This window comes from Corvus kubaryi, unplaced genomic scaffold (assembly GCF_017639235.1).
Source record: "Corvus kubaryi isolate FWS band 111438036 unplaced genomic scaffold, C.kubaryi_AGA036_p1.0 37260, whole genome shotgun sequence".
In the NCBI taxonomy this organism is placed as follows: Eukaryota; Metazoa; Chordata; class Aves; order Passeriformes; family Corvidae; genus Corvus; species Corvus kubaryi.
In genome coordinates, this window is record NW_024581077.1 from 7,597,392 (window position 1) to 7,721,078 (window position 123,687).

Below are 123,687 nucleotides of genomic sequence, written 5' to 3' on the forward strand. Positions count from 1 at the left end.
CCCAGCCAAGCAGAACATCTTGACTTTCCACTCTGCAGCAGCAGCAGGCGCTGTGACCAAGACATTCCTGCTGCCATTGGAACTGAGAGGAAGAAAGAACTTGCATGAAGAGATTCATCTGCTAGTGGAGAGGGAAGGAGATGCAATGAGGAGTGCTCATGGCCCTGCTGAGGGAGGTGACACAGGTCCTCATGCTTGGATCAACCTCTGCTGTACTACCAAAGACTTTTGCTCCAGTGGCTCACAGCAAGGCAGCTCTCAGCAATTTCTTCCCTAGAGCCATAAACCCTCTTTAAATGCCATCAGTAATGGCTTTATGTCCTTCTCCTGAGCAAGACACTAGCCAAGCATTCCAGCTCTGTAAATTCACTCAATGCTCTGGAAAAGCAGCAGCACCATATCCCCCTGCATGCTGATTCATCAGTCTTAACCCAAGCACTGTGGCAACAAGGGCTACAGGTTTAGCTGGTGCACCCACCAAAATGAGAAGTTGGTAGGGTATACTCCAATGTGTGGTGGCTTGGTCTGGAAGTGTACAGCTGTTCTCTAAATCTGTGTACACTTCAGTTCTGCACCTCAAAGTCCTTCAGTGTGACATACTACAGATGCAGGGAAGAGCCACAGAATTCCCATGCAGAGGTCTCTTTACACCTATTTTACACAAACTCAAGTCAGCCAAGACTATATAACAAAGGGTCAGCCTTCTGTCCATTTGTAAAGTCAGGAATCACTTACCCAACAGAGTACACATTCCAGATCCAAGTTTCAGGGAAATAGTGGTGAAATCTTCTGTGAGTTGTGAATTGGGGTTGTTCCTCAGTGATTCTTTGGTCTTCTATCGAAGGCAACCCTGAAAGAAAGAATAAGGAGTCTCACCAGAGTGGGAGAGGTGAACCTTGCCAACCACAGACAGCCTAGCACTGGGACTGGAGGAAAAGCAAGCAGTGAGGGAGACATGAGAAGATTCTGGCAGAGGAAAGCACAAAGGAGTGGACTGATTCCATGGGAGAGATTAAAAATGAAGGGAAAAGAGAGTTGCAGCAGGAGAAGCAGCTTGCAGCGAGCCAATTGCAAGGTTTCCAAGATTTGGTTAGACACAGCCCCTTCCTGACCTGACCCAGAGTTGTTGCTTAAGAGACTAAGGACCTTCAGAGAGCTGTTTCAACCAACACTTCTATAATTCTGTGAGTAATCATACTGTTTGCTTGCTGCACAAAACTCCCATTCCACTGCAAGCAATGGTTTCAATACAGGCTGGCGTGTGAGCCAGCTTAGTATTGGTTATCGAGTGCAAACTGAGACATAGAGGAAGAACATGACTGTCTCTGTGGCCACAAGTGGGGATAGAAGCTGGGTCTCAGCACAGCCTGGGGAATGGGAATAGACACTGGGAGACAGATCCTGGCCCACACTTGGATTTGTCCATGAGAAAAGGGAGGGCCATCCTTTAATGTCAGGGAACATCCAGGTAGTGACATTCTTCATAGTGCTTTTTTACAGGGACTGGGTCACTCCTACTGTGTCTGGTGGACTGGGCAGATAGACTGTGACAGCAGCATCTGAAACTCCTAAGAGAGACAATATCCACCACCAGCAAACCCCAAAGATCAGAGGGCTCTGCCACCTGATGTGATCTCATGTCCCAGGTAGGCTCAAAGTGCAGCTCACCCATGATTGGTTTCCTATCCGCCCGACGAGAACACTGAGAAGGCTTCTTGATTACAAGGTTTGAGAAGACTTTCAGTCCCATGTTCTGTTAGGAAAAGAGGGAGAGCAGGGAAGGCACAAGAGTGTCTGTGAGTGGGGAAGATTGACAACTGCTCTTCAAAATTACTCTGAAAACCATTGGGTTCAGGACAACCCAGTGCCCAGGCAGCCCAAAGCAGCACTGGCCCACACAGACACGGTGCTGAGGGAAGCATGGAAGAGATCTGCCCTAAAGACACCAAGGGGTCTGCCTGGGAACTGCCCAAAACAGAGGCAAAGAGCAGGCTAACAACTAAGCCATGTCAAAGATCTGTGGTCTAATGTTTGGGATCATTCCCACATCTTTTCTCTAATACTGTAGACAGTACACAGCCCAGGACCTCATTCCTTGTCCCCATTCAAGTCTGAAAGAATGGAGCTTGATGGTCCAGGATTTCATCACCTTGCTTTGTGCATATGTGGAGGGAAATACACATATTCCTACTCATAATGGGATTGTACATCTCTTGAAACAACCCAGCTCAGTTCAGGGCAGACAGCAGGGTCTGTCAGGAGGAGGCAAGGCCTTCTCAGACTGGAGAGAAAATATCTCAGATGCTCATAATTGCAACAGCTCTGGGAAACTTCATTAAGTGATTACCCGGAAGAGGTTAAAGATGTCAGGCTGGAAGGAATTCTGTGGCCTCCCTCGTAGCAGAGATGATGAGGACTGGGGCTGCACGCAGTGATCTGAATGCTCTTCTACTTGGGCAGGGTATCCACGTTGGTAGGCAGCAGGGAACAAACCATAGACCTAGGGAAACTCACAGGCAGGGAGAGATTGGGCAAGGAGCAGATACCTCCAGATGCTTCACTCCATCCTGTCCTAGCACACACATCAGTTCCTGTTCTTCTCCCTAGGCAGGCCCTGCTTTCTCCTTCACACACAGACCTCCTCATTCATTGGCCTCCAGCTCCCCTTGCTACAGCCCCTGCCTGCCTCGCCCAGCTCACCCATCACTCCTGAGGCTTTGCCTGGTTGCACAGACACTCACCATTTGGCTGGTCAGCTCACTGTCTGGTCTGGTGAAGAATATGTTTTCATCCACTGCCAGGACTGCACACAGGGATCCAGGCACCGCCTGCAGCTGGAGCTGCACTGCTGACCCTGCGTGGGCTTCTTTATCTGGGAATCCTACCTTGACCTTCAGCAACACACCAGGAAAGGAATATGAAAGAGGTGTGAGGAGGCTGACAGACAGGAAACAGACAGAAAGAAGGAGGCCAGCTGGGGTCTCCCCTGCTCAGCCACTGCTATGAACAGAAGTCCCTGCTGAAGCTTTCCTGGTCCCTGGGCACTGTGCCGCAGATATCTCTTTCATCTCTTCTGCCCAGTTCTCTCTTGGAAGGATCTGAGGGTCTCCTTCCCCCAGGCCTCCTGACTCCTGCTCATCAGCTCTCCCCCAGCCACAGAGGTGTCTCACCTGGTTTTGGAAGCACAAGGCAACATCAAAACGGATGCTGTCCGCTGTGACCCCTCCGTTGGGGAAGATGGCATACACCACTAAGGAAGGCGATGGAGACAAGTCAGCAGTGAAGGTCAAAGGGATGGAGAACGAGCCCTTCAGCACTGGGGAAGGAAAGGCAAAGTGTTTTCATCATAGGCCCACCGAGACCTCCTGCCCTTCTTTTTGTGCTGTATAATCACACAATGTCAAACCAACTGCTGCTGCTGCACTGTCTGCCCTCTCTCTCCATTCTCTGATCCTATGTACTCCATCTTCCCCTACATCCTCCCCATCTCTCTTTCCATCATTGTTTCATTCTGTTCTTTTGCCCTCTTCCAGCTGACACAATTGCTTCCTCAGCCTCCCTCCATCCTGTTTGCTGACTGGTCTGGACCTATAGATTGAGGAAAGTTTGGAGAAACTCCAGCAACTCTCATATTCAACCTAGAACCCAACTGGGTGCAACTTCTCTGCTAGGTTTCCCCTTCTCTGCTACGACTTACTGTTCAGTTTCCCGATCTGGATATTCCTCTGGCCCCTGACAACAATTCCAGACTTGCCAGTGACCTGCAGGAGGAGGGACATGGGATGAGCAGACTGCTGTTTGCCACCAGAGTGCATCCACACTTACCAATGTGCATCTTGCTCTCAAAAACAAAATAAAACCCCTGAAATTAACTGTGGGCTCAATCCAACCCCAGACTTCAGGAGATTTGCAGACACCACAGCTGGGAGGAGAAGCTTTAACACAGGAGATTCTGGTCTAGTCTGTTCATGAGGGCAATGGATGGGTAGTGGGTTCACTACAGATTTGTGAGTGACAGCTAAAATGTTTCTCATCTAGTAGGCTGGCCTCCAGACCAGACCAAAATCCATTTCCACTGAGCAGCTCTTTGATAACCAGAGTGAAAAAGGGATACTCCACCCAGTTTTAAAGGGAGAAGACATTTCCAGCTGCAGCCTTGGCAGAGGCTAAGGGGGTGATGGGCTACGAAGACAGAAACCTCCTCCCATCCTTGGAGGTGACTGGACCCCCAGCACCAGCATCATGGTGTGGCTAGGCTGAGCCTTAGTGGCTGTAGCATCCACCCAGTTCCCTGAGAACAAGGTTTAGCTGTCAGCCCTCCAGGGATGACCTAAGTTATACCCTCAAATTTTCATTGGGGTCTGGTCCTGTCAGTACAGCCCTTCCCCGCAGGTTATCTACTACCCTCACTCACATAATATGCAAAACTTATACGGCTGGTGTCTTCTCCCAGGTCATCCCTGCTGAGTGTGAAGGTCACCTGGACATTGTGCTTGAGCCCACAAGGCAGTGTTTCCGTGGGTGGGTGTATGTCCAGGAAGCTCTTGGTTGTGACATGGAAGGGCTGCAGGTGATGGTAAGCAGGTGAGTAACTGACGTCAGTCCTTCGAGCAGTGCGCATGAGCTCCTCCAGTGTGAACCTCCCCTGAAAGGGCACCAGAGACACACAGAAATGAAGAGTTTCATGCTTCAGTGCTTTGTTAGGCTGTCATCAGCTTGGTTTGGGAAAGGCTGTTGGCTTGGTGCCTTCCAGCTGGCTCTGCGCAGAGCTGTGTGGTGAGCCCAGGCCTGTGCTGGCAGGGGGCTGCAGGGCAGGACCAGGGAGCAGAGGTAGAGCTCAAGGACTCGCACTTTCCCATATGCAGAGGTGGTGTTTACCTCCAAAGAGACTGATGAGCTGTTCCAGGCAGTTGTGTCGAGGTTGAATGATGCTATTCCACTGTCATCTGTGATGTACGTTTTGATAAACCGACGCCTCATGACCCTTATCACAAGAAAAACCTTCCTGTTTTTCATACCAGTTCCATAGTGATCCTGAACCTTAATCTGGTGACAACAGGGTGAGGCAGGAAAGCCAAAATCAGATATTTCTTCCAATGTCATACCCAAAACCTTCCTTTCTGACCAACATAGACCTTCCTGTGTAGGTCACCTACAGACTTCCGTCTGGCCCCAAGAAGACAGGAGAACTGTACAACTCCCCCATCTCTGAAGTGAAGCTGAGCATGGTTAAAATCTGTCTGCTCCAAAAGGTGTGTGCGACTAGAACACAAGGAGCTTCTCTCCTAGCCAACAGCTGAGGCATCCTTGCATCCCAGCATCCCTGCTGAGGCACCACTCACTGCTCTCACCAGATGCTGGAGCTGTAAACACAACAGGGAATCTGAAATGCAGCCACTGTAGCCACACTGTCAAGCAATGTGACACAGTGCAAGGAAAAGTACTCTGAGGAGCAGGAAATGCTTTGGGTCAGCTAGATTTACCAGATGCTATATTCCTTGGCAAATGACGGGGAGCAAAAAAGCAAGGGAAGAAAATCACCTTCCCCCTGTATGGTACTCCAGGGATGTAATATTCATTGGGTGTCTCAAATACTGCCCTTGCAGCTGTCCTGGAGATGAGGATTTGGCTGGAGGTGTTGATCTGCACCCCTGTTGGAATGCAGAGTGCAAGGGAAGCAGGATCAGTACCAGAGGTGAATACTGCACTCTAGTTTAATCTCACTTTGTTATTCCCAACCCCTTTTAGCAGAGTGTCTGAAACCTCCTTCCTAACACCAGCATTCTTCAAGGTTTGGAGGCTGCTCCTCTGGCAGCTCCTTCTTTAGTTAAGCTGTCTGCCAGCCTCTTTGTAGCCTCCTGGACCCAACACCACTCATCCAGCTCCCAGCCACTCCTCATCCTCCTGCTGCTGGCAGAGTAGCTCTCCATGCCCTGTGATGATCCCAGCAGCAGGAAGGAGGAGAGGGGGTGGTGTGCCCTCTCTGATCCTCAAACCCCTAGAACAGTTCCTCTTGCCTTTGTACCTTCCCTGCTGAGCCCCTGAGTACCTGTGCCCATCTCCAGGAGAGAGGCTTCTGCCTGAAGCTTGTTGTCTTCCTCGCTGGGAGTCAGATTGAAGACTGATGTGCTGACAGAAGGGGTGAAACATCCGTTGCTCGCTGTCTGCAGTAGGGAGTATAAGGTATTATTTGGGGCTCAGGAAGGGCCAGAAGCATAAGGAATTAGTCATTCTCTCATAACTATCAGCTACAAATAATAATGCAGAACTCATAAAACACTGGAACATGTTCCCCAGGGAGGTGGTGGATGCTTCATCCCCAGAAACATTCAAGGTCAGACCGGACAGGGCTCTGAGCAGTTCATTCTGTTCACTCAGCCCCTGACACTCCACCCTGTGTGGTGCTTCTTTACTGCCCATATGCCTTCCAGGATTTTACTCACAGGACCGCTGTATTCCCTACAGATGTCCTTGCTGGCATTCTGGGGCCACCTCCTTGCTTTCTGGCACACAGTGACACGCACGCTTCCTCGCACGGCTTTCCCATAGCTGTATCTGCAGGGAGAACACCAGGGGAGTCCCTGGACAGAAGCACTGTGTGCTTTGTCCAGCACATTGCTCCACACAGGTGCCTTTCATGATGAAGGTCTTAATGCAGCTGGCAAGCAGGCAGGCACAAATTAAAATACAGCACTTTGAGTGCTTGGGGAGTGCAATAGCGTGGTCTGACATCGAACAGATGCAGAAACAAAGCACAGACAGGAACAGACCCACACCCTCTGGACCTCTCCCACTTCTGGGCACTTGCTGTCCTGGAACTGTGAGCAGACTCAGAGAGTGGACATGATTTATTCACTCAGTGAAGATATTAGTTCAGGGGGAAAGCAGCAGAAACGTGTGTCCCTGCAGACAGCAACAGCAAATTGCAGTAACAGAGCCACAGAGTGACCTCAGATGTGCCTCGCTATGGGCTTATCTCATGATCAGGGCTCTTGTTTCCATCATCAGACCTGATCTGCTGATTTTTAGGTATTTCCTCTGCCTGCTTTGCTGCCTTTCCTTGCTTTGACCCCTCTCTGACTTGCCCTTTGAAGCAATGCTCTTGATGATATCAGTAAAAAGATAACATCTATGACCCATCCTGGTGATTCAGAGTGGTGTACTATTTGCTACTACAACCTCATATGATGTAATTGTCACTGCCCCAATTAATGAGAAATTATGTCAGACCAATCCGTAGCAAAAGAGACACCAAAAGTCTCCACAGAATTCAGCCCCAAATACAAATGAGTTCACATGCTTTTGAGTGCTTTTGAGCTCATTGTCCTCCCTTCGCTGTGTTTACACTGTCAGAGGTCCTGCCCTCCTTCCCACCCTTATCTGCCCATTTTTTTGCTGATAACCACATAAGTAGAGAAATCTGTCTACTGCTTCTTAGAAGGCAGTAAGTTCAGTAGCATGTAAGTGAGAAGGAAAGGCATAAACTCCTAAAGAAATTCCAGCTCCTGTTCCTTTACCTCAGCAGATCTGTCCCATATCTGGTGTTTTTCCCCACATAAGATCTTTCAATGCTAGATAGACACAGCTTCCAAAGGAGGGTATCTCTTGCCTAGGACAAGTCTCCCTATAGCTGGATGTTCTCTCTCATGTGTGGCTCATGTACCTTTTCCCCAAGGAGGAACCTATCAGTTTGACTCTTGAACTATTTGGGATTCTTCTAAAGGAACGGCCCTGTTTGACCCTTCTTGAGCCATCTCTCTTTGATAGAATGAAGACATATGGAAGGAGAGACACAGTTTTGATGAGATCCTTCCTTTCCCCTGGACATTCTCCTTACCTGCCACACACTCGCAGGGGGAAGGTTTTGTCTGAAGCATAAATCTGAGCCGGTCCCTCGAAGAAAACGTCAAACTTTTGCAACACTGGAACAAAAACCTCAGAGTTATTCCATCAAGGGCAAAAGGCCACCTGGACACAGAAACACGAAAGGGAAGAGTGTGTTCCCATGAAGAAACACGTGAAACCAAAGAAAGAATTCCCCTTTTTTTTCCCCCCAATAGTCTTGCAGAGGTCTTTAGTGTATTCTAACTCTGTGCCAGAAGACACCCTCTCCAGGAATCTCCAGCATAACCTCCCTTGTGCTCATTTCTGATATTGCCCATAGATTTGTATTCAGTCATAGCTCTCAGGCAGTAAATCCTATTTTACAGTATTTGACTGTACACTGTTATACAGACAGGCAAGCAACAAACAAGCAACTTCTTCCATCCCTTTCTTCATTCTCCTTACCACGTTCCTCCACCTTAAAGGTACTGGACTGGACTGAACCGGACTTAGAGGACTGGGCACTGATGGTGTAAGTCCCCAGGGAGAGCTCGTCAGCCAACTGGAATGAGAGATCTGCAATGCCCTGTTTTGGTCTCACATCCAGCCACTGGCCAATGCGGTTTTGGTTTGGGTCCTGCAGTGCAAGGGAAGGAAAGAAGAGGCAGTCATCAGCAATGCCTGCTATTGTCTACCCAGAGCCCACTGGATTCAAAGGCATTTCAGAGATTTCAGAGGCTTTCACAGGCTCCTGCTGGTTTTAACCCAGATGGTGATGCTGGAGCACCAACAGAGGTAAACCCAACCCACCCAGGTTTACTCTGCTCTGTACAGCCATGGAAAAAGAAGGTATGGAAGGTCCTGACATTTAGACTCTCCAGTCTCCAGTAAAGATGAACTGTAAGAATTAGCTAAAGCCTGGCTGGCATTCCTGAATGTAGAAATGGATGAAGTTGAACCATTTGTATCACCAAGACTTGTTAACAAGAAGCATTTGGACAGAGAATGTGCATGCACAGAGCCTAAGAAAAGTAACTTGAACCAGTAAGGCAGCATCCTAGGTACTATCCATACTGAAATACCTTTCCTCATAACATCTGAGGAGTCTGGAACACCCACCTGGATTTCCACCATGGAGTACTGCAAAGCAAACAGACGGCACTGTCAAAAACTGGCATGACGTAGCAACCTGCAGGTAAACTTCTCCTACCCACCCAGCCCCTCTACTGTGACAAACATTATGGTACAAGAGGCTTGATCCTACTGAAAGGAGGACAATTGCTTTGAGATATTAAGGGAAATGAGTAGCACAGAAATCTATGTTGTTTTGATTTGGTTTTTGATCCCTGAATTTTTAAGACACGCTTTGATAGGTATCCTTTGATAGGTATTCTACAACCATGAAAGCTAGAATTTGCTATAACAAAATGGGCAAGAGTAGGAAGACTCTCAAATACCACCATCCCAAGTTCACAAACATTAAATGGCCTCAGTTTTGTAACATATATCCCAATAATTAGCAAAACTGCATCACCTATAGGAAGAATACTCCCCACACATTCTTTTAAAATCCCTGGCGTAGGAGATAAGGCTGGGAGTTATGAATTAATGCTGACTGCAGCTGACAGTGACGGACAAGGAGGACACACTTCAGCCCTTCTAGGCCCATTAGTTCTCTGTTTGCTCTTATATCACTGCACATACCATCCAGGAGGCAGTACTGGTGAAGAACCCCTAATTTGGGAGCACAAAGCATAAGGAGACAGTAGCAAGGCTTGGGAGAGTAACCAGACTGTAAACATGCAATTGACATGTAATTTACATTATTCATCATTCTAAGCTTTCATACAAGTTATCAGAAGCAACTGTTTTCATTGAAATAAAAAAAAAAAAAAGAGTGCAGGTTAACCTGCTGGTGAACAGCATCAATATTAAATTCAACTCATCTAATTTACAAACTAGATATTATAGCTTTAATGCTGCAGTGCACTCAAGCCTTTATAATAGCTTTGGCTAAACATGACCTCTTTGAATTTTCATGACAGCATAATTAACAGTTACAATGTTGATTTGCTTATACTTACACACAGACATCAAGTATTTATGGTCAAATATGTACATGAACCAATTGTGTGGCAAGAAAGTAAATGTATGGTTTATACTCTATTATCTAATTAATATATTTGTATATTAATATACATATTCTTCCCTCGGGAGAGAAGAAGGGAGTGTTTGATCCTAGGACCTCACCAATAGCCCAAAAAAGAGGAAATTAAGTCAGCAATAAAGAAGCTGGAAGGATCTCTCCCTTTATTTTAGTCTAGAAGGATTTGATCCAACTCCCCTCATGCATGCCCCTCAGTATTTAATTGTCATGGCATGAGTTCCTGTTGGCTCTCCTTAAATTGCTTGAGGACTGAGGAGTGAAATAGCTATAGCTGCTGGCTGCAGATATAATTGCTTACTGGAGAATGGCACTAGCCTTGCAGTTTCCTGGCCACCACATATGCAAGTCTCTGGCAACTTCTCCCTCCCTTGACATGGGGACAACGAGCTGCTGCCAGCAGCAAGTCAGTATAATTTGGTCATACTGTTTTCTCTCTTTTTTGTATGATCACTTCCTGTGTATATTTCCCCACACTAATTAATTTTTCTCAAAATTTTGCAGCTCGCTTCAGGCTCTCCTGCCACCCTCAGGTGCCACACATTGCACAAGTCGCTGAGCTTTCCAGGGCTGCGGGAGGGGATCTTTGAGTCCGGCGAGGTCTGTACACAACTTTGTCTGATAATTATGCCCATGGCCAGCAACCCACAGACTGCTCCCCAGAAGCCCTGCCTGCTTTTTTGGCAAGGGCAGGAGCACTCAGCTAACTCAGCTAGCTGGGAATGCTGGCACACTCCCCAAATAGTGTCCAACCCTCCCATCAGCCAGAAGCCATCCTATGAGAGCGACAGCAGAGCCATCAGCCAACAGGAATTGTTGTTCAAATTTGGTGCACTCGAGGGTTGGCATTGGCCACCCTGGGTGCTGGGAGACTGTCCCAGCCTCCCTGGCATGGGGCTGGTAGAGGAAGCAGAACCATCTGAAGCCTGGAGATTTCCTTGCCTCCACTTAGACAGGCTTTACCTTGCTGTTAACAGGAACAAAATCTTCAGTCAATGTCACAATCCTGAATTTCACTGGACGGAGAAAATGGAGTAAAGCACATTACAGACAGAGCGCATTTGGGAACGGACTTGCTCCGCGCTTGTCTCACCCCAGAATCACAGCTCCACACCCAGCCCTAGTGGCAGCAGCCCCATGCCTGCTCTGCAGCCCCTCTTACCCTTTGCTCAGCCCTGCTCACCTCTGCTTGCCCCAAACGTGTGACAGCAGCACAGCTGCTTCACAATTTAGGGGTTTTCCCATGGGCTACACCCAGGGTTACCCTTACATTTCCTTGTCTGCAGTGTAGGCAGACCAGTCCTACCTGGCCCTGGCCTGGAAGGCCATGTTCAGGGCTGCTCTCTCTTCCAAGCCAGCTCTGCTCCTAAACCATGGGAGAGCTCCCCTCCCAGTCCTCTCCTGCTGCTAAACCATGGGTCATGGATACCTCACTGCAGAAGGCAGAACTCCCCCACTGTCCCCAAGGAGGCCACATAGCACAGAGCACCCAGCACAGCACAGGAAAGTGGGAACAAAGTCTGGGAGGGTCAAGGCAGGGCCACTGTCAGGGTGCTCCATGCTTTCCTCACCTGTCTGTCCTGGATTATAGATGGGTTTATCCACCTGAATGAAGGTGCCAGTTCCAGCCCTGCGGATAAGGACTTTCTTCTCTTCACTTGCACTGAAGTAGTGGCCATTGGAGATGTGCAGGTGCACAGTGGCCACCTCCTGGCTGCCTGCAGGTCGGGGCACCTAGGACACAAAAGAGGAGAGCCACTAGGTTAGCAGGCATCAGAGCAGTGCTGTCCTCACTTTGACTGCCCTGCAAGGCCAGGCTCTTTGCCGTCTTACTCTGGAGGCCAGCACAGGGTGTCCCCTCAGTGGCTGAAGGCTGTGTCTGTGGAAGTCCAGGGAACAACACTTAGCAATTGGGATAGATCTTGGACAAGAGAAAAAATGAGTCTGTTCTGACACTGAAATTGTGCTTACTCCTTCATGGGGCCACTGTCAGAATCTGCATGGAGCAAGACGGAGAAGACTTAATTCAATGGAAGAAAAGGTCCATGGTGATGAGAAATCTGTTTCCTAGAGTGTGTGGGTCACAGAGACTTTGAAATCCCCTCTTATTCATCAGTGCAAACTAAGAAAATAAGGATCATGAGTTTGGCAAATCAGAAAGATTTGTGCTAAGCTTCTGTGCACACCCACCCATGTCTTTCTTAGTCCTCCAGCACATTTTCAAGCCCTTAAAGAAAATCTTGGAAGGAAGCAGACATGAGGGAAGCTGTCTGAGATGGGAGGTCTGACTCTTTCTGCATCACAGATCCACAAACAACATGCTGTGACAGTGCATCCTCCCCAGGGGAGAGAAAGAGCTGCACAACTGCCATTTGGGTGCTTCCAAGCTATCCATCCTCCTCAGATCTTTGGTGCCTGGCCAGGCAGCCTTCCCTCAGTGTGCCACCAAGATATCCCACAGGAAGAGTACCATGTGGACAGAAAAAGACAAGGAGCAAAGACACTGGGCTGCCACTAAACACTCCTCACTGATTTTGCATTCACTCCTTCCCATGCCCTCTTATCTTCTGTCTTCCTCATTCTCTATTTCTTTGGTGAGAGGCAAATGAGCACTCTGGGAGCTGCCAGCTAGGGGTCCCTGCCAAGAATGACTCTGACCTGAAATCTGGTGCACTCGAAGATCCAGTTGTTCCGGACGACCTTGCGGTAGAGGCTGAGGTTGCCAGATGGGTGCACAAGAGTTAAGCCCACACGAATTGGCTTTTCAACCCCACGGAGGTCCAAGCACACCCTCTGGGATGAGGGGTAGGGCAGGGCAGCTGGAATGATGATCAAGTACCTCCTGCAGTGGGGAAAAAAGATATCATCACATCCTGGGAGCCACCTCATCCACTCTGGGCACTAAAAGGCTGGCCTGAGAAAACAGGAGAGTTTGCCATCTCTCTGGGGCTAGGAGGTGCTGCTCTTCTTGAGTGACAGGGACAGATTACCAGAGTGAGAACCTTGCACAGGGGCGATGGAAGGCATAGAGTTCATTTCAGATAAATACAAAAGGAATACTTTCAGGTGGCAGAACAGGATTTGCCCTTCTTGCTTTGACATGGCTCCTCAACTGCCTTGACAGCAGACTGGTTCCTGCTCAACCACCCCTAGCCCTGCAGCCCTTTTCATTTGCCCTTCACTTTATCCTACACCTTTCCCTTCATCCTGCCTCATACTGCAGTCCCTCACTCTTCTTGTTCCCACCACCAGTGCTCACCTAATTCTTGTACTGCAGTGAGATCCATGAGAGAGGTTCCCATCTTCAGGAGGGCCCTGCATTCACAACAAGGCTTTGCACCCCACCCCATGTCCAGCCTTTCCAGGACGTGACTCACAGGGTCCCACACTCTCTCCCTGCTATCTTGGCCCCTCTCTCAGCATTCACAACTATCAATCACTAGGTTTTTAAATGGCACTTACGGTTGTGCCACTATTGCCAGGGTGTAGAGCAGGCAGCTCAGGAGGAAGGGAGTCCACATTTTCATGGGAGAACTCCAAAGGGGTGGATTCCTCTAGAGGGCTGGTCAGGAGAGAATGTAGGGTGCTGCTTCTCTCCTTCCAAAGTCTCCAGGACTCCTGCTGTTGTTGCTGTTTCTCCTAGGAAGCAGACAAGAAGCCCCAGGGTTTCCTTCCCTCCACTTCATTCCTACATTTATAGTGCCACAGGCACAGGGTTGTACCACCTAGGATATTCCCCAGCCAATCCAAGTCCTTTTGGACTCCAGCCTCACTGCTCTCCTGCTCCCCTGTGGATGGACCAGCATCATTCAGACAAATGTGCCTTTTGTTTTGCTAACCAGCTGCCTGTTTCCTGTTCACTGCACTGCCCCTGCTCCTTGTGCCAGCTGCAGCCCAAGTCCCATTGTTTTGCCTCTGGCTGGATTGTCCCATGACCCCTTGGCGTACGCACCCAGCTGGAGCTCACTGTGAACTCTTGTGGTCATACTGTCCCCAGGCTTTCTGAGCCTGCAGCACCCAAGGCAGGCCTCAGTCCTGAAATGGAGACTAGGCTTTGTACAAATTCAGTGTGTATGCATAGTTCTCTGCTCCTTTGCAGAAGAGGAAAGCACAAGGAGCAGACAGAGCTAAAGTCCTCACCTTGCCTCTGCCCTACAGGTACTTCAGTTTGAAGAGAAAATTGAACAGCTGCAACTCACCCCAGCTGTATCACATTGCTCTGTGCTCCAGTTCAAGGCCAACCTGCTCACCCCCTCGCCAATGGAGGAAATGAGGGCTGAACATGGGTCAGGCAGGTCAAAATCTGCATGGCTGAAGTCCTACAGGATTTTCTCTAGCTACCAAAAGGCTGTGCTCGAGCCCTGGGTAATGGAAACATACACGATCTGGCTTGGGGTCTCCACGTGCTAATTTTATCCTTGTTAGTCCACTGATTCAGTCCACTGAACTATTCCCTGAGTATCTTACCATAACTGAAAAGAAAATCTGGTTCTTGAAACTACTTATTCTCAAAATAAGTTCCTCTATTTTAGTATCAAGGACATTTCATATCAAAATGTGCCACTAACTTATTCTTCAGTACCAAACTGAACTCTTAAACATTTAGGGCCTAGTAATATTTTCCTTTGCTTTAGTACAGACTGACCATAACAGGAAAGTAGGCTTTGGGGCTTTCTTTTACCCATTTATGCACACACATACGTAACAGGCAGATACAAATCCTCCCTGTCTTTTCCCTCTCCCTGGGTTTTGTTCAGCTCAGAGCTGCTGGTGCCAGCAGTTGGGAGAAATGTGTACGTGCACCTGGACAAACAAGCAAGCGGGAACCGGAGCAAGAATGTGAATCATTCTCTGGCACCAAGCTGCCCTTCTTTCTCTCCATGGGTCTCAAAAAGTACAGGCAGTGCCTGTTGAACAATCCCAGCTGACATTTGTTTGTTCACAGTATATCCACAGCAGTGCCAGGGGACAGCCAGATCCCTCACAACAGCACAGGGGCTCACAATGGCAAAGGTATTGAGCATCCTGACTCCTACTGACTCCAGCAGCTGTTTTGTGAGAGCAGACATTTAAACACCTCTGAAGTTCTGGACTTAGCACTGATTGGAAAGCTACACCTTGAGCACTCAATCCAGTCTGACTCCTAGTGAAACAGAATTAAATAAATGTAGGAGCAACAGAAACACCGTGGCAGGCTTGGTGTGTGTGATTCATCTGCCTCAGTCCTATCTCCATCTCCCACTACCAGCACAGTGACCAGGAGGCACTGGGGAAGGGAGCACCTCTTAGTAGGGCTCTGCATCCCCTAGGGCTTGTGGCAGGGCACACAGCACCTGGCTGCTGTCCTGTACTAAGATGTTCCCCAGCCCACACGCCCATTCATCACCTGGCCCAGAGACAGGCAGGAGGCACATCAGTAGTGGATTTGTGTCCCCAGAGCCTGGCAGTTCTCAGTGCTCAAGCAGTGAGCTGATCATGAGCTAAACGGAAGGATGCACTCCACCAAGCTCCAGGGTGAATCACCACAACCACTCGATTTTGTGAAGGATAAAAAATGACTGGGATGTTTGACATCTGCTGCTCTAAGCAGAGAAGGGGAAGTTTAGGCCAGAGAGAAATCAATGTGTTTTGTACAAAAATGTTTTTTCCCCTGTCTTTAAATTCTCTTGGAAGACAGCCACCTCCTTCCAAATGCTCTCCAGTAGCCAGACATCACGGGTACTACCATTTAAATCTCATAAAGAACATTTTGAAGGACACAGAAGAGGTGTTAAGAAAGTGGAATAGAAATTACAATGGATATTGAGTCCAAAGTGACACTGTGTAATTTTTGCACAGTGTGTGTGTACACATATGCATAGGAGAAGCGAAGAGTTGTGTGTGAACTCCTTCTGCAACAATGGGCTCATGCATAAGCTACCCCTCATGGTGTCAGTAAGGGGTAGGTTGGATTCCCGTGTGTGTATAACCACCACAGCAGTTGTTTTCCCAATAAACCTCTGTTCTGGGGATTTTTCTCAGACTTGTGCTTTGCTAAGCCCTGCAAAACAGATTATAATAACATGGTGGCATTGGCAGTGATAGGTGGAGTCCCTCCCTCTTTGCTAGACTCCAAGCTCTAGCCAGTGGTGTTCTCCAAGTACCAGTACCAGCTGCAGGCCTAACTGGCTCCAGTTCTGCTTTTTGATATCAGCAAAGACAGGCTTCACCAGAGGTAAAGGCAAGGGAGAGAGAAGACATTTGCAAAGGAAGCGGAAATATTTGCAGAGTGTTTTTAAAAAGTTTCAAAGAAAGTAATAAATATTCTGTTCTGCAGAGTTGAGACCTGCATTGCTCATGGACTACTGAGGAAATTGAATAAAGGGGGAGAGCTCCTTTTTAAACAAAGATGCAAGAGGAGAAAGTGACACCTGCAACGTCAGCTCAGCCACTTCTGATGCTGCACAAGGTATTGCTACCACCCAACTGCTGTGCTGAGCTCATGCTTTCATTCTGGCCCTGTTAAACTGCACATGAAGCACAGGGCAGGCTGTCAGCAGCCTGTCTTGCTGGCAGATCTCCTCGGTGTGTTCACTCCAAGCCAAAAGAACTTGAAATGCTCTTATCTTTGTCTCATGGACAGGACTTGTTGAGTCTTCAAGGTTACCCTGGAGCTTCATAGTTAGAATTTAAACACGTTTTCCAAATCCTTCCCTTTAAACCACCACAAATCCCACCCTTGTTGCAGGTTATGGAGAGCTTTCAGGGCTGTAACCAAACCCTGACCCTCAACCTTCACCTGTCTTCCACACCTTCCACTCTAAAGCCTGCCTTTGTGCTTAACCATTGCACGCTTACAGCCAGCTCTAAGTCTGTGGAGATCTACCTGTTTAGACAGAGACATGTCACTGTCAAGCTAAAAGATCCATGATCACCACCACCTAAATCATGAGGTCTGATTTTAAAAAGCAATGATAGATGTTGAATTATCACATACCCTTTGATTGTTGAATTGCCTGTCCAGCTCCTTGTAATGTGACAAAGACCCTGCTCACTCGCTCATCAGCAGGGGATTCAACCCCAGGGCACCACCCCTTCCTGACAACTCATGTTTGAACTGTCCTGTGCAAGATCCAGCTCCACAGGAGGTGCAGAAACTAAAATCACTCCCTTTCTGCATTCTATGCCAGAAGGACAGAGCCAGTCTGTGAGATACACAGCAGGGTAGATTTACGTCCACATAAAGTGCACAGTCAGCCAAGACGTTATGGCTCAGCTACACCTGTGTGCAGTAGATGATGCTCAGAGGAATCAGTCTCCATGCAGGGCTCTGAGTCCTCACCCCATACTGGTGATGGCACAATGCTGCTGGAGGACAATCCAGTGCTGGAGGAAAGGAATGCCAGTGACACAGCTCAGATACAGAGTTTGCTTCTGCTCACTCTTCCCAGGTGAATGCTGTCACAGAGTCCAAACACACATCACAGTACCCAGATTTGTGATTTGTACTTTATTTTCATTCTTTTTACAAGCAAGAAAATACCTGGATTAAAACAATCAGAATTAATCAGACACCCCAAAGAATTCACCAGGTAATGGCTGTCAGGATGAGAAGCAGAGGTTAAGCTGGAGTTAGTCCTGAAATCCAATCTGAGACATGTCCCAGCACCAGTATCCCGAGCACTGAGATGTGACTTTCCAGGTGACACATCTCATTACACCAGGAGCAATAATACAGCACTCCCCCTGTCCAAGGGCATCTTGCACTAGTGGGATCCCTGTGAGCTGAAGCAGTGGACAGGAAGGAAGCAGTCCAAGTTCCTGGAGAAATGAGAGCAGAAGGGAGAGTAACCCAGAGAGCAAATAATATGACCCAAATTAGTAACTTTGGTATGCTAACAGCTAGGGAGCACAGGCTCTCAGTAAGGGCTCTAAAGGAAAGGGTTTCTCTAGTTTGATCCAGTATCCTCATTTTACCTCAGCCCCTCCCCAGAAAGAGAAACTCTCCATTCCCAAACATAGTAAGCTGAAACTAGTACCATGAATTCTGCTTAGGGAGTTTCAGATACAGTCCTAGATGAAGGGAACATGCTGAATCAGAGATACATAGGGCTCCAGGGGGACAGAGAGAGGTGGCTGGGGTGCAGAGGAAGCACACAAGGCTGCTGTATGGGGTCTGTACAGGGGGCTGAAGCAGGGATTTGCACCTACCTCAGACGCAGAAGACATTATAGTCAGCCAGGGCCTGCTCCTCTGCAACAGAACAGGACAGATCTAAGTTATCCTTGCACAGAGCCAAGTGCAAACACCCAGGCAGCCCTGGCACCCCACGGCTCCACACTGACCTGGGTTGTAGTAGTCATAGACCCTGACATGGCCTGGCTTCAGGTTGGTCACCTCAATCTCCTGCTCCAGATGCAGGACATAAGTGTCAGAGATATGGCTCAGCTGGGAAAGAAAATAAATGACAGTTCACTTATGAGCTGTTCTTTTTATTCCCCACCTGAATTTGATCCTACTAAATGACAATAATAATTCTGTAGACTCAAACACTGGACTTCAAGATGAATCTTGAGTATCCTGCTCTGCTAGCTCTGGTCCTGGATTCTCCCAACAACTCTGGCAGTGACCTCCACTCCTGCAGCTTCTCTAGCAGCACAGACATTACCTTGTCCAAGTAGATGGCAACACCTCCTTGTGTTTTCTCAGTTCTTCTCACAGAGTGCCCATGCTGCAGCTAGGACAGGAGAGCAGAGGAAGCAATTTAGTTTTGTCTTTTGAAAGGTAAGTGTGAGACATCCTGACAAGGTTTATCTAAGTTTAAGTGAGCAGATTCTCCTTCACTCACTTCCAAATGCATTTTGGACTCTTATCCCTTCAGGCTGATTTCCCTGCAGGGCCACTCAGCTCCTGCAAACCCCAAGGACAGGAGCCTAGGCTACTTAGCTGACAGGGACATGCTGAGCAGATTGGGCCAGCAGTATCACCATCCTCAAGACCCAAAGAAAGAGCCAACAGTATGTGTTCAAGTTTGTTGTGTGGCAGAGGGGAAGGGATGGTGAGATTGCTCAAGAGAGAGACAGGCAACACCTTCCTATGCAACCTTCCCCTCTCCTGGGGCATGGATGGTCCCACTGACACCACACCCCCATCCTGATTCCACACTTCTTACAGACATCCCGGATCCCGGAGCCAGGGTAAATCCAGTCAGTAGGGACACCTCCAGAATCACCATGTTGGAAGTGGATTTCTTCCCATTGTACCTGGGGGAGAAGATTAAAAAAATAGTCTCTCCCAGCTTCCCCTTCCCTCCACCACCATCCCCTCTGTGCAGTGCCCTGAGCCAGGCAGCCCAGCCAGGGGCCCAGGCAGTCACTGCTCCCTCTCACAGGGGCAGAGGATGGCTGCACTGCACTAAGCATCCCCAGTCTGAGCTGACTACTGCACTCCTCTCTCCAGCAGGAACTAAGGCTCTCCATCTGGCCCTCCTACTGAAACTGCTGGTGCCTCCACTGCAGCCAAGAAGCACCCCGGGCTCTCCAGCCATGCCCAGCTTTCCTTCCCAAGTGGGACAAGATCTTTAGAGTCACCTGACATCAACATGCACAGTAACAGAGAGTGTATTGTCCTTGGTGCAATTGACTGGCTCAGTTTTCACTTGCAAGACAAAGGATGTTGAGTCTTGTGGGGAGGGTGTGTTGTACCTCAGCACCATCTGCAGGGAGAGACAAAAAGACAGACTAAGACAGGGATAATTAGTTCAATATAATCTATCACCGTTTTTTCCACTGGCTACTCTACTCCTCAAGATTGGAACGGACAAATGCACACTCATCCCAGTACCCCAAATAAAGGTCATTCAGATTGCAATCCTTCCATGGGCTCCTTCTCAAACTTTCAATTGTGACTGTGCAAGTCAGGCACACAGCAGTAAGGCCACTACAAAACATCTTCATCTTCCAGGACTCTTGAGAGCCGTGGAAGCATCATTGTCCTCATATTTGGACAGGTTCTGTCTCTGTTTCCTCCCACACACAGGGTTATTGCATTGGCACCAGGCTGAGATCAAAGCACACTTCCTTCCACAGAGGTGCAACAGAGAGTTTTGGTTTTTCCAAGATGAGGAGAGGAGGGTGGTTACAGCAGAGTGTGTGGGAACCTACCCGAGTAAAGACACAACAGCTGCCGTGGGCCTGCACCAAGAACTTGCCCGGAACCTCTGTCAGTGCCGCCTCCTGTACCAGCAGCCGGTTCCGGTAGGAGACTTGGAACTTCTTCCCAAAGCCTCCATGGGACCTCACCCTCACTTCTGCATCCCCTTGCGTGCTGTATGTCAGTGCTGCATACTTAGCCAATGCCTGCAAGGCCACTACTGTGTCCTGAAAAGGAAAACACAATTACACGTGCAGCTCTGACATCCAAAGACACCTGAAATCGGCGTCCTGAGGACCTCCATATCCAAGGGCTCCTCTCCCCAAAGCATTTACACTCTCATACATTGTGTGCAGATCTCGCAGAGGTTCTTCCTCAAGAAACATCCCCTTCCCTGGCCATGAGTTACCTGTGTTGAGGCAAAGCCTCCATAGGCATTCTGCTGCCTGGTGAGCCAGGCCACGATGCCAGAGGCTGTGGTGAGGTCAGACTCTGTGACATTTGGCTTGGAGAGCAGGGCCAGGAGGATGTAGGCTGTCAGCTCCACATCCACAGACACTGGCTGTGACCAAGGGCTGGTGCTGGTTCTGGGCTTGGATGAGGTCTGACTCCAGTGAATCTGCCCATCTGGGAAAGGAAGGTAGTAGAGGGAATCTTGAGGGATATCAGGAAAGAAATCCTGTGGCCTAGCCGCCTAGACACAGTGGCTTGTATCTGCAGAGACCATTGGGTAAACACCTTTTGGCTGGGTCATCACATCACTGGGTCAGCTGAAAACCAATATATTTTGCAATACCCAGCACTCCATATTCCACACCAAGGTGACATACAAAAACTAATACGCCAATAATCTGCATATGCATTACCTCCCAGTTGTCCAAATTCTGCATTGTCCTGTTTGCCAGGTCCACTTAACTACCTGATACTAGCTAGCTGTCCACTGGCCAGCCCTGAGGGTCAGAGACATGGGGCAGCTTGCTTTCCTCTCTGACATTTTACAGTCCCGCGCAGGAAAGCCCAGGTCTCCCAAACCCCAACCTCCACTTCAGGTACTGGAAAAGGGTAAGAGATTTGAAGGAAATCAGCACCCACCCCACAGTGCTGCCAGCACACACCATGAGCTCATACACTGGATGTCTAAAAACTCTCTTTGGTGAAAGGCCTAGAGGGTAAGGCTCTGCTCCTCCCAAGCTGCAGGCAACAAAGCGCTCAGAAAGGTCACCAGTCCCCTCTCTGACGTTCCCCTGGCACTGAGGTCCCCGTACCTGCTCTGATCGCCTTTCGCTCAAGCACATCAAGGAGCTCTTGGGCGCGCTGAGAGTCCTTAGCCAGGGCGAAGGTGTAGGCCAGCAGGGCCTGGGTGTAAGTGCTGGCAGCCTTGGGGAGGGCAGGAGCGAGGCAGCCCAGAGCCCTGCGCACCACCGGGCTCTGCAGGAGAGAGGCACATGCTGCTGGTCGCACACAAGCCCCTGCGAGGCAGGCAAACACTGCGACACCGAGAGAAGCATGCACTGGCACGTGCCAGCACGGAGAGCACCCCGCTCGTTCACTCAGGGGACTCTGTGCACAGAGCTGCACTCTCTGCGCCCATGCAGCACCAGCAGCAGCGTGTCCAGCCCTTGGTGCAAGGTGCTTGACAGACCTCCCCCCTGAGCTGGGTTTGGGCTTCAGCAAAGAGAGAGCATTTCAGTGCGCTCTCACTGAAATGAACACCTTTGCTGCTGGAATAGCATCGCCACGTCTTACTTTCCCAGTCCAAACACAACAGCGAAACCACACAACTGCAAGTGCGTACACACAGCCTGCTGAGCAGGGTGACTGTGTTTAATTCACCTTCACGGTGAATAATTGCACTAATGGTGAAAAAAAGGTGACCTGAAGGACAGCTATTGCCAGAAAGAAGGTTAATTTCCACCTGTCTTCCTTTTCTTGCCTAAGCACACTGCTTTCAGTTCCACTGAAAAGCACTGCTTTTTCACTTTTCTGATTTCCAGAGAACTTCACTTCTTAGTGTCTACAACTGTGTTTCTCCATCAAGTTAATTGGTGTTTTACTTGCCAGTACCACAGCCTAGTAACTAGCTACAATCCTTAGCACTTGTAAGAGCTCCTTCTTGTTATTACCTAAGCGCGCAGATCCAGCTGCCCTACAGCACTGCTTTCCCAGACTTCTGCTTTTTTTGTGAAGCTAAATCCTCTTAGGAGTTACATTATGTCTATTTACTTGACGATTTACATGGGAGCAGCTCCACCCACCTCACAATCAGCCTTCAGCTGTGCGGGACCGGCAAGGGGATGGGAGGTGAGGGGAGCAGGAATGGACAGCTAATTCCTGGGAAATGGCCAACACAGTATCGAGCCGTGAAGTCCAATGGTCCCCAGCAGTTTAATCTCACCTTCTCCCCGGCAGCAATGTCCTCCTCAAGGGAGTGTTCTTCCTGAGAAGTTGTAAAATCTTCCTCACCCACTCTATGACTTTGCCCACAAGTCCCTCCAAGGTGCTCTGTTGCCTCCCCCAGTGTTACCACTAAGCTCTTTAGGATTCCGATCTTAAGGCAAGAGCATGGCAAAGAATCCCAGTATTTACCTCTGGTGTTTCTCCTGCCTCCAAGTATGCAGCAGTGATGTAGGCAGCCAAGGGGACTTCTCCATCTATGCCTCCCTAAAAAAAGCATAGACATCCAAAAAGCTGGGAAAGTTAAATAGGCAAATACTGAAGCTTTTTAGGAGAGGTCTCACCTATCCCAGGCTTGCTCCCTCACAAGAAAGCACAACAACATAGGAAAGTGAATTTAAACAATTACCAGCACATTTGGAAAGAACTGCTTGGTGTTGTCCTCCAAGGTGCACTGGCTCCTACCTTCATGAATGTGTGGAAAAGTTGGCCCACATTTTTGAAGCAACCACTGGGCAGCTGGTGGAATTCCAGCCAGGTGAGAGCAGCTTGGATAATCCGGTTGTCCAGATAAATGTATGGCTTAGCTTGGACAAAGCATTTAACCACAAATGCAGTCAGCCTGATTGAGAACAGAAAAAAAAAGCATGAAAGAAGGAAGAGAGAATCAGAGAGAGATCATGAAAGAGCAGGAAGAACGAGTGGAAAGAAAGAATCTAAGCAGAAGTTGAGGAAAAAGAAAAAAAGTGGGAGTTTGAAGCTGGTGGGTCTCTCTTTACCTATTGTGCTGTTTCTAATGTGCTGGTCCAAGGTCAGTTCATCCCAAGGACAGCTGCCTACCCATGGGATGCCCTAGTCCACAAAGCTTCTGGAACACTTTGGATCCAATAGGACAGCAAGGGTTTAATGCTGGAAGCAGAAAGCTGCCCACCTCCTGGCTGTCAGAGAGCAGGTAGACAGCAGGGAGAGAGCCCACAGCTTACCAAGTATTGCCATACTCATCCTTGATACCAAATTCACTATAGGAGCCATCAGGGTGCTGATACTGCAGCTGTATCTGGTACCCTGGGAAGTGGGATAGGACATGAGTGCTCACAGTGGTATTTGCAATGAAATCACTGTGAAGGAATGGGGTGGTTGAGTGCTCCAGGTGGAAGGGGAGTAGGCACCTGGGACTGTTGGACACAGAGGAAGGCAGAGGGGCAAGGTGGGTCTGTGGTACTCACCACTGCGCAGGAATCCTGTAGCCCTGTCCTTGATCTCAGGGCTCAGCTGCCTCGTCTTCTCCAGGTACTGCAGCACATAGACAACGGGGGCAAACAGCACCATGTTCTGCTCCCCACAGCCGTGGGGCATCTGCACCAGGTGGCCCAGGTTCTGCAGTGCCGTCCCCATGAGGTCCCCTGAGACAAAACATAAGCACCCTGACCACCTCCTGGGCAGTAGGATTCACCTCCTCCTACCTGTGACCAGTTCCCAGCAGTGCACCAAGTTAGGTAGGCCCCAGCACAGCAGTGTGGGGACACCTCTGTCCAGCCACCTTACCAGTTCCACTGTGCCTCTCATATGAACTGTACCCATTCCCACCCTGGCAGGGAAGCTCATTAACACAACACTCTCTCCCTTGCTGAATGTTTTAGGTTGTCAGTAATCAGGAAACACAGCCACACGCATGGGAAGAGCATGGCAGTGGAGCCTTGGAAATCTCAGAAGGGGTATGGGGGAGTTTGGGTTTGGGCTTTCCTAGGGCTAAACTCAGAGATATGGGATTTGCAAAGGTACTACCATAGCTTCATTCCTTACCGGTGACCGAGACGGTGGCTCTGACTGAACCTTCAACCACATTTACAGGCAGCACCAGGGACACAGACTCCTGTGCTGGACTCCCTGACACCAGTTGGATAAGATGTGGAGAGGACAAAAAGAAAGAGATTCTGATTAAAACAGCTTTCAAAATCCCCAGAAACTGTTCAAGGCTTCTGTGATAACTTCCCATTTTCCTGTCACAGAGGCTGTACATCACTTCAAAATCCATGTCCCGTTCCACCCTTAGCTTCCTCCATCCACCTCACGGTGACTGTGCTGTCCTAACAGCCTTCTTTATAAAGAAGATTTTCTCCTGGAAACCCTCAGGGATCAAAGCCACCTGTTCTTCTCTACAGAAGTTACTCCATCTCATTTTAGATTTCAGTTGCAGGCTTGTGTTCTCAATGCACCTCATGCTCTCAAAATCAGCTGATGGCCCCATCATACACCGTGAAATTCAAGACAGGAACAGCAATCCTAAGCCATGTCCTCCAGCCTCACCATGTTCAGTAGTGTGGTTTTATTTCCACAGGTGAAAAAGACCTCAAGCTGTCACATTAGCGCCAGGGATGTTGATGGAAAAAGACCAGACCTCCCCCCATCTTTGCCTAGGGAAAAGCCCTAGCTGGTACCACAATTGGAGTATGCTTCTGTAGCTTCATCATGTGGACAGAGAAAATAGTTCAACAAGTGGAAATACCCAGAAGGTGGTTAGGCAGGAAGAGGGGGATGAACAGGGTGAAAGAAGAAAACAATCCATCTACCTTTTTCAGGACACAGGATGGAGCTGTGAGCCTTTTCTACCAACACTCCCTCTGGCTGTTGGAGCACATAAAAGTAGCATTTTAATGAGCACCCAGGAGAGAAACGGGATTACAAGTGGATTAGAAGAAGGTATGTTCAGAATCCTGGTTTGGGGTGGACAGTCAACTGGAGTATCATCATTATCACACAAAAATGCAAATCATTTTCACTTCAGATCAGAAACCAGCATGCATTTTCAGAATATCCTAACTTCTGAATGCCTGTGAAAATGGTGCTGTAAGATTCATCAGAGAACTCAGGAGGCAAGGACATAAAAGAGTGTTTAAAGTTTTCTATGGTATGAAGTGGAGGACACCCCTCTGCCTCTTATGTCCATCAGCTCTCACGGTCTGGCCCAGCTCAGGCCCTGAGATGATAATTACACATTTTGAATAGCAAGGGGTAACTCCCAAAATTAACATGCACAAAATTTGGGCTTTGCACAAAGCCTACTTTGAGGCTTAAGTAACAGAACAGCTCGACTGACCCGGACTTGAATGAGTTTGATGATTGTGTCTTTCTGTCCTTGTTTTGGGACGAATGGTATCTCTTCACCACAGAGCTCTTTGGTGGCCACAGCCTCTGTGCTAAGGCTGATGTTCATGAGCCCTGAAAATAACACACATTTAGGTACATGACACCCTCTGAGGAAACACTTCCCATTAATACAACAGACATCACCTGCTGACAAGAAAAAATTGGATCACAGCCTTATACGTTCCTGTGCCTCCTAGCACAGGCTTGTGAGTAACCATGACCACAGGAAAAGTGCAAAGAAGTACTCTCTGGGTGACAGAGCTAACAGCTCCTCACTCTATGTCAGCCCTTACAAAACATCCCCACCTTGGTCCCACCCCTTCCCAGTTCCACCACCCCACCTTCCTGTGCTTCTCACCCAGTTGCTCAGCTGTGATATTCCACTGGAAGGTCTTGGCTTCCCCAGCACACAAGCAGCTGCTGTAGGCACAGTCTTTGCATGGCTCCAGCTGGAAGTGTGCAAACTCCTCCAGGGTCACTTGAATCTGAAGGGGCAGCAGGGATGGCAATAAATAAACATGAACAACACAAAAAGGAAGCCTACTGAGGGTGGAAGCAGGGGCACAGCTTGAGGGGAATACACACAGATTGTTTGAACAGACAGGGATCAGGCTGGAAAAGCCAAAGCCCTGGCAACCTGGCCAGGATTATCAAGGGCAACAAGTGTGTCTGTGTTTGTGCTTGGGATTGCCCCAACCCAGGTGCAGGACCTTGCACTTGGCCTTGCTGAACTTCATGGGGTTTGCACAGGCCCAGCTGTCAAGCCTGCCAAAGGTGCTTCCTTATTTCCCTTTTTAAAAATGGGGGTTATGTTTTCCCTTTTCCAGTCAGTGGGAATGTCACTGGACTGCCATGACTTCTGAAAGGGGATTTGGAACTGGATGATCTTTAAGGCCCCTTCCCCTGTAATTCTATGATCACAGGCCACAGGTGTCAGCCATGTCCCACTCTTCTTGCAGAGGCCATCAGGGCTCACCTACCTTCATGCATTGCTGCAGGTTGTTGAAGACTGTGGCCTTCAAGTTGAAGGTCTCACCCTGGACCACAGAAGATGGCAGTGGGAGCTCCACAAGAAAGGGCTTGGAAACAATCAGCCGGGAGGCTGGAGCAAATCCAAAGCCATTATGTCCTGTGCAGAACATTCCTGCTTTCCATTCTGTGATGGTGTCAGGCACAGTGACAGTGACACTCTTGTTCCCACTGGGACTGCAGAGAAGTAGATGGCGACAGAAGCGTTTAACTGAATGATGCTGTTCCACACCGGGTGACCTGCTCTGTGTCCTTCTCTGCTGAGCACCCCATCCCCTCGCCTCAGCCTAACCCCTACTGAACTTACAGCCCTTTAGGGTTGCCAGAAAGTCCTTGTGGGGCGGGGACCCCTGCCTCAAGTGCTCATATCAACAGAACACTTGGGTCAATAGGTCACATGGCTGCAAGATGCCATCAATCACAGACAGCACTTGCCCTTTGCACGTCTAAAAATGGCTTACAGGTATCAGCAGTTTTATTCCTCTTGGCCTAGAGATGGAGAACCAGAAAGCAGAAGAGCAACAGGACTAGCAGCAGTAGGGCTTAACAGATGAGGCTGATCCAGCCATTCACTGTCCTGTGAGACACTGACAGCTTAAAGCCCAACATGAGGGCAGGGCAGAGACTTGTCCTATGCACATGTCACAGCTTTTGAGTGGAGCAGACTGTTCTGCAGCTGCCACCACACCCGACATAAAAAGCAGCCATAGCTAAAGATACTGGTACTATTTGGCTTATTTTGTCATGCATGTACAGGAAGGCAATATACACAACACAGAAACCTTTTGGTGGCTCAGATCAGCCTGGTGAACAAGTCACAGAGGAAATAGCTGCTGCTGGGGATGAAGAGATGGATGTATTTGTGAGGACAGTGGAGGTGGGAGAGGGCAGATGTGGGAGGATCTGGCCTGAGCATTTCAGTCTTCAGAGAACAGACAAGAAAATCTTGAAGTCTCAGATGAAAAATCTCCAAAAGCTCTCTCAGCAGACCCTGTGTACACACTGAGCCTTTCTCACAGGACACAATTTTCAGTCCTATGAAGGACTTCTATGGACATCAGCTTCCCCTGGATACCATGATACATCTGTGAGCGCATTTGGGGAAATGCAAGCCCACAGGGCTACCAAAACCAGAGTGTAGGCAGTAAACCAAGCTGTTTTGCTGCACCTCACCAGCTTTCCTATCTTTCTATGCCAGACACCTCTCATGGACGGCCACCACTTCTAGTAGAAGCAAATGCCTTAAATGCATACATCAGCTCCAGTAATGAACAGCCTGACAGGTGTGAGCCCATGACATATGTCCTTAAGTTTCTTGCACAGATGCCTATGATCTAAACTCAGTTGCCCCTGCTGCCACTCCCAGCCACACAAAATGACCCAGACTAAAGCCCCACTGCTCAGTTTACTCACCCCACAGAATACAAATCCCATAGCCAAGTTTGGGGGAAATGCTTGTGTACTTTCTCTTCAGCTGAAGAAAAAGGTGGAAACATAGTGGGCTGAAAGGTTGATGTCAGGTGCTCTGTTGGAAAAAGACCTAGTCACCACAGTGTCCTCGGGTCCTGGTTAAGAGCAGAGGAGCTCCAGCACAGTTCAGGCTGCAGCAAATTGAGTCAGCTCTTGGGAAGCATGGCAACAGAACAAAGGGTGCTGTCCCAAATTTTAAAATCTCTTGCCTCATTTCAAATGTCAGAGGTGCTTTGGGCTTTACTTGCATGTGGAGGCACCATGGGACAGGCAAGCTTTCCCTCACTTCAGAGATAAAACCTGGGATCCAGACATCCCACTAACAGCCCTCACATCAGCCCAACAGGTTTAGGGACAGGAAACCTTCTTTCTCCTCCATTTGCACTTACAGCAAGCGCTGCCTCTTGGCTCAAACCCAGGACTGCTTTCACATGAAAGACTAAGCCTCCCATGTAAGAAGAAACAGCTGGCAAATGCTTACTGTTATACACTTTATGGGGCTGGGCAAACATCAACATGGGCCTGGAAATAAACGTTCCTGTTTCCCGCAGCACAGTTGTCAGTGCAGTGGTTGGACACACTCTGGGTTTCTTGATATTGGTGTTGGACATAATTTTCAACCCCATTTCCTGTAGGAAAAAATTAATCACCAGAAGATTGTCCTCTCCTCTCTGCCCTCTGCCCTTGTGCCTTCCTGTCCCCTCACACAGTGGGGGCTTGGCTGTCCTCTGTGTTCTCTTGCTTCATTTTAAGAGGGAATAATTCAGATCCCCAGCAATGGGCAAACAAGGTCTTCTAAGGTAACTCATCTGGTCTGAGTCAGCCAAATATAGTCCTTTTCAAACACATGGTCATTTGGGTACTATGCCTTCTCAGCCTGCAGGGTGCAATTGCTCATGCTATGAAGATTAAACAATTTGTGTGAAATCCAATTAAAGTAATGAATAATCCTTGGTATCCTGAGTCATGCAACCCAAGTGTGGCAACCACACAAAGATTTTTCCTTATACATTTCAAGTCACTTATTCAAATAACAAGTGAGTTACAAGAGCCTAAACTGCACCTGTTCGCTATCCTGTCTGCAGTGGCATCCCTTGGATATTGGTAAAGTCAGGGGCCACACTTCCCTCATGAATTATCTCAACCCACCCAATCAACCATTTTTACCCGGAATGCCGTAAACACATCAGGCTCATCAGAATTTGGGAACCTGCATGAACGATCATCTTCAGACACTTGGTGAGGATACCTGGAGTTATAAACAGATGAGAACAGCCCATAGATCTGGGAAAGCAAGAAAAAGAAAAAAAAAAAATCAGTGCAAATTAAACCTGGCATTCCCTTCCTCTCACACATCCAAGGGCTGTTTGAGTTGCCTCTGGCTACTGTGTATGAACATGTGCCAGAAAGCCCAGGATCGTTGTCAGTCTTCCCAGGCCCTCCTCTGATAGTGCCAGCACAGAAGCTGTTTTACCACTGAGTGATGCTCAACCTCTTCCTCAGTCCCTAATCCCTGCCCATCCACGCTGGGAGCGCTGCTGATCCCTCCGGGCCAGCCGTGCTTTGAGTTTCCTGGAGGTAAGCTCTGCACAGGTGCAGTGGCCTCCTTCCTGCCTCATTTTCAGTAGTGGAGGGAAGAATTCAGAGCAAGCTCACTCACCGAGTGGCTGCTCAGTTCTCTTCCTGGCTTCACCCAAAAGGCGCTTGGATCCGCAGCCCAGACAGCACACGTGGACCCAGGAGCTGCCTGCAGGCGGAGGCCGACCTGTGAGCCAGGAAGAGTCTCCAGCGCTGAGAAGCCGAGCACCACCTGCATGGGAAGAATGCAGGCAATGCCTGAGTGACATTTCTGAGGGTGGCCCCCCTACCACTTCCCGAGCAGGGAAGGGACCTACATGAAGAGAGTTTCCAAAGACCTGCCTTGGACAGAGACCCAAGCAACCTCCCAAGGACCCTGAGAAGGTATTTTAAAACCACACAGAGGTTCTAACAGGAAAGATGGCAGAGGGGGAGCCATCAGTGTGCACATGGAGACATTCTCATGTCAGAGCGCTGTTCTCTCTTCTTTACCAGCAAACCAGCCAGCCATGGTCACACACCTCACACATATGGAGCTCCTTCTTCCAGAGCCCCACGTCAAAAATAAGCCTAGTTCTTATCTCCAGGCTCTTTGTGGGATTGGACCCAGTTTCCTGAAACTCTTCCTGTTCTTGCTTGAATCTGACTGTCTGTGGCAGACGAACAGCTGTGGAGCTGTGGAACAGGGGTAATGCCCTCTCTGAAGTTCAACTTTGGAGTGCAAGACACAGCCAAGAAAGCAGATTCCCAGGGATGCCACAATGACCAGATGCACTCAGCCCTTTCTGGATGGCAGGTAAAATCCACTTCTTCCATCATCCACTTCCAGATGTCATCCCAACACCACATACTAACAATTCTAAGTGTCTGCTGCAGCACAACTGCAGCCCTGAGCTCTCCTGGGAACCACACGAATGACCTGTGCTGGGCTGGATTATCTCTGATCCTACCGGGCTGCAGTTGCCTATGGAGACAGACAGCAATTCTCTGCCTTTCCCAAACATTGCAGCAGCCCCCACAATGCTGAGCACACACTTGCTCCAAACAGCCCAGCACAGCTCACCAATCACAAACTGCAGCTCATGTGACAGCATCCCACACAGGATCAGCTGCACACAGCTACACAGCTCTCCTTGTATTGCAGCAGACACATTCAGGCACAGCCTCAGACACAAACCCTACCTTGTTTCTGAAACACTCCGAGATGCTGAAGATGGCAGAATCAGCAATGATTTTTCCGTTGCGGAAGATAACATAAACAACAAGTCTTGGAGCTGGGGCATAGGTCAAGCTGAACGTAAGAGGGATGGAGAAGAAGCCCTCCAGCACTAGATGGAGAAGAGAGGGAATAAGAGGAAGTAGATTTGGTAGTGAAAATAGAGTCTGATCAGCTTTGCCATTCTGCATGTGCCTGTTGAAATCCTTTCCTCCTTTACTGAAGTCTTTCAAGACCAAAGAGATTTCTGGAGACTACTGAAACAATCAATATATCTCTGGATCTGGATCCAAGACCAGCAAAAGAATTTTCTGTTTATTGCCTTGAGGACACAAAACAGTACTTTGGAGCTCAAGCTTGGCTCCACAAAGAGTGAGAGTGTCAGATATCTTTCAAAGCCTCCTCTCACCCAACATCTCCCATCCCATCACCAGCAAAGAGGTGACCTTGTGCCAAAACACTTATAATTCAGGTTTAAAAAACAAGAGCTGGAGAATTAGGCAACAGTGGGTGAACAGACATCAAAATTATAAGCTGTGGCATCCTAATGACCCAGATTATTTGTAGACACAGCTGCATGGAAGGTAAGGCTACAGTTTCATGCTGCTTGCAGGAGCAGAAACAAAAGGAGACTTGGAAGACAACAGAGGATGAGTCTATGGGCTAGGAAATGCTGAATATTCTTCTCTTGGTACAGAGCAGGAGGGCAAAGGGAGCATAAAATCTGGAAAGGCACAGTGCTCTGAGGCAGCACACAAGTGGTGAGCCACCCCTATGTTGCAGGGAGGCTTATGCCACTTATCCAAATAAGAGTGGATGCCACAGACCACTGAGTTCTTGCTAGACATGGCACTGGGGAGTGCACTTACGCTGTGGCGGCCCAGCCCAAACAGTCTGCTGACCTGCGTGGACTATCCCTCTTTTCCCTGTGACCTAGGGAAGAGCACAGAAAGGGATAGTCACATAGCCTTTGAGATCACTATGATGATCAAAGTAACCCTGAACTTAAATGGGGAGATTAAATGGGGGTGGGGCAAGGGATATTGGCTTTATTTGCTCTCAGCTAGTAAGGAGAGCACAGGGATGCAGTGATGTAGGGCAGGACAGGTAAGGCCAATACCTGCCCTGCACTTGTGCAGAGCCTAAGAGGAAGGTTCTGCCTTCCTTGCTATTACTGCAGTCCCAGAATTGAAACTGGGATCCAGCCCCATGGTGACTGGATGAACTCCCCATCCTGGCCTGAGCCGAATCTATTAAATATCAGGCTTGAACCTCTAAGAGATGCCGATTTGGGCCTTCAGCTGTCACCCACTAGCACTTCCCCAGAAACTCACAAAGTAGGAGAAGATGACACGCTTGGGCCCATGTTCCAGGTCTTCCTCATAAATTCTGAAGTCCACCTGGACAGACTGCTTTTTGCCACAGGCCATCGTTTCCGGCACACGGGCGATAGAGAGGAAGCTCCTGCTGGTGCTGTAGAATGGACGTATGAAAAAAGAGGCTCTCTGGTAACTTAAATCAACTGTCCCAGGCTCTCTATCCGAATCTTGATGTAGGACACTTGCCTGGTGAGACAAAAAAACCAAACCAGTTAATTTCTCTAGTTTAGCAAGTCAGCTGCAAATCACCTTGGTACGATGATGTGAACAACACCAAAGGACAGGTCTCTGTGTGGAGGGCTCATGAGGAAAGCAACTGGGACCTGGAGAATGAGCTCTCAGAGGGAGACAAGATCCAGGACATGCTGAGGTGTTTTAGGTTTGAGTTACTGTCCCTCAGGAAGGAACAAGGAAGATGTCTGTGGGACAGTAGATGGCTCTGACACGCACGCGTACCCTTGCCACAAGACACACTCTTCCTCACTTACCTCCAGGGAGGCCAAGGTTCTATTCCAGGCAGATGTGTCCAGGCTAAATGAAGCTGTCCCAGAGTCCCCAGTGATGTACTTCTGCCTAAATTGGTGCTCACCACAGTTTACTAAGAGGAGGACTTCTTTGTTCTTCAGTGCCTTGCCTTGGTAATCAATTACTTTTATCTGAGAACATCATGAGGAGCAAGAGAGGTACAGAAGAGTCCAATCAGCACACAGAATTTCTGGCTTCCCCAAGTCAGGGGCAGTGTTTCCAAGGACAGCAAGATCACTCTTTCAGTCACTAACAATTTTATCAGCACTGCTGCTGGTCCTGCCATATTACCACTTGCACTGCCATGTTCATTCACAGAATCACAGAACCACAGAATGGGTAAGGTTGGAAGGGTCACAGTGGGTCATGTGGTCCACTCCACAGCAGGAGGCATCCTGGCTGCTGAAATTCCAAATATTTGGGTTTGTGCCCCACATATTAATGCCTATAGCTGCTCCCCCTCATGGGTTATTTGGTAAATGGCAGTCTTGGGTGTTAATCTCACATCTTGCAATTCAAGAGTTTTGTGTCTGGGAGTCATTTGTGCCCTCCCAAGCCTCTGGCTAGAGATGAGGTCAGAAAAGACAGTAGGTAGCAATCACTGTGAAAGTATTGCTTACGCTCTCCCCTTCAAAGGACTGAAACTGGGAATTACCTTTCCTCTGTACATCTGTCCAGGGTGGTAGTAAGAATTCACATCATCAAACAAGGCCATCCCACCAATCCTGGAGATGAGTAATTTGTGGGAAGCATTGACCTGTATCTCTGAATGAAAGCAGCGAGACAGAAACATGAGAGAGGGAGCAAGAAAACCAAGCAGTCCTCAGCAATTTCCCTGCAGAGTGACCCCCTGGTAATACTGATGGACATGTTCAGCTGCACACACATTTCACATCACAATGGTGACCTGCCCAAGACTCTGGGTATCTGGTTTTCCTCCCACTTAACTTCTGGCTTTTAGAGAGCTTCATCATCTGACACCGCAGGCACTCTGAGTGAGTGTGTCATGCCATCAGGAACTTCTGGCTCTGTCTCTATCTGTGAAGTTAGATAGCAGGCCCCAATGGGCTCAGAAGGCTCAGGTCCCTTGCTAGCCTGAAAGTCTCCAGTGCTTTTGGTAAGATTAGCACATCTTCACATGCCTCTTTCCAGGCACCAGAAATTCCAGAGTTACCTGTGGCATCCTCCACCAGCGAGGCCTCTGCAACTATGCTGTCTCGATAGTACCGAAAGTCTTGGCTGAAGGAGGACAGGCTCACGTTTGTGAAGAAGCAGCCTGCCTCATCTGTCTGAAAGTACATAGGGAAGAAACAAGGTGAGGCACCTGGGTTAGAAGTTACAGAAGTAGCACAGGAACAGTGGTGCAAAACCCCTGCTCTCAGGGAGCTTTGCCTTTTGGCATCGCAGCTCAGGATGTGGAGCAGGCACAGGATGAGAGGCCCAGTCACAATCCTCAGACACAGCTGCTGAGGGGCAGCACCAGTAGCAGTGGCCAAGCAGCCAAATCAATGGGTTAACATCACTATTACTTCAGCTAAAGCACCCAGCAGCCTTGTCTTACCCTGAGGCTGAGCACAAATATCTCTGAATACGGTTCAGCTCTTCCTAAGCACCTCACCTGGTTGCTGAATTTGTGACAGAGATCGGGTTTGGAAGCACTGGGCAGGAACGGGGCTATCTTCTGACAAAGGCTCACGTGAACCATCCCCTGGACGCTTTTCCCACGGGTGTATCTGTTTGGGGGAGCAGAGATAGGCAGAGACAGTCACACACAGTAGGAGAACTCATGGATTGTTTTGCACAGCCCCAGAGACCACTCACTGCCAGATAGTCACAGTATAGCACAAGAGTGGCAGCCATACAGCAGGCCCAGGAGTCCTGACCCAGTAAGCAGGGTCAAGCCAGGGCTCTGCAGTGATGGGGGATGATGGGAGATCTGATATCATTAGCACCAAACTAAATTATTTGAGGTAACTATAGTGTTGTAGGTTCTGACTGCACTATACATCAGCATCGCCTGCAATACACCCAGGATGTGCTGGAGGCATTCATCATCTTATTAGCAGAAACATGGGTGATTAAGAAAGTCCCTTTTATTAAGAAATCACCTTTACATGGGGCTGCCTGTAGTGTTGTCCTTGGACTACACCTGAGGCAATTCCTTTTTGCCTCCCTCTAGTTTCCATTTGAGCATAATCAGGAAAAGCTTCCCTTCATTTCCCATGAGCTTGTTCTTCAGGGAGATGAACACCAATTATCTGCCATGTCCTGTCCCACAAATGGGTGCTTGTCAAAGGGTAGGCTGTTCCCCCAGGTTTTGTGTGTAGAGGTTTGTGGAGTGTTTTTAGAAAAGAGTAGAGTATCAGAATGATAGTTACAGGAATGTTTTGTGTTGCCCCAGGGTGCAGACAGCTGCCATGGAAGATTCTGCCTTCCTGTACTGAAGTGTAGCAAACTTGCCTTTAGCTTCTCATGGTTACCCAGCCAGCTTGTGCACTTCAGGCCAGAAATTAACACATGGCCGTCCCTCCAGTCAGAGTCCTCACCTGCCACATACCCGGAGCGGGAAGGTTGTATCTAGTGCATAAATCTGATTTGGTGCCTCAAAGATCACTTCAAATTTTGGCAGCACTGGAAGAGAAAAACAGAGAACTGTAGGAAACACAGGCCAGGGACAGCCTTCACAGAGAATTAACATGAAGGCAGACTATGGTGGAATAAGGCGCAGGAAATAGAGAAGGAAGGTGGTGAGAAGGGGAAAGGGAAAATTTTCCATGTATCTTTAACAGATTTGTGTGTAGGCCCTGGATGATTTGCTCCTTCCCAAACTAAAACCAAACATGCCCATGTCCCTGCACTTTTGACAGCTGTTTTCAGAAGACTGGCCTCCCAACACAGTTGATTAGGTAATAAAATTGAGGCGAGAGGGCACCAGACTTCATATTCTCTGGAAAAGTCCATCCTAAATTGCCTTGTTTTATCTGACTCCGAGATCCATAGGAATCAGCTGTGTCAAAGGTCTGGGGCCATGAACAACACTCTTCCCACACACTGAGCCCAGGTCTCAAAATGGTCTCCTCTCCAGAGCTCAGCTCAGACTCTTTTCTATGACAGATGCTAATACTTTTCCCATTTGCTCCTAGGATGGCTAGCAAGGAATAAACACCCTGCTTCCTGGACCAGGAGTGCAAGGTCCTCTCTGCAGCTCAGACAAACCCCCACGTGCTCATACCATGCTCCTTAACGGAGAAGCTGCCATAGGCTCTGGCACTGGTCACGTTGATGACGTACATTCCCGGCAGGGGCTCGTCACTCAGCTGGAAAGACAGGTCTGCAATGCCATCCTGAGGCACCACATTCTGCCACCGCTCTATCTGGTTGTTCTTAGGGTCCTGCACCCACAAGAAAGAAAGGGTTGCTCCAGCATCTCACTGATCCACATCCCATGGAAACTGAGCTTCAGGATTTCAGTGTTGTAGGCTACCAGGTTCTACAGCAAAGGAGTGAGGTTTGGTATAGACTGATCAGGAAATTTTGAAGACATGATAGTGCTCGGATTCTGCTCCCGGCATCTGAGCCTTCTTCTGCACTTATTTAAATTCTGATCTTAAGGAAAGGTTCTTCACAGTTCTAACTTTCTTTCATAAGTGTCTAAGTTATCTATTTATACTCTTGCAAGTCTAGAACAACAGATTTCTACTGAAATACCTGGGAGCATAACCTTAAGTAAGTGCATAAAAAAGAAGCTGAAAGCAGTATGTTAGTTTAAGAATCTAACATCTAACAACAAAAAAAGAAGGGCTACTATTCCTCTCAGAGGTCTGTAAAATCTACTGGAAATTGAATATGAACAGCTCAGTGAAGTGACTGCCATCACCATTACTCTAACATGAGATTTCAGCATCACTCACCTGGAGAAAAAGGGAAATCTGGGGAGGAAAAAAGGAAAAAAACATTAGAAGAGAGAAACACATGCCAGCACCACACACAAGGTTCTTCAGACTCAGAGCCCTCTCTGAAGGGTGTGCAACTGGTGACTTGGAAACTTAAGAGCACTGACAACAATACAAAGTAAAACAAATGCCACCAAAAAGGAGAAATACCTGATGGGTTCATTACAGTAAGGTCTGAAGAAAGGGAAAGGAAAAACCAGTCTGGAGGTCACACAGCACTTGCTAATGACTTCCTGACAGAAAAACTCAGAAGTCACCACCCAAACACACCTAGCTCTGGTTCAGCTGCAGTCTTAAAGGTGTTACAGAGGTATAGGATCCCTTAATTTGGAAAGAACCTCTGAATCCAACATTCTGCTGAAACATGTCTTCCTGAGCAGATTGCTCATAGCCTTCTCCAGCAGGGTTCTGAACATGTCCAATGATGAAAATGCCTTCTCTGGACATGTTCCCATATTTTTGCAATGAACAGGTTAGTCCTAATGTCTAAGCAGCATTCCAGCTTGTTGGGGGCAGATTAAAAGCACCCTTCTCCACAAGAAGGAAAACCTGATTTACAAACTATTCACTCCCCCATGACACCATCACATCAGGAATCAATATGTCCCCTACTTGCAGCTGCGTGACCGTTCTACCAGGATGAGCAAGAGACATGCACACTTCTGCCACCATCCTGAGCTGCCAGCTTTTACTGGAGTTACTGCTCCCCTCTGCATACTCATAAAGCCTACCAGGGATGAATGTGAAAAACTTGGAGCTTTGGCAGATGAGCAGGGTAGAAAGGAGGTAGGATCCGCGCATGGTCCAAGGCAGCCTCTTGCACAGCCCCCCAGGACTCGCTTACCGAATCATTGAGTGCGAGGAATTCCTCATCCAGAGTCACAATGCGAAATCTCACTGAAGGCAAGGAAATCAGGGAATATATTATCAGATCTCAGTTTTTCCCTACAGACCCCTTCTCGTCTGTTTCCCCAGCTCCTGTCTCCATCCTAGACACTCTTGTGGTAACATCTGACACGAACAATCCCACATGTAAGGTACCGTGGACATGGTTATCATTGCCTACTGCCTCCTGCAACTCCACAGCCATCACAAGCCAGACATTACACACACTGAAAACACCACTCAGCAAGAGACATGGTCTCAAAGCCTTCCACTAGGACTGTTCATGCATTTCAGGGTATCACAGTCTTTCCATACAGTGCAGAAAGCCTGGGACCCACAGTGGCTCCCATTTGCATCTCACCTGTCTGCCCTGGTTCATAGATGGGCTTGTCTGTTTGGATGATGGTGCCATTCCTGGCCTTGCAGATCAGGACCTTTTTCTGCTCCTCGACATTGACCCCATCTCCTGTGATGGTCAGTTTGACAGTGGCAATCTCCTCTGTGCCATCAGCTGGAGGGGCAACCTGTACAGACAGAGAGAGCACACAGGCCCCAGGTAATCTTCTGAGAGTAAAGTGGAAGAGTTAACGAGTTTCTTCCCGCTATGCCAGGATGCTCCCAACAATCTCTGAAACCAGATCATACCCAGATCTCACACAGTCCTACATGAACAGCAGGAGACCCTGCATGTCGTGGAATCCATCCTTTCTCCCACTGGTGACAAGCAAGCGCCTGACGCTTTTGAGTCTTCAGACTTGTTCAGGAAAATGGGCAGATGACAAGAAGGTGGGAGATGGTAGAGAGAATCAAAAGAGAGAGACTGAGCAGGAGACAGCCTCAAATGCTAGGCATTCACAACGACCCAGCACTTAGAAGCAAGAAATCCAAAGTAGAAAACACAACCAGAAAGACTCTGGAAGCCAGAGACCCCAGCAGCCTCAGCACAGAATATACAGTATAACAGATGGGATACTGCTTAGACATGTCTGCCTTATCCCAGATCTTTGCTAAGTTCTCACCAGCAATAAATAACCTCTAAGATGCTGTTTACGAACAACAAGCACATCCATTTCCATCCAAGTAGTCTTCAGTAGCTCTCAAGAGCTGAGTTGCTGCCTGACTTCAGGTACTACAGAAACTGCAGTATGTCCTGCAAGACACCATTTCCCCAAGCTTTAGCTGTGAACCTGCAAAAGTCCTTCAGGAAGAGCTAAATCTGTTTCATCTGGTCTATAATGGAGGAGAAGGACACAGGTGGTATCCAGAACTCTGGTAGATTTTAACGAATGTAAATTCCATTTAAAAATTAGATTCAGAAAGGAAATTCAGTGCTAACCAACAGATACTGTGCTGGGCTATGCATCCCTAGGCACCACCCATTCCCCTTCCTGAAAGGCTCACACCAAGACAAAGTAGACACTATCCATGTCAGCCCTGGCTAGGGAGGAACACAAGCGTTTTCCTGAAGGGAAAATCAGCGATGGCATTAGCCTGGGGTGGCTCACCCAGAACTTAGTGCACAGGAAAGTCTTCTTCTTCTGGATGGTTTCTTGCATTAAGAGCTCCCATCCTGCAGAGCGCTGCAAGGCCAGATTCACTTGAATCTTTACGTCATGGCAGGTGATATGGAGGCAGGCAACCTGGGTGGATGGGTACCGGAGAGCTGCAGGGATCACCACCAGGTAATGTCTGTGGCACGGGATGACAGCAAAGGTGGTGTCAGTTTGAGGTCTCAAGAGGTGCAAGAAAGCTTCCCTGCCGTGGCCCACTACTGCAGAATCCCTCAGCAATGTGCCATGGCTTCCACCAACATTCAAAAGCAACAGTGAGCCCAGAAAAGTGGTTGCTTCGCTGAAACCTGAGAAGCAGTTTCTACTTGATTAGGTTAAATATAGCCCTATAATCTTTTTCAAACCCCTTACTCCAGTAATCTCCTGAACTCTCCAAAAACATCCCATGCAGCCTTCAGAAGAAGTGGTTTCATAACCTGGCAGTCTAGACACCACTGATCTAATTTGGCATAGCAAGTGCTGAGCAAACACCTCTGGGCCTAAAAAGTCTCTTCTCTGACCTGGCAGTCCCCCAAAAAGCTGACTTGTATTGACCTGCAGGAGTCAAACTAAGGCACAGGAGGCAAAGTATGTGACTCAGCTACTCCTTGGGGTGACCTGATAGAGCAGGAAGCATGAGAGCTGATGGCATGGGATGTGGTCCATCTAGCTAGTCTGATGCCTTCATGAAAGAGACTGAAACAGGAGTTCAGCATCACTCACAGTTGGTGAGAAGCAGCTGCAGCATGGAACAGAAGGCTCAGGAGGATGGCTATCCTCATCCTGGGGATTCTTGCTGCCCAGTCTCAAATGGCTCTCTTCCTCTGAAACATCTGAGGCTGTTTATGGGGGAGTAATTTCTTTCTAGAACAGCCTAAATGAAGAGGTGGGATGTGGGGAGGAGCCAGTCTGTCCCCACCTCTCCCTCTCTCCTGAGATTCCACACAGGCAGCTGTAAGGATAAATATACTATGCCAAGTGCCCCTTAGCCAATAGCAGCCACTTTGGCTGCCACCCACCAGTTCAGGACATCCCCTCCTGCAAGGCTGCCATGGAGACACCTGACCAAATGGACTTCTCATGGCAAAAAAAACAGTGAGAACTTTGCTGATCAGTGACCCAGGCCAGGTCCTGATCACTTGTCACTTGCATCCCTTTGTTTCAGCTGGAGATGGATTGCTGGCTGTGCAGCCTGCAGCAAGAGCTGCCCCCTGCACAGAGCAGTGTCCTCATTCGGGACAGAGCTCAGGAGCTCTGGATCAGATTAGGGGGATGTGGATCTCCTTAGGCTGCTTAGCTTGAGAATGGAGCGAATCCTTCCGAGTGTGTAAGGAAGTGCTGTAGCAACACAGCCACCAACCACTAATGAGCTGATGACTTTGCCTTGTGCTTCCCTGCATACAGTGAGAAAAATGGAAACAAATACTGGCCCACAGAGGTCTCCACCAGTGCCCCACAACACCCATTAGCCACAGCACCATCTGCAAGGAGGAGGCCTCAGGAATTGCTTCCAGTTCTTCATTATTCAAGTCTGGGTGTAAAAGGTCTGGCATACAGGGATACGGCCTTTTGGTTCTGCTTTTGAACCTGAGGGTTGGGTTAAAACTTGCAAATTAAATATGTGGGACATTTTCTAAGCACTGATGGCAGCCTGTACAGTGGGTAGACAATTGTCCTGTTTAACCAGTTTGGCCTTCAGAAAAGCACAGTCACCACATAAACTGCCTGCTGTGAGCAGTCCACACACTACGTCTGAGTCTTGCATGAGACAGCATTAGTTAGCCTGGGCTGAAAGGTACGAGGGACTGTCCTAATAATACAGACAGCTACAGTTCTGTGCCTGGAAATATTTCCCAGTGCTGTTTAATAGTGCCAGTGCAGCCTAAGCTTTCCATACCTGGGTCCCAACATGGTGTTACTCAAGCAGGCAGCCGGGATCTCTTAATCTGGCAAAAACAGCAGGATGCACAGAAATGTTGAGGTAATTCAGGATCCCTGTTCCCAGGGCTCTCCATAGTCTGTTCCCAGATGGAGTTGGGAAGACTGACATGCATCATGGGGGCTGCACATTATGTACAGGATGTTAGTGCTAGCTAGGACTGCCTTTGTCTCAAGCGAACATCTCACTGCTCAGCTAATTGAGATAACTGTCTGGAGGCTGATAGAAATCAGTTCTGAGTTGGTCTAAATCACTGTTAGGCTCCCAGGCAAGGGAAACTAGACACTTTTTATTTCGATGAACACATTCTCCCCGTTCTTGTCTCTTTGCGTCCTTCTCAAAGAAAGAGGTCAGGTTACTGAGAATGACGCTCACAGAACCACAGAATGGGTCAGACTGGAAGGGACCACAGTGGATCATCTGGTCCAAGCTCCCTGCTGAAGCTGATTCATCCCAGAGCACATGGCACAGGATTGCCTCCAGACAGTTCTCAAATACCTCCAGTGAGAGAGAATCCACAACTTCTCTGGGCAGCCTGTTCCAGTGCTCGGTCACCTGCACAGTGAAGAAGTTATTCCTCATATTCAGGTGGAACTTCCTTTGCATCAGTTTCTGCCCATTGCCTCGTGTCTTATTGCTCAGCACCACTGAAAAGACTCTGCCAGGCCAACTTACAATTTTTTTGTATAAAACCAGATTTCCCTGCAAAAAGCGTGAGCCAGATCTATCAGAAATCACAGCCAGAGAGGTCCAGATGCTGGCAGATTTCTGGCAGGAGCTGCACCTACTGGGCCAGCACCGGGGAGATCTCCCTGACCCTGTCCCACCATGCCCTCCTACCGTGTTTGCCCAGGTGTGCTCCCTATTCCTTGTTTAGCTTTGGCAAACCTGGCTTTTGGTCACATGAACATACATTTGAAGGATCTGCATCGAAGGAAGTGACTGACAGCTGCACAGGTGTCACAAACCCAGACAAAATCTCTGCAACAGAGAAAGCAAAGCAAGGTTGTGCAGCATTTCTAGCTCTTCATTTTCTTTGTCTAAATAGACTCCAAGAAGGCCTTTGTGACAGTGTTGAGCCAAGAGACCCGTGGGGAGTAAGGGATTTGCTCCTCCTGAAAACACACTTCAGCTGGAGCAAAGGACATAGTGCACGCTGGCAATGCAAAACCATACAGATACCTCTTCTCCACAGTTAAAACCTGAACCAAAAACTGAAAAGGAAGCAGAGAAGTCTTAGTAAAGGTCACACATATGATGAATGGATGACATTGTCTGTGATTCAGAATGAGGACAAGGACCATGGAAATCACTCCTGTGTTTTAATATCTTTGAAGAAAATAAAAAGGCAGTAGTCTCAAAGAACTTCATGAGAACAGTACCGGAGAAGTACCGATGTCTGCAGAGCACTTTGACAGGAACAGAGAGGAGGAAGTCCTCACTTTCTTTGAAGAATCACATCTGTTAGAGAGCCTGTAGTGCAGAGTAATTCATCAAAGCAACTGAATCACTCTTCATTCTCCTCTAGACACTCATCATGAACTTCATACAGGCCTTGGGCCTCGTCTGTTGTTGCCTTCTTTCCTTTCCAATCACAAACTTCATGCTCCTAATCACTGACACTTCCAACTTGCCTTTTACACAGACCTACACCCACTCTGTAGCTGCTGTGTAGCATTTTCAAACACAGTGAGATTTGTTATCCTTGTGTTCTGATAGTGAAGTAAACCTCTACATTAGCAATATCTCATAGTCCATGTAAGGTTCATTAAAAATCTGTCAGGCCCTAGTGATTCTGCAACCTGACTAGCATCCATAACATAATGGAATCCCTTTAAAGAATCTCTCCACAATGGCAAAGTAGACTGCTGCACCCTCTTTCTGCTGCCTTGACAGCAGATTTGTCCATTGCACCAAAACCAAGCAAGGAGTTGAGAACACACCTGGACAAACACAGCAGAAGGAGCAGGAACTGACTGGGTCAGAAAGTTTGAAGGAAACATAGTGTAAACTGTTCTATGCCTCTCTCAATGCTTGGCCCCTACACCAAGATCATTCAAAGAGCTGCAAATCTTACAAATTTTTTTTCCCAGCCTTTAGACTGTAGGCTTTAATTTCTTTAGCTGGAATTCAGATTGGGCAAACTTCAAAATGATGCCCAAGGAAGTTTGGAAACTGTCATAAGAAGGTGCTCAAACCACAGGCAAGCCATGGATCTCTCTTCAAAGGACACATGTGAACCCTGAGACCTGTAACTTTGCACACTTCTCACAAAAGGGCTCAATAACTAGTGCACCAGCTAACACTCAGAAAATCCTCACATGCCATTGGAAGAGTCTATCCTCTTCTGAGCCTTCTCGGCCCAATACCAAACCCCTGGCTCTCACTTCACCTCTCTTATTCACCCCACCAAACAGAGGAAATCTCAGCAGCACTCCAGGCATAGTGACTTCTCTTAACCATGACATCCTGACTTGTAAATTCAAATCTCATCATCAAGTAGATAAGCACTCATAGAAGTTGAAAACTGTTAACAAATTGATAAACTGCCTCAACCAAAACCACAAAGATTTCCAGATCTGAACACAGTGGCTTAGGAATAATCTCTAGCGTTAACAAAGAATCAAAACCCAAACCAGAGCCAAGTGGTAAAGTTTGGGGTCCTGCATAAAGCCAGTTCCACCTTGAATAACTGTGGTGATGCTTTACCTGTAGTGTATTTGTGGGCACATTTGTCAAGTCTTAGGCTAGATTCTTAATTTTGACCAAGCCATTTACTTTCTCAGTTAAGTGGCAACTTTGATTACAACCAAGGAACTCCTTCTCAGTGGAAGAACCAAACAAAACTCATTTTCTGTGGGAATAGTTCTAGCAATCTGACCTGAGACATTGCACAGAAGAAACCAGACCCCAGGATAAAGGTCTGCAGGACTAAAGATTAAATGCAATTAAATGCAACTAAAAATGCAATTTTACAAGCTCAGATTCAGACCTTAGAACCAGTTTTCCATATTCACTTGCATTATTCACTACCCTGGTGACACCTAGTGACACCCCACCTGGAGTGCTGCATCCAGTTCTGGGGCCACTGGTACAGGAATGCCATTCATCTCTTGGTGTGAGTCCAGAGGAGGCCACCTGGTTGTCCAGAGGACTGGAGCACCTCTCCTGTGCAGACAGGCTGAGAGAGTTGGGGTTGTTCAGCCTGGAGAAGAGAAGGCTCCAGAGAGACCTTAGAGCAGCCTCCCAGTACGTAACTGGAGCTTATAAGAAAGGTGGAGAGAGACTTTCTAGCAGGGCCTGGAGTGGCAGCCTGTCATGGGTTAGCTACACAGCACTAGGGGCAAAGTTTTAAACTGAAAGACGGTAGATTTAGTTTGGATATAAGGAATAAATTATTTACCATGAGGGTGGTGAGACACTGTTTCCTTTTAGAATACAGTCAAGTAATTACAGTAAAAAGGTTAATAAAGCCCTACATGTTTACTACAAGGTCTTAAATATAGACTAGTGAGCAAGTAAAAGTCAGTGGTGAATGTCCAGAAGTTACAAAAGTGTTCAGCCAGTTTTTAACAAGAGAGGTCTGTACATGCCTCCACAGAATATTTCCTTTTTTTTCCTGTCTATTCACCTGGTTCGAAGTACTGACTAGCTTATTCAAACTGAAAAAGCCTTTGGGGACTGCAAAAGCATGGAAATTGCTTTTGCCCTCCATATCTGCAAATAGGAACTGGTTGTGAGGAGCTAAGCTCTATGATTTCTGAAACACTGAGGAACACATTGACCAGAAAAAGAGAGAGAAAAAAATCAATCAGTTAATTATTTTTTGAGAGATAAATCTTGCCTTGTTTAAATTGAATCCATGTAAATGTCAAATATGTTTAGACAAGCTTACTTTCAGTGAATCCAAAACATCCAAGGTAGCTTTACTTAATGACAAATTTTAGGTGCTGGGGGATTTGTGCAGTAATTGAAGTCTAGATTCCATTAAGCTGTACAGGAATGAATTGTGGAATGAAGAAACAATTATATTTATCTCATTATATTCTTGTCATGAAAAACTACAAAAAGTGAATACTCTAAAACATTAACCTGGCAGGGCTGATCAAACATGCACAGCCACAGCACACACTTCTGGATAGCAAAAATAGGTTTAAAAAGCAACGTTGACAATATTTGCTCAGTCTATACTGGTTACCAGCTCAAAAGAAGATGGAATTGATTAAATAAAGGCTTCTTTATTTGTTCATTGAAATCTATTTAATCAAATAATTTATAGCACTTCAATTGGCATCAGTCAACCTCGGAAACATTGCAGTTGTGACTCCAGCTCTTTTCCCAGCACTGAGACCTGCTGTCTGTTGGTGAGGGACTTGGAACAGAGTAAGAAGAGGAAAGAGGGATGGAGAGAAAGAACTTCAGGGCTAGGGCAAAGAGAGGAGGAAGTCAGAGGCTAATCAGCCAGATCTAACACTATTCCCTCCTAGAGTCCTTCCCCAGATTCCTCAGTTATGCCCTCTAATTTGGAGGCATTCCTGCATTCAAAAGGATGCAGTGTCCTTTACTTTAGAAGCAACTTTCCATACTTCCAACATCCTTCTCAAGGTCAGCGAGTTTCTGAAGATCTACAACAAGCTTGTCATTCCCACTACCTGGAAAAGAAGTGCAGTACGTGTTCAGTTGAAAACTCCCCTCATTGAAAATCTTTCACATTCCTTCATCCTCTATTAATGCCATGAAAAACACAAGGAGATCAGACAGCAAGAACTGAAGTAGCAGAGAAATGTGCCTGGGGATGAGTGCAAAGGTCACAGCTAGTTACTATGCCTGGAAGAAAAGGAGAACCAACAGCACAAAGGGGTGGAGAGATGCTGTGGAACAGGAGGACAGCTGCCTATATCCAATGACCACCTCCAGGGCTGTCTGAACTAATCACAGAGCACAAAAGCTGCAGTCAAGACCAGTTTTGCCATTGCCCACAGCATCTTGGCTTTGGCCACCACTGCCTCATGCACAAGTCCCCCACACACTTCTCACAAAGAAGTGATCCACAGGGTCAGTGTTATGATCCATCCACACCCCCTTCTCTGGCACAGGCCAGCACCCAATGCAGGCCCCTGGCTTCGAGGTATCTCCTGGGGTGCTGCACTATGTCTGTTGGTGTAAATAGCTCCTCTGGTAGTAGGGACTGATTGTCCCCAGCTCATACACATGATCCTTATGTGCAAACTCCTCTTGAAAATTAAATAGAGGAAAAGAAATAAAGACAGATACACCACTATGCAGAGAGAGCTTGACTTACTCAGTGTGAGATTCATCTTGGCCATCTTTAAGCATGTAATTCTGAACTAATTCTTTAGGTTCCCTTTTCAGTTAGTGGGGAGAGACACACAGAGTCCATTTCTAGAGTGAGATGACTCAACTCTGAAGATAACCTTCCAGGTCCACAGGCTGGCTTCTCATCCGAACCTTGGATTTGCCTTCTCAGGTGTCAAAGGGACCCAGCAAGGTTTGTGGGCTCCAGCATTAGCATTTGGGAATACAGAGGAAATGGCCCAGGAAAGTGCAGAGACTGAGGCAGTAAGTGCTTGGGGATGTGCCCTGCACAGGGTAGGAGGAACAGACACTCAGTACCCCAGCTGTCAGTCAGAAGAGCCCCTTAGCTGCTCCCCGTGACATCGGGATTGTTTCTCTGCCACCCAGTAGCAATGCCATGGAAACAACGTCTCCACTGAGGTACCACACCTGTGTCACCTTTCTGCCTGGGCCACCATCCTTCATCACCACTGTGCCTCTGAGCAGGGAGGCCTGGAAAGAGACAGAGAGGTGAGAGGGGGGAACCATCCCCCCAGGGCACCTGTCTACACATGCTCCGGTCCTTGGCCTTCTGTGACACTATGGCAGTGACTAGCTATTCCTTGTAGGCAAAAATCCATGGCAAATGGAATGAGAGGAGGAGGCTTTTGCTCCCCCTCTCCTCTGTTTCTACCTTACGAAGAACAGGAAAGAGAGGGTGAAACTGGAGAGGGAAAAGCGTATCTACTGGAGTAGTTCTGTCAAAAGGTTCTCAGCACAAGACTGGTGGTGGCTTTTCAAAACCCCTGCTACAGTCCCCCCCCAAAAGTCATACTAAATCACAAAAATGTCCAGCTTTTCTCTCCTTTAGTCCCTTTGGCTACAGTACCCATGGAGGGAAAGCCCATGGTTTTTGTGGTTCCCATATCACATTATAACCACATACCTACACCCACAGGGCACCCACTGTATCCTCAGCCGCTGAACTGAAGAACAATACGTGATCACTCAAACCAAGCTGCCAGCCTCCTTCCCTGCCTCCTCCAGCTGTATTCCCTATGCCTTTGCTACACTTTTGCCATCAGACCTTTCATCCAACATCTATCCAAAGCTGTAAAGTACTTGAGGTAGGAAAAATTCCTGAATCTTACCAGGTAGGTGCTCTCAGCAGACCAAGCTCTGTCTAAAACTCACCAGCGCAGTAGAACAGCTCCTGTGCTGTGGCTGCTGTCCCCACTGAGCCTGAAGCAGCAGAAGATCACAGGTATCAGGTTTGATAGTTCATTTACTCGAGATTTAACAGACAGCTCAAAGGTACTGATTGCCTCACCTAGGAAACATGGTTACAAGCACAATGCCCTGGGATCTCTCCCAGGTACCTGGATTTGAGGGAAAGCAGATTGTCACCAGGAATCAATTCGATCTGGCCTTACAGCTCCAACTTTGCAAGTATGCCAGTTTGATCGTGGAGAAGCCAGGGCACAGTTTGCACAGTTTTTTGTCACTTTTAGGCCCCGCGTGGGGCAGGAGTGAGACAGACTGAAGCCTTTTCAGATGCTAATCGCTCCCACAAAGGCAGCAAGATAACAGGGGAAGAAAACAGTAAACAGTGAAGCAGCTGGATGAACAGCTCGTTTAGCCAGAGGAAAGCAGTTACGGGAATGAGGCTGTTCAAAGGGGAGGCTGCAAAAAGTTGAGAGGGAACAGAGGAAACAATTCTCCACTGCTCACAAAGAGCCTTTGCTGAAGATTATCTACAGATTTAAATTTTGAAAGGTCTACTGCTTGCTGAGATTCAGATAGTAAAAGTAAAATTCTGTTTTATCGGTGCATGAAGGTTATTTTCTATTCATCTGCATTATGGTAGGTGTTACAGTAGCCTGGAAGCTCCAGGAGTCCAGCAAAAGTTGTTTATGTCCCTCTTTTGGCATGCTGAATGTATGCATATGCTTAGACCTATGATTTCCTTTGTGGCTTTTTTTAAGTCTTCTTGCATATTTGCACAGCACTGTAACCTTAAACTACCACTACTGCAATTTTCCAGTCGCAAATATTTGGAAATCAAGGTGTTGGAGTTAATAACAGGGAAGCTCCTCTTTCAACACACTTTGCCCACAGCGAATGAACCAAGGAACACAAGTTTCAGGAATGTTATATTTCTATGTATTGATAAGCCCATACCAACATACTTTGCTTTTCCTGACCTTGCATATAGGTAGAGTGATTTCTGGGAAGTAGCTCAAGAACCAGTTTTTAGTCCCACTGCAAGGCTGACAGACACAGTCCCCACCAGCTGTTGGATGTTGGGGGTTTGTATAAAAAAAAAAGCTTACAAATAGTTATATGAGACTTTCTCTTTACTTTTTAGCTACTCCTACTAGATTCTCTCAGCCAAACAAACCTCTGAAAATGGTTGTACTCTCCTCACTGGCATCCTAATTCCATACTGTGTTCCCAGTGTGTCTCCAGGCATCTTGTAAAATACCAAGAATGTCTGTCTAGCCTAAATGATCTCTTTTGTTTCAACTCGGTGTACAGGGACGTGGCATTCAGGCCCTTAGGACATTAGAGTTGCCATGAAACCACATTTCACAATATAATTTATTTTAACATGCAAGCAGCTCTGGCAGAGCTGCCTGAGGATTTACAGTTTAAAGTGAGGAAGGACAGTGAGGAGCACAGATAAAAATCAGAAAGGCTAGAGAGGGAAAGATGAAGATTATACCTATTTACAACATATTTGTCTTTTGTTTGCCTTGACATGATTATACCTTCATAAAAAGAACATGAATTTCAAGGACAGGGAAGCAGAATCACAACCTAGAAAATGTATGAAAGTTGTTAAAATCAAGGCAGCAGAAAAATGTTTAGAGTAAAGCTGAACAGGCAGAGTAGGTAAAGCTGAAGGATGATGGCAAGTTCAGGCAGAACAAGAAGTCCTATTTAAGGATAGGACTTCTTAGCAATACTGGTAAGAGCAATAAAAGCCATTAAGAAAACTGCCCCTTCATTATCTGAGAAGCAGACCCTATCCTGAAGTTTTTGAAAAACATTTGAGTCGAAGTGCGGTCCACTCAAAGAACCTCATGTGGTTTATGACAGGTCCCCAAGCCCACATACCAGGAGCAGTAGATGGGATGTTTTGCTTACAGCATAACCCATACACTCTGCTCTTTGCACATCTTCTTCCCTGATCTGCCTTTTCTCGTTCTCTAATGTTTTACCCTTTGCCTTCTCTGTCTCCAGATCTCCTTAGGAGACAAATCTGGCAGGCAACAGGTAGAATAAAGTTTCTGACAAACTGGGATTCCAAGAACCTCCACTGAGGACTTAATCTCATATTTTAAGGCAAGAGTCCCACAATGACTGCAAATAAACTCTGGGACCTTGATATCAATTTCCCAGGGCTTTTCCAGCATATGCAGGGAACTGTGGCTCAGTGACAGATATCTTGTCTTACATGTTCAGTCCCCAGCATCTCCAGGTGGTCTTTGCTCTGAAGCTCTGTTCACAGCAATGTAATGGCCACAGGAGAGAGCTGAAAGTGCTTAAACTCTTGGCTATTTGCATTTAACACCTTGTCTCCACAAAGTAAAACACCCAAAAAGGGGAGGGAAAAAGGCCACACTGACCCTTCTAAGAGAACTTTCATATACACTTACCTGCCTTCAGTCATAGGTAAAAGACAGAGTTTCGTTACTGCCATGGTACTTGTAACTGGCACCACTGTCCTCCCTTGTGATGTCTAAAAGCTGAATATTCCTAAGGACAGGTAATTTCTTGAGTAGTTTTCCTTAATTCAGAGAACCTAAGTTCATTGCTTTTCATTCAAAACTTTGTCTGGAACTAACTATTGCTCATTTTACAGTTTAATTTCAGTTGGGACTTAGAAATTACAAAGGCGTGCTCAGAAATTGCAGACAACAGATTTGGAAGACAGACAACTCTGAAGGCAAAGCACTTCTCTGCCTCAAAGCAAAATGAGATCAGCTGCAGACAAATAATGAGATGTTGAATCAATTAACAAGAACAAAAGATGTTTTTGAAGTCAGACAACAACATCAGATAATAAAAAGCAAGGGAGCATTTTACTATAGAAATCTTTACTAGGCTTTTAGAATCCTCTTTCTCCTCGTCTATGGCCTAAGCAAAATACCTGGCACTTGGGATTTCTGCCCAGAGCTGGCTCCACTCAAATTCTGAAATGTGGATAACCTGGAACTGTTGGGCAGTTTGCTCCCTAGGAAACATCTGCTTTCCAGAGCAAAGGAATGTCACTAATATAGTTATGCCTTACAGGCAAACATGCCCTCTTTCTCAAGGGCTGAGCAGTTACTTCTTCAGAAGGGATTACCTAAGCAGGCCATGATTGTGGCTGCAACGTTTGCTTCTGGGTAAACTTGGGGTTCATTCCACATGTGCAATAACCATAAAGTGTGTTTGCACACATGCAGGCCATGCAAAACCTGTTTCTTACACAGGCCAGAAATGACTTGAGAATCCAGGTTAACTCTAAGCAAAACTGTAGCACCTCATTAAGGGTCATTCTCTTCACTGTAACCAGCTGGTTTCAGCTGCAGTTACTGGTCCTGGGTTACATTCTCCAGGGCTGAGTATTCCTTCCACCAAATACTTTGAATGCTTCTGCCACAAAGTGCACACTTTCCCAAGTAGGAATGTAGGGAACTGTAATGTTGAATTTCAGCATCAAAATTTTCTGGTGATCCTTCTTTATACCTGGCTCCCATTGGAACTGCAGCTTGGAAACAAGCACAGGCTCACTCAGAACGTGCTGGAGTTTAAGAGGTTGCTGAAGCCCCTCTGCTAGTGCTGACTAACCCACCACATGTACCATCCCCACACAGCAACTTGGCAAATTCCTTCCTAGCGCTCCAAAAGTGAGGACAGATGTAGCTTCAACAACAAGAAGCAAATGCTTGTGCTGAGACAGGTATTGGCCTTGTCTGCTCACAACATTCACTTCCTTCCCTGTGTTACCATTCAGTAAGTGAAAGGCAAATGATGCCTAGCTGCAGAAGTGCCAAAAGCAGCACCCAGAGGCACACAAAAGGGATGGATGACTGCAGGACGGCCTGCAAGCAGTGACTGTGAATGGCCAGACTTGGCCACAGAACTCTCTAAGAACCAGAACCAGCAGGAGTGAGACTGCAGGGAAAGCAGGGAAATAAATTATTGGGAAGTTCATATATACAGCCAGAAGCCAAGAAAGAGAAAACCATTTGAAGGTGGGGGACAAGGTGGAATATGGCAGAGCTCTCAGCCCAGAAACCAGTGAGAATAGGGAAATAATCACTCAGAACCACCTCTATGTTCAGCTACAAGTTCTCAAGCATCTGCAGATACACAGGAGATGCACACACAGCAGCTTAGAAATATTTCTGCATCAAGGATAATGTGTACCCAACATACTTTTGTGTCCCACTCTCAAGCAGTAAGGAGCAGAATAACCCCTTCTGTCTTCACTTAATTTCTTATTTTTCTAGAACATTAAAGTCACAGGCAAAGTATAAGAAGATGTGTCAAGGGATTTTCACTTGCCAAAAACCAGTAACAGATCAGTAAGTCTTGGAATTCAAAAACAAAACTTTTTTTTTTTTTTTTTTTGTGGATCCCACTTACAGTAATGAGCTAGAGCCTGGGTTTGGCAGTGCACTGAGTTGGGAGATCACCTGAATACCACTCTCCCTACAACTAGTAGGTAAATGCTTGCAGCAGCTGTGGAAACTGCTTAGGGGGCCATGCTGTGGAAAATTCAGCTTGCTTATAGCATAAGCTATTCCAACTGAATCTGTCTGTTGGCCTTTGATCCAAATTTTCTGTGCTGTCAAAAGAAGGTATAATCAAAGAACCTGCTAAGGGATCTCATTTTGTTTGAGTCTGTGGGCTTAGAATGTCAATTTACAACGGTGTGACAGTTTTGCTTAATTTCAGGATAATTAAGCTCATTGGAAAAAAACTCAACTAAACAAAACAAACTCAAAAGCAAAGGCATTCCTAAGTCTTGATCATCATAAACGTCTGGCACCATTTTTTTTAGATAAATGTGGGTTTATGTTTCATGGCTCTGAATGGAATACTTTGGAAACTTTGATTTTGACATACAGTTTGTAACTTTGCAAGCTGAAATAATAGTCACTAAAAAGTCATATTCATTAATAAATAATAGACTGAAGAAGAAAATAGCAGTTTGAACAATGGTTTTGTGAAGGGTTGAAAGACCTGAAGTGCTACAGGGATGAAATTTTCCTGGCTTGGTCTGAGACACTGGATTCATATTGCACTGGTAAGCAGCAGGCAGATATTGCTATCAAATGCAACTCTCTCCTACTGTAAAATAGGTTCTAACAATGACAAACACTCTGAAGCAACTGAATGTGAAGATTGTCTAAAGCACTTTCTTTTTCAGCTTTGAAAAATATTTCCACTTAACAGTTCTGGCAGAGAAGAGCTCTGCTGTTTACATTCTCTAAGTATCTGTAAAACAATCTTGTTTTCATAGATGGCACTCAGGAATACTCCACACTGCCAGCTGAGGAATACCAGTCTTGATGGAACAGTAATTCTAAATTCTGCAACACATTATCATTTTGAGTAGCAGTAATGACTCCTGGTGATTGTGTGGACAGAGAACACAGGGTGGTGTGGACAGGCTCTCAGGGTAAAACTGAAATTGATACCACTGAGCACTGTCTTCTCTACTCTTTCCCTGAACCTCACTTATACTGAGAGATGCTGTGTATCAGCTAAGGAAACCTCTGAAGTATTGCTATTGAGCTATTCTGTTAAGGAGAAAAAAAGGAAGGCAATCTGCGTTGTCTTTGGTCACACGGAGACCCACCTTGGAGGAGGTAAGTATTTATGGAATACTCAGGATATTATAGGTGCTTTAGGATCCACTTCGAAAACCATCTCAAATTAATCTCAGGTTGTACTGTTGCTGAATTTGTAGAATTAACCTTTTCAGCAAGGACATGATCTTAGATAACCTAAAGCTGATGATCAAAATACACCTGCAGAGATGATTGGTGGAATACGCAGGCTGTCTTGCTTAGATGGTCTGCCAACAGCCTGCCCGCCCTGCAGAGATGCACAGCCAGTGAATTTCCTGGATCTATGATATTCAGATCTCAAAACACATTAGCTCCCTAACTTAGATAGTTTCATTCCCTGTGCTTGCTTGATGCTGTCAGATAGTCCAGGCTCTTACACACAGTGGGGTTTGTTTTTTCAGAAAGCCATCTGTATTCTGGGCTGCACTGCAAAAGCAGTGTGGGCAGCAGGTCGAGTGAGTAGATTCTCCCCCTCTACTCCACTCTTATGAAACCCCACCTGGAGTGCTGCATCCATCTCTGGTACCCCCAGCATAAGAAGGATGTGCACTTCCTAGTCCAGAGTCCAAAGAAGGCCACAAAGCTGATCAGGGGTCTCGAGAACCTCTGCTATGAAGACAAGCCAAGAGAGTTTGGATTGTTCAGCCTGGAGAATAAAAGGCTCCAAAGAGACCTTAGAGCCCCCTCCAGTACCTAGCAGTGCCACAAGAGAGCTAGAGAGGAACTTTTTACAAGTGATAGTATACAGTGACAGCACAAGAGGGAATGGCTTTAAACCAAAAGAGATCAGGTTTAGATTAAATATTAGGAAGAAATTATTTACTGTGAGTATGGTGAGACACTGGAAGAGGACAAGGGTCAAAGTTTTAAACTGAAAGAGGGTAGATTTAAATTGGATATAAGGAATAAAATCTTCATGATGAGGACAAGTCTAAATGTTTCTTGGGATTATGAGGAAGCAGCAGCTTCAGAAGCTTGGTTTTGAGGAAAAAAACTATCAGCAGTATTAACTCCACACCAGCAGAGGGAAACACAGCCTCAAGAAAACTAACTCACCCTCTTGGGAGATGTTTTCCACCCATCACATCCACTGAAATGGACTGATTTAGCCAGGGATAAATTAGACCCGTTGTAACGTGGTAGATATGCCATCTTGTTTCCTGTATTTACTATGTACACCAACAGAAATAAGTAAAACAGATCTCTGCTTTGAGATGTATCTGTTAATGTGTGATTCAGTCATCTTAGGCTTGGTTTTTTCCATGTTCGTGTTTCCTACTCTCCGTTAAGTTAATGGGTCCAAAGTGCACTTGGCAAAATAAGATCGAAGTCCAGCCCGGTTAGAAGTGACTTAGGGATGTTGGAATTCACCTCTTTCACCTTGGCAGATGTCATTCGAACACCAGTCATTGGTAGGTGCCTGTGACAAAACCACATCTGGAAACGGACACGATTGGCAGCTCTTCTGACACACCAGTGAGAAAAACAAACCCTTGCGGCCCACACCCTCTCTATGCCAAAGACAAGTGCAGGGTTAGGATAGCTTTTATCAGAAGTTCAGTGACAGGGGAGCATTGCTGTCCTGAGGAGGTGTATCCAAAACTCTGGGAGGGTTTCCAAAACTAATGGGGAAGATAGGAATTGTAGAAAAAGCTTCCAAGAGTAGGATTGCATATGAGCATGAATTTCACCTCTCTGAAAGCGCTTCACCATTCTGGGCTCACAACATCTGCTTCCAAATCCCTCCAAACCAGCTTGCTTCTCATAATCACTGTTCCAGCTCCTAAGGGTTACATCTGTTAAAGGACACTTCCAAAAACATGTAATTAAAAGATGCTGAACTCCTCCAGGCAACCAAAGCAACACATTATTACCTGCTTGCCAACTCTATACAAACAAAACAAGGCACCACAGTGTGTTCTGCTCCAAGGGACACTGAATGCAGTGACATTAAACACCGACCATGTGGGCTAAAGGAAAGAGATGGAAATTTAATCAAAAGTTGATGGCTGTGACTAGTAATTCTGCAAGATTTGGATGCCTTAAGAACATGTTCAAAAATGGGTCTGCACAGTGTCCTCAATGCTAAATTCCTGTGGCTGCATCCTTGCTTTTGTTGCTGGCATCTTCAGCTGCACACAGCTCACTGGGGGCTCCCTATGTGACAAACAAAACTGCACCTAAGCCTGGGCAGGTGGGTCCCTGCTGCCCTTCCTGTCAGTGCACAGTTGTTCGAGAACAAACATTTCTACCTGCAAATGTGGTGTGACACTGGCAGTAATTCCCAACAAGAAGGTGAAAAACAGGATGCATGCAAAGAATAGTGGCCAGCCAACAGACAGAACCTTGGTTGTTTTTCATCTCTTTCCATCCAATGGACTCTGCAGCATAATGGACAGCTGTCACTGCACCACAGATGAGTTACAACTAGTAGCTACCGACATGCTCTTTTCCTGTGTCCTGTCACCTTGTCATTTCCTTTGGCTATTTGCCTTCCAGAGTTGGCTCATCTTTTGGTACAGTCTACAGCAACACATGTTCAATGCCACCTTCGTCTCAATGAGTAACTAAACTTCCAACGAAACACAGCTAACTCAGATGGTGTAAAAATCAGCAGGGGCTCCACACCAGTGATGCCAAACTGCCTTGCACAAAGGGACATTAATCACAGCCCATGAAACTGAGCAGAAAAATGCAATTCTGTGCCCCCTCCCCATCGTTCCAGGCAACGTAACAGACACACAGATATCTTAAAAACAATGGCCAATCTCAAGACCCCAATTTGGTTGCAGGAGAGAAATCTGCAACAGTTAAAAGTGGTCGACCTTGGAAATAAAAGCAAAAAAGCCACCTACCAAATCACAATGCAAAAGGGTGTATCAGTAGAGCAATGGGAAGAATAGGAATAGAGTTTAGAGAGGAAAGCATCATTAGGAACCCCCCTAATCATTTTGCTACTACACCGAACAGTCATCTGTATCTAACCAAGGCTGTTAGACTCCTTTAACATCTCCCACCCAAAGTGACTCCATGTGACAACTGATGATATCAGAACCAGTGGTGTTATAACACAAAGTTACACACACAACCCTAACTAAATCTGGAAATTTAGATATTGAAAACGCTTTTCTTTCCCTCCCTCTACTGGGCCTCCTCTCCTGTTGCAGGGGTTGCTTGTTCCAGAGTGAAGTCTCACAACTGGGCTGCAATTCTTCATTTCTACTCACTGCTCACAAACTAAGCTGTTTTCAAAATACATGAGCTGTTAATAAGACTGGGCTAAGACGAGAGATCCCCAATCCAAGCCACAGAAATATTCAAGCTGCAGAGAGCACTTTGAATGATTTTGAGAGGACGTCTTCCCTCAGTCTTACCTTGCATATAGGACCACAGAAAGCTGTGCAGAGGCATGTTACCAGGAAGATTAAGCACATATTCTCCCCTGGAACACAGCACTGTCCACAAGGCTGGAAAGAAGGACTAGAAAACCGTGGAGGTTGGTTTTTCATTTCTCCAAAAGCCCAACTTCTTCACACTGCCTCATCCCCATGGAGATGTCACCTCTGGTCCATTAGTGACATCACAGCTGTAAGGAATACTGTCCCTTCCTTCCCTGCTTCCTCCTGCTTCATACTGTTAGAGACAAGTGCTATTACTGCTAAGCTGCTGAACATGGATGGTTACCAGAGATGCTAGAGAGCAATCCCAATCTTTTCCCTTGGAAGATCACTATCTCTTTCTTTTTCTCCTGAATCTTGAGGGCTGTAGGGAAGAAGCAGCAGGTATATTACAGACAGCTCTGGCAGCTGCTATATATGTTCTCTAGGAAGAAAAAGATGGGCAGAACTAGAAGGAAGACTTTTGCCTTCATTAGAAATCATCAGAAGTGTGGTTATAAAAAATACAAATCATTTTTTAAATTAAAATGCTGAGAAAAATATGGAGGCGTACTTCATTTCTGACAGAAACTCTTCCTAATGTGTTTAACAGGATTTTGGACCCCAGTACTACTTACTCAACTCCCTTCCACCAACTGGGATAGTAGATGCAAAGCAGATCAGGGCAAACATTCAGGAGACCAAGGAGTTTGCCTGAATCTCAGCACCAGGCATGTAAAAAGCACAGAAGAGCACAGAAGCAGTGACCCAGCGATCGTCAATCTCCCTGACTGGCCCATGTCTAGGCTGAAGTGCTCAAGCCAGGAAGCAGTGTAGGGCTGAGCTTATCAGCCTGTGCTCTGCTGACTGGCCTGGGCACCACCAGCTAAACTAAGGGGGTCAGTGCAGGAGAAAGAAGCCCACAGTGACAGCCTCTCTCCCAAGGATTCCACCCTTGAGGCTTTTGAAGTGACCTGGTTGTTGCACTGCATGCTCTCCCTTCTCAACATTACTATGGCAGCAGGGCAGCCTCCAAAGCACTGTGTCTGGAAAAATACTGAAGCGATGACAACACGGGATGAGAGAATCACAGAGATGATGATGTGATGTCTGGATCCAAACCTAGATTTTGCAGAACACCTAGAGGTAAATGCACAGTGATAAACCAAGTTGTCTAGACAGGGAAAGAGTGGACTGGAGAAGCAACCAAGGTGATACGGCGAAATATAAGGAAAATGACCCAGAAAAATAAAAAGACAGTGGTCAAGACATAGCTCTCTGTTTACATCATGCACAACTGGGAATGCAGGCCAGACAAGTTACAGAGGTTTTCCAGATCTAATGCTGAACAAAATTACAACCTCTCTCCAAGTTTGGCCTCAATACAAATATACCCCACCCCAAGATCTCATCACACTAAGCAAAGCAGAGTTTCAAGTACTGTTTCTGTAGCTGGCACAACAGTGCAATTCCAATTAATAGGAAATGCAGGCATGCAAAAGGAACTGTTTATATTCTGTAATCATCACAGCACAGGTCAGTATTATCACCGCAAAATTATTATTACTCTGTTTTCACTATACTGTACAATACCAAAATTGTGTATGAATATCCAATTACTATTTAATTGTTGATACCCACTATTTAAATTCAAAAGAAGATAAGAAAGACAAAGGAAAGCAAAACTTAACATGACACCAACAGATTCTTGACCACAGCTCTTGAATTTAAGTGAGGTACATGAAGAGATGGATTGCAGAACCAATCCCTCTCAACAAAGACAGTTAAATGAGTGCAAAAGCCAGGAACTGTCTCCTCAGTATTGCAATTTGCTAACTTTCACTCACTACAAAGATGTTACACAGTGACAAACTAATGTCTATTTTACTTCTAACACATTTAGGGCCGAGAAATACCAAAAAGAAACATGTAGCAACAGAACGTTTCTCACTCTGAAAAAAGGAAAACACACTTTTAGAGTAATACAAAGAATGGTTATCTTTAATAGACACTGAGTAAGAAATATTCTTAGGGTACCATATGCGTGTGTGCTTGGGACAAGGACAAGTAGGGCCTGTTAAGAGCAAAAACAAGACCAGGGAAAAAAAAAAGAAAAAAGACTACGAAGGCATGAGGAGCAAACTTGAGGAAGCAGAACAGAGAACACTGCTGAACACCCACAGAAAAAAAAAGAGAACTGAAATACAGACAGGGCCTGGAAGCAGCTTAGCATGATGGGATATATGAAACTAAGGAATTTAGAAAGTTCTCAGCTATTCTACTTTTTAAACATGAAATATTAAGGCAGAGAAGCACTTAGGGAAGCATCAGCATATGCATCAGTGCACGAACAAGCACTGAACCACAAGAGATGAAATGGCCACTACTGTGTGGGGACAGCCTGCTTACAGAGGTACCAGAGGCACCGTGTGACACACAGATCTGCAAAAAAACCAACCATAAACTGCAGCTATGGGAGCAAAGGCATAGCTGCAGACAGGCTACCAGCCACATTCCTCAGTTACATTCACATGTAAATTACTAGAACAAGCACAAAGAAAACAGGAATCAAAATTTACATGAAATTAATATCCATGAAATGAACAGGAAGAATGACAAGGATAAGAGGTGTTTAGTGATAATATACCAACTCAGCATCTTGCTTCTCTTTTTTGCTTCACTTTTGTAAATTTGTACAAATTTCAAGTAGGTACATTATGGAAATACCATCAGTATGTGTCTAATTCTTTACAGTGCTTCACTAACAACAAACCAAGAGAGCCGTGTGCAAGATCTATAACCTAGGTTTTAAAGACTAGCTCTCTTCAGAAAAAATAGACAGGAAGAATGCACATCCCCATGTCTGTAAAAAGTCTTGCCACTATGGCTTCAAAATCCAAAGGCACATTATCTCTGATAGGTCAACCAAGTTGCATCTCTTTCTCTAGCAGTCACCAAAGTGACTATGAAGTATAGCATGATCAGTATGGTGATTTCACTTTTAAAACTCAGGAGACTTGTATCGTCAGTGACTCAGATGAACTCATAACATGACTGATAAAACCAAAGGCCTGATGCTAAAGTTTACAAGGAATTTGGGAAGATTATTCATGTCAATATAAAGCATTTAGAACTCTTAGGAATTAAATTCCTGGAGGGAAAAAACAGGTTAACAAAGTGAAAAATATCCAGCAGGTTTTACTCTTCTGGCTTAGCTGCAGCTTTGACACAAGATCAACAGGCTTCTGAAGTTCACCAGCCCCTCAAGAAAGGGGAGATGGTGCAAAAGGTACCAAAAAGAATCTCACACTCTCATGAATAACAATTCAACTCTTTTATTCAATTCTCCAAGTTAGTAGGACAGGGATCATGACTATTAAGGCCACGTGTGGACATCACTCCATTGCACATCATTGCTGATCCATCCTTTCTTCCCTTCATTGCGAAGGAGGCATTATCAAAACGCTAAGTGTTCCCATGAGAAGCAAGAGAAGACCTCCTGCTGCTGTAGAAAAACCTAAAGAAATAAACCATTGAAGAAGTTAGTCTTTGCTCTAAAATACGAACATCAGAAATGCAAGCAGGTATCATAAAAAAAGATCTCTGTATCCACCACCTATCTGGCTTCCTTGATAGCTGCATCACAGACACACCAAGGACTGAGCCATGAGTACCAAACTCCTCTTCTGACCTTGGAAAAGGCCTTTCCAGGTCAAGGAGTGAGATGCAGTGAAGGTTGTGTTCTAAAAATAAAATCTAATTCCTGTTACCTTTCCAGTGGATAGAGTCAATCTCTGCACCTGGTGATCCAGCATCTTTCACACGCATTAGATTCCTGTGGAAATATTTCATGTGGAGGAAAACTTGTGTAAAAGTTTAGCAAAGTCAAACTGCAGACTTTTCCTGCCTAGTTCTCCCACTGACAAAGCTTCAGTATTTGCCATCCAGTAAGACAAGCACTCCTAAATCACATTCCAACTGCACTACCCCTCCCATATAATGTTGTAAAGATGGGTGGGCAGGGTAACCATAACATTTGTGGTGTTTCTCTTGCCTTGTGTTTGTCAGATGCATGGGAAAATATATACACAAGCACACCAAGCTTCCCCCTAAAACTCACGAAATACAAGTTTCAGGCATAATGCACAATACCACTGAACAGAAAGAATCCAGAGAATAAAGACTACCAGGCAGCGCTTTGCACAGTAGCAGTGAGGAGGGAAAACTGGCCACACCCTCTTGGACAAACCACGCTTCTTATAAATGAAATATTTAGAGATATGAAATATATACAGTTGCACAGTCAGTGTGACATTCCCATTCTTCATCAAGGTACACTGAAACATTCATCTGGACTCCTGGCCTCCCACTACATTGGTATGACAGAACTGAAAGGATACCTGTGCATACAGCTACTGCTTAGTCTTCTTTCTCTGCTTCAGAGCACCTTCCTGTTCAGTCCATGTAACACCACGGACAGTTTTCACCTCTCCAGTTCCTCTCTCCCCAAAATGTAAGTATTTTATGACACAGATAAACTAAGCACCACAGAAGCTCAGCAGTGTCACTGCTTCCAGGAAATCTGCATAGAAGAAATGCATGACTGGCAAAAGAGGTAGCAACAACTGGGTTACTGGCTTATGTAAGATGGATCTTTCCACCCTCTCTATCAAGAAATGCTAATTTGAACAAGAGGGACTGTCCTGATAAATTCTAGAAATTAGCATGTATGCCTGGAAATTTACAAATATGATAAATTGTTTATTATTTAATTTTATATATTACAACAATGAATAAGGTTCAGGTTGGACATGAGGAATTTCTTCACAGAAGGGTTGTCAAGCATTGGAACGGGCCACCCACAGAGGTGGTGGAGTCACCATCCCTGGAGATGTTTAAGGGAAGACTGGATGTGGCTCTCAGTGCCATGGTCTACCTGACAAGATGGTGTTCGTTCAAAGGTTGGGACCTGATGATCTCAGAGGTCTGTTCCAACCTAAATGATACTGATTCTGTCAAATTAGGTTTTTGCTGTTAGAACACTTTATTGAAAAAAAATTCCAATGGCCTCTAGTAAAACATTTCTTTTTCATTCCTGTATTAAAAACCTCAATTATATTGCAATTTGTCTAACACAAAAATGCTTTCTTAGCTATTGTACTTCCTACAGAAATGGATAACAGAATGATACATTTAACTGCCCAAACACACTTCCCTCCTTCCAAATAAACAAAAAATATCTATTACCCTAAGACAGAATACTGTACATAGATGCATACAGCAACCTGCCTCCAAATAAAAAAGCAGACACACAGAAATTCACATAAATGTTTTATAAGCCCTCCATGCACAGACTTGGCAGAGCTTAATACACTGACATATTACTATGCAGACTCTGTATATTCTAGTAACACTTGTACTGTTTCTAAAGGGAACAAAGGAGGGATGCAGAAATACCTTGAAAATGCCTTGCATGGGTGCAATGTGAATGTTAACTTTTTTATCAGCCTAATCCATCACCTACTATTCACTCAGCATGAGGAACCTGTCCATTCCCTCCTTTCATAAACACATCACCCCTTGCCTGCCCATGGAAGTCTATGACAAGAATGGAAAATAATCTGCCTTCTTCAAATCTCTACCACATCAAAGTTGCAGAAAACGGGATGCTTTGGTATGTCACATCTAAAAGAAAAAAAAACAAAACCAAAACTCTTTTGTACTGACAGCCACATGAACCATGGAGGATCTGAAAGTGTTCTAAATGCCTTCTTGTCCGTAACAAAGAAAAATAAAATTCTTTCCTGACCAGTTGACTAAGTCACCTTGGTCTCTAGTTGTTAAAAAAAGCTCACATACATTTATATGCCTCTATCTCCTACCATGCTGAGAAGCAGCAGTTAGAGGTGTATTGGGGCAAACAAGCCCATGCTCAGGGCCAGAGGAACACTCTTCGTCCCAAATGTTACTGTCATGTAAACTCAGTGCAGTAACTCTTTTAATCCACATGACCACCCGTTCAAGTAGGCAAGTGCTACAGTTAGTGTATCAGTGGAACTTACAGGTCTCCTCCCCAAGATCCAGTTTGCAAAGGCATATATTATGTGCAGAAAGTCTGCTGAGATTCCTCCTTACAGCAACAGCTGGGAATGCTCAAGATCAGCAGAAGCTGTTTTCCTGTCTCATCTCTGTCTCTGATGACAGACTGACATAGGCTGCAGACTCCTTTGCCTCTACTATCAGAAATTATTTCTCTTCATTACATCTCCAGCCTGACTGGATTGAAAACCCTTTCTCTGTGAGCTTCATCTCACATACAGGTTTTGCTCATTATTATATTTAACAAGATTCTAATCAATTCTCCATCCAAAATATTTTCCACTTTGCACATGCAATCTCCTTTCAGTTTGTAAAAATTCAGTTCTGGGATTTCCAGCCTGTGGTCCACAGAATACTTTCAAAGGCTGTATGATAACTAAGAAGCTAATGAGAAAAGCACACCAGTTGTCCACAGGCCTAAGTGGTACCTGATGTGCACTGGAGACTATTTAGTTGCCTGGATATCAAAATTCAGATCCAGCTTAGTTCCTGTATGTAAGTGTTGTTCCTGATTTCAATTTGGAATTTATCAACTAATACCTAGCTGTAAATGAAGTAGAAACATTTGTGAAAATACAAAAGCTACCACTGTATTCTTCATATCGGTATATATTCTGACACAATTTCTTCTTCCCAATTCACTTGGACATGTTTCTCCCTATTTTCAGCTGATCCAGATTCAAACTTCTCCTATGTCAAACAGTTTGTCAGTGCTTCCATATCCTGCTGTTCTCTCCTCTTATTTTCTTTTCAGAAGGAGAAGTCATCCTACTAGAGAGTCAGCATTTTCATCTCTAGTAGAATTACTTAGAATGGAGGTTTTGTTACGGTGGAACATCCTGATGACATCTGCAAGAATAAGTATTTATGGTGTCTACATCTGTGGTCTCCAAAGGGGAGCCCACGTTCCCCAGGGAACATTGCAACACAATCCATAAGGCTGCAGGGTGAAAATGGTTTTTTCACTGTTAATAAATACAGTTAAGTAAGTGTTTCAAAAATAGTCTTCATTTCATCTTTTTCTGATCCTTTTTTAACTTCTTGAGTTTATGTAAGTTTTACAATGTATGTAGTAATACACATATGTAACTTGTAAAAAATATTTATTGGGGTGTACGCTCAAAATGTTTTTTTCTGATAGGGATGTGCAATCAAAGAAGTTTTAGAGTCATTTGTCTAGAGAACTGAAGAGGTGGCTAAAACTACCAACTCTTAACCACTAAGTCAGAAACATATAATTTGTATTTCCCACTTCCAAAAATTATTTTAACTGTGGTGATTTGCATGTTTTTTCCTACCTTGAGATTTAGGAAATCTCCATAAATAACACTGTTCTTTATCATCATGGCATTTCTAAGGCATATATATATATATGTTTCTCTTGAAGTAGAAAAAAAAGCAGTTGGGCTCTCAGCCTATAAGGCTGATCACTGGCTGACAGTAAGGATGCTTTTTACCTTCATAAAATAAAATTCCATAGGACTGCAGAATCTTCCTCATTTATTTCTTGGTTTTTAAGTTAGGTGACAATAAACATTTCACCAATGGCACAACTATGATCAGTCTTCCTGTGGAGCAGAGAATGATTGGGCTAGATAAATTCCTTTCAGCCTTATTTCCCAGTACTCTCAGTATGTGGCAATTTTGGTGAACTCTAATTTTTAAGATACGTACTGTGCCTTATAAAGGCAGAGGGGAAACTGGAATGTTGAATTAATGATAAGAATTAGGACATCAGGCAACCAAACACCAACTGAGATAGATCAATGTGCCTCTTGTATTAAAGGCTGTCTTTCGATGGTCAGAATTCTGTAAATCAGACTCACCATTCAAAGGGACAGTTCAGGGACTCTGCCTCTCTTCTCCGTTCCCCTTACTCCAGTTAGTATTTTGCAATCCATTTCTCCCCGTACTGGAGGTTTCTCAGGTCACAGTCATGAGTTTCTTCTGCTGCTGCTGCTGCCACCTACCAGTTTAATTACTCTGTTGCAGCAGAAGGGCATATAGAAGAAGTTCTTGTTCAGCATGCACATAATCATCATCCCTTGTCTAAGAAGTCATGGCCTATTCAAGTTCTACATTTCCCCATACACTAGGCAAAGCACTGGGCACAACCAAGATCAATACAAGGCTTTGAAAGCCATTCCATAAAGAGGAAAGACCATGATCTGTAAAACCACCTTTCAAGCAACACTAAATATTAAAACATTAACTACTGCAGAATGCAGTAAATTTTGGTCAACTCTCCCCACCAAAGATCAATTGCAGACTCTGCAAAGAACTAGTACTGTATTTCTTTCAAGAAAATCTTAATAGAATATGTATCTAAAATCAGGTTAGAAATGCAAAACTGTGATCCAACACAAATTAATTAATAAATCTGAGGAAAAGAAATTCTTATTTTTGGACATTATTACAAACCCCAAAGACACCCAACCACATGCCTGAAAGTGTAACACCCGTGTCCTATAGCAGCTGATGCACAAAAATATACACAAATAAAGGAATAGGCCTGCCCAATGCTGAGACGCAAGAAGTGGGTGTGTCTGAAAGGAAAAAGCATTGGAAACATAAGTATAACAGGTTTGTAAAATTACCTTGCAAGTAAAATTTAAGACACAAATTATACACTCAATTATACCAGTGAAATCGGATATCACTCCACTGACTTTCACAGAGTGATTCCAGGTTTATCTCAGTGTAATTGAGAGCAAAATTTGGCTCTATAATTATTCCCTCCCACCTTAATTTGAGCTGCAATTTATTATATTGCTGGTAATATCTGGTAATATAAACTGAGACTATGAAAATAGACTATTTTATGATGGTATAGAGGAGTAATTCACGTACACAGAGAAATAATCTGAAACAAGTGCTAATTCTTTACAGATGTCATGGGAAATATAATACTGCATCAGGAAACTTGGAAGCCTGTTTGCAGGCTCACATTCTTCAACTTGGAATGGTATTCCAATTGTCTGATATTTTACCTCTGAGTAAAATACAAGATTCTCCCCCTTAAATTAAGTAAAAAAATATTAAGTACCCAGTACTTTCACATTGTTTGAGATTAAGGGAGAGAGTTACCAGAGAAGGATAAAATGTACAAGTGCTTTGATATAGCAGTCAGGGCAAGATAAAATGTGTCACCCCATCCTCCACCAACAGAAATAATCAGCCCAACAGTCTTTTTCTTCAGCACACTTATTTGTCCATCTGTCCTCTTTACAAGATCCTGCTCTATTGAATTTTAATAGATTTAACATTCTTAGTACTAGTTTTTCACTCCTATCAACTACTTGCTTCTGCAGTTATATTTTATGTTCACTTAGCAAATGGAAAGCAACATATCTTTCAAAAATCTAAGCTAAAATAGTACACTTGAAGACAAACTATCTAGAATTGATAGAGGAAGTGGAATTAATGTATTACAAATCTATCCCTCATACAGTTGCACGGGGGACTCACTCTTCTCTCACCTGAGTAAAGCAAAGCACAATGACAGTTTTCTTAAAGTCAACAAGTATAAGGAAGGGAAATAAGGAAGTAAAGCAGGATTTTCTCTAAATCCGGTTAAAGAAATCATTCAACAAGTATCACCAAAATGAACTGATGGGAAGAAAGGAAGGCAGACAAGTTAGCAAACTTACAAAGGTTAGAGTAAGAGCAGAAAAGTGTCAATTTACCTGACAACAGGTCGGGTTTGGATGTCACCAAACTGCTGCGTTTACCATTTTACCCGCTTGCATTACTGGGGGGAAAAGTTTAGGAAGGAACATTCGCAAGGATTTTTCATAAGCTCTCACTCGTGCCATCGGAAAGGGGAGAAGGGGTTTTCTCTGCATTGTTTGACTTTTTTGGCTCCTGAAAAGTTTTGCAAAGAACAGTAACAAAGTGTGAACTGTTAGAACACATTTCTGTAAAAAAAGGGAGAATAAGTCACCCAAAATAGCGCAACAACAAATCCCACCCGAAATCCGCGCATCTAATTTGTGTCATTGTTTTAAACAAATAAACAAAACAAAAGCTTTTCAACTCAAATTAGAAACATGAAAGGCTTGGAGACTTCCAACAGCAGGCCAAGATCCACCATCAGAATGCTCCAAAAGTCACCCTCAAAGGTTAAGAAAGATTTAAAGAAATAAAACAAAGGAAAAGGCAGCAAACACCTGGTTATAAATCCTGCAGTGTTCAGTTTAAAACAATTCCTAGAACAGTGAAAAACTTAAAAATTAAAAAAGACAGTAGCAACAGAAGTTACCTGTCCGAGCACCTACTATTCCATAGAGAGAACAGGAGTGGGTCGTGTGTCTCACACCAGCCATAAAGCCCATAAACCTTCTCAAAAAGAGTGAGCCATGAGAAAGATACTGTACATGCGATCTGTTTTCAAAGTCTCTCTAAGCCCTTACGGTCCCTTATGTATTTAACTGACAGATTTTTGCAATGAGGGAATTTAGCAAGCGTCACTGATTTCATTTGTTGGATTCTGTAGGCCGGTATAACATCTGAAGAAGTATCTCCTTTGCGTCTGACATACCCAGATGTTCCAGAGGTTATTTCCTGAGTAAATATCACATGGCAAAGATAGCACACGATGTGGGAGAAAATACTTCAAGAGTGACCGTCAGCTCAGAACAAAAAACGTAACAGTCAATGTAAGCATCAAGCATTGACACTGTTTTACAGATGAGGTGTTGTAACATTAAAAGAAAAGATTTTATAAAACACATTAAAGCATTAAATACAAGGATTAAGATACAATCCATACATTGACAGCAAGACATCAATTACAAACACAGTAAGTTGAACAGAAGAAAATCTCCAGTGTTACAAAGAACAAAATTTCATCAGGTGTAGCTTAAGAAACTTATTCTTGCAAACAAGAGTTTCTAACTGGCTCTTTCAAACTTTAAAATACACAAAAATAGTTGTATCACCATCAGCTGTACTGGCACTACTGTAATCCACCACTATGTTGACCATTTTTCCAGCACATGCTTCCAAACCCACATATGGAGGTAGTGTTAGTGAAACTGTATGGAAGTTTAGCATGTGATTTTCAGCAGAAGGAACTGAAGAAAATAAAGTGTATACAGCTGACATCTGCGGAGTTCACCTTCAATGGGAAACACTACCATGGGCTAGCTTTGTTGGTGTTTTTTCCTTTAAGTAAAAACAAGACACCTCCTTTGCATCCCCAGGCCATTCTTTGCATTTCACTCTTCCAGGAGCAATGGGTAAGTAGGGAGTAAATAAAATGAGACAAGTGTGCCCGTTTGTACAAATGAACCCTCAAGCAAGGTTTTCATGCAGCATCAGTACCCAATGTCCAAACAAACGTACATGATGTTTCAAATCCTGTCTCCCTCTGTGACCACTATGCATAGACTTATCTCCAAACTAGTAATGGAAGCACCAAGCAGAGGAGCAACTTATCAGAAGGGAGTCAAACTGCAAATCTCTCAATCCACTTCATCTTTTAAAAAAATCTTATGTTTACTTCACAAATTTTTCAACTGTGAGGTGTTACCTAGACATTCTCAAAGGGTGCTAGAAATGTAAGATTCCTGTGAGCTACAAGATACTATGGGGACTCAAAAAACAATCCAGAACATTCAGTTAACAACTCTTTCCTCTAAAAGATGTTTCCTGTGATAGAAACGCAAAGGCCCCAGTATACCAACCAGCACATGTTTACTCCCTGCTGTTATTCCACATGTGCTCAATGTATGTCACAGCTAAAAAGGGAAGGATTGATCCTATCAGCCTCTCAAGGAGTGCAGGCACCTACCAGTAAACAGGAAGAGACAAAAAAAGAATAAACAAAAAAAAAAAAAAAAGAGCCACCCTCCTCCCCAAATTCCCCTTGGATAAACAAGCAAGGGAATTAGAGCTCTTAGAAGATACAGTTTACTGCTCAGTGACTAGAGAATTAGGTTATTTTCATGTTCTGTTGTTCTGTAACTCTTCATGGAAGTTGAAGACCTTTATATTCTTCAGGTATAACCTGTGCGCTTGAAGGCTCAGTAAGAAGGATTTGAAAATACCTTTACTGCTGAAGATCCTTTTTTTGCTGGACCAGCTGGTCCACTCTCCTGCTTAACACCAACAGTCAACCTTTCACTTGATTTTAATAATAATATTTAATTCTACAAAAAAAAAAAAAGCCATTTTATTACATTCCTTTTAAAATAAAAAAACCAAACTGTACAAAGAAGCATGATCAAACCTCCATAAAGCAGGTTAATACTGTTCTGTTTATTGCCTCTTGAAGACTCTCTGCATAGTGTCCGTGAGTTGTGTTTAAGGTCCAAGTGAAGGTAAAACAGCAGAGCAGCAGAGAGGTGAGGAAGGGCCACAGAGGTGGGCAGTGCAGAACCTCAGAGGGTACATGGGACATGCTCCATTAAAGTATCCAGAAAACAGCAGCATTGCACACACACAACCCCCCTCCAAACAAACCTATTTTCACAAGATGATTTTTCAGTTGTAAACGTTTTACTTTTTGTTTTTAAAAAAGAGGCTTATCTTTATATATATATTTATATATATATATAGTTCCAGGGCTTTATGAACCCCGAGAATAAGAGGGGAATGAAAAGGGAGAAGGAGGAGGAAAAGGAGGAGGAAGACAGGGACTGAAAAATGGACTCAGTATCTGTTTTGGTTATCTGTTTTCCAAACCAGCTCAAGTCTAATGAGAAAATGCACAGCCAGAAGGATTAAGGAAAATCAGGAAGTCTGGAAAAAAATTAGGAGCTAAACAGCCAACACCCTCAAAAAAATAAAGCAAAACAATTGCGCACACACAAACACACACGAGTGTGTGCACTCACACCAAAAACATGTAAGGGTCCAGGATCAATCCCTTAATTGTTTGTGGAGCTAGGTTATTTTTTTTTCTTCTTCTTTTTTTTTGACTCTGGCTGAGCTTTTTTTTTTTTTCCTTCTTTTTTTCTTTTTTTTTGTCTTTTTTAAATCTGCCACATGTTTCCCAAAGCTAAGAACCGAGTATTTCTCCCCAGTTGTACTCTTTGGATTTATGCCAACATCGGTTTTTATGTTCAGTGGGGAAAAAGTAAGCCTGGTAAGTATTGTATGAACTGCAGCTTTATTCTAAAGTTCCTCTGGATGACTAATCACTTTTAACCAGCTCTTCCCTCCTCCACACCTTACCACATTCCTCCCTCCAAAAAAGGCAAAAAATAAAAACAAACAAACAACCCCCCCACCAATGTACAGGCTATAACTCAGTGTTTTCTTAACAAACAGTCTGCAGTGTTTTCACTTTGGCCACTGTTAAAGATGCAGGCATAGAGAAGGGAGTGTTGGACTAGCATGTATTAAAGAAAAAGGAACATTAACATTGCAGATCTCTCTCAGAAAGACTAAAACACTAACAAATACAAGTCGATGCACGTTTGCTTTAAACTAGTGTAATTCTTTTTCACATTAGATTAAACATCATTTTGTATACCAAACATTACAGTGCTGTTTATCTCCTCCAACCATGCAAAAAATAGTTAAAAACGTGCCACTTCTGCCCACAAATAGAGTATGACCAATTCCCCTACATACCCTCCAAAAGCAGGATTTGAAATGAGAAAAACAGAAGTACTAATATCCTCCTTTAAAAGCTTGATAAAGAAATTTAGACAAAGCTGCCACTTAATACAAAGGTGGTACAATTTACAGATTTTTACAGAAAGTTCACATTAAGTCAACTGACAGTTCTCTCAGCCTCATCATTTGAAAGGCCGTATCCTGCAAGGTCAGAAAGTGATGACTTTAAAAGGATCCTGAACTTACAGCTCCCATCTACAAGAGCAGGAACAGTAGGTGTCCAGGAATTTTGAAATACTTGGTATTTAACACCTTCAACTCACATAAAGAATTTGAGGCACTCAGCAATTTACAGGATCAAGCCTTACAGAGGTAGAAGAGACTTAACTGGTGCAGTAATTCACAGAAGTTTCTAGAGAGCTGCCAGACAACTTTCTGAAAATCTTCAAGTGTGAATCACGTTTCAATGCTTGCCTGTGAAGACACATGAACTGCAGTATATCTGGGGACCAAAGCAGCATCCAAATAAAATTGCCGCTTGGTTGTGAACTTGTGAGCATCTCCACTGTAAAACTGATGAAGAATGAAGACAATTTAACATTCCGCAAAAGATTAGGGACAGCAATCACAGCACGTGTGCCTTTTACTTTTGCTCTCTTGACTGACACACTCACCCCCCTTTCCTCATTCCTCTGAGCGTCTCTGATAAACAGCATTGCAAGTTGGTTTAAAAAAAAAATTTACAAGAGAGAGTTCTGTTGGTCACCTATTTACACGTGGCATCACTCCACAAGGAGCTTGATCTCATTGGCTAATAGCTGGTTCATGTTGAAGAGAGCCCCCGGGAGCTTGGTGAGCAACTCTCTCTCCGTGGTCTCAGGGTCGCTGTCGACAGAGCTGGAGCTAGCACTCATGTTGTCGACAGCGGCCCCAGCTGGAGGGCCCAGCTCTGGCTCGCTAGTCTCGCTGGCCGTGGACACCACGGAGAGCAAGGACATGCGCCGCGTCAAGCGGCCGGGGGCCAGCAGGGAAGCGGCATAGTCCGCTATGATACCAGCTACGTCTAAATTACAAGCCTTGTCAAAGGCAATGAAACCTACATTTGCATTGGCCTCGCAGACGTAGAATGAACCGTCGTCCTTCATCAGCAGGTCAATGCCGCACACGTCCATCCCCAGGATGTTTGACACTTGGACTGCCAACTGCTTGCCTTGTTCGCTCAGCGAGCACATCATTCCTACACCACCTGGAAAAAGTGAAAACAACTTGCTGTCTGCACTCAGGTCACAGGTGACTGACATCCTTCTCCATTGGTCAGTGCTTTTCAGTTAGGAAGCTTCAAAGTCAGCCTGCGAGCACACTGCTGATGACTTAGACAGCAGCCTCCTTTCCACAGTGACTACTAATGAACTCGATGCCACACCAGGATTTCAAAAGATTCTGACCTGCTTTTGGCAGGTCAAGATTATGACTTGTTTAAAAACAGTTTAGCAATGACTTTTTAGTCAAGAAAAAATACACATTTTTATGATCCCAGGATATTAAAAAAATAAACTAACAAACCACCCTTGCTCCTTCTCAGGTAGAGGCTTTCCTTACATGCTTGTAGGTGATCACAAGAAATATTTCAGCAAAACTAAACCTAGAGCTCTTGATAAGATTACAGCTCTAACTGTAGATATAATTGAGGGGGATGGGGATTAAGACATCATCTGCTCACATCCCTCTCAACTTGCTATCACAGGTTACTGTCTCTAAAGCAAGAATTAGGGAACATTTGTGTCTGAACCTCATCAGGTCAGGTTCACAGTTCATCATCTAGGTATTAACAGGCTCACACTTCATCTATCACAATACTTAAGTTTAAAAATAACCCATGCAATAACAAACAAAAAAAAACCATTTAGCAGAAAAATCTTTCAGGCTGTATTTCCTCTGCATCAAGTAGTAACTAAAACCTCTTAGGCATTTTGACTAACCAAAACTGCATTACACAGGAACACTTTTATCCCATCCCTGCTCAGGTTCAGTGTAGTTTCAGCCAGGCACCCTCAAGCGTCCTTCCTCCTTTTACCCTCAGAAACCCTCATGTCCAACACCCAAAGCTACGCAGGATCTCAGTTCTCAGTAACCTCCTCTTTCTCCCAGATATGGGCTTTGGGGGAAGAGGTAGCAGGGAGGAACCTGACACACTTAAGGCAGCACAGAAGATGCACAGTGCAATGCAACCATTTACTGCCTTCAACAGTTTCCTCTCTTAACATTTTTTCTACCCTCTTGCCAACTGACTGCCTCCTCCACCTCCCGTAAGTCTTGCTTTCTGTCTTCCTTCATTTTCTGTTCCTCTTAACAGGATGAAACAAACGATAACATGGCATTAGCATCAAACTGCCATTACCACATCAGATGCTCCATTTGTGTTCTAGAACTTTCCCCTGCTTGTCATCCATCCTATCCACCTAACACTGTGAACAGAGATTGCCTCTCCTGTGTTTGCTCAACATGCTTCTTACTTAATCCTTATTCTCGTGTTTCCCCTTTAAACCCCTAGCAGTAAGCACAACTAACACAAAGTAACACCTGCAGCTTATTTCATTTGGCTTTGTGATTTTTCAACTGGATTGAAAAATTCTGGTCAGAACTATGAGCAATGCTTTTCCTACCAAGTGAGCAGTTACTCTGCATCCTCCCATCTGTCGAGCAGCGGAGCATGGTGCCCACCACACGGCCTCCCACTACGATGACGCGCACATCCTTGCCATGGGACTCCTTAACGTATTTTTGAAATAAGTAAGGGGCATCATGACGGATCAAATGGCTTAGGTCTGCCAAATGGTGTTTGTCTCGTGCCAGGAACACAGCTTTACCTGTATGGAGGAAAGAACATCGGCATATTGAAAGCAGCAACCCATCTGAGCTGCATCAATGATTCAGCACATGAAAGTAAAACCTCTGACCAGCACGCTGCCCATTCTCACAGGCCCCATCTGCAGTTTATACCCATTTACAAATTCTTCCATGGACAACAGTGTTCCACTGATTCAGTGCTTTTAAGTGTTCAAGTACTGACAGAGCTGAGGAGATGTGAGTTGAAAAAAAAAAGAAAAAGAAAGAAGCAAGGAGAAAGAGAAAATCTTTAGATAAAGGAGGTGGTCTTGCAGTTTCAACTTCTTTTGGTACAAGCCCTTAGTGAGAGAAAAAAAGGAAGAAATACTTAAAGAGCAGCAGACATTTAATTAAAAGCAATTTTGTTCATTCAAGAGGACAGGACCCACAGCCTACAGCTTTGACACACAGGAACAAACAACATGAAACTGTTAAACACTGGGCAACTAAGAACTCTGAAGTCTCTCGTGTGTCACTGCAGAAGCACCCACTTCTCCGTTAGGAAGTTCCTGAGAGCTGCTCTTCCCAATACTTAAAAGGACTCACAATTCAAGAATGAGGCTTGCAGTGGAACAACTACACTCAGAGGAAAACGTTCCACTCCACAGTATCCAAGACAATTTAGCAGAAGATTCCACAAGACATTAAATGAATGGAATATCCTACAACTGAAAAAAAACTTCTTTATAAATCACTAGCTTTTCTGCAAGCAAACATCTCTAGGACTTGGATTTTTTAACCTAAAGTAAGTCATTTTATTCCACTTCATTTCTAGACCACACCAAAGACTTCTTTGTTCTTTTCCAATTGTATTAATACTGGTTAAAGTCATTCCTGAAACAGACTCTACCACTTTCTATCTAATTTTTAGTCTCACAAGACTGCATCCCTTTCCGTCTTGATGTATCTACATTTCCCAACTCTTTTTCCCCTTTCTTAAGGGCTCTATGTCATATTAGATTTATGTTTTGCAATAAAGCTGCACACTTTCTCTTGGGGCAGAACTGTCATTCAATTATGTTATGATGTTAACAGAGTACAAAAATAAATTGATAAACTGCCCTCCTTAAGTAAGGGAACAGAAATGCAGCAGAAGCAGAACTAGGATAAATAATGTGTAAAAAATTTCAACAACTGCTCCTAAGCCCAACTACAGCAGCATCTGCTTAGAGAGGATTTAAGGTCTCCACAACACAACACACTGCTTGAGGAACATGGAATTTCTCATTACAGAGAAATGAGAATGTAAGCTTAAAATTCATGACAAGAAAAAAACTCCATGTCCTTTCTCCCACTCCAAACTTCATCTCTCCTACAGGCAATTAATCCTACTGTATTCCTGAAATGGAATAGGAAGAATGATGCCTTGGAGGGGAACTACTTAGTTCTTGGGAATTATGCAACATCATGACATCTTGGCAAAACCAGGATTGGCCCATTTGCTGCAGCAGCAAACTGCGCAGAAAATGGGCCTAGAAAAGTATGACTTTTATTCATCAGCTAGTACCTATGACCATGCTTGCAAATTTATTTTAAATATAATCTTCCAATGGCTGCTCTTCAATTAATTTGAAAAAGTTTCCCCAACTCTCTTGATGCAAAAAGATATGTACTTTGCATAAATGTGCATTAAAATGCCTGGAATTTAAAGTGCTCTAAAGCAAACCTTGTACACAGATTTACAGGAATCCTGGCTAAAAAAGGGAGAAGGAAGCCAATAGCTGTAACTCTAAAATTATTCAGTAGATCTTCACAAGAGGCAGTGTCAAGTCAAATCTACTGTCTCAAATATTCCACAGCTGTCACATTCATCTTGCTGCAACATCAAACTCCACCTTGGCTTTAGAGCTCCACCCACACTTTAAAACCACACTAACAGGTATTGCCGCCAACAGAAGCAGGTCTGATCTTCCTTAGCCCCAGCATTTTGCTCTCTTCCATTATATCACCACAAGCACTTGTGCAAGTAAGTGCTGAGTCATGTCAGGAATTAATCTGAGTAAAAATAATTTATCTAGATCCACTCAACATCAGTTCCTGAATCCATTTACTGCATGGGTACAGAAGTACTCATGCCAGCAGAACAGAAGCACCAGAGCAGTACAGAGTGGGAGCAAACCAATGGACAGAAAGAAGGAAGAAGTGGTGTCTTTTAGCTATGATTTTGTTTAAAGTAACTCCTGGTTTTGTACTTTAACTTCATTTTTAGTCTCTGTATTTCTAGTATTTATTAAATCGGTTTTAAAGCAGATTAAAACCAGAGCAACTTCCTCTGCAAATAACCTCTGAAATTGATTTAAACCTGGTTTCCTTTAGTAACCACTATCTAACAATAAATGAAGTTGATGTTTGTTTCATATTCAACACCTAAAACAAAAGACTAATAACAGAACAATTTAATGTGTAGCTGTGGTAATACCACTGACACTGTCAGAGGTATTTTTCTGAAAAACAGAGACCCAGTTTGACAAACAATACATAAAATTTTATTTAAATCAGAATCCTAATTATAGACAAAGTAGAGTAGGAAAAAGGTCACTGAATGAACTGAGATTTCATTTCTTACGCCTATTTAGAAACATCCCTAAAATCCATGTAGGCTTCTTTCAACTTCACGAAGGCCAGCCCATTATTCCAGTTCAAAGCTTTCCTCATATAAGTCACCAAAGCACCATAATTTTGAACTCTTTCCCCCCTACCTTTGCAAGACTGGGCTCTATTAAAACTGTTTCCCAGTGCTGCAGTCTATTCAACGTTCAGAATTCAAAGGGTGGCAGAATTTAGATGTATTGGAAAGAAGTCCAACACCCAACAGAAGACCTTCTTAACTATCAGTCCTTGATGAGACAAAATCTTGGAGTGCTGCTCAGAATACTCCTTGCCCTTGCCCCTGACCTCACACCCACCTCGATGACCCCGCGTGTTCTTCACCACCATAGGGAACTCCAGCACTTCCGCCTCATCAATCATTTTGGAAAAATTCTCATGACCACCTGGCAAAAAGAAAACCAACAACATTATGTGCCACCAGTCTGGTGTGGCCAAATTGGGGATGTAATTGCCATACATTCCTCCCACCCTTAGAGCTTAGATAATGCAGAAAAAACTATCAGTTAAGAGGACCTTGGTCATGGAGCATGATCAGACTTTGAAGGTGTTTGTGATGTATGGGATACTAACTCCTACTTCCTTTGGAATTGAAGACACAAGTTGACAAAGGCCTCTTGATCACAACCCAAGAAGGCTCAGTCTAATCTTCCAAATCCAAATGCCCCAATTCTACCATCTTGTTCCAGTTTATCCGTTTTACTTTATCAACTCCCATCTTTTCAAATGCCCAACAGGAAAATAGCAGACACGTAACACTAGTAACAGCTCCATCCAAACTACTAACCAGGAAAGCAACATAGAATACAATTACAAGGCATAATCCAGAGAGCAGCAACAGACCTTGTCAGTCCACCTCCCCCCTTTTGAAGGCTTAAGTCTCCTGTATCTCATTCTCCCTATACCCTGAAGTAGTACTTCAACCTTTTAATCTCATTGCATCTGTAAGGACCTTAGAGAGTAGCTTTTAATGGCCATTCACACAATTATGGTTGATACTTCAAGGTTACTTGAGTTCAATTCAAAGAAGGCTGACCACAGCACAAGAAATACAGAAGAGAAAAGTCAGCAGACAAAGGAACGAGCCCCCTCTAACACATCGTGCAGTAAAGTGCAGAAGTCAAGCCAGAACTCTGGTCACAAAGCCAGCAGCAAAACCATCACGACCCTGCCATGGAGTTTAATGCATGTCATGGAGTAACATGTCATTCAGCACATCCGGCTTTACTTGGCAAAGTCAGCTCTCACCGACAACTTGATACTAGTGGTTTAAAATAAACAAAAAGAAAAAAGAAAAAAAGAAAAGAAACTCATGTTTCTGTCAAATTCCAAAGGCAGGCACTAACAGAAGTGGGAGGGAGTTATAATCAAACAGGTATGTTCTGCAATTATTCAGCATCATTCATGGTCTCCCCTTCCCCCAAAAAATTAAAAACTCATTCCTTACTCAACGAGTTAGAGCAACCACATGTATAAAGAAAGGGTATGTTTCTTCTCAAATGCGTTTTCACGGTAACTGATAGTAATAGTAATTCATAGTAATTGATAGAAAGCCATGTTTTTGTTTTTGTCTATTTTTTTCTCATTTTGTCAAGTTCCCATTACGAAAGCCTATTGATGCAATCACACGAAGGGGAGAAAAGCACTGGTATTTTCCCAGAAGGAAAGGAAGGTTGAGAGGTATCTTCAGTTCTTTAATAGATTGTAATTAAAAGCAGAAATAGCATCAGGTTAGAAATACCATCAGACAAATGGTTCCTCTAATCTAGCACTCTGTCAGGAACCAGTGATACCAGAGATTCCAGAGGCAAGCACAATAAGCAATAATTAACTGTTTTGGTGGGAAACAAAGCCCAAACTATTGTCAAAAGGTGAACACAAGGGCTTGTACTCTTTGCTACTCTTGTCTTTTCACAGAAACTAATGTATTTGTAGACCCTTTTATTCATATAAGAGTTTAATCTACTTTCAGGTTGTACCAAAGTCTAGTTCTCTGTAATACCCATAACATTTAGTACCCCAAGCTCTTGTCTGTTGATTTGGGCAATTGGAAAAGAACAGAAAGTATTATAGCACTAATTGCCAAAGTCAGTTGCTTGGAAGGCTGGGGTACAGTTCAAGTACTCTTTTCAAAGCATCACAAGCTGATCGACAAAGACAAAACCAGAATCTGGGTGTCACAACTTTAACTTCCTTTTCTGGTTACCCAACACTTAGCTGTGGAACTGGCCTCATGCTACTTAAATTTCTATGGATTTCCAAAACTTGACTCATATCTTTCGCACTGCAAAAGCATAAGCTGTCTAGGCAGCTATGCTATCCTTTTGATCCAACAGCCTTACCATATGAAAAAGTGTCTGGAAGAGGCACACCATGGCCAGCAAGTTCTTGAAACGTCCAGAACTTGTTGACACAGTTGAGGATGGCTTGAGGACGATTCATCAATCGACAGCCCATCTTCTCTAGGTGGCGAAGGACTGTGATGTCGCTGTCACTCTGGACCCAAGGTGTTGGGACACGCACAACCACCACTTGTGGGTAAGCAGTAATGAGCTCCCCTTTCACCCGGAGACCTAAAGAAGGAAGAGAAAAACATCCCAGTCTTAAGTCATAAGGTCTCCAGGAGAAGGTAAACAGGCAAAGAAACACTGCACTATCTGTGATCACAGAGATACCAGACTTCAACAGTGAGTGTTAAAGTAGCACAACTCTCCCTAGCATGCATCTTGTCAGCTGTAATGTTTCATACATGTCACTCTTAACTCACCTAAAGGACTAAGGAAAAACCAGACTTAATCAGGGCACATCAGTCTTGGGCTCCTTCCCAGGGTGAAGGACATTTTTTTATAGATTGACACACCTTCCTTTCTACGGGTGTAAGATGCACACTACACTCACATCAGCTGTATCAATAGCTCAGGAGGTTCCTGCCTCCCACCGCTGGTTCTTGCCTACAGGATGCAGTTCATACCTTTCCCAGTCCCAGCGGTATTGATCCCTCTGTTTGTGGTATCACGTTACACAACATATTGCCAAAGTAACAGAGACTAGATACGATCCTTAAAAAAACACAAAAAACCAGCAGTATTTTTAACAGGTAATTTCAACAATCTGATTTATATTAAATAACTACTCAGAAATAACTTTATCAGCTAACAGGGAAGCACCCTGTGACAAAGGCAGGAACTAGAAGAAAGCCAGCTTTGTCACCAAGATCAATATATTACTTAATCATGACCTATAGTTTTACAGGCTAATTCTCTGAAAAAGAAACACTGAAAGACAAGCTGCAGGAATAGGAATATGACAGGATTGGACGGGAAGGCATCAAGCTCAATGGAGACAGTCTGGCATCTGAGGATGGGAAAAGACAAACAAGATTTGATATTCACTTTATTTGCCTTATGTTCAAAGCAAAACTTTATGACTTCAGCATAAAATTCTCAGCTCACACTGCTGTCAGCACCTTAAGGGTTACAAAACAAAAGGTGAGCTGAGAAATCACAGTGCATCTGCATTTTGTGCCTACCAAAGGCCAGTTGTAACTATTGAGATCTATCCAAATTTTATTACCTGATAACTCTATTTCAAAGACGTTACTTTACAAATACAGACTTGTATCTACTCTACCTAGAGGCACAGACTGCCAGGCAATATATGTCATTTCAAGGTGCATTAGAATTAATTGGGGGGGAGTTGGAGAGGAAGGGGGTGAGAAGAAGGGGTGGTTTCCCCTCTCTGTACTTCCTTTTTTTCTTTTTTTCTCCCAACCTGTTCAAGTACTTCAAAATACAAGGATATATTTTAGAGCTTGCATTAAGTATAATGAAGCAACCACCTAACTCCCAAAATGGAAGTTGAAATGTGCTGCCCAGTCCTCAGGAGAACACAGAACCACGCTCTGGAAAGGCCAAAACAGAGCCACATCCAATACAAATCCCTTTTTCCAATCCCCACAGCCATAATTGCACAGAGATGAGCAAACATAAGCAGACGGGTGCTCTGGCTGCTCACCCTCATTAGCACCAAGCACTGCCGCATTGCAGCTGACATGACTCGCGTGTTTAAGCAAGCAGGCTTCAGACACACACACACACCCCATTTTAGAGAGGCATCTCAAGCAAGATTAAAAACAAGACACTGCTACAAACCTAAGCAGACTGTGAACAGCACAAAATGGACTACCATCTCCTTTAGCCAAAAAAGGAGTACAGATTCAGCAAGCAAAAGATTTTTTACTCATTAGTCAGATTCCACCTTACACATGTATTTTTCCATTTAGGTGCATGCCCAATTACACCCACTTTTTGCCAATGTAATTGCATGCATGTCCTGATCCACGTGCAAGCTGTGCAACAATCATTTTAAAAAGGACTGCATTTTCTACACAGCCCCAAAATTGCCACCGTTATCTGTGTTGTGAACCAAAACGACACAGTTTTCCAATTCATAATCTCTCAGTCTATTCTGTTGTTTTGCTTTAAAGTCACGCCACATGCTGAAGTTTTGCACCATGGAGTCTGAAAAAGAAAAACAGCAGTTTGAGGAGATGTGTTTGCCTCACCTGGAATTCTCCTGAATACCTGTGCTAGACTTGACTATCAGACTGGTGTAAATTTAGTCAGGCCACCATCCCCCTTGAAGTGACTTTGGAAGTACAATGATTTATCAACAGAACAGTCTGAGCTTTTGTTCCAGATTCAGTCATATTCTCTGGTCTGGATACTGTTCTCCCCAGAACAAAAAAATATTCTCTCCCCTTACAGAAGGCAGTTTACAAACAAAAAGAAGAGCTACTCAATGAAATGTATAATTTGAACCACTACTACTGACATGCGCCATAAAAATTAGCTGCAGTCTCCCAGCAACACAGTGCTGCAAACAGAAGCAGCTTTATTACAGTAAAAAGGAGAGGCAGATTCTGCCATTTTGGAACAAGCATGCATTCAGCATTCCATCTGAGACCCATCAGTTAACAATCAGGTTAATGGTCACTACTGCCAAGTGGGCTGATAAAATAATATTTATTCACTATCATGCACTGAAAGCAGTAACACAGAAGATATTAATGCATATGGTTAATTTTTTTCCAAAGAACCGATTCATGAATGCAAAGAGGAATAAGGGGAAAAAAGACTACGGAGATGTCACTTAAAGAGTGGTTAAGAGGTAATCCTTTTTTTTTTTTTAACCATAGATAGCGCTAAGTTGAAAGAGACCCACAAGGCTCATCATGTCCAACTCCTAGCGCTGCACAGAACACCCCAATAATCATACCATGTATCCAAGAGCATTGTCCAAATACTTTCTGAACTCTGTCAGGCTTGGTGATGTGACCACTTTCTTGGGGAGCTTGTTCCAGTGACCAACCATTCTCTGGGTGAAGAACCTTCTTCTAATATCCAACCTAAACCTCCCCTGACTCAGCTTCAGGCCATTTCCTCAGGTCCTGTCACTGGTCACAAGAGAGAAGAGAGCCTGGCCCTCTGCTTCCCCTCATGAGGAAGCTACAGACCACTCAAGGTCTTCCCTCAGCCTCCTCTTCTCCAGGCTGAACAAACCAAGTGACCTTTTTCACAGTATGGCACACAAAACTGCAGACAGCTGAGATGAACCCTCTTTTCTTTGCAGTAATACAGCCTGATCCCAAAACAGTAATAGCAGGTTACACTCACTATTACGCCCGTGGACAATGAACCGACCTCACAAACACACAGCAGGCAGACGCTCAGATCATACACAAATACCCTGACAAATTACAAGCTGGTCCATTTGTTGGCTTTTTCAGTGGATACCCACGACATTGCAGACACAGCAAAGAGACAGCTAAACAGTCCTTTGAAGTATCAATACTATAAGCCAGGAAAGGGACATTTCAAGCTTATCCAATACTAACAACTTTCTCATCATGTAACAACCATTTTACCAGTGCCTGAGGAACAATTTCTTAAGTTAGCATAAAATATTTGGGTATTCTTTGGTTCTATGATGTAAAGACTCCTGAGTTGGAACATCACACAATAAAAACAGATGTAAACCCTGCTCTTGAACAAGACCTATTCTTTCACTCCGTTCCAGCTGTCTTTGTTCTTCCTCTGCAAGACAAAATTCTCCAAAATGGAACACGGTACATCTGTAACATTATACACCAATCATCCCAGTATTCAGACAAAGTACAAATGGAATTTTTGCAACGTGAATTGTAATCACCTGGGAATTAACTTGACCAGTTACGCCATATCCGTCAAAGTCAAGTTTCTCCCAAAAACAGCTCAAAGTAGCACATGACAGAACTGAGTGGGTACATGCATGATTATTCATCAGTTGGCCCAACCAGTCCTCCTGCTTTTCACTCCCAAAGAACAGCAGGCAAGCTTAAAATGCAAAGCAGCTGGTCTCTGCTAAAAAGGGTTATTTTGACCCAAACAGGTAGAAGCCATCACACAGACCTGTGAAAACCACAGAAAACAGACAGAGGATTAAACTGTACTGAAGACAGAAGAAAGAGGCAGAGATGATCTACTGCTGTTACCTGTAAGATCAGAAGATACATATCTATACCCTTATAAAGTTCCTGAGACACTAACCTCCAACATGGAAGAGCCTATTTTCATAGTAAGGCACTAAGGATGACAGCTGCCTCTCAGAAACCTGATTTAGTACAAATTTAGGGTGGACGCACATACTTTGGAAAAAAACCCACAATGATGCCATTATGGATGGCTAAAAAGGATCAAGATTTCAAGCAACTGTGTGTGGCTTCTGAACATTTTAATTCACATTCAAGCAGTATTTTAAATTGCTTACATTTTTGAAACTCATTATATTCAGTTTTCAGCCTACACAAATCCCTTCCAATCTCTAGAAGAATCATTCATCAGCAGATTAGTAACTACTGCAAAGCAATATCTCATGTCCAGTTTGCATGTTACAAACAACTGTACTTTTAGCTGAAACAACGCAAATGTTTTCACAGAAAGAACGTAGTTTCAGAAGGTAAGTCTAAAAACTCAAAGACTGCAAGGACTTAAAAAATAATTTCAGATGCTTTATATATCTTGATTTAGCAAACATCAGACACTTTTAACAAAAGATTAAACCTTAGTAATATTAAATAAGTTTGTAAAAGACCAAGCTTTTCACTGTGCCTGAAGACAGCTGGTAAACTGCCTTGCTACTCATGGAAGCTCACGACCTATCAAGCAACATTTCTGATCAAACAGATCAAAAAAGCAGGAATGATGCACAAAAGGTGGGTTTGCCAAAACTCCCTATGCAGTGCTGCCATGCATTCAGTAACCTAAAACATTCCAGTCATTGCCTTCTTTCAAATTGACTTCCAAATGTATACATTTCACAGAATTTGTCTCAGAACCGTGTGACTATGAGAAGTGCCCAAATACGACAACAAAGTTAATTATTCCAGGTACAACATGGGTAACTATGCAAAGAATCCTCACTGTGTGGCCTCAGCTGCCACAGGCTGCCATTTCATCTTCAGTGACTACCTCTGTCTTTAGCGAAACCCCTAATAAATACCAGCTCTCTGAAATACATAAGTAAAACAAAGCAGGAAAAAAGTGTTTCAGTATTCAGCCAGATCCTGTATGTGGAGCACTTTTTCTAACAGGCATTCCAACATATAAGTGGAGTAACAGTTGGTCATTGTGCATGCAGCATTACAAAAAATAAAATCTGAATCAAATTTCACAAGCACAAAATATACACCAGCTCCCACCACATTCCCAACAGGAGCTAGCAGGGTCTGGGAACTTCTAGATATATTTCTAGATATATTACCCAGATTTTTCCTCAGAGATCTGTATGCTACCCTGAAAGTCTCCAGCTCTCAGAATTTTGTTACACAAATTTATTCATCCACCCATCCATGGAGTTGCTAACGTTTCCCAAATGAACAGTCACTCAGCAAGCAGGCTATAATGAATTCAACTCAGTCAGCTGGGAAAAGCAGGCAAGACTTCTATCACACAAACCTTTCCTCGTATTTTGACGACATTACATCCTGCTACTTGCTCTTCACAATTCATCAGTTGTTCTCACAGGCATCACTGAATTTTGATACAAGCCTGGACTCACTCCTGGTCTCAAATCAGTGCATTCCTATCTCTGGTTCATTTGTCCTTCCAATATCTGTCACCCACAAGACACTGCATAATATTTGCATTAAATCATTATAAAGTGTTTAATAATTACTTACAGTTTACTTGCAGGGAATTAAATGTGTTTCGCCCTAATTGCCATGTAAAAGCAAGCTTACAGCTCAAAAGGGAGGTATCCCAAACTTTAATAGCAGATTACTGCAATAACAAGTTATACATTCTCTCAACAAACTCAACCACAACTAAATCTCTAAAATTTTTAAAACTCAGCATACTTCAAACATACATTCTGCCAAGACTGTGGCAGAATTCAGGAATAATTAACAGAAGTAGAATTAACATTAACCAAATACTACTCTATACCTCAAAAGCTTGCTCCTATATTGATTTATGTATCTATCTTATAACCCAACTCTAAATAACATAAAATTCCCTGAAACTGGGTGATAAACATTTTTTTTTCAACTTCCTTTTTCAAACCTTGTTTGAAAAATGTAACTTCATTGAAATATGTAAGTATTTTGGAGCAATTGGCAGTTCCTGGGGGTTTTGCCAAAGACAGAGGTAGTCACTAAAGTTAAATTCCTCTTCTGAGAAGTGGCTTCTTGTGGCAGCTGTATGCTAAAGTATCACACTTTAAATGCAATTTTATTTGAACCAGAACTTAACCTCTGAAAAGCAGCTAAGCACTGAAATTTTAGAGAACCACCAATTTATTAACACAAAACTGAACTTCCCCCTTTGAAGTTGCCCAGGAATTTTCTCTGTACCACTTATCACCTGACAGCCACAGTTTATTAGTCTGAACATTAAGTTGTCAAAATTCTCAAAAATTTCACTGCCATGTAAAAGTCTCTTTGATATCTAGTATTACCAAGCTATTTTTCACTCTAGTGCCCACAGAAACAGACTGCTACAATAGTTCTTGCTGGGTGTTTTAAGTTCGTATTCTCTCCCTTCCTATCCTACTCACTAGTTTTTTCAAATCCAATTAAGAAGTGCTAACATTCAACTCCTTGTGCTTAATATGACCTCACTCCCCCCTACAGAAACTTAACCAGAAAGGCTTTCCCACCAAAATACACTTCCATAGCTCAGCAATTCCAAGGAAATCGCACAGAGCAGAGACAAAACTGATCTCTCTAGAACAGTACTATGCCACCATATTCTGAAAAAAAAGTATTTTGGAAACCAGGAGCTGTATATTTAGCAAGGCCTTATGATGAAACCTTTATCTAAACCCACTGCTCAGCACAGACCACACTTCAAAAGCAGACATCTGTTTATAATCCAGACATCATATTTTTGTTTCTATGTGGTTTAGGTGAGGCCTGTTGTATCTCATTAGGATTTTTGTACAATAGTTCCACCAGGTGATCTCAGAACATTCCTGGGTCAACTAAGTATGCCTGACAGTGTTTTAGAAGTCTAAAGCATCCTCAACTGAGAAAACACCCACTTGTAGCAGGTATCTGTCCTGCATCATCTATCCAGAGCTCACCAACACTGAGAGCCTTAGAAATAACAAGTTCTGGAATCTCCTTCCCAACTCAAATGCCGAAAGTCATAAACAATCCCATCCTAAAAAGCAACTCTTCAGTGTTACAGAACAAGAACAGAATCATAAAATCATTAAGGCTGTAAAAATCCTCTAAGATCAAGTCCAACCATTAACCTAACATTGCTAAATATATGTAAACAAACCTTACTGTAAACTTACTCCACTCTTAACACTCACTCAGTCTTTCCCATGTTTTACATGCGCTGTTTCTGCTCATTTTGAATAGCAGGTGAAGAAAAAAAGTTAAGGAAACACCTGAAAAACAAAAGCGTGATTGGAAAGATCTTTCCAAAAGTAGAAAGAAATCACAAGGAAGATTTCAAGCAACACAAAACGGGTTCTCCTCCCATCTGAGAAGAATCTACATTTTTTCATGTACTATCAAAAAACTACTAAATACCTTTAAAATGCCTAACATAAAGCACCTCATCTCTCTCTGCTACCAAACAATACCTTCTTACATCAGGAGATGCCCTTTTTTTACTTAAGCAAAGTGCTGAAGCAAAGTGGACAAGTATCCAACATGAGTTTTCAATTTGTAATGAAGGCACAGATTATTCATAGCTGTCTCCCATAACAGAAAAGACACCTAGAAGAATATCTTCACTGTCAGAAACTTTTAATAAATTATATCAAACTCCCTGTCCTTTCCAATTTTTCCTAAATATGTTTAGCTGAGCCTGAATTCTGGGGAATGGAAAGATCCTCTCAGTTTATTGTTTTGACCTGTCACTGCAGTCTAAGGCCTTCCTAGTCAAAACTGCATCAAATCTATGAATTGGAAGCACTTATTTTGGAAACAAATGCATCCTTCTTAAAGGAAGGAATTTAGCTGTAGTATTTTGGGAAAAAAATTGCATTAAAACCGACTCTAAAGGTTGCAGAGATAACATCAATTCCTGCCAACTGGGAGAGTCTGTTTCTGTGGGAGTTTTTTAGTGTGTCAGAGAAAAACTTGTACTTGACTTGGACATGTAGTATACAACAGTGTCAAGTGTTATCATGAGTACAGTATTTTCCTACACAAACATCTTCACCCCCCTAAAAAAGTTGTTCTAGACCAAAAGCTATAACCCAAAATGTCTTAGTTTTGACAGACATTAGCACAAAACCATACACAAATCAAAGCTAGAGAAGAAAGAATTCCATTTTTCCCACACTTCTGTAAGCACACTCACTGAGTATGTCTCCTCTTTCTGGCTTTAGAGGGTTAAAACTGCACTGCAGTAGCTGTACACATGCTTCATGACCACACTGTTATGAAAATACAGATATAACACCACAGTATTATTTCTCACCTGATCTGGATGGACAAGCTTCCACCTAGTCACAAAAACATGTCAACTAATTAAGATACTTACTTAGTATCCCTAATTAATACACTCCATACAATCTGTAACTTCCTTCTTAAAAGAAAATGTTCCTCACTATTACACAGGTACACAGTCCTTCCAACCAGTCCAGTCAAATAAAAATATCATGTAGTGGTAGTACTGTACTCACAGACAGCTGGCTAAAGCAAGTAGAACGGACATCCCCCCCTGTCAGCTTGTTCTGACCTTTGAAGGCAACACATTTAAGAGATCAGACAACCTAGATCTAGACTGCAAGGGTAATTCTGAGTTTACCAATCCCTGTAAGCTTTCTTTATAAAGTATCTTTATAAACACTTACTCTACACTACAAATTCTAAAGCTCTCTTGCCTTTCCTGAAATAATCACCCACCCAATTTACAAAGAAACAAAAATCACTAAAGGGCTACAGTTCTCATCACAAACAAGTCAATGGCAGAGAAGAGAAACAAAAGCTTTTTTACTGCTTCGGGTATGACAAGTCTCCTTAGTTCATTTATCTCTTCCACAGCTTCCTCGAAGAATCCCCTTTAAATATTTGCAGATTACATTTTTCTTCAAGTTCTTCCACTTTACAGCAACGCAATCACAGAATTTCATTACCAAATGATCTGTTCTTAGTAACTGAATTGCAATTTACATTCATTCCTAGACTCTGCCTCTAACAACTTAAAAAGATTAAAAACTATGAAAGGAAAAGGTTTAACAGCATGATATGAACCTTGGAAGACTCAAGCAAGAAAGAGGAAGAAATGAGTGCCTCTTTAGAAATTCCTGTGTTGGAGAAAGCACTCGCATAAGGTTGTGATTCTAAGGCAATTTAAGTCACTGTTGCTGCCAACAGTTTTACTCTCCAGCTCCATGCAATCCTATGGCGGCATGCAGTGCCACCCACTCCCTATCACTCATACACAGACCCACTGGTGAGCTGGTAAGCTTCCTACACCAGCAGGAAACTCTTCTGTTCTGTTGTGGAATTCAATTTCTGCAGGTATTGCAAGCTGAACAAGCTCACTGTAGGATCTGATCAATCCAGGTGTCAACTGCAACAGAGAAACCTGGATCACAGCAATGACAGCAAGGATCTGAACAGTTTAAACTGTCAGGATAGTGATGTTTTGAGACTGTAGAATTCTCTATAGTGAGGTGGGTGTGTTTCTGCATTTACAACTCGATGGTCACTATGCTAGCCCAGCCTCCAACTTTGTAAAAACAAACCAATCAGACCGATTTCTGTTTCTCCCAACTCCGGTCCTCCTGACCTATGCAGATAATACATTCTCCAGTGGCTTCCACTCTCTCAGGCTAAGAAAAATTTGCAGCAAAACTGCTACAAAGGCCCAGCTGCCAGAGTTGTTCAAGCAGGACTAACAATTACAAGCAATAAGACATGCAGTTTACATGTACAGTATCCTTTTTGCCTGCAACCACTGAACTTACTCAACTCAAAGCATCCACAAAGGGCATGCACTTTCAGAATCCTGCCTCACCTTTAGTCCCAAGTATGTAAGGAGGAGGAGTGCACAAAGAACCATTTCAGTCTTAGGCCAGAATGATCCTGAGAAGATTGACAGAAAAATCAAAAGGAAGCAGGATATGAACACACACATCTCAAAAATTTCCAGTCAATACTAAGATATTTCTACCTTTTTACCTGCACTTACACCATGACTTCAATGCATAGATCTCTCCTCAGTTGGCAGCTGGATAGTTTGCATGCCTGAGGTACTGTGGTGAATGGATAAAGGCTCCTTTAGAAGGATAGGCTGTGAATATGAGAAGGGTTTGTGCTCCACACAAGGGAGCAGATCACAGGCATACAGCTCTGCTTTGGAGGGCACAGAGCAAGACAAGAGCCCAGGAACTGATACAGCATGCTAACACATTGTGACCATGTATTCGGACCACCCACTCCATGAGGGTGGTCTAACTTTGTGTCAGACTGCCCTGAGAGGCTGTGGAAGCTTCATCCTTGGAGATATTCAAAACCTGACTTGATATACCCCAAGCAACCTGATCTAACTTCAGAGCTGGATCCAGCTTTCAAGTTGGCCGCGTGACTAGAAGGTTGGTCCAGATGGCTTTTAAAGATCCCTTTGAAACTCAGTTATCCCTGTGATTCTCTGGGGCCTTCTCCTGCAGTATGCCTGGCTTCTTAAATTATTTATTGTTATGCCTGGCTGTAACAATAGGTTGCTTGCTCCACAATGTCCTGTTTCACAGCTCAGACTAGATCTGTGGGTTCACTGGGCAACATCCTTCCTTTTTTTTCACATTATCAAGATCATCTGACAAGTTCTTACAGTCATCAAAAATTAAAAATCAAGTTCTTCATGACGGAAGTGGAAAGTGCTTTTATAGGTTTGACGGTTGCAGCAGGGAGACAGGATCCAAGGCCTGATTCCCTGACCACAAGGAAACTTGGGAAGAGATCAAAGAAGAAATTTAATATATGGTAAAGGCAAACCCTGTCTGGAAAGCAAAGTAACAAAGGGGGAAAAGAAGTTGTGAAGCTTTTAATGTTAAGCTCTAAAGAAACAACTGAAAAGAGCCATCGCACACCATCATTTCATTTTCTTGGTGGAAGTAGTCATCCAACAAGACAGGGCTTCACAGAAAGATGTAGGTGCAGAAAATCATCAGGGGCACAAAGGGTAGTCCCCTTTAGGTCCTGAGTTAAGTTTGAATCTAGTTTTGTGGAACAAAAGCTACTTCAAACCTTTAAATGATTTTCAAGGTACTTACCAAAAGTCTGTCACACTGGGAATAAGCAGAGATGGACTGCACTCCAAACAAAAGAGAGTTAAACCTTTAAGCTGAACCTACAGGATATTCCTGAATGTTGACTGAGTCAAGGAAACAAAGACACATAGTAACACTAGCAGAACACGGTAGGGCCTCTTCTGATATTAACAACCACCTTCACTCTGAAGAAAAAGGCATGATATAGGAAAGAAAGCTGCCCCACAACATGGAGAGACAAGATTTGCATGGCTCTGCTTTCTAATACAGTGTGGTTGGTGCAGGGAATCCTGAAGCTCCCAAAAAATAATTTCATGATCATAACAAGCAGCTGCCTCTGCCGTGGCAGGCTCAGCCAGGCTCACTAGTGCTCCCTTCATACTTCCTATTAAGAAAAGTCTCAACTCAAAGCAGGGCATCCTGCCTGACCACAGAACTAAGAATGTAGCTCACCCTGGGACGTCTGTTCTTCATCCAGGAACAGAAAGCCCAACACTTCATGTTGATATCCAAAAGTAATATATTACTTTTTTAATATATATGAATATATCCTTAACCATGAAAAACAGCCTGCAAGGCACCTCATAAAATATGAAATATAAACACTGAAAGCAGTGCTGTCAAAAGAACCCAAACTGAATTCCAAGAATGGAATAAGCCAATTTCCAAAGTAGCTGAAAAGTACAATAACAATGGGGACACGCCAATTTACATATACATGAAACAAGTATGAGGGAGAACAAGGTACAAGAGCAAACCCCTCAGGTACTTAGACAGGTAAAATTCCTCAGTCTCACTGACAGAATACATATGATCTTGAATATAAATGTATCCATGGACTACTACTCAAAGACGAGTATTAGATTACCCAAGTAATTAGTTATCATTCCAGCACTCCTGTTTTCCCCTACATCTACATTTTTCAAAACCTGGATTGTAAACAGAGTTGATACATCCAGCACAATCCCTATGCGCATATACTTTATTTACAAAGAATGTAGGCATTCAATATTACATTCAAAAGCTACATTAAGAGGAAACTATTGCAGCCACAAAGTCAAGCACATAAAGGTTAGAAAAAGCCACAACTAAGGATGTCTATAGCACTGATCTACTACCCCACACATATACTGTCTTCAATTACACAAACATGTATTTTTCCCCACAGCAGATACCTAATGTGCACAGAAGGTACAGCACCCATTAAACATGCAGCTACTGAGGACTGTATTTTCTTTTACATTGCTTAGTGTATAATCCATGGATTGGTATACTGAAATGCTTGCTTGAAACACACCACTATTAATTTCTTCTTGAGTTTTATTTATTGTGCTTATTGCAGTAATATCGAAGTTCTTCACAATCATAATTAATTTTGTTAACACCACAGGATATCAGTGAATATTCTACTGATCTCCCATATGTGGGAGGGAAACCCAGAGGTAAGTGTTGATGAAGGAATTCTAGATGCCACATTTGGGAGACCATGATTTCTCAGTTGCTTATGCTGTTCTGATTGACTTTATTTGTGGATCTAAGTATTCAGCACTTTCACAAAGCTGATCGTAGTATCCAAAGTCTGGGCACTCAGAAAATGCAAAAACATGCAATTAAAGGCAATTTCTGAGCAGTTTAATTTAAATCACTAGACTATGTTCTTCCAGCTATGTTCTGCTTCAATTGTCACAAATTCTTGCAATCACAAAAAAGGCATCCTACAAATTGTTCTCTCCACCATACTGCAAGTTACATTTCCAGAGCAGAACAAACACCCTGTACTTTGAAGGAGGCTGATGAAAAAGTAGTAAGTAATTAAGTAATTTAAAATGTAGTAGCTGAAAACAAATATACAACAAAGAAGACAAAATTCCAAAATTTTCCAATTTCTAAGTTTTGGTCATTTGCTGTTGCTACTCATAACAATATTTTATCTTCATACTTGCAGATAATCAAAAGCAAACTTAATCCCTTGGCATCTAAGTAACATCTGACACTGCGGAAGAGCACCTGAGGGCGAGCCCAGTTTCACCTCCCACAGAGGCTCTGAGACCCAAGCAGACAGCTAAGTGCCAGCAGCCTCTCTGTGGCCCAGCACTTCAGATGAACGGGCTCCCACCTCAGTAAGTAATTATGTAACCAACTGGCAGAGGAATGTTTCCCTGCAGGAGAGAAAGTCTCCAAAAGGTCTGATCCCACTCCAGGCACTGGAAGTCAGCAACTACTGCAAGCAGCTGGCTTTGCCCCACATTCTCACTCCCCACTCAGCCCCCCATAGCATTCCCCCTAGACATAACACCTGTGCTTCCACTGCCTTGCTGTCCCACTTTGATTCTGTACTCCTTATTTTTCCAGGTAATTTCCAAACCACGGATTTCTCCTACTGTCATGCAGTTTCTTTGCCTGTAATTTTGAATACCACTGTAACCACTCAATTGCCTGCCTTGCCTTCAGACTAGTTTTCCATTTGAGGCTCCTTATTCGGTTTGCAAGTTTCAACACACAACCCATGCTCCCACCAGTTTCAATCTCCAATTTCCTTCATGAAGGAAGCAGCTCCTTATCTAGCACAGGTTTCTCTGCAATCACTTCCTGTTACCGTTTCTTTTTCCAGCACGTTTACCAAGTACACTGCCTTCACACCAGATTTTTCTCCACTGGCACCTTAGTCCCCAGTCCCTTACCACTTTCAATCATCTTGTCTCCACTGCATTTGAATGGACCATTCAGGTCTTTGTGTCAGTGAGAAGAGGTATAACCAATACGAAAGAAGATCTCTATTTTAAATTGTGTGCTCAGACCAAACCATATGTCCCATCCCACAGCAGACAGAAGGCCACAACACCAGAGGTCCTTTCTTTTGCATAATACAGGACTATGTTTCAAGTGTTTTAGCTGTGAAGCTTAAAACAAGTCTCTAAGATGCTTAACAGATTATTTTTTGAAATGGCAGTAATTTGGGACAAATTTTTGTCTACTTTCACTAGCAAAAGCCACTTCAGTCAAATGGAGTTCCTGTTCCAAGCTAGTCCTTCCAAAAACATCCTTACAGACTTGGGGAAAAACATTCCTTTTTCCTTGAAGTGCCCTACTTCCACTGAATGACTTGGCAAAAAATTTGCAAACTCCCTCAAAGAGACATTTAAGAGTCAGATGTATATTAATAAGGAAGGACAAATTCTAAGCAATAGAAATCTGATGCAAAGGTTTAGCCCACTGTAATGTTAAGATGGGTGATGTGAGACCCATCTGCAATGTCAAAAAAACCCTCATTCAATGTTTTATCAGATATAAATACATCACTTAAAACAGAATCAGTACTAAAACTCAAAATTTCCTTACCCGAACTAAGCAAAGTAGCAGTTTTGTACCAGTGTCACTTGTCTGGCCAACAGATGAAACCATGTTTTTATTTTGTTTCATACATAAGACAGAAAGCAAAACAATATGCTCTTCTTACTGGAAAGCAAGGAAGAAGGCATTACAAATTAGGACATCTCATCCATTTGCCATCTTGAGTGTCTCAAATTATACTTTTAAATAAATCCTGACTTTACCAGGAAGTAAGCATAATGTCAGGACATCAGCAATTTCAGCAGTTAGGTCAACCATTCAGATGTCAAAGCAAGTAACTTTTATTGGGGGTAGGGAAAACAAAAGAATCTCTTCATTAATTCAAGACCTTCACAGTACTGTCTGGAGCGTAACAAGAAACTTGGAAGAAGCAGCTTGACTTTTCACACTAGGTTCACAAAGGGATTCTGGCACTTTCCACAGTAAGCATTTTGTGGTGGTGAAGATACCCTTTTACCTCATGATTCAAGGACAGTTACTTGGACATGGAACCCAAATATTGACACAGTCATCAGAACACAGAGTCTTCCTAAGTTGGTGTCTCTCTGTATCATATCAATCTGTTTGTGTTACATAAGCATACATCTACCAGGTCAAAGATGAAAATATTCCATCTCTAAGGTCAGGGCATGAACCTGGGAAGAATTACACTCCATTACTATCTCAACCAAAGACAGATGTTAGACAAGACTCTTAACAAGTCCCTTACATCCACGCAAATGCCCCAAACTCCGGATTCTATGCACTCACAGCTCTTTTCTCCATGTGATGGATCAGTAAACTCCTGAGAAGGCTCAGCAGAGATGAGCAAATACGATGTGCCCATGAAGCTCTGGGAAAATATGGGAAGTGACTGACCACAGCTGTGGCTAGGAAAGTTGACCTTATCATATGACAAGGTGACTAGAGGGGCAGAGTACCCCTTCCACAAGGAAAGGCTGAGAGAATTGGGAATGTTCAGCCCAGAGAAGACGTTGGGGTGACCTAATTGCCTCCTTTTAGTACCTGAAAGGGACTAAAAGAAAGATGTTGAGTATTTACAAGGCGCATAGCAACAGGACAAGGGGGAAGGGCTTTAAGCTGAAAGAGGGTGGGTTTAGATTAGGTATTAGGAAGAAATTCTTGACTGTGAGGTGCTGAAGCATTGGCACGGGTTGCCCAAGGAAGTTGTGGCTGCCCCTGGATCCCTGGCAGTGTCCCAGGCCAGGCTGGACAGGGCTTTGAGCAGCCTGGTCAAGCAGAAGGTGTCCCTGCCCATGGCAAGGAGGGTGAGACTAGATGATCTTTAATGTCCCTTCCAACTCAAACCATTCTATGACAAGAGACCGCAAGGTGGCTTTTAAGATAAAGGTTTGTAAGTTAGGAGATTGTCTGACTCTCAGCTGAGTGAATCAATTGTATGTGTAAATGTTTGTCCACAAGAGCAGTAAGGGCCTGAATGTCTTCCCAAGGTAACTAGACCAGCGTGGGGGAGCGTATCCAGGGCTCAGCCCAACCTAGAGGATAAAAACAGAATGATTAGCCAAAAGAGTTTTGAAGAGAGCAATGGGCTTGAGTTGACTTAAACCCCCTTATGCCTTCCCAGGGACTGCCTGTTGTGATGGTGAGTATATCAATGGGACCCATAATGAGAATCACCTCTGTGTTGTGCTCCAACAGCTCTGTCTATGCTCTATTTCTAAATTGCTTGTCAAACAATTAATAGCTGTATATTTTGAACACCTAAAGAGAACATTTACACAGCTTTTTACAAAAGACTTCTTCTTCCGTCCTTGCAAAAATTTAAAACTTAAATTAAAAGGAAATCATCCCCCTCAAATTTCCCCAGTGTTGTACCAACACAACAAGACAACTGACATGATACCTAGAGGATACTTTCAAATCAAGTTCTTAGAACTCAAGGGAAATACTTATTGATCTTCTGACTGCTGTGTTTCCTTACCAGATCTAATTATTCTTTAGACAGAAACTGCCAAGAAACAGGATTTGATAGCATGGATTTTGAGCATATTATTTCATGGGTGTTACATTACAACTGTTATAGTGAACAAAATCTTTTGCCCTAATAACTGTGTCAGTGCAGTCCAATCTCCTTCTCAGCTAAAAAATCAAGAGCATTGGCATACCTAGTCTTTTTACTTCACACCTTGACAAAATGCATCAAATCACTAGTGTGTCTCTTCCAGTATCTGCTCTTCTATGTTTTACTTACAGATGTGTCAAGATGAGTAACAAGCACAGCAAGACAGCCCCCAGCTCAATACCTGCCCTATATGGAAGTACAGAGCAAGAAAGCCTTTCTGTATAATAGGAAAGGTTTTCTACAAGTTAACACAGTTAATTAATTAATTAGTGTAATTCTAGCACGGTTTCTCTGACAACATAAGCAGAATACCTTTGTTGTCAGATATTCTGCTCAAGTTGTCAGAGCACATGTAACACATTCTGCTTCAACTTGCTTAAACTTTTGACAAATAAAAAAGCCTTTTATCACACTTTTAATCCTAAAATGGACTAGACCTTTAGAGAGATATGGAAATCATGTAAGCTCTACCATTCAAAGAACAATCATTATAAGGACACCAGTACAGATTTTTGTGACATTGTAAATGATAATTATTTACAATATAAGGAAATAAAAAATAATTGATTGTTTCAGTAGTGGCATTCTTTTTGTTGTTGTTCTGCTCTTCGTCCCACTCTTTCCATGCAGCAAAGGGAAAGATAGAAGATAGAAAAGGAAACTGTAATTCTTAAAACACCACATTTTACATGTAAGAGTTTATAAAAATAAGAAAATAAAGGGACTTGCCCATGGACACTGGTACTCCTAAAAGACCATATCAATCTAAACACAGGTCTGCACACTGGAAGACCATCTCAATACTGGTCAAACTTCAGCAGTACCAGTCTCTCTCATATTCCCAGTCACTGAGAATCAACTGCCCATCATTCACAAATGGAGAATCACCAGACTTGAAAAAAGGTGGACAAAGCCAAAGCTACTGTCATTGCTCAAAAAGCAGGTGATAGAGTACTTCTCTGATCACAAATCTGGGAAAGTAAGCACTGCCATCAGTTCCATAAGATCAAGTTTTTCACATCAATACTTGTACTATCTTCTAATCTCTCACACTCCAACACACAATTTGCCCTTCTGATTTAAGTGCTGAAGGACTGTTTGTGCAGCCATGCTGTTCCCTGACTCAGAGGACTGATGAAGTCTAAAAAAAACACCTGCCACCAAGAACAGACTGGCTTAAAACTACATCAGTATGCAGACCCGGTTCACAATACAACTGCTCAGACAAATGTGCCAGCAAAACTTGCTTAGGTGACACAGCACTGCAACAGGGACTGTTGGAAACGCAACACAGAAACCCCCAGCCAGTTAAAGACTGTCTTGTGAAATGTTAGGCTAATTTTCATTTCTTGACTAGGATGTATGGAAACACTTCTTTCATCTTGCTTTTGTCCTTTTTTACATTGTTTATTATCCAGATGGCCACTCCTGAGAATTCTTACAACAATTAAAAATCTGGCAATGCTTTCTGGCATTTTCAGATACGATGACATGCACGTATGTTCAAGATGATGTGCCCTACAAGTCTGATTTTCCTGGCTGCCTGTTCTAGAACACATGCAAATGAAAAACTTCAGACCTTAACACAGCCCTCTGAAATTAACATAATAATGTATTCCCATGCAGAAACATTTCTACCCCTCCACCTTGCCAAGGTGGCTTTGGACTGAGCCCATATCTACCACTGATGACATACTGAAGAAACAGAACAATTTTGAGAAGATCAAATTCATTGTTAGCCTTTGTTATTTTAGAATCAGTTTAAGATGACAATCAGTCACATAAGAATAGAAATTCTGGATAGGAAGGAAGAAAACTACAAGAACACCCAGGATGGTTACAGAGTATAAATCCTTTCTTTCTATATGCATTAAAAGAAAGTTGTCTTCGGTATCACAGTTCTGAAAAAAAAGAAACCAATTCTTCTTAAAATATGTGGCAGCTGTTGAAATGCACTGTTATTAAAATACGATAATAAAGCAAATGTTGGACAGTTTTTTATTAGAGATGCATTTGTCTTGGGTATCTAATATTGGGGTGTCACATAGTGGATCACACCCACCTCTAAATACAGCTACCATTCCAAAATCCCCTCTATATAGTCCATAGCTGCCTAGTAGTAACGCTTATGGCTTTAACATCAATCAGACTGGAAAATGATCAATTTCCACAGTGAAAGAACTTCAGAAACAGTTTCAAGTGATTCTGAGCCCAGCACTTTCCACAGCACAAAATCCACTTCATGTCTAACCACCTTCCAGTCCTTTGCACACAATGCAGTTCCTTCTCCAGCTCTCACTTGAGTCACAAACCAATTTCCCAACTCTGCAGAGGAAGCAATGGCTGCTCTGGCTGCAGTTAATAGCAGGAAACAGGCCAACTCTGCAGTGCTCAAAAAGGCACCTTGCCAAGGCCGCTTGCCTCTGTTCCATCACTCCCAAAGCCACTGCTGCACACTGCAGGAAAAACTCTTACATTAAGGTACACTGCTGGACTAACAAGTGTCAGGGGACTACTGAAACAGCCAGAAGGGAGGCGACTATGTTCCCTGTTGTGTGATAGAAGACAGTCTTTAGGTGACTTACAGATGATTCAAAAATGTTAAGAGTTTTGGTATTTTGATATGGAAACCATGCCATATATGGAAAAGACCTCCCTTACCATGAATCTAGCTCATTCAAAGTGTTTTTCTTACTATTACATGAAAACACAGGATTTTTTAATCCACCCTTACCTTTTTTCCCCAGCTTTCTATACTTTACAGAAATCTTTCAACTATGCCAATTCTTCCATGTTTATTTCCAGTGATGTCTAATCCAGTGTGAGAAAAAAAATCAAAAATCACAACTACTCATTACTATTTCAAACTAAATAAGAAATGAAGGACAGATCATATGAAACAAAATCACATCTTACAAGATGAAAGACTTAAACAAAACATCAGCTTCTACTGCAAAATTCAGGACCACACTGGAAACCCAGATGCCTAAATCAGCACACCCATCTCTACCAAATTAAAATAATCTATCTTCTAAATACTTCCTCTGCAGAAAAAACGAAGGTAAGAGATCTGTTTCCAGATGCTGCCCATCTGACTCAAGAAAAGCCAGCTGACTGTGCACAATGTATTACTGTTTTAGAATACATGACTATTATGCCCTTTTTATTCCTCACCTAAGCTGATCACCTGGTTTCACATTCCCAAAGGAAAAGCCAAGAAAGTCTTACAAAAAGTTAATACTTTGTTTTATAATTTGGCCACTCCAGCATCTTTAACAGTTCAAAGTTCATGAAAGCAACTTTCCTTAAAACTATTTTCCTTCACAGGACAGTATTAAAAAATATGGAGATTCCAAAAATCTACAATAAAGGTATTGGTAAGTTGCTGACTCAGTGAATTCCAATTTCTGCTGTTCTGGTAGCAAAGAATTTTAATGAAGATACTATTGTATATCATTTTAATTAAGGAAGGATCCAAATTTCCCTAACATGTTCTTCACCAAAGTATAGCTCTTGAACTGTGTGGCCCTACAGGTAACGTGTGCAGCCTGTGGGGAAAGGTACTCCTCAGTCCTAGACACAGGGAAGAAGAAAGAATATTCAGAATGAGGAGACAACCCATGGGTATGTTTTGTCTCTTGTCCACAAAGTGCCCCCTACAGGGTAGGATTTTCCTACCAGCTTCCTCCATTTCCACCTCATCCCACACCATACACCCTGCTCACAAGCTTTAATTTGTTCAGCTGCAAATTCCTCAAGCCTGTTACATCACTGCATTAGCAAACTTAGACATATAGTTTAAAAGCACACATTTTGACAGGACTCACTGCTAAGACTTCAGAAAAATGTCTAAAAAATGTCCTGCAGAGTTTTGTTACATTACTTGCTATGTATTTCAAATGAGAATAGGAATTGCCAAACTAGATTAGAAAACTAGATATTCCAGTTTGTAATCCTTCCAGCAGTAAATACCAGATGCCATACACAAACAAAAAAATCCTAAAGCTGACACTATCAGACATCCCAACCACAAGAAAACTCCTGCTTTGAAGTATTTTTGGAGCTATAACTAAAACAACATAAATACAAGCCATTCCCTGAAAGAACAACCCCATTCTTCCTCGCCTGTGTGTACCAGCGCTAGGAACTCTGTGACCACAAAATAGGTTGGTGCAGCAATCTACTCCAACAGAAAACTTATTTATTTGGTGGAGTTAGCCTTCCACTGGGTTGGCCAACTCAACTCACACAAATGCCAGATCCTACGAAGCAGCAGATAATTTGGTAAGCCTTTTTTTTTTTTTAATTAGCTTAGGTACAACATAAAAGCAAGCCAAGAGAGACATGACATAAGTCCTTTACAAGACAAGTAGCAATAGCAATGCTGGAAAGGGACAAGAGGAACATGGCTGTTCCACTCAGCAGCAAATTGTACTAGACTGGTTTAGCTTGAAGAATTTAGCTCTTAAGAAACTTAGGCTACAGCTACACTGAGCCAGTTTAAATCAAAACAGCCCAGGATCACCCTCCGCTTTTTTCCAAACATGCATTCTTGTCCATTCCTGTGCAACAATGTTCTGCATGTCTGATTCAGTAACCATCTCACCACGTTCAGTCCACCATAGAAGCAGAAAAAACCTATTGATACACCTCTTCTTTTTTTTTATCTCAGCTTTTGCCTTGGAAATCTACAGAGTAGTACTGCCACTGTGCAAAAGAAAAAGGAGTGCATGGCTTGGGTAAGCAGACACCTATTTAAGTAAGGCACAGTTGATTTCAAAATATAGTTAATAGTTAATTTCAAAAAATATTTGTTGAACTTATTTCCAAAACTGTTTAAGCATAGATCAGTTTAAGAATTTCCTTTTAGACTAAAAAGGAAAAACTTTAATTCTACATCTCTTAACTTGCTTTTACAATCACTTTTGGACTCATGCTGTGTTGAGGTATCTAATATGGATCTTGAGCTGCTTGCAGGTTCATCATCTGGCCAGTGATACTGGAGCTGAGTGGGATGCTTAGGATTTTGGGTCATCCTGAGTTTCAGCTGCGAAAGAAAAGGAACCAGCAGGGACTGCTGGGCCTACACTGTTGGTTTGCCTTGGGAATCCAGCCACACTTCCCATCCAGCCCTGCAGTACAGCAGAATCCTGCCCCAAGGACTGGCTGCTGCTGAGTCCACTGAGTGAAACAACCCCACCTCCTCCCTCTCTTTCCCTTTGGCCATGGCAAATCTTACCATTTCTGACAGACCCGAATTTTGTGCATCTCAGCATCACAAAAGCTTTACACATCTGTCTTTGGCCAGGGCATCAGTGATACTTGCATCAGTGTGCTCTACTGTCAAGGTACAAGCCATGTGGTTTGTGGAAGGGACAACTTTCACTTGTATCCCACCATTCTGCTCAATTTTCCTAAGTTTAGAAGTGTCTTTTCCACTCTACCCCTGTGAAGTAAATAATTTTAAGCTTTTTAATATCCTATGCTGAATTTTTGGTCTCTGAAGTCTCCAGCCATATTCCTGACAGTTAGTAAGTCCGCAAGAAGGATTACTGACTCTATCATCTACAGAAATACCACATTTTTGAGGTTTTAAATAGCATCCTGTAATATTCAACTTGACTGTGTAAATTTAACATTCTTCTAACAATCTACTTAAGAAATTGCCTTGGTTTTAAAGGACAAAAAAAGCTCTAATCAAAGTGTGAATACGTGAAAAAAAACCCAACTATTACTTCCTTCAATATCATGTATTACCTTCAGAGTTTGAGCCTTGAATTGCTAAGCTTTCAAGACAAATAATGATAGAAAAGGGAGCAAAAGCACATTATTATCCACTGAAGATACCCTCTCTTCATCACCTCCTCTATGTCGTAGAAAATCTTCCTCAACCTGGATCACTCACACAGCAGTAGATAACAAAAAGGGTACAGAATGCACTACCTCCTGGATTTTGTTCCAGGACACCTTTTCCTAGGCCAACTGAGGATCTTAACAAGGAAAATGAAACACAAAGCTTTTGATTGTGTCCTCCAACAGAAATCTTTATCAAAGCATGTGCAAAGCTCTAGAAAAAACAGAACTGGAAAATTAAGAGGAAAGATTTTTCATCTCTCTCCACGAGAAAGAATTGTTTGACACAAGACAATTCCCACCCCTCAGAAAAAAAATGAAACAAACCCACAATTAGACAGTCCAGACTGTTTATAACAAAATTTCTATCCACAATCTTTCAGCATTTTTATCTCACTCCTTTTCAAATGGTCAGTTATTTACATCATATTGAATGAACACTTTGTATGAGAATAATTTCCCTTTTCTTGCATTTTTTTCTAGTAATTTTCTTGATTTTTCTCATCCTTGTACTATAATTTCCTCAATATTAGTTTTCCAACTTGCACTACTTGTATCTTTTTCCTTGCAATAGACACAGTGCTAGAAGACATTAGACAGAAGAGACCAGAAAGGTCCACAATTTACACTTGCCCTATTTAATTCCCCAAAAATAGACAGAAGACAGGAAAGAAGAAATCACCAAGAAATAAAAACAGTACTGAAATGCTGAAGGACTAATTATGCATCTCAGAGACTGCAGCTACAGTCCAGGATGGCTGCGTTCCCATGACACGCTGTCCAAAGGAAAGCACGCTCAGAGCTCAGATTTTCTGACAAGAAGTCACCTTGATTTGAAGACATCCAACAGAATTTCAATCTGTGATAAAAATCATAAGACTCCTCAAATTAAAAGACAAAATAGTTAAACAGAAGTTCAGTAATACCAGAATAAAAAATACAGGGTTTACCATTCATATGTTTTATACTTGATTGATTCATGCAAAAGAGGGTATAAATTCTGACCAAAGTACTTCCCCAGAGTCAGTTTTATGATTCCCTTCCTACGTATGATTTCCCAAAGATGAACAAGGTACACATAGCAGCCTCTTCTTCACAGCTGAAGGTACTTTTGTATTTTCTTCCCACAGAGAATTACTCTAACTCAACTTTCAGAAATGTAATTCTGCCCTGGGTCTCCAGTGATACATTTTTTGGCTGATAAATGGGAAAGAGGAATGAAAGAGTTAAAGGTAAAGAAATAACACTGCAGTCTCCCTACTTTAGGAAATCCAAACTAAAAAATGCTGAAACAAAAATAAATTGTAAGTGTTACACAGCTTGACATTGGTGGTATTAGTATCTTCCAATCACATAAGCTTACTAGCTATGGAATCCTTTTACTTAACATTTCTAATGCAACTTAACATCTTGGTTTTCCTTTTTAATCACCACAGGGGGAAAAAAAAAGCTTATAGGAAAATAGAACAGAAATCTTACCATTTAGTTTTAAACACTGTAAATTGTAGTAACAGTTCAAATTACGTGATGCACATACTTTGTTTATCAGCACTGTTCCTTTTTGGAATTCACATAACTCCACATCTGTACAGCAGCGTGCTTTAGTTACATCACATTATAACCTCTAGTTCCATGACACTTTGTACTGTTCATTGAAAATTCCTTTTAGATTATTTCCAGTGTTTTCTATTTTGGAGCCAGAACACAAACAGAAGAAAAAAGTCCCTCTGAAACTCTTAAATGTGACCCACAACGTTCAAGTAGTGAAGCAAAAATTAAGCTCCATGATTTCTTATTCATTCAGAGGTCCTATAGTCCCTATCTTGGACTCACCAAAATGAAACAACCCTCCTCTCTTTTCTGCAGAGGGAAGGCAAAAATGGTTCTAATGCAAATGAGCAAATCGAACAATTATATTTGATTAACATAATAAATTCTTTAAAAAATGGTACGATGTACATCTACATGACTTAGACGATGAATGGTAGGTAGTCTGGAATACATGGAATTCATTATTAAATAGTACAGATGCTTCATTTTACAACCTTTTTTCAAGTACCCTTTCAGCACACTCCCAGCCTTAGCTCATTCTTACCAAGATTTCCATCCTCAATGGTCAGCACCACTTCATCCATCACCAAGGCCCGGAAATCCAGCTCCTCTTCGCAGCACTTGGCCTTCAGTGCTCTCAGGATCTCCTGCTGAGGGTAATCTTCTCTGATGCGACGGTCTGTTAAGAACCACAGCCTGGGAGCAACTGAACTGCACATCTTGGACTTGTCTTGCAACCTTCAAGGTCTCCTTCCAATGGAACTGCTGGACAGTGGAGAAGATGAGACTCTGTTAGAGTACATAGGCTCTTATCTTCATGATCCCAGCTGTACTAAGTCCCACTTCCTCTGCACAAGTCAGTCCATTTCAACAGACTGCAACTTCCAACCTCCAAGAAGCAAAATAATGTCTACACACATTCTGCAACCAAAAGTACCAACAACAGAAACAAATCCATTTACATTCCATGGAATGTTAAATGCTGGAAATTAGGTCTTGGTCCTCATCCCAAGTTTCTCCTCAAGAAGTACACAAAGATATAACTACTGGTACTGGCAGCAGCATTCTTCTTTCTTGACAGTACTAAGAAGCATGCGAAGAACAGAAAACAATCTGAATGGCCATGTCTGAAGGCCAGAATTTCAACTTCATGATTGGTATAATTCCTTCAACTGAAATAACTCCGCCCTTCTCCTAAAACACCCAGTGACAGACTTGATTTGTCTCTTTCCACCACATACGGGAGAGAGTAGAGTGTGACACACTCTTTATGATAAAAAGCAGACCAGAAGAACAGAAATTAATTACCACAGAATCTTCCAGATAACTATTTAGGTCTGATTTGGTCTTACAAATATTTCACATCTCCTGTAAGATATACCTAGAAATATATCTAGTAGTATCCAGAACACATAATAATGGAAAAACCAATGGAACAAGGAGCACCAACAAAATGTCAGGAATACAGAACATTAACACATGTAAAATACAGCAAAATCAAGGCCAGAATTTCAGTGCTAGCCCTTTCTCGGTTGTCGCGGGTTCGGTTTGTAACCGGGCGGAAACACCAATTTAGTGTAGTGGTTTGGTCCAAAATACTCATTACTGTTTATCTGCTGTGAGATAAGAGTTAGGAGAAATGCAAAACAGGCACCAAACTTGAAAGAATATAAAGAAGTTTATTAACAGACCTAAAAGAAGAAGGAAAAAAAATTATACCACCTTCAGAACTCTCCTCCTCCCCCCACCTTCCTCCCTTCTCCCACTGACAATGTGAAAAGACAACCCTTAAGATGTTCAGTCTGTTTACCACTTCCATAATAACCTTGTTCAGTCCATTTAGAAAGAGAAGTCTCTTCTTGCTCATGCTATGAAAACATTATCACAACGAGACAGCCACCCACTTCCAAATATTGTTCAGTCCATTTAGGAAGAGGAGTCTCTCTGCCTGCGTGTGAGTCCTTTCCCCCGACTTGCAGCTTTTCCCGCAACTGCTTTCGAGGGTCCACTCTTGAAGTTTTCTGGGGCACAATTTTAAGGTTGAGCCGTTCAGAAACAAAAACAGAGGCCCTTCTCCTTCCCTGGGAGCAAAGGGTCTTCATCATCTTCATCGTTAGGACTATCTCTGGGAGCATCTCTAGGAACTGAGGTTTTCTCCTTTCCCATTTGGAGCAAAAGTCCTCATCTGGTCCATCTCTACGGACTGAGGTTTTCTCCTTTCCCGTTTGGAGCAAAAGTCCTCATCTGGTTCATCTCTCCCTGTCCAAACTTCTCATGAAATTACAGCTGCGTCAGCATCTGCCTATCTCAGCGCAGGTGCTTTTGCTCACGAGTTGAACACTCCACCCCCCATATCTTCATGAAATTACAACAGGATACTCTGATATATCATAGCTTCACAACAGAATTTCAGCTTTAAGCACCTCCTCTCTCTCTTCCCTCAGGTTTTCAGCTCTTCATAGCAATAAAAGGGTTACTCTCACCTCGGCCTTGCAGCTTTGCAGCTGGAATGTTGAATTTTTCTTATCGCAGTGGAGAGGGGGGAGAGCCGAGCCGCTCCGGCTGCCCACGGCAAGGCAGTGGGGGGGGGGTTCCATGGCTGGAACAGGTCCATGGCTTCATGATGGCCGTGGCCCGGCCCGGCCTGGCCCAAGCAGGGCCTGGCTGGGCCCGCTGGCCCCCACACGGGGCCCGCAGCCACCTGTCCCAGTGCCGGAAACGAGAGAGAGCTTGGAGGGGGAGTTTGCCTATTCTTAAATGTGGATCACAGAGGTGATCACAACTTTAAGTGGCTTAGAGAATTGTCCATATTCAAACTGGCCAGCTGATAGGTTCTGTCAGTTCCCAGAGGAAACTGTAAGCACCCCTTAGCAAGGACGTCCCTTCCGGGACTACGCTTGCTAACCTATGACATCGGTTCAAATAATTTTTTTTTATATCGCCTTTATTCATAAACAGCACTAATGAATTCAGGACTATGAAGAGAAAACACAGTTCAAATTGAAAAAGTTCAGTGGGGTTACAACTAATAACAGCACGGTACTGCTCCTTTTTGCTTTGAATACAGAGGATTTGGGCTATCTTTGACTGAATACATTTTTACTGAAATATTTTAAAAGCTGTAAAACAATCACAGGTACATTAATGGACTACTCCTTTACATTCAAGAAAGACAAGCATGGTGTAAGGAGTAAGAATTCTGGAGAAAACCAGAACGGTTTTCTGTGTCACCTTTAAACTTTCCTATTAAAATAAAGAGGCAGAAATCATCATTTTCACCAATATAACTGACATGAGTTCCTAGTAGAACTGAACTCTGAGATAGAAACAGGAGTTTTGCCTGGTAGTCCTAATGACTGCTGCCAGCAGGCAAGGTAAATAAAAAAACCACCTTTAGTATATAATTGCTATCGCTTGATATTACAAAGAATTTTAGTTTCTGCAGCAGGTCTCAGGACAAAAGGATTGTTTAGTTACAACCATAAGAACCAGCTAGGTTTCTCTAGAATTAAAAAACATTTTTCTTTTCTACTAGTACAGCTTTTTCTTAACAAGAAGACAAAATTTTAAGTGCACATTTTTATTCCTGGTACTGAGAACCATAGTAACAACAAGCAGAGACTGTGACTTTTTCTCCATTGATTTGGTAAGTGAGGTGCAACAATAAAGCCACGGACTACAGTTCTTCATACCAACAGACTGAAAAAAAGCAGAAGCTAGGGAAAGACAATCACAGATCCAAACCAGTCCTTGACAGCAGTCAAGATGTTCAAGGTAAAGCAGGAAAAAGAGTGTTTGCTCCGTGCAGAAAAATGGGTGTGGGAGGTTATAAGGAGTATCTTTTGATCTCTCAAAGAACCTCTTTGTTCTTCAAAGCAGCTCGAAGTGAAAAGGGTAAGATGAGGCTTGGGCTGGCAATGGCTGACATCTATCAGATCCTGCCCCACTTCTGTCTCCCTCAACAATGGATTCCTGGACGCGGTAGTTTACACGAAACTTCCTGGAACAACATCCTGGGCTAGGCAGCGGGACAGGCTGCGTTTGGCAGGAATGCCCCCGCTGCACGCCCATTCCAGAGGCCGCGGGCACTGCCCCTCGAGAGGGGCCGGCGAGGCCGAGCAGCGCCACCTGCCGCCCCTTCCGGGCAGCGCCGCTCTGCCCCGGCCCCGACAGGCGCATCCCAGAGAACAGCCGGAGAACGCCGAGGGCATGGAAAAACACACCACACACACTTCCTCGGCGATAAAAAAAAAACCATAAATCAGAAACTATCACGTCTTTCCAGCTTGCTTGGAGTTTTACTTCGGCTTTTTGTGGTTTGAGGCTTTTTCCCCCTCAGTACTGGTTCTAACGCGGATATAAGAACCAAGTACTTTCTCCTCATTTTTGCTTTTTTTGCCAATCTGCTTCAATTCTCCTCAAACCTGTTCTCTACGTGACCCCACCTTCACCCCCCTAAATACACCATCATGTCTCCCTGTCATTTCAGCACTTAATTTCTTAAAAATCAGCAAAGGGTCAAAGAAGAAAGAAAAAAAGGTATATCCTTCTCTTTCCTCCATCTTCTACTTTTGAAAGAAGTTACAACATCGTCAAGAAGGGCCATCCATATATATCAATGGGCACATTAGACCAGCATGTGTACAAAAATGCCTTGGTTATGACTATTCATCTCCCTCCTAATACTGTATCTCGTTTGCTCAAAATCTTAATGGTTTTATAAATCTATATCCAAAAGCTCCCATCTTACCATAAGAAAGGCAGGTAACAATCTGAAGTCTGGAAGTAAAGACTAAGAAGCTCACTTTAGAACAAGCTACAAGCCAGCAGCAGAGGCAGAAACCAGCAATCCTAACTCTTGGATCCTTTGCCTCCAACCCAATATCACACTTTTCTTCCGCCCAAAAGAATTTCTTTTCCACACTAACATTCTGCTCCCAAAACCAGAATATATTCATCAGTTTCAGCCTCACCTTATAATCTACTTTGATTGTGTAAGAAGTCTCACATAACAGAACTTGCAATTTACCCTATTAACCTAAACATCTTAAAAATCCCTCCCATATTCTCAAGAAAATGGTTTGTAGGAGGAAAGCTGGCCTTGCAGTCAGATGCACAAAAGCATTAAGCTCTGAAGTTGAATATTATTGCCAGAACTCTTCCCTGAAAACCAACTCCACCCATTTCAATCTAAAAGACACAGCCTCAGACAATGCTGGGTGTGCATAGAATACTTCCTAACCCGTGAGAGCATCTCTTGCAAAGTAACTATGGTATATATAAGGGGAAGAGCAGATGTTTAAATAACTTCAAGATGGCCACTTCAAGTGCAGTTTTCACTCAAAGTCACTACAATCAAAGTAAGTACAATCTTTCAATAACTACTTCACAGATTTATGGAATTAGACAGCAAAAACTAACCATAAACTTAACTGCATGTAACAGGCTGGGAGAGGGAAAAAGGGTGGTATCAAAGGAAAAGGTCTGTGGTAAAAATCAAACTGCGTGTCATGCCGGCCAAGCAGACACTGCCACAACTGCTTCAGGAAGACACTGCGTGGAACAGATTCCAGAGGGAATGAACTCTCACCTCAACTTTCAGCTGTGGCACCCTCGTAATTGCTTAAGCCAGGCCTTACTCCAGCAATCACACAGCAGCTTCCTTCCCTCCCCGGCACATGCAAACCTATTTCCTCCCACATTCCTTCAATTTGCAGTACACCTCTAGCAGCTGTTCTAACAAAAGCACTCACTGTGCTCCTTTTTGACTTTACATCATACATGAATATGTTTTATTGAAATAACAGGGAATTCAGCCAATCAGATCAGCTGCCTAGAGAGATCTGGAAATCTTCTCTGAAGACCACTTTTTGCCTTGAAGGAGGTGTTCTCTTCAGAGAGAAGATTAGACACCTCACTCAGCCTCCAGGAATGGGAGATTGGTCTCCATGGCTCATTTACTCATTCTCCCCATTTCAATACCCAAAAGTAGAAGAAAAATAGACTAGTTTCTTTTTCTTTTTCATCATGATGCATTTACCTTAAGATGAAACAAGAAACCCACTATCAGGATATACTAATCAATTTATGTATTTTTGATAAATGTGTAAGATAAAAGGTATCTAGTATGCAAAAAAAAAAGCCCAGTATTATTTTTATTCAGAATGCAACTACTCAATGCTTTTGTAAACTAAAAAGTCTAGGTCGTGTCTTCCCTATAGGAATGATGAATGGAATCCCAGATGTTTCATAGCACCAAGGATCAACGTGATCTAGCTATTTCACCTGCTTGACCTGTGTTCTGATGCTGCAGCACACACCCACTGACTACAGCGGGATCTGGGAAACAAGTTAGTGGAACAGTTATTACCAGCAGCCCCTCCCAGAATCACCCCTTTTTTAGAGCTTGGCTCAGACTCTCAGTTACAGCACTGTTCAGATAACACAAACTCCACAGATTGCAGTGGTTAACAGAGACGTAAACCCTAATCTTAGTTTTAGCATATCTCTAGGCATGTTTAATCCCTACAGCTGAGATACTGACAATAAAAATCTCAGGGAAGGGAGAAGGAATGAGCAAGAGACTGACAGTCACAACCACCACGGGAAATGGAGAACTAGAAAAAACAGTGCTCCAAGCACTTGCCTCACTATGAGTAACACCAACAACATCATTAATGCTTATCCCTTAATACTTATTTTCAGAACAGTGCTATTCAAGCTGGAAAAGGTATTTTGACTTCCTTTTCATCACTAATTAGCTAAGGCTTGAAACTGAGTAAATATTTCCAACAAACCAATCGTCTCTACCACTACAGCAGTTTCTAGAATGGCAGGAAGGCCACATTTCTAGACAGCGAAGACCTAAGAATGGTTGGCAGATGTTTGCAAGTTATATCCTTCAGGAGACACCTCAAGGCAGATCTGAATTATAAAGTCAATTTCAGATAGCAGACCAGTTACACAGCTAATGAACAGTCATCCAGCACATGACCCAGCATGTAATCCATCATACACTGCCATGGAAGTCTCTGTCTCACCTTAATGAGAAGAAAGCAGTATTTGAAACATCCCAGAAATAGGACTTTCTATGTCATAGGGAGACCAGGTCTGCACACAGCTGTTTCGAGCATAAAGCACAAGTGATTCTTTTTTCCACACAAAGATACCAGAATGATAATCATCTAAAGAAAATGTTAAGGAAATATGTATGGATGATGAATATATCACATGGTGATAGAGAAAAGAACTGACATCTTTAGAAAAATAAATCCAAGATAAATCAACTCGTTCCTGACAATGCTGCTTCATGGTGATGCTTAAGGCCAACATCAAGAAAAATTCCTCTTTTACGTACCAGAAACTAGTTTTCCTAAGACTGTCACATAACTGTTTGAGAATCTTTGGAAAGAACACATTTTTAAAAGCTGAAGAATCTGAAAAATTAAAATATTTATTTAAATGCATTTTATATAATATATTGAAAAGCTGCAGTGCAATCTGTCCACTGCTGCTGCATTATCATCCACCCCCTACACATGCATCGGAGAATTGAAAGTCTCTGCGGGCAGGTGAACCCCAAGCACACCTCTTTGAAAGCACATCACAGCATTCACCTCCTTTTCCCTTTGAGATTCATAGACTGCAACAGCCAAAGGATATGGGAATACATTAATTGTTCCCATTCATTCCCACCCCTGCAGATGGGCAACTACACTCCCCATGATGGCTTTCATCTCCTTGTCTCCACCTTAGCACCGAGTGATGTTCAAGATGCTAGCAGCAATCCTCCCAGGCACAGCTGCCTCTGAAAGGCGGACATCCACACCCCCCATCCTTCCTTCTCTGTGTTCATGCTTGCAGGTAGAAGGCAAGATTCCTCATTCACACACCCCACTTCATCACCACCAAATAATCCATTCTCTTTCCTCCCTGCAACATGAGCCCAATACTGGTCAGCATCAGCCACCCTTCTACTTCGGTCTTGGTATTTTTTCCAACAACAGGCTCTCAGCTTTTTCACGCCCCTCCACTGTCCCTGTGTGCGCACGCACAGCCGTGTGCAAATAAAACACACCATTTCCTCCCACATCGGCTGCTTTTCCACCTGTGCCAGGTTCCCCCGCAGTGTGGTACAATACCCCCTCTCCTCCCCGATCCGTGTGTACACAGCCAGTTTTCCCTCCTCCCTTCCCCCACCCCACAGTCTCGGTGCATGCCTCTCCCAGCGCATGGAGTGGGGGAAGGGAAACATGCATTGCGTGAATGAATGGGCTGAAGAGGCTTACCAGAAATTTGGTGAGGAAGGAGTGGAAGACGAAAAAGACACTAAAGATGGGTGTTTCCTTCAGCGTGCCAAGTGCTGCTTCAGTTCTGGCTCCCTTAAGGAGGTCACGTGTCTTGCTAGGTACCCCTTTTCCTGGATCCTCTACTAACCAAAAAGGGTGGCCAGGAAATCTTCTGGATGCCTCTCTGCACTACACCCCAAAGGAGGGAAGGGTACTACTGCAGCTCCCAAAGCAAGCAAGCGATGATAACGTTCTCCTGGTCCTGTCAGGCACTGTCTAGCGAATGCCTTTGGGACCAGGGTAGATTTCTGAGGGAGGGAAGGGGGAGTAAATGAATGTTTAAAATAATTCCCAAATTGTTCTCCCCTACGGAGCAGGGAAGGATGGGAAGGAGTAAAAAGAGTACTGGTGAACAGCTGTAGCTTTCTATGTAAAAGAAACTCAATCCTTGTGTCTCTGCTTCCTCAGAACTAAACCCCTAAATGACTGAAGTCACCAACACCTAGAGGAAAAAGAAAAAAGAAGAAACAGCCCTATTAGATATAAACATACAAAGGTATGAAATAAAGATAAATTAAATCCCAAAGGAAGAAAAGGTGCTATTCAAAACAGTAAGCAAAGTCAAAAGAAAATGATGGCATGAACATAATTAGGGGAAATGTGCAACTTTAAATATTTTACACAAATACACTATCACAGAAACCAATTTTAAGGGGAAGAAACCCATAAGGCTAAGCAGTTTGTTCTTTTACTTAAGAATGTGCGTTCAGTGCATAGATAAATCCGTACCTACACGGGAACATATGAAGAAATTAAGTTTCTAAACCTAGAAAAACTATTCCTATTTATTTGTGAGTCTTTAAACCTTTAAACCTCTCCCCCAGAATAACCCTTAGGATTCAGATGAGACTGGAGAAAAGTACGTTTCAGTTCAGAAGCGCGTATTTCTATGCATTAGGAGCATGTATTCCTATGCATTAGAACCCACTCCACCACGGAAAATAAACAGCGGTTTATAAACGGCGACCAGAAAAAGAAAAAACAAAAAAACCCAAACCAAAATAACATGTCTAGAGGATGCTTGCTTAAATGATGGAATCAATCCAAGATTAACAGTGGCACACTTGGAAAACGGAGCCCCTGGTAAGATCCCAGGCAGTAAAGTCACCGATGTGCCACCAGCTCTTTTTTAAACACCGGAAAACAAAAGGGGAGAGGAAACCTAGTTGAGAAGATCTTGCTGCCAGACCCAACGCCAGCCACACACACCCCTGGCTCCATCACGTGAAGATCAGCCCCCACAGCCACCGCCGATCACCACGGACCTGTGCGGGGACGCGGCCGCCGTGCGAGCCCGCGGGGCGGCGGCCCCCTCCCCGCGCTCGCAGCGCGACCGACCTGTCCGCGGAACGCGGGTCCCGGACCGGGGCCGCGCCCCCCCCGCCCCTCCCGCCCCTCTCCCCGCGCACAACGAGCGGCCGCCGCAGCCGCTCCCCCTCCGCCACCCACCTGGGCGCCCCGGCGGGGAGGCGCGGGCAGCTCGCCCCGCTCCGCGCGCGGGGGATGCAGCACAATCACCATGGGCGCAGCGCGGCGGGGCGGGACGGCTGTGAGGGGACGGTCCCAACCACCCCCCCGCCCGCCCCCTCCCCGGGCACGGCGGACCCCACCCCCGCGGGCTCGCGCCCGCTCAGCCCGACATCTCACCCGCCCCGGGCACCGCCGAGCCTGAGGGGACCCGCGGGGCGCCCACCCCCACCCCCTCCGGCACCGGGCCTGGGAAGAGAGGGCGCGGGGCGACGAAGGCTCCGGGGAGACGCGCCCCTTCCTCCCCGCCGGCGGCGCGGTCCTAGAGGGAAGCGAGCGACGCGACGCGACGCTCTGCTCGTCCCCCCCACCACCACCCCGCCTTCCCCCTCCTCGGTGTCCCTCCTCCCCGCGGCTGAGGCGAGGAGGCCGCGGCTGTTCCCTGCACCGAGCCCCCCGCCCGCCGCCGCCTCCCGCGCTCGCTCCCGCCGCCTCACAGCGAAGCGGCGGCGGTGCTGTAACAGCCGGGCCCGGCCTGGCACGCGCGGGGCGGGCGCGGGGGAGCGCGAGGGCGGCGGCGCTGGCATGCGTCGGACCGGGCCGGGCCGGGCTGAACTGGACCGAGCCGAACCGGACCGGGCCGAGCCGAACTGGACCGGGCCGAGCCGAACCGGACCGGGCCGAGCCGAACCGGATCGGACGGGACCGAACTGAACTGGACCGAACCGAACTGCTGCTCGTGAGCGGCGGCACCACCCGCGGGCTGAGGCCAGTCCTGTCTAACGGCTGAGGCCTCCCACAGAATGGGTCAGGCTGGAAGGGACCGCAGTCGGTCATCTGGTCCAACCTCCCGGCTCCAGCCGGCCATCCCAGAGCACATGGCACAGGATTGCCTCCAGACAATTCTCAGATATCTCCAGTGAGGGAGACTCCACAACCTCTATGGGCAATCTGTTCCAGTGCTCGGTCACCCACACAGCAAAGAAGTTATTCCTCATATTCAGGTGGAACTTCCTGTGCATCAGTTTCTGCCCATTGCCTCATATCCTGATGGCTGGCACCATCAAGCAGAGCCTGGCTCCATCCTCTTGGCATCCCCCCTTCCACTGCTTAAAGACATTGCTGAGGCCCCCCCCCCTCTTCTTGAGGCTGAACAGGCCCAGCTCCCTCAGCCTTTCCGTGTAAGAGAGATGCTCTAGTCCCCCAGTCATCCTCATTCCCCTCCGCTGGACCCACTGCAGGAGCTTCATGTCTCTCCTTACTGAGGAACCCAGACTGGACACTGCACTGCAGATGCAGCCTCACTAAGGCTGAGTAGAGGGGCAGGATCACATCCTACAACCTGCTGACAGTGCTCTTCCTCATGCCCACTCCCACCCTTCTCCCCTGCCCCAGACCAGGCTTCGGTCCAGCCCCCACTGCCATGGTGGACACCAACCCAGGTCCTGCCATGCCTAACCAGTTTCTCCTGTAGCCCCACCTTCCACCCCTGACTCTCCAGGGTGCAGACACCAGGCCAGTGCCACAGGTGACCAGTCCCAGCACGGCCCAGGTAGCTGCGCTGTTTAGTAGTGCAGCAAAACGTACAACACTTGTTGTGCTTGTCTCTGCTGCTGCTGTTGGCACATGGTGTGCAAAGCCAGAACCCTTGTACTTCGTGTGACAGAACCACAGAATCAGTTAGGTTGGAAAAGACCTCTGAGATCACCAAGTCCAACCTATGATTGAAAACCACCATGTCAATCGACCATGTCACTGAGTGCCACATCCAGCCTTTCCTTAAACACCTCCAGGGACGGTGACTCCACCATCTCCCTGGGCAGCTCTTTCCAAAAACTAATCACGCTTTCAGTGAAGAAATTCTTCCTAATGTCCAACCTAAACCTCCCCTGGCACAGCTTAAGCCTATGTCCTGTCTCCCTATGTCCTGTCACATGTCCCACATGCCACACACCATGTACCATCATGTGCCTGACATACCCAGCGTGCAGCCAGGGCTGCACCATCCCTCACTGCACTCACTTCTCCAAAATAATAACTGCTGGCAGCAAACAAATATGACACATCCCCTTTATCAGCTGACACACCTTGTTGATCAGTTTCTGTGGTACACCTACTCAGTTTCCTCAGTACCACACCCTTTTCATTCACTATATTGTGTCAGCTGTGTATTTCACATTTTCCTGTGTGAATTTCTCCTCCCAACTTTCAGAACCTCTAGACACAACACACATGCTGCACACCAGGGGAACAACATGTGTGTTCATCAATAACCTGTGTTGCACTCCCAGCTTTGCAAATATGGGATACAGCCACTGGTCATTCCCAAACACCCATCCTACCATGAATGTTTCCATTCAACCTGCTTTCTTCTGCCTCTTCAGTATGTAGCAATGCTGTCCTACCCATCTTCATTCTCTAACCTATAGGGCAGTTTGTTCATTTTGTTCTGCAAGCATCTAGGTCCTAATCCCCAAACCTCAGGTGTGATTCAGGTAGCTCTTCTGAAAACTATTTGCTTAATGAGTTTGAGGCAAGGCTACCTCACAGATTATGTCAGAGGCCAAAATCCCTACTTACCAGACATCATCCAATGCTCTCCTGTCTGCTTGGGTTGCTTGCCAAGACTTCTGGCTTCTCATGGCTGCAAGCCAGAGACCACTTCCAAATTCCAGGTTCCCCTCCTTCTGACTCTGCACAGCAGTATAGGGAAAAATACACTATCACTCACTTAAAAGCCAACTTGAAAGTACAGCTTGAGAGCAGGAGGCAATTGCAGGCAAGTACCAGCAGGGTAAACTAGTAATAGATAATAGATACAGATAAAGAACAGCAAAATGCTCAATAGTATTTTTGTTGTTTTGACAGTAGCAAAATACTACTTTCTTTGACAGAATTGCTACACTCTGAAGATTTCTAGAATAGAGTTCCCATGTGCATGAAGTTCACACTTTCAAAAGTTGCCATTTCAGGCTGTGAGGTGCACAGGGATTGTTGACACAGAGAATTTGCTAACAAAGAGCTACTGTGGTATCACTGCTCTGCTGAAGATTGTGCAACAACTGCACATTGCCCAGCATGCACACATATTTCAGAATAAGAATTCTTCTGGATTCATGCATGCTGCTTTTAAGACAGCATAAAGCAAAGAGAAAAGAAAAATGTCTGCATTAGGATTTATAAAACTACAGTGACACAATAACAGAAGAATATTTTTGTTTTATATTTCAATAAGCAGACAATTGGTAAGACAGGTGCCTCTGCTGCTCAAACACGGTTATCAGTTTGTGGTAAGAGGAGAATTGCACAGCTGGGGAATTCAGGAATGTAGATTTTTGGCCATACAAATGCATGTTTGGTTATAAGACATCTGAGAGGAAGTCATTCTACAAGTACAGGAAAAACACTCGTCATGGTAACAGCAAGATATTTGATCTCAAACCATTTGGGATATTTCAGCTGGGTCTTATGATTATCAGTAACAATTTTTTCTGCCAACTACCACTTACCTTCATAACTCCCTCACATGCAAAATGTAGCCTTGTTATCCTTTTTATTATTGTTCGTTGAGCTGCTGGAATTGTAGTATGTTGAACTATGTCACAGGTTAGATAACCTGTATCTCTAGAATGATTTCCCATCATCTAGAAACTTAAGTGAGTTTGGAAAGAGTCGTGAGAGTCTTTTGCCCTTTCTTGGAAAGGTAGAACAGGAAAAAGGGTCAATTTAGTACTCCGGATGTGCCCACCCAGGATGTGCCTACTGCTGCAGAAGCTTTTGAGTTCTTTATTTTAAAGAGCTGTCACTGCAAATGAGTTGCATGTAGATGCTATAGTTCCCAAGAATTAGGCAAGACTTTTTCTCTTTTTTCTTCTTCTTTTTTTTTTTTTTTGCCATTGGAGGCGGGGTCTCTCCTGTTATCCATCAATCTATTCTCAGGACAAAATTCTTGCTATTTGATAGCGCAAGACAATATTGGACAGTGCCCTCAGTGTCAGTGGTCCAGAATACCAAGCTTCACCCTTTAGGGAAGAATTATAATTGTAGTATCAACAAGGAATGGACGCCTCTGAACACTAACGAATCCTGGCACCTTTCTTTTGAGATTTTTCCCATGCACTCTGTAATGCATAATGTAAGGACTGGTCCAAAGCCTTAATGTATGCAAAATCTGATTTCACGGTTGATTCCATGAGACATCTTTTGTCACTGAGTTCACTACAACTGCAAACCAGCTGTTTAGTCCCGAAGCCAAAGTCTGCAGGACATTATCCCATTCTTCACGTTGTAAAGCTTCATATACTGTCTCTGGTTGGGTGTATGACCTTGTGATGGAGCAACGATGGAAAGTCCAGCCTGCAAATGTTGCTAAGCCTAATTATTTATACTCATTTCCTTGTCTGCTGTGTGCTCCCCTGTGCCTACAGTAGCTACTCATTTGGTCAGCTAAGTCTCATAGCAATGTTTCTGCTTCCCGCTTGGATGACTGAATAGTAAAAAAAAAAAAAATATGTTTAAGGCAAGGTAAATCCCTGTGTTCACACATGAATGCTTGGGTTCACATATGAACACAGATGGTCCAATCAAGGGAAACAACTTCTGAACTGTGTTTCAACAGGGAGATGGCCGTATCATTCTTGTTGCATACCAATGTAAAATAAGGACTATGCCACATGGTGCAAAATCATCTTTAATTTCATACAACCTCAGTTTCTCATTGGTTCTGCTGTTATACTAATTCCTGTTCTGAATAAACTACTGTAAGATAGCAGAAAATGGAGATACTACTGCTAACACAAAGGACTCCCGGCTAAGGGCGTTTGCAGAAAGTTCCAGGTTTCACTGACTCAATCCCACACCATGCCCTCCAGAATGTGACACCTCAGCTTGCAGGTGGATCTGTCGCCCATGCACCCAGCTCCATGTGCTTCATCACACCGAGCCCACCGACATCTCTGAATAAACACAGTCCCTTGCCCTATACAAAAGGGCTTCCCATGCCAGGGCCGGCCCTGCTCCCCGCGTACAGCTCCGTGCCCGCTGCACTTGGCACCAAGTGCCGGGCTGCTGCTCTGCTCCCGCGTTCGGGTGGGGACCAGCCCGCTGGGGACTGCCCTCCGCTGCTGCCGGCACGGACACACCGAGCGGCGGCAGAGGGGTCGGGGCGGGGAGGCTGCGGATCTGGCGCGGGAGGGTCCAGCCCCAGGCTCGCCTCCGCTGCCCGTCCGCACGCGGAGCGCGCACCCGCATCCTCCTCGCCCGTGTGCGGGCGCGGGCGGGCGGGGCGCTGCGGGCAGCGGTGGCGGCAGTGGTGGCGGCCGTGCCGGGGCGCCCAGCCCTGCCCGTGGCAGCCGGCTGCGACTGGCGGCGACGGCGAGGTCTCTGCCGCCGGGCTGGCTGCCAGCGCCGCCGTCCCGCCAGGGGCAGCGCGGGCCGGGCTCGGGAGTGCCCCGAGGCGGAGGAGCGGCGTGGGGGCAGAGGGGCTGGGGAGGCTCGGGTGATGCTGTCCGTGTAGCGCCGGGCAGGGCAGGGAGCCCTGAATCCCTACTGGGATGGAGAACGGTCCTGGGCTGGAGGGGCGGCCAGTGCCGAACGTGCTGGCAAGGGGAGGGCGCGACTGCCCCTTTCGTATGCTAGGCGTATGCTTTTCGTGGGCTACTGCGGGGGAAATAATTATTTTGCTGTAAATACTGGGCCAAATTAACAGTGGCGTGTGCAGGTGGTGGAATAGAAGGAATGGGAACCCCCTTCTTCCCAGCATTTGAGACGAGGCTCAGGCTCAGGGTACAATCCTGACAGAAGAAAAGGGCTTGCAGGGGCATTGATAGACCTTTCCTGCCAGACAGCAACCGTTTGGGGATATAAGGGAGGAGTGCATGCATCTCATTGAATAGGTAACTTTGGAGAAGGTCAGAGGCTTCTGTTATCCTTATTCTGGGCACAGTTTGAGGACTGAGAAACACAAAGAAGCCCAGGCGGGCAGAGTTGCAGACAGAAACAAAGGGATGGATGAATAGCAGCTGGTAAGTTTCAAAGACTGGTATATAACCAGCAGCTCCCAGTTCCACAAGACAGGAGTGCATTTCTCCCAACTGAGTTGCAGCTCTGCTGCAGGGAAACAGAGAACAGTACTGAAGAGCTGGACAGAAGGATGAATGTGCTTTCAATGGAAACACTTATTTGAATGGAAAACACTTCATTTTCTCTGTATCTCTCTTCTCCCACTCCCTGTCGTCTGCCTGGCCCCTTCTCCAGCTATCTTTCTGCCTGCATTTTTCCTTCACCATCTTCAAAAAGTTCCTGCCTGCCTTCTTTGTTTCCTGCTCCTTTACCTCTTTTTGACTCCTGTTTTGCCCTTTTCTGTCTCCTTCTCCATTGTCTTTTGATGAATGCTGTTGCAGTGATGACTTTGGATTTCAGTGCCTGTTGGGAAGGATCTGATGCAACCACAGGGTGGCTATACCTCGCAGGCACTTTGCTGCATTAAGTCTGATAAACATCTGCCCTCCGAGCTAAAGAGCTTCAGGCAGCAGGTTAAATGTCCTCGAGTTTATCCCAGTCGTGTTAGTGTTTTCCTCTTGTGTCCGACAGTTCTGTCACCAGATCTGATGAGAGCTCGCAATCTGGGGGTTTTTTTTTCTCATTCGTGGGGAGAGGTTTCTTCATTTTTCTTCGTCTAACTGATGCCCCCTCTCGCAGCTAGCAAAGTGCTTACACACCCAGCTCCGCTTGCCTGCCTTGAGCCGATGGAGCTGATTAGGGGGGCGGGCGCCTGCATCTCCGGTTCTGGTCTCCCCTCGCAGGGTCCGGCGCCATGATGGGAGCAGTGTTCAGGAGGCTCCCTGCGGTGCCAGGGGACCCTTCCCCTTCCCTTCTCCTGCGCCAGGTGCTAAGGGAGGTGGGGGACAGAAGTGCCTCGCAGGGAGGCCAGAACTAGGTCAGTGTAGCTGGAAACCGCAGCTGGTGCACTGCGATGGGGGGCGGAGAGCCAGCTATAGCCAGAGGGGGATGAGTGGATGGCGGGAGGGGGGGAGGGTCTCTCCGCGAAGTTGCAGGGGCGGGACAGCGTCCTGCGGGCTGCTCGCATGGCTGCCAGCACGCCCGCCCCGCTCCCCATCCTCCCCCAGCCCCGCGCCCCCGGCTCCCGCCGCCGGGCGCCCGCCGAGCCCCATCCCAGCGCCGCGCCTGGGAGTGGGCAGCGGGAGGTCCACGAAACGGGAGAGGGAGAGGAAGGGAGGGATGAAAGTAAAGCTGGAAACGGAGAGATGGAGAAAAAATCTGGGCAATGAATGAGGAACAGACGGAGAAATTTATATTAAAAAAAAAAAAAAAAAGAAAGAAAAGCGTGAAAGGCAACAAACAATGGCAATTGATGTTTCAGCACTTGCAATTGGTTCAGTGGGAGGAGGTCATCTGCATTCCTCACAGTGCCCAGGCAAAAGGACGCATCCCCCTTGCCAAAATCCACAGGGCAATGAAGCTGCTGCAGCCAGATGCTGCAAGCTCCATCACCAGTAGCTTCGGCAGCACAGATGTACCTCGCTACTTCCCAGAGGTCATCCTGTTATCACCCTTCGGAGTGCAGTGAAAGCTCATTTCAGTGCAGTTTGCAACATGCTTTGTTTGACCTTTTGAGTGTTTCTACATCAACACTGCCTCCTCTGTTACGGCTCCAAAGAAATCCAGATTGCCAGAGTTGTGTCCTTTTGTCGTTGCTGTACAACCAAAGACTTATTTTCTCTAGCTCTGGCTTTCTCTCCTCCTCCCTTTCCCTATGTCGTTGCCATTTTCCCCGCCCGTCTCCCCCGCTGCCCAGTGCCAGCCTTGCCCCCGCTGCCTGGTGCCTCCAGCATTCCTGGGCTCACCAGTGTGATCGGAGCCATGCTGCCTGCAGAAACGCACGCTCTCCCAGCCATGCCCTCCCCATCCTCTCTCCTCATCAGCCCCGTTACATCCTTCCTGGCATGACGCTGGCAGCGAGTCTCCTCCCTCCTTCCCTCCTTCCCTTCCTTCCTCATCCCTCCCCCTCCTCTCACCGCAGTGCTTCCCAGCCCTCACTGCAGTGCAATCCATCACTCCCAGCAAGGTCCTCACGCCAGGGGAGGAGGAAGCCTGGCTCCCTGTGAGGCTGGGGGTGGGTGGGCAGGGAGTGCAACTATCTCCTCCTTTGCTAGGAAGTGAGAAAAGCTCGCAGAATACAGACCCTTCTGGAATTGAGACCTCCCATCTGCTTCCAGCTATTTTATTTATTCATTTACTTATTTAGTCTCTTTGTTTTCAAAGAAAAATATGTTTCTGCCAACATTCCAGTGAGGGCGACTGAAAGGAAACCAAGGAGACAGAGAGAACGCCAGAGTCAGAAAAGCTTGTTCAGATAGGAAAACCGGGAGACTGAGCACTGGGGGGAAGAAAAAATAGAGAAAGAAAGAAACAAAAAGGCATATACAGAAACAGAGGAATAAATGAAGAAGTAGAGGAAGAAAAAAGACTAGATGCAGGAAAAAGAAAACATAGCAAAAAAACCCCCAAGAATGAAATTGGAGGGAAACCTGAGATGGCCAGACATGGCAAGAAAACTCAAGGAGCGTACAATAAATAGCCAGAGGAGCCTTGCTAAAGAGGCTAGATTGATATGATCAAATAACATTTAGATATTTTAGCAGGCAAACACAGCGGTCTTTGATTTGAATGCAAATATTCTATACAGCTCCATGCAAATAAAATTCCAGTGGTTGTTTTTTATTCTAAGAAAAAGAACGTAATGGGTAAATAGTTGAAGTTTTGCTTTTATTTTTTTTCATAAAAAGATATGTATCAGGGCAGCTGCATTGATGGACAGAGGTAAGAAATTATTAGAATAGTACCAAATTAGATTTTTCAGCTACCAGTGTTGCCCTTTTACAGGCGTCTTGTGCAGGTGCTGTTGAGGTTGATACAGAATGGTCTGCATTTGTTACTGTTTTCATTTCTTTAAAGCTGAGGCGAGCTAAAGCAGTGCAGGCCCTTTACCTGTACACATTTCACATTAGGACAGATTTTCATTAACATTGCTCACCTTGGTTTCAGTCTGCCTTCAAGTTAGAGTAGCGGCTACTCATGGGGAAGGTCACAAGAAAATTCAGGTGACCTGGCTGAAGTCAGCAGCACTTACAGGAGACACAGTGGTTTATATCAATGTGGTTGCAGTAATGCCCAAAATCTTTGTTCAGATTCCTGTAATGTCAACTGTAGAATAAAGCACAAATGAATATTTAAGTCAGACTTTACAGTCCCTGTGAAGGTATAGGAAATGGAGGGATGCAAACCTGAAAGTGGTGCTTCTTAATTTCCCCACAACATAAACACTTATCAATCTGTCTGCTAACATCATTTGCACTTCTTCAATACAATTTGTTCTTCTTTCTTAAATCCTTTCAGAAGCAGGGTGAGTGCTGTCAATGCTGACACTGAGAAGGACTTCACCAGTTTGCATATTTTCCATGTGGCCAGTTTAAAAAAAGGCTTTGACAACAGATCTTTCATAAATGTTACAAAATTTAAAGCAAATGGCTTTTAAAGTTGCCACTTTTGCCCTCTTCACCAACGATGTTTAAAAGCTTACAGGGTATCCTATTTTTAAGTATAATTAATATTATTTTGCTGGCTTTAGACTGTTGGGGTAGAAAAAGCCACTAAAATCTGTTCTACCATAGAGGACCACTAAAAGACAATAAAATGGTACAAGAGGCTGGACTTCAAGTAAGACAGATACTGTATTGTTTGGAAAGCTCAACTGTGACTTGATCTGTGCCAGATCAAGCTCTTTGAACCTCTCTGTGTAGGTGTAAGACGCAGCTCTGCTTCCCAGCAGTGACTCGTTTAGCCAGCTCTGGTTACTGTTCCAGTGCATGATTGCTGTGCTGCAACAGGAGGATTAATCCTGCTGGCTTTGCTCCAGGGTTTGTGATGTCCAGAAGAGATGGGAGAAGGGGAGGAGGAATCCATCATATCCTTGCTGGTGTTTTACTTGTGTCTGCAGCCTCATCTGTATGTAAAATTGCTCCAGTTGAATTAAATATGATGTTACTATGTGCTCCAGAGTCTGTATGGACACACATAACTGAGCTTGCAGGAGGAATTTGTATATTTGTTAAACTTAGAGTGTTATGCACCTCCTGAGAGAACAGTTTTGGAAAACGTTCCTTGAGAAAAGCCATATTTGACCTCAAATGCGTGGAGAAAGGGGAGTGTGGCGGAACAGGTGAAACAGCCAGGAAGGATTGACCCTGGGACAGTACAAAGGATCAGAAACGAAGGATGTTTGTGATAGTAAGAACTACAGAAAGAGCAAAGAAGGAAACTCCAAAGCACAGTAAGTGAAGAAGGAAGGCTCTGACAGCTCACCATAACCACCTCGGCCATGAGAAGCCTGAAGCACATGGCTGACTCACCAACCAAAGAGCAAGGAGCTCACTGATTTCCTCTTCTTGTGCTCAGTTCCTCACAACACTGAACTGATTTGAAGGAGCTGAGCTAGTATTAACTGAAGTTTCATAGACTACCATAGTGTATTTTGTGACTGCAAGACTGCCTGCCTAAGCACTGCCTTGTTGATTTGGATAAAAAGGGGTGAAGTATTCCTTATTTTGTAGATGGGAAAACAGAAAGCATGACTATGAGTAAAAAAGAGACAAAATATGTGTCTAGGCTCCTGTACTTTGCAGTGTTCACTCTTCTACAATGGGATGAAGATGTGAAGCTCCCAAAATTGGGGCTAGATGGATTAGGCCTTTAACTCATGTCCCTTCCCACTGACGACCTCAGCAACACCAGTGGAGCAACTGCAGGATGGTGTCAGACCTCAGGTATTAAAGGATCAGCAGTGGGATCCCAAGAAAATTCTTTTCAGCCCCAATTCACATGACTACTAGAGCTGCATTATTGACATGATGCATTCACAGATCTCACAGCAGTTCATTAATTTATTATCACTCAGATGTAACTTAATGCCCTGTTACCATGAGGATATGTGAAGGCCAGGGAAGCAAAGACAAGAGGTAAAGGTCTCCAAGACCTTGGCAAATAGCATGTCCCAGGATCTCTTAACTGTCCATTTAGACAGAGTAGTCTCCAGGGTGAAATGCACCAGGAGATTTTAATTTCCAGGAAGGCTGATTTTGTATCTCATCCAGAATATGCTACCATCACTACAGTGTCCCAGATAACATAATGGGATCAGTACCAACTGGAAAGGAAGATAAGTTTTTGCTGAATCACTGTCCCTGCTTCTGATCTTAGGTAAACACCTACAGGAACTGGGCTCAGCACTTGAGGGAATATATATATGGAAGTGTTTCCTTTATGAGTCACCCACGCCATTTACTGCAGTTCTTCACACCATACTGTGGCACTGA

General features: G+C 44.4%; 3 protein-coding genes across 14 annotated transcripts in view; all 3 read right to left on the reverse strand.

Moving 5' to 3' along the window:
* LOC121662634 (alpha-2-macroglobulin-like protein 1) overlaps positions 1-13,912 on the reverse strand; it is a 26,209-nt gene extending 12,297 nt beyond the window's left edge. The window contains exons 1-19 of the mRNA XM_042023996.1: positions 13,451-13,912; positions 12,647-12,830; positions 11,560-11,722; positions 10,952-11,004; positions 8,944-8,964; positions 8,290-8,461; positions 7,838-7,922; positions 6,444-6,555; positions 6,050-6,164; positions 5,542-5,651; positions 4,879-5,046; positions 4,415-4,645; positions 3,698-3,761; positions 3,171-3,316; positions 2,742-2,891; positions 2,348-2,500; positions 1,669-1,753; positions 736-850; positions 1-82 (exon numbers count right to left, since the gene is read on the reverse strand). The exon at positions 1-82 is cut by the window's left edge and continues 144 nt beyond it. Of these exons, the coding sequence (XP_041879930.1) occupies positions 1-82; positions 736-850; positions 1,669-1,753; positions 2,348-2,500; positions 2,742-2,891; positions 3,171-3,316; positions 3,698-3,761; positions 4,415-4,645; positions 4,879-5,046; positions 5,542-5,651; positions 6,050-6,164; positions 6,444-6,555; positions 7,838-7,922; positions 8,290-8,461; positions 8,944-8,964; positions 10,952-11,004; positions 11,560-11,722; positions 12,647-12,830; positions 13,451-13,515 (2,274 nt within the window). The 5' untranslated portion in view covers positions 13,516-13,912. The remainder of the gene's footprint in view (positions 83-735; positions 851-1,668; positions 1,754-2,347; positions 2,501-2,741; positions 2,892-3,170; positions 3,317-3,697; positions 3,762-4,414; positions 4,646-4,878; positions 5,047-5,541; positions 5,652-6,049; positions 6,165-6,443; positions 6,556-7,837; positions 7,923-8,289; positions 8,462-8,943; positions 8,965-10,951; positions 11,005-11,559; positions 11,723-12,646; positions 12,831-13,450) is intronic.
* A 3,545-nt stretch (positions 13,913-17,457) lies between these two features.
* On the reverse strand, positions 17,458-40,027 carry LOC121662635 (alpha-2-macroglobulin-like protein 1). The gene is made up of 36 exons (XM_042023997.1): positions 39,969-40,027; positions 39,201-39,567; positions 38,057-38,219; positions 37,655-37,707; positions 36,769-36,786; positions 36,090-36,249; positions 35,404-35,488; positions 34,476-34,590; positions 34,032-34,146; positions 33,513-33,622; positions 32,821-32,988; positions 32,288-32,518; positions 31,823-31,886; positions 30,920-31,065; positions 29,820-29,969; positions 29,327-29,443; positions 28,641-28,788; positions 28,103-28,214; positions 26,641-26,866; positions 26,019-26,145; positions 25,611-25,732; positions 25,084-25,138; positions 24,317-24,400; positions 23,740-23,916; positions 23,497-23,578; positions 22,979-23,135; positions 22,706-22,780; positions 21,385-21,547; positions 20,529-20,746; positions 20,131-20,346; positions 19,558-19,682; positions 19,140-19,230; positions 18,636-18,704; positions 18,313-18,415; positions 18,179-18,220; positions 17,458-17,788 (listed from the first exon to the last, which is right to left on the reverse strand). Exons 1-35 carry the CDS (start codon positions 40,025-40,027, stop codon positions 18,180-18,182), a joined length of 4,512 nt encoding a protein of 1,503 aa, XP_041879931.1. The 3' UTR covers positions 17,458-17,788; position 18,179.
* A 19,999-nt stretch (positions 40,028-60,026) lies between these two features.
* RIMKLB (ribosomal modification protein rimK like family member B) lies at positions 60,027-112,648 on the reverse strand. 12 transcript variants are annotated; one of them, XR_006015390.1, is made up of 13 exons: positions 112,277-112,408; positions 110,768-111,269; positions 103,024-103,244; positions 80,272-80,385; positions 78,208-78,438; positions 76,165-76,251; positions 73,036-73,239; positions 71,473-71,618; positions 66,493-66,670; positions 64,633-64,789; positions 61,108-61,289; positions 60,478-60,542; positions 60,027-60,224 (listed from the first exon to the last, which is right to left on the reverse strand). XR_006015390.1 is itself a non-coding variant. In XM_042024254.1 (8 exons), the coding sequence occupies exons 3-8, from the start codon at positions 103,196-103,198 to the stop codon at positions 71,155-71,157; spliced, it is 1,275 nt and encodes a 424-aa protein (XP_041880188.1). In that variant the 5' UTR covers positions 103,199-103,244; positions 110,768-111,269; positions 112,475-112,646; the 3' UTR covers positions 69,048-71,154. The 12 variants fall into 12 exon arrangements, 6 of the variants coding, with proteins under 6 accessions (XP_041880188.1, XP_041880189.1, XP_041880187.1 ...); XR_006015393.1 differs by adding an exon at positions 64,264-64,374 and having other exon boundaries at positions 64,633-66,670; XR_006015389.1 differs by having other exon boundaries at positions 64,633-66,670.
* Between the last annotated feature and the right edge of the window lie 11,039 nt (positions 112,649-123,687).

Bases quoted from the DNA above. Each gene is read 5' to 3' on its own strand.
- LOC121662635 (XM_042023997.1), bottom strand. From the start codon at position 40,027: ATGAGGATAGCCATCCTCCTGAGCCTTCTGTTCCATGCTGCAGCTGCT. The intron at 35,489-36,089 runs GTATGAGCACGT...TTTCTCTTCCAG, and splicing joins CTTCTCCGTTAAGGAGCATG to TGCTGCCAAAATTTGAAGTG. The intron at 18,416-18,635 runs GTAATGTCTGTG...TTTCTTTCCCAG, and splicing joins TTGCCATCTACTTGGACAAG to CTGAGCCATATCTCTGACAC.
- RIMKLB (XM_042024256.1), bottom strand. From the start codon at position 103,198: ATGTGCAGTTCAGTTGCTCCCAGGCTGTGGTTCTTAACAGACCGTCGC. The intron at 78,439-80,271 runs GTGGCAATTTTG...TTCCTTCTTTAG, and splicing joins GGTTCACAACACAGATAACG to GTCTCCGGGTGAAAGGGGAG. The intron at 71,619-73,035 runs GTAGGAAAAGCA...CACTTTTTCCAG, and splicing joins GCAGAGTAACTGCTCACTTG to GTGGTGTAGGAATGATGTGC.